This window comes from Leptodactylus fuscus, chromosome 6, assembly GCF_031893055.1.
Source record: "Leptodactylus fuscus isolate aLepFus1 chromosome 6, aLepFus1.hap2, whole genome shotgun sequence".
Taxonomy (NCBI): Eukaryota; Metazoa; Chordata; class Amphibia; order Anura; family Leptodactylidae; genus Leptodactylus; species Leptodactylus fuscus.
Window position 1 is genome coordinate 71,413,338 of NC_134270.1, and position 141,434 is coordinate 71,554,771.

The 141,434-nt window shown below is 42.9% G+C and overlaps 1 protein-coding gene across 1 annotated transcript; it reads left to right on the forward strand.

The window, feature by feature from the left end:
• The first annotated feature begins 12,064 nt into the window (after positions 1–12,064).
• On the forward strand, positions 12,065–108,224 carry LOC142210777 (excitatory amino acid transporter 2-like). Its single transcript, XM_075280195.1, has 10 exons — positions 12,065–12,257; positions 67,461–67,629; positions 81,418–81,570; positions 87,121–87,371; positions 89,905–90,085; positions 92,564–92,690; positions 94,784–95,017; positions 96,042–96,236; positions 96,332–96,466; positions 107,393–108,224. Exons 2-10 carry the CDS (start codon positions 67,500–67,502, stop codon positions 107,655–107,657), a joined length of 1,671 nt encoding a protein of 556 aa, XP_075136296.1. The 5' UTR covers positions 12,065–12,257; positions 67,461–67,499; the 3' UTR covers positions 107,658–108,224.
• The last annotated feature ends 33,210 nt before the right edge of the window (positions 108,225–141,434 follow it).

Consider the following 141,434-nt stretch of genomic DNA (forward strand, 5'->3'; position numbering starts at 1 on the left):
TTTGCTACTGCTATACAGTGCCATTGTCTCACTGGGAATTCAAAGAATATATTGGGGTTATGTGCACCCACAATTTTTGCTACTGGTATATAGTGCCATTGTCTGACTGAGAATTCAAAGAAAATATTGGGGTTACAAATACCCTCATTTCTTGCTACTGCCATATAGTGCCAGTTTCTGACTGGTAATTCAAAGAATATATTGGGGTTACGTGCACCCACAATTTTTGCTACTGGTATATAGTGCCATTGTCTGACTGGGAATTCAAAGAATATATTGGGGTTACAAATACCCTCATTTCTTGCTACTGGTATATAGTGCCATTGTCTGACTGGGAATTCAAAGAATATATTGGGGTTACGTGCACCCACAATTTTTGCTACTGGTATATAGTGCCATTGTCTGACTGGGAATTCAAAGAATATATTGGGGTTACGTGCACCCACAATTTTTGCTACTGGTATATAGTGCCATTGTCTCACTGGGAATTCAAAGAATATATTGGGGTTATGTGCACCCACAATTTTTGCTACTGCTATATAGTGCCAGTTTCTGACTGGTAATTCAAAGAATATATTGGGGTTACGTGCACCCACAATTTTTGCTACTGCTATATAGTGCCATTGTCTGACTGGGAATTCAAAGAATATATTGGGGTTACAAATACCCTCATTTCTTGCTACTGGTATATAGTGCCATTGTCTGACTGGGAATTCAAAGAATATATTGGGGTTACGTGCACCCACAATTTTTGCTACTGGTATATAGTGCCATTGTCTGACTGGTAATTCAAAGAATATATTGGGGTTACGTGCACCCACAATTTTTGCTACTGGTATATAGTGCCATTGTCTCACTGGGAATTCAAAGAATATATTGGGGTTCTGTGCACCCACAATTTTTGCTACTGCTATATAGTGCCAGTTTCTGACTGGTAATTCAAAGAATATATTGGGGTTACGTGCACCCACAATTTTTGCTACTGGTATATAGTGCCATTGTCTGACTGGGAATTCAAAGAATATATCGGGGTTACAAATACCCTCATTTCTTGCTACTGCCATATAGTGCCAGTTTCTGACTGGTAATTCAAAGAATATATTGGGGTTACGTGCACCCACAATTTTTGCTACTGGTATATAGTGCCATTGTCTGACTGGGAATTCAAAGAATATATTGGGGTTACAAATACCCTCATTTCTTGCTACTGGTATATAGTGCCATTGTCTGACTGGGAATTCAAAGAATATATGGGGGTTACGTGCACCCACAATTTTTGCTACTGCTATACAGTGCCATTGTCTCACTGGGAATTCAAAGAATATATTGGTGTTATGTGCACCCACAATTTTTGCTACTGGTATATAGTGCCATTGTCTGACTGGGAATTCAAAGAATATATGGGGGTTACGTGCACCCACAATTTTTGCTACTGCTATACAGTGCCATTTTCTCACTGGGAATTCAAAGAATATATTGGGTTTACGTGCACCCACAATTTTTGCTACTGGTATATAGTGCCATTGTCTGACTGGGAATTCAAAGAATATATTGGGGTTACAAATACCCTCATTTCTTGCTACTGGTATATAATGCCATTGTCTGACTGGGAATTCAAAGAATATATTGGGGTTACATGCACCCACAATTTTTGCTACTGGTATATATTGCCATTGTCTCACTGGGAATTCAAAGAATATATTGGGGTTATGTGCACCCACAATTTTTGCTACTGCTATATAGTGCCAGTTTCTGACTGGTAATTCAAAGAATATATTGGGGTTACGTGCACCCACAATTTTTGCTACTGGTATATAGTGCCATTGTCTGACTGGGAATTCAAAGAATATATTGGGGTTACAAATACCCTCATTTCTTGCTACTGCCATATAGTGCCAGTTTCTGACTGGTAATTCAAAGAATATATTGGGGTTACGTGCACCCACAATTTTTGCTACTGGTATATAGTGCCATTGTCTGACTGGGAATTCAAAGAATATATTGGGGTTACAAATACCCTCTTTTCTTGCTACTGGTATATAGTGCCATTGTCTGACTGGGAATTCAAAGAATATATGGGGGTTACGTGCACCCACAATTTTTGCTACTGCTATACAGTGCCATTGTCTCACTGGGAATTCAAGGAATATATTGGGGTTATGTGCACCCACAATTTTTGCTACTGGTATATAGTGCCATTGTCTGACTGGGAATTCAAAGAATATATTGGGGTTACAAATACCCTCATTTCTTGCTACTGACATATAGTGCCAGTTTCTGACTGGTAATTCAAAGAATATATTGGGGTTACGTGCACCCACAATTTTTGCTACTGGTATATAGTGCCATTGTGTGACTGGGAATTCAAAGAATATATTGGGGTTACGTGCACCCACAATTTTTGCTACTGGTATATAGTGCCATTGTCTCACTGGGAATTCAAAGAATATATTGGGGTTATGTGCACCCACAATTTTTGCTACTGCTATATAGTGCCAGTTTCTGACTGGTAATTCAAAGAATATATTGGGGTTACGTGCACCCACAATTTTTGCTACTGGTATATAGTGCCATTGTCTGACTGGGAATTCATAGAATATATGGGGGTTACGTGCACCCACAATTTTTGCTACTGCTATACAGTGCCATTGTCTCACTGGGAATTCAAAGAATATATTGGGGTTACGTGCATCCACAATTTTTGCTACTGGTATATAGTGCCATTGTCTGACTGGGAATTCAAAGAATATATGGGGGTTACGTGCACCCACAATTTTTGCTACTGCTATACAGTGCCATTGTCTCACTGGGAATTCAAAGAATATATTGGGGTTACGTGCACCCACAATTTTTGCTACTGGTATATAGTGCCATTGTCTGACTGGGAATTCAAAGAATATATGGGGGTTACGTGCACCCACAATTTTTGCTACTGCTATACAGTGCCATTGTCTCACTGGGAATTCAAAGAATATATTGGGGTTATGTGCACCCACAATTTTTGCTACTGCTATATAGTGCCAGTTTCTGACTGGTAATTCAAAGAATATATTGGGGTTACGTGCACCCACAATTTTTGCTACTGGTATATAGTGCCATTGTCTGACTGGGAATTCAAAGAATATATGGGGGTTACGTGCACCCACAATTTTTGCTACTGCTATACAGTGCCATTGTCTCACTGGGAATTCAAAGAATATATTGGGGTTACGTGCACCCACAATTTTTGCTACTGCTATACAGTGCCATTGTCTCACTGGGAATTCAAAGAATATATTGGGGTTACGTGCACCCACAATTTTTGCTACTGGTAGATAGTGCCATTGTCTCACTGGGAATTCCACAAATAATTTGGGGATTCATTCACCCTACATCTCAGGCTCTTGCCATATTCACCCAGGTTGTCAGTGCTGCACCAGCTCGTTCCCAGACAGCTCGGCCCGAAAAACACGTTACCTATATAGAGGATTTGGACAATGAAGACAACATGTTCTAAATCTAATGTCTGCACCTTCTCCAGAATTAAAATAAAGGCAGCGTTTAACTTTCAAATAGCACTGCACAAAGGAAGAGCTTATCAGCTTGTCTCATGACATGCTACTGAAAAGTGTCATTTGTGTATCTTAATGTAAATATAGTTGTATAAGCTTTTTGGGTTTTAGGCACTGCCAAGTTATTTATTACCACCCGCTCCCTTATAATGATGATGACGCCAAAGTCACTGTGGGTATTCAGAGCTCACAGCTTTGGTTGACATTTGTCTTGCTCTCTGTCGGTACCAGCTGTCTTTTTGGATACCGTAAAGTTATGTTGACTTTATTAACAGCTATAGAAGCTTTAGCCAGGTTGTGACGGTGTGTAACCCTAACAACACTAAGTGGGATGCACATTAATAGTCAGTCTATGTACGCTAAACGTATCACTGAAGTAATTTTTTTCCCCTCTCCCCTAATATAAGAAAGGAACAGACATTAGACCTAGACCGGGGTTCGAGGCTTGTAAAAATCCAGTATTATTTGTTCTTCATGATGTGAAATATGTGTTGAAAAGCAACCCAAGATGAAGTCAGCCATGTGTGCCAGTGTGTTACTTGGCATACCTTTGCTGGCCCCAACTGTAAGGGTCACTCTCCATTTCCTCCATTTTCCACTCCCCTTCACACCATTTGTGGTGAAGCAATGGGATGCACTGAAGTGCACCCTCTAGCCTCGTGTGGGACAGGGACATCAGATGCCACTCCAACCCCCTCGTCTTCCTCCGCCAGCCAACGGTGCGAAGATGAGAGGAGTGTGCTCTGAATGTTTTCTGCCTAGCAGAGGCTAGTTCTCACTTACGAAAATGGCCCCACTTTGACCTGTATATCAGGCACAATGGTGTAGGTTTCAAAGAAACATGGCACCAACAAGTTGAAAAACGTGGGCCATGCGTGGACCGTGTTTGAGTCTGGCAAGCTCCAGATCTGCTACCAGGTTTCAGCTATTATCACAGGCGCAAAAATGCCAGGCCCCAGGTGTAGCAGGGAAAAAAAAATGCCATCTCAGCCAGGATGGCATCCCTGACCTCGGAGGCACTGTGCTGTCTGTCCCCCAAGCTGATCAGTTTCAGCACGGCCTGCTGACATCTCCCCATGCCAGTGTTACAGTGTTTTCCGCTAGTAGCTGGGGTGGAGGTTGCAGCATCGTAGGGTTTCAGTCTACTCCTGCCATGAATTTTGGCCTGGGAGAGGAGATAGGCCACCCCAGTTTGCACCCGGGGAACAGACTCCACCACATTCACCCTGCCTGTCATTAAAGATAAGCACTGCAGCATCCCTGACCACAGGCGCTTGTCCATGTGTCGGTGGTCAAGTGGACCTTGCAGCAAAGCGCAGAGCTCTGGGCCCGACTGATGTTATGGGACACATGCAGGCGCAAGGCAGGGACAGCACACCAAGAGAAGTAGTAACGGCTAGGCCCAGCATAGGGAGGTGCCCCAGCTACCATCTGCTGACGGAAGGCCTGGGTCTCCAGAAGCATAAACAAACACCAACATCTCCAGGGCCAGCAGTTTATCGATGAGGCTGTTAAAGGCTTGGGCATGGGGGTGGGTTGTGTTGTACTTCTGCCTGCAATGAAAAGCTTGGGAAATGTGGAGTGGCTGGGAAGAGGCGCATGATGGTGCAGGCCAAAAGGGCGCATGAGGGTGAACTCCCCAATGTGTCAGAGATAGGTGTGTAGGTGTCCTTGCATCATATACTTGCACCATATTTGGCTTTGGAAGTTAATTTTGTGCCAAAAAGTGGTTAAGACAGCGATCCCTCAGCTACTCCCGTTACACTGTCTATTGAAGTTACCATCTGTGGAAGTGAACCACCACTTGTAAGATCCCAAAGGAAGCAGGCAAGAGATGTGCAGTGCAGAAAAAAAGATGAGAAAATAAGTGTAGGCTGTAGAGCACAGAGGGATCGGAGAGGACAGAGCTGGTGTCGGCCAGGTATTCCCACAACATGCGCCTATACTTGTCCCTCCTGGTGACACTAGGCCCCTGAGTGGCAGTAATTTGTCCAGGGGGGCCATTAACGTGTTCCAGACCTAGGAATAAGTCTTCCAACAGGGTAGAGTTTTGCATGCCTTTGCTTCTACCCACTGTTTTTGCTGCTTAGCTTCCCTCCACATCTACACTGCTTTCACCCCTAAACATCACCCCAGTTTATGCCTTTGTTTCTACCCTGTTTTTTTTGTTGAATTAGCTTCCCTCCACATCTACACTGCTTTAGCCCCTAAACATCACCCCAGTTTATGCCTTTGCTTCTACCCTGTTTTTTTTTTTTGTTGAATTAGCTTCCCTCCACATCTACACTGCTTTAGCCCCTAAACATCACCCCAGTTTATGCCTTTGCTTCTACCCAGGTTTTTTGTTGATTTAGCTTCCCTCTACATCTACACTGCTTTAGCCCCTAGACATCACCCCTGTCCATGTGGGGTCGGTGGCCTCGTCATCCACCAACTCCTCTTCCAATTGCGCACTGGCCCCTTACTGCAAACCGCACATGACCACAGCTTGCCCTGATGGCAACTGTGTCTCATGATCCCCACTTAGGTCCAGACAAGTCGGTGGCGGGTCCAAAACCCCAAAATTGGAAGGAAATGGCGGATGCTGCAGTATTTCTAACACCTGTTCCTGGTGCTCGGGCCTGGTCTGTGTTGTACCCTGCACCCTGCTTAACGCAGCTGCCATATCTGAAGTTGTGCTGAGCGCATGCTAATGTTTCGTGTCCAGTGCAATGGATGGGATGGGATTTCACATAAGTCTGCCACCCATGGCCACTCATGGTTGAGCAACTGAGGGAGTTGACTTTGACGAACCCGAGGGTTTTGGAGTTGGAACTACATCAAAGGTCTGTGCTGCTCACACACTCTGCTCAACACATGATATGTTTAGTGCCAGCAGTGTGGAGACGTCGCACAACAGCCGTTGTTCCAGCAGGTACAGGCGTTGTAGGAGTGCATAGAGGCTAGCAGCGGCAACTATAGACTTTAAAAACTATACGCACAAGCGCCACACTTTCACCAGTAGCTCAGGAACATTGGGGTACCTTTTTAAAATGATTAGCAGCAATGAGTTAAAAAAATGGCCCAGGCATGGAATATGTTGCAGGCTGCCAAGCTACAGAGCCAATCCCAGGTTACGGCCATTATCACACATGACAACATGCCTGGGCCCAGGTGCAGTGGCAAAAACCACATTGCCGTCTCATCGAGGATGGCATGACTCACTTTGTAGGCAGTGTGCTGTCTGGCCCCCAAGCTGATGAGCTTCAGCACGGCCCGCTGACATCTCCCCACACCAGTGTTGCAGCGTTTCCAGCTCGTAGCTGGGGTCAATTTAACAGCGGAGGAGGGTGGTGTTTCAGCCCTCCTCCCAGGAATGTTGTGTGGGGAGACAAGTCAGGCCACCACATTTTGCGACCCGGTCCACGCCTCAACTACATTCAACCACTGTGCCCAAATTGAAAGGTAGCGTCCCTGTCCGCATGCACTTGTCCATTCGTAACTGGTCACATGGAACTTTAGGGCTAAGCGCTGAATTTAGGGACCGCCTCATGTTTGGGGGAAAGTGCTGGTGTGGACGGCACAGTGCGGTGGCGCAGTAGACACTCTGCCCAAAAAGGGCAGAGTGTCCCCCAGCCGGGATTCCAACATCTCCTGGGCCAGATTTCTTGAGATGAGGCCGTTGAAGCCTTGGGCATGTGGGTGGGTTGCGCTGTACTTTAGCATGAAATGAAAGGCTTGGGAGATGGGGAGTTGCTGGGAAGAGGCGCATGATGGCGCGGGCAAAAGGAGAAATGGCAGGAAAAGGTGAGGATAAGGGTGAACTCCCCAAAGTGTCAGAGGCAGATGTGGAGGTGTCCTGGCTGCTGGTCTGGACTGCAGCGCCAGCCCTGTCAACAGTGGGAGAGGCAGTGGCCGCCAGGCCAAACGACGATTATCCTGCGCTTGCTCTCACCCATTGAGCCCAGGGCTTGCCTTCCAAATGATGGCACCCGCAAGAGGTGGTGAGATTCCTCTCCGCAGATCTCCAACCCATCTTGGACTTGCAAATTGCACTAAATTTGTCATGTAACTGACATGTATAATGTCTATCCATTGTCTGTTCATTTTGGTGAAAGTCAGCCTGTCAGCTGACAGACAGCTGTGCTTGTCAGTGATGATGCCACCGGCTGCTTGTACCCCCAGTTTTTGCTGCTTAGCTTGCCTCCACATCCACACTGCTTTTGCCCCTACACATCACCCCTATCCATGCCTGTGCCTCTAGCCATAAGTCTGCCACCCATGGAAACTCATGGTGCAGAAAGTGAGGGAGCTGACTCTGAGGAACCCTTGGGTTTTGTAGCTGGTACTCCATCAAAGGTCTCTGCTGCTCACACACCCTGCTGAACATACGGTATCTAGGGTTAGAGCGTGTGGTGACCTCGCACAACAGTAGGTGCTTCAGGCAGATGTAGGCCTTGCTGGAGTGTATTGCGGCTAGCTCCAGGTACTGTAGACTTGGGAAAGTGGGTGTCCAAGTGCCGCACTTTCACCCTTAGCTCAGCTAATTTGGGGTATGTTTTTAAAAATCATTGCACCACTACATTGAACACGTGGGCCAGGCATGGAACGTGTTGGAGGCTGGCAAGCTCCAGAGCCCTCCAACAAGACAAAAAAAGCCTGGCCCCAGGGGCAGTGGGGATAAACAAATTGCCATCTCATCCAGGATGGCATCCCTGACCTCAGAGGCAGTGTGCTGTCCGTCTCCCAAGCTGATGAGCTTCAGCCCAGCCTGCTGACGTCTCCCCACACCAGTGTTGCAGCGTTTTCAGCTCGTAGCTGGGGTCAATCTAACAGCGGAGGAGGAGGAGGGTGGTGTTTCAGCCCTCCTCCCAGGAATGTTTTGTGGGGAGACAAGTCAGGAAAATTCTTGAAACAGGGGAGAGTTTTGCATCTTTGCCCTTGCTGCCTATGGACATCCCTTTGCCTCTAGCCACCATTTTCCCTGCTTTGCTTGCCTCCACATCCACACTGCTTTTGCCCCTAGACATCACCCCAGTCCATGCCTTAGCTTGTACCCCCAGTTTTTCCTGCTTAGCTTGCCTCCACATCCACACTGCTTTTGCCCCTAGACATCACCCCAGTCCATGCTTTAGCTTGTACCCCCAGTTTTTCCTGCTTAGCTTGCCTCCACATCCACACTGCTTTTGCCCCTAGACATCACCCCAGTCCATGCCTTAGCTTGTACCTCCAGTTTTTCCTGCTTAGCTTGCCTCCACATCCACACTGCTTTTGCCCCTAGACATCATCCCTATCCATGCCTCTGCCCCTAGCCATAACTCTGCCACCCCTGGAAACTCATGGTGCAGAAACTTTGGGAGCTGACTTTGAGGAACCCTTGGGTTTTGTAGATGGAACTCCATCAAAGGTCTGTGCAGCTCACACACCCTGCTCAAGATATGGTATTGTAGGGTTTCAGCGTGTGTGAATGACGGACAACAGCCTGTGTTTGGACAGATGTAGGCCTTGCTAGAGTGTTTTTAGGCTAGCAGCGACTCCTGTGCACTTGCAAAAGTGGGCGCACAAGTGCCGCATTTTCAACAGTAGCTTCGGTACATTTGGGTATGTTTTCAAAAAACTTTGCACCACTAGGTTAGACGTGGGCCAAACATGGAACGTGTTGGAGGCTGGCAAGCTCCAGAGCCGCTACCAGGTTCCAGCCATTATCACAGGCGTAAAAATGCCAGGCCCCAGGTGTAGCAGGGAAAAAAAAATGCCATCTCAGCCAGGATGGCATCCCTGACCTCGGAGGCACTGTGCTGTCTGTCCCCCAAGCTGATGAGCTTCAGCACGGCCTGCTGACGTCTCCCCACACCAGTGTTTTAGCGTTTGCCGCTAGTAGCTGTGGTGGAGGTTGCAGCGTCGTAGGGTTTCAGTCTACTCCTGCCATGAATTTTGGCCTGGGAGAGGAGATAGGGTACCTCAGCTTGCACCCCGGGACCAGACTCCACCACATTCACCCTGCCTGTCCTTAAAGATAAGCAGCATCCCTGACCACAGGCGCTTGTCCAAGTGTCGGTGGTCAAGTGGACCTTGCAGCAAAGCGCGGAACTAAGGGCCCACCTGATGTTGAGTGACACGTGCTGGTGCAAGGCGGGGACGCCACACCGGGAGAAGTTGAGACGGCTAGGGACGGCATAGTGAGGTGCCACAGTTGCCATCAGGTCCGGGAAGGCGGGAGTTTCAACAAGCCGGAACGCCAACCTCTCCTGGGCCAGCAGTTTAGCGATGTTGGCGTTCTAGGCTTGCGTGGGTGGGTGGTTAGCGGTGTATTTCTGCCGGCGCTCCAATGTCTGAGAGATGGTGGGTTGTTGTAAAGAAGCGCCTGATGGTGCCTTTGATGGTGCAGGAGAAGGAGATAAGACAGAAACAGGGGAGGATGAGGGAGAAGTCAACAAAGTGGCGGAGGCAGATGAAGTGATGTCCTGGCTCATCCTCTGGAGTGCATCGCCAGCACTGTGAGCAGAGGCAGTGGCATGAACGGCGGGCGACGTTAGTCCTGCCGTTGCTGCCTGCCACTGATTCCATTGCTTGGATTCCAAATGACGGTGCATTGAAGTGGTGGACAGGTTGCTCTTCTCAGGGCCCCTACTCGATTTCGAGAGGCAAATTGTGTAGACGACACTATATCTGTCCTCGGCGCATTCCTTGAAAAAACTCTACACCTTCAAGAAACGTGCCCTCGATGGGGGAGTTTTTCTGGGCTGGGTACAAAAGGGAACATCTTCGGACATTCCGGGTCTGGCCTGGCTTCGGCAAAGCAGCTGACCTCTGCCTCTGGACATGTCTCTGCCTCTAGCTACCCTTTTTGGTGCTGCACCTGCCTCAACATCCACACTACTTTCCCAGCTTGACATCCGCCTTGTCCAGGTGGGGTCGGTGTCCTCGTCGTCCACCACCTCCTCTTCCAACTCCTGTCTCGCCTCTTTCTCCTGCACAATGCGCATGTCAACTGGCTTCCCTGACAGCAACTGCGTCTCATCGTCGTCGATGAGGGTGGGTTGCTGGTCATCCGCCACCAAATCGACCGGAGATGGAATGGAGGAGACTCTAGTGTTTGAGCATCTGGACACAGATACTCGTCTGTTAGGTCCGTGGAATCGCGAAATGGAGGGGCAGGTTGCGGTACAGTCAAAGGAAGGGAGAACAGCTCTGGGGAGCAGGGACAGTTGGGGTTATTGTTCTGGGAAGATTGGGAATTTTGGGTGGAAGGAGGACAAGACTGTTGGGTAAGAGGAGGTAGAGGCTGACTGGCTGGTGGACAATGTGCTTTAAGCGTTATCCGACAGCCATTGCAAGACCTGTTCCTGGTTCTCGGGCCTACTAATCTTTGTACCATTCAGCCTAGTTAATGTGGAACTTTTGTGCAAAGCGCAGAACTTAGGGCCCGCCTGATGTTAAGGGACACACGCTGGTACAAGGCTCAACTCACCCTAAGTGCCAAAAACACTGCTGGTGCAAGGCTCTACTCATGCCAAGGGCCTCAATCTCTGCTGGTAGCTCAGCTTAAGGTCCTGTAACTTTGTTTGGAAGGGCTCATGTTAAGGGCTAGAAAAGTGAATTTTGGAAGGTCTTACCACATCACACACACACACACACACACACACACACACACACACACACACACACACACACACACACACACACACACACACACACACTCAAAATGACAGTTAAGGGTGAGGGCTTTTGGAATTCCCATTGCCTATTCCATTTGTGGTTGTCATGGGGAACGTGATTTAAAGGGGTGGTTGTTACTGTTTGTTGAGCTTAAATTGGGGTTTGTGTCCATCCATTTGGGGAGTAAAGAAGGTTTCCAGGTATTTTCCCACTTTGATAGAGGTTTTTTTGAATGTGGAAAGTGTGTAGTTGTTAGGCAGTGATGTTGGGGTAATAGAGGGTCTTTGGTGTGTTAGATGCCCCCAGACATGCTTCCCCTGCTGTCCCAGTGTCATTCCAGAGGTGTTGGCATCATTTCCTGGCATAGTGGACTTGGTGACCCTCCAGACACGGATTTGGGTTTCCCCCTTAACGAGTATCTGTTCCCCATAGACTATAATGGGGTTCGAAACCCGTTCGAACACACGAACATTGAGCGGCTGTTCGAATCGAATTTCGAACCTCGAACATTTTAGTGTTCGCTCATCTCTATTGGTGACAATTGAAAAAAAATGTACATATATATACATATTGTAAGATCAGTAACTCCAAATGATATTTTGTAATACAATTTTGAACCATTATAGCTTCCATTTTTGAAATATTTTATTGTGTATTATTCTACTCCTCTAGATAGAATATTAAATGTGCGCATCCTTACAACATATTACTATGACATCCCTATATTCTAACCTTAAGTGTTAGATAAGTCTACAGTCGGAGCAGTAATAATGAGGTCAGGAAATTGTTCGCTGTAACATAGTCCAGTATTACTACTTGAAGCATTTTAATCCTCTAACGGGATTCCTTTCAGAAAGATTTATTCACCAGTTATCTGCCTCCCCTGCTGCCCTTCAAGCCATTGAAGACCGAGATGCCGAAGCATCTAATTCTCCTCCAGATGTGTATTTCTCTGTCTTAATTATTCTCTAGACTGGGTTTCTATCCCACATCTGCTTCATCAGGTCTTAGCTTCTATTTCCCGCCGGACGATAGCCGTCGTTGGTAAGACTGGACCCTCCATCCAAGGTACAGAACTAGTTATTATATATTTGTTCTTGTGTCATTCACCAAAGGTCATACAATTCTTTCTACTTTTGGATATTATATCTACTACGTTTAATCTACTTGGATTCATTAGCTATATGTCTTTATAGATTCCTTTCTAATGTCTTTTATTGCTTGCGAATCTGTTGCATTGTTCTAATTTGATATAAAACCATTTAATGGCCTTTTAAAGGGTATCTATAGCAAAACATAAAGTGCTGGAAATATAAAATAGGGTCCTTATATAAGGAAACACCTACAGTCAGATATATATATATATATATATATATATATATATATATATATACATATACATATATACACATATATACATACAAATAACATAAAGGTAATATTGAATGGTCTATCTTGAAATGTCCTTCTGCTTTACCTTTACGTTGGGTCATGAAATTCACTTTGGTCCCAGTACAATAAGGGTAACAAGTAAACATGTGGACGTCTTATGTTAGACTACCATCCATAAGAATACTTTTTTTATTCCAAGTTAGGAATTTGGATGTTTATTACAGTAGATAAACCAGTCAAGCAGAATTACAAGGTTCATCTACGTATGTACTTTAGGAGCTTTACAGGAGAATATACTGTTACTTATATTCTATAAGTCAGAATGGCTAATTCAGTCGGTTTTATATGTTTTATGCGATAAATGATATTGTTTAAATTGCATAAAGAACCGCTGAGATCAAAACTACAGCCAGATAGAACATTATATTAATCTATGAACTCTATAGGTACATATAGAACGCCAATACCACAACTTATCCTACTATTCACAAACACACCTATAAGAAGAGATTTTTTACCCCATCTGGAATTTCTTTTTTTACATTTTTTTTATACAGATTGTGAACCCCACATAGAGCTCACAATGTACATTTTTCCCTATCAGTATGTCTTTTTGGAATATGGGATGGAAATCCATGCAAACACGGGGAGAACATACAAACTCTTTACAGGTGGTTTTTTGCCCTTGGTGGGATTTGAACACCAGGACCCAGTGCTACAAGGCTGCAGTGCTAACCACTGAGCCACCATGTGGCCCCCTGGAATTTCTTTTTAGCATCTTCTTACTGCAAAAATATAAAAGTAAAAACTTATAGTATACACATAGTATAAAGTCTAGATCTGGACCAAGTATCTATCAACGTCGGTAAGTCCAAGAGGGATGTTACTTATTGGGACAATAATCAATAATCATAGAGCACTTTTTATATAAGATCAAAACCAATCTAGGCACATCCTAATATACAAGTTATCTATTAAGAAAACCATGGACATGCATGAGAATGATTGCAGCTTCTAATATCATCAACTAGATTGAAGAGGGGCCGAACTCGAGGAGTATTCTGTATACAGCTGAGATATATGTGGGCTACATTTCCGATAGAAATATAGAGGGTATCAGGAGTAAACTACTCATTAAGGTTAAGGCCTCACGTTTTGGAAATGCAGTGTTTTTTATAGCAGATTTTGCTAGTTTATATATATATATATATATATATATATATATATATATATATATATATATATATATATAAAATATGTTACTGATTTGTTCCTAAAAATATAAATTTTAATTTATGTTATTTTGCAAATTCACCTTTGGCTTCCAACACTGCTTGAGTCCTTCTGCATGCTCTCGATCACATTCAAACAGGTCTCGACCGAAGTCTGATATGAGGAGAAAACTGCTCATTAAGGTTAAGGCCTCACGTTCTGGAGATGCAGTGTTTTTTATTGCAGATTTTGCTAGGTTTTTTTCTTTTTTTTTAAGCCAAAATCAGGAGTGGCATTAACAGAAAGGAAACATCTAAGAGCTTACTATATATTTTTCATCCCTTTCCAAGCCACCCCTGACTTTGGCTCAAAAAAACATTAAAATCTGCAACAAAAAAGCTCCGTTTCTGCAAGGTGGAGCCTTAGCCTTAAAATGTTTCCAGTGCTCCTGAAGTTTAGTTGCTAGTGGGTGTAATCCATCCAGGACAGTGGCGTAACTAGGAACGGAACTAGGAACTTTTGATAGGTAGGATAGGTAAGTAAATAGGGCCCATTACCTGCAGCGGACCCCCTAATGTCCCGGGCCCAGTGGCAGCTGTTATCACTGCTACCCCGGTAGATACGCCCTGATCCAAGACTTATTTCTTCTCTTCTATAGATCTTATTGAGTTTGTCAAATGTAGTTTTTAGAAATGAATCCATTATACATCAGTTGTAAGAAAATCAGTCATTTTGCTACTCTAAGCAAAATGTGTCTAGTGATCTTTTATAGGGTGGAAGGTAGGGGTGTCTAGCAAAGAAACAATCCACTTTACTCTTGAACCTCAAGCAAAGTGTATTATTCTTGAGATAACACAGGAGAAGAGCTATTTAGTACCAGTGGAAGACCTTATATGAATTATCACAGGCTATATGTCCCCAGGTTGTATATAGTATTTATTAACCTCGGTATCTGTAACTGTTACATCTAATTCCCTTCCCCCTGTAATAATAGAAGAAAGATTCGATAAAACCCACCTAGTATATTAAAATCATGTAAGTAGTCTTTTTTTTTTTAAAAGAAAACTTGATGCAGAGTTGCTCCTTAATCTTGTAGGTGACACTATTTCTATGACGCTTGCCATTTGTCCCTGATAATATGGATTTATACTGTTATCACACCTCAGGTCTGGATCACTTGTGCACTGTTGTATCAATTTTACAAATCCAACACCAAAAGAGCCAGAGATATAATAATCCTGATAGCACAACTGGAAGAAAGTCCAATGGAAATCTATTCTAAGTCTGAGGTTTCAGTTTTAATAGGTTTTTCCTATCTTAGCAAATCATGGCCAAAATCGTAATAGCTGGTGATAAGTGGCAACCACCAGGGCAGGACTTATGGAAATAGGCAATAAGTGCTGCCCTATAATGTTTCCATAACTCTCATAGAGGTGAATGGGAACTATAGAAACAGAATAGTAAACTGAGGGTCTCCATAAAACACGAAAGCTGTGCTACAATGTTTCCGTAGCTTTCATTCACCTCTATGGGAGTTATGGAAAGTGTAGAATAGTGCCACTTATGTGTTTCGGGCCTTGATTTCATGGTTGAGATGTTTTCAGGCATTTTTCCTTTACGTTGCTACTTGCCATCCAGGATGTTGTTTTCTTGTAGACTGTGTTCTGTGTATTTTTTCTTATATTATTAATGTCTTTTTATAGTTTATTTATTAATAAAAATGGATTTTATGATGAAACTTTACACAGTAAGTTCCATGCAATGTTTCATGTACCTGCATTGTTACTGATTTGCTCCTAAAAATATAAAATTTAATGTATATTATTTTGCAAATCCACCTTTGGCTTCCAACACTGCTTGAATACTTCTGCATGCTCTCAATCACATTCAAATAGGTCTCGACCGAAGTCTGATCGCAAGTCTCTTCTACATGTTCCCAATGTTGGTACATACTGGTCTACTCACTTCGGTAGACATATAGCTTTTTTTCAATTATTCTTACAAGTGTTCGATTGGGTTGTGGTCTGGGGACTGTGGGGGCCAATCCAGCACCTCTACTTCATTGTCATTGGACCATTTCTTCTCTAATCTCGATGTATGCTTCAAGTTGTTTTTCTGCTGTAACACTATGTTGTCCTTTTCATACTCATAGTACTAAAGTGTGCGAAGTAACTTCTCTTTTAGGATACTCACATATAGCTCAGCATTAAGACCACCATCAATCCAAGTAACCATTGGTCAAATAACCAATGCCTTTCGCTGTGAAACAACCCCATATCATCATGCTTCTTCACCAAACTTGACTGTTCCTTCAATTTCTCAACCCATTTGCACCGATCAAAGCCATGTCTACTGAGTCTGAAGTTGAAGCTTTTTCACCTTTTTTTTAAGGTCACTATTCCAGACTTGAGTAACAAGCATTGCTTTCTTGGATGTATGTGATCTCACTATTATGAAGTATATGAGCCACATCCATTGCTGTTTGTTGCATCAGAAGCGATAGACCTTGTTATGAGCTGGCTTGTTGACTCAAATATTTTACCTGGGTGTCCACTTCTTGGCTTTTGAATGGATGGAAGGATTAATTTTGTATTCTTCCAACTGTTGTGGGACTAAGATGAGTTCAGCTATGAGACCGCTATCGATGAGCTGGATTTCCTGGGAAATATTCTTCATAGCTGATCCTTGACTTGAGCAGGTGACTTTTTGCTTGGGAAATAACCTAATAACACAAGGAGCTATTAGGGAATGTGAGAACAGGTTGTAATTTGTAGTAAGAGCAAAACAGTATCAATGCAGTTACGTGACAAGAATCTGCATAACTTATCATATGCTAAATAGTTGAAAATCAAATTGATGTATGAGATTTATGATTGTCTATAAAATTATGTCAGTATTACATTTGAAGCTGTAGTGGATGGTGAGATATGGAGCCTGAAAGTCAAACGTTTAAAACATTGTTACCCTTTTGCTCGTCAGCGTGTCTGATCATAATCTGAACATAGTTTGATAGCAGGCAGGGCCTTCTGACGTATTCTCCTATAACAAATGTTTACAATCACAGTCAGATATATCACTTATAAGCCACTTGTAAATAAGACATTTTTCACTTATTGTATTCACTCAAATGGCTTGCAGAGCCTTGTGTGTCACTGTCTACCACTATATGGTCGCTGTATAGTGGTAGATAATGTGGGCACTTACTGGTTAATGATCTAAGTTGTTAGAGAAGAACTGGTCACATTTTCTATATCTATCTATATCATAGATTATAATGTTTTAGCTAAATATTAGCCAAGAAGCTCTGCATGGTTATACAGGGCTCTCCATTCTGTGTGAATCTCCATGAGCCCCGGTCCTGGTATATTATTTCCTTCCTTGTCTCTCAATAGTGACACATGGCAGGGGTACTTCCTTTTTGCGGTGGTGATTGAACCTCTTGCTTTACACATCCTCCAGGTAAATGGGTTCCTGTATGAGTTTTAGACTACATTGGGCCATATTCAGACAACATGGCCCTTTTTAACTCCAGTGCCCCTCTGCCACATGCTATATCTATCATTAACACCCTCAGCTTTTACTCCAGCTAACTAATTATTTGGCGAAATGTATATTTAATGCCATTTATAGAAATATCTGTGCAAGGCCAGACATGTTTCAGGGATTACAGGTGATGCCAGTTTGTTTTTTGGAATGAATTGCCTGGACCTCCTCTCAGTCCTGTGATCTGAATATATACCCTCTTCTCTCTTATCTTCTTAGTTCACATCATTTGCATTATTTTCTGAATCTACAGGCCCTTTGGTTGGTCCAAGGCATTTGCCCCTCTCCATAGATTGGCCAGTCAGATGTCTTATGATCATGGGAGATCTCCAGAGACAGAGACAGATTTTTCCACAAGATACTTTGCTTTGTATACAATTATACCATTTTCCCTGTATTGACATATCCTTTAATATATATATATATATATATATATATATATATATATATATATATATATATATGTAATTTTTTTTAAATAAAAAAAATAAATAAAATCATCCTTTACCATCACCCACCACCCACAGATTCTCCTTTAGCGTTCCCTAAATAATAGAATAATAGAATGCTCCCCAGTAACACCATTCTTTGTAATGTTTCCCATTGACCCCACACAGTATATACAGAATGCTCCCTACTGACTCTGTGCAATTAAGCCAGTCTCTTAGTACTCAAATCTCAGTACACCCCTCACATTTTATAATTATTTTATTATATATTATCATGAGACAACACTGAAGATATCACACCTTCATTCAATCTAAAGTAGTCAGTATACAGCCTATATAACAGTGTAAATTTGGTGTGCCATCAAAATCACTCAACTAGCCAGTAATATCTAATACCTGGCAACAAAAGTGAGTACACCCCTAAGTGTAAGTGGACAAATTTCCCCCAGTACTGCCTTAATCCTCTTTGGCATGGGGTTGACTAGAGACCAGTATGAGAGAGTCAACTCCCCATTTACACCTGGGACTTTGTTTTCACTTTTGTTATCAGGGGTTTGGATATTAATGGCTGTCTGTTGAGTGATTTTGATGGAATACCAAATTTCCACTGTTATATAAACTGTACACTGACTACTTTAGATTGTATCATAGTGTCATATCTTCAGTGTTATCCCCTGAAAATATTTAACCCCTTCCTGGCATTTTTTGATTTTCGTTTTTCATTTTTGACTCCCCTCTTTCTAAACCCCATAACTGTTTTATTTCTCCGCTCCCAGAGCCATATGAGGTCTTAATCTTTGCAAGACAAATTTTTCTTCATGATGCCATCATTAATTATTCTGTATAATGTACTGGTAAGCTGGAAAAAATTCAGAATGGGGTGAATTTGAAGAACAAATGCATTTCTGCGACTTTCTTACGGGCTTTGGTTTTACAGCGTTCACTGTGCAGCCAAAATGACATGTCCCCTGTATTCTGTGTTTTGGTACGATTCTGGGGATACCAAATTTATATGGTTTTATTTACATTTTAACCCCTTAAAAAAATCCAAACCTGTGTTAAAAATTTTTTTTCTAAAAGTCGCCATATTCTGTCAACCGTAACTTTTTTATACGTCCTTGTATGGGGATGTATAGGGCATCTTTTTTTCCGGGCCGGGTGTACTCTTTAGTTCTAACATTTTTGGGAAATGCTATTGTTTTGATCACTTTTCATTAAAATCTTTCTCAGAATCAAAACAGTGAAAAAACGGCGGTTTGGCACTTTTGACTACTTTTCCTGCTACGGCATTTACCGTACAGAAAAAATATTTTTATAGATTTGTGGAGCGGGAGATTTTGGACACGGGGATACCTAACATGTATGTGTTTCACAGTATTTAACTACTTTTATATGTGTTCTAGGGAAAGGGAGGTGATTTGAATTTTTAATACTTTTTTTAAAAAATAATATTTTTTTACTTTTTTTTTTGAATCACTAATGCAATGCATTGCAATGCTAATGCATTGCAAAATACTGGCACTTCTATTTCAGGCTATGTAGCATAGCCTGCAATAGAAGCAATGTAATGACAAGCCGGGGAGCCTTCACAAGGCTCCCGGCTGTCATAGTAATGCGACATCGGCCCCGGAGGTTACTCCGGGTGCCGGCGATCACCAGGAAAATGGCGGTGCCCACGTAGCTTTGACCGAGGTGCCGAAAGAGTTTAATACCTCTGATCGGTCCCCGGACCGATTGGAGACATTATCATCAGTTGTCTACTCTGTAAAGCAGTACGGAAGATGTTGGGAAAGGGTTAATAAACTAATTACAAAAATGTGAGAGGTGTACTCACTTCTGTGACATAATGTGTATAGTAGATATCACTTGTAGCAGTCTGAATGGTAGAACAGTAAGCTACAGTAACTATTTTTAAATTTGTATATATATTGACAATTAAACGTTTTTGCAAATATAAGTAATTACACTTTTTGCATAGTTTTAAAGGGATTCTACCATTAAACTACATTTTTTTTCTAATTACCACGTCAGAATAGCTTTAAGAAAGGCTATTCGTCTCCTACCTTTAGATGTGGTCTCCGCCGCGCCGTTCCGTAGAAATACCGGTTTTAACCGGTATGCAAATGAGCTCTCCGCAGCAATGAGGGTGGGCCCCAGCGCTCAAAGGCCGATGAGCGCATCCCCATTGCTGCCTGAGAGCTCTTTCCTGCGCCGCCTCCTTCTTCTGCAGCAACTCCGCCTCTTCTGGCTTCTCTTGCTCTTGTAGTTCGATACAGGAGCATAGAGAGGCCACCCCAAAATGGCCGCCGGCCGACTCCTGTATTGAACTGCAAGAGCGGCTACCCAAAAATGGCCGCCGGCCACTGATCAAGACAACAGACTGTCACTACTAAGATAGTTAGTGAAAATCTTTAAAACTCCGCAAAATTTTTCACTACTTACATTTGCAAAAATGCTTGACTTTTAATCATCTACAAATACAGATATGATTATGTACATGGGAATACAACTTTAACTATTGTATTAAACTCTATTTGCATCCTCACGCAGATAGAGATTAATCAATACATTTATCTATCTTCCCACTGAAGTGTTATGGCACTATGATTGGTAATCGATGGTCTATGCGCATGGTAATAATGTGTTCACCCACCCTTTACCATGGCTCACAGAATACCTATGGTTCATACTGAAGCCGTGTAGGAGCTCCTTGTGCCACTGTGTGGTGCCTGGACCCACACTATAATTCTATAGCAATTTATAGGTGCAAGAGAATGGATCCATACGGTACAACACAAATCTGTGATATGGCCATGTGTATGAACCTTACATGTTGTCTTCACTTTCTATGATTATAAATTCTTTAATCCTAAATACATAAACAGTTCTAGCATGCCATGCTCCATTCGCTATACTGTGATGTACTGTTTTGAAGTGACATAAATAATAGTGAATTTGTATTGAATATCTCTGCAGTGCGGAACCTGTTTTTGAATTACGTTCGCAACCTAATCTCCACTTCATTCCTTACATGCGGGTAACCCAGTCTATCGAAGTGTGAGCCTGAGTTTTTTTTCTATGGTGCATTCATATTAATGGACTTGCTATTGTTTCAGAAGGTGTTTTATGAGCATTTTATATTATACTTAATTAAACGATCTACCTTCCTTTTAATGGAAAACAGACTAAGTTCCCACTAGCAGTTCTGTATGTATTGCCAGGAAGCATCTGTTCCATACACCTGTACTCAATGCAGTATGTAGAGCTGTAGCACTTGCCAAAGGATAATGGCCACCTCTTTTGGCTGTATGTCCGATGCTGTACAGCCTAGAGACAGGTTTCTGGTGGATTCTCAGCTTCTATATGCTACTAGTAGTACTAGCTAGAAAACAACCCGAGATATTACTAGTTAAAAACAAAGTCAGAATTGTGATTTTTATATGTAGAATATAACCGCAAACTTGGTAGCATATGAAAGCTGAGAATCTACCAGAAACAATTTTCTAGGTGGTATAAAATCTGAGATACCACCATTTAAAGTAACCAATCGCCTTTGCTTCAGCTCTACTTACTGGCTATACAAATGTGTATGGATTTTCCCTGGCAACAGCTCAGCCAGGGGTGAACCTAGCTTTTATGCCGCCTGAGGCGGACGACAGAAAGTCGCCCCCTCTCCCCCCGGGAGGAGGGTGCGGAGCAGAGGGGTCGGGGCGGCATTAGCAGGCAGAGAGCAGGCAGGGAGAGGACCTGCTCTCTGCCTGAGCGTGAGAGGAGGCCGGTGGAGCAGCGCTGCGTCCACAGGGCCTCCCCAATCCACTGCTCGCTTCCCGTGCCGGGCTACCGAGACGGTGACGCTAAGCCAGTCCAGGACAGCTTGTCCTGGACTGGCTTAGGTCAGCAAAAATGCCGCCCCTCCTGGGGGCCCGGCATAGTGCTGCCTGAAGTGGTCGCTTCAGGTCTCCTCATGGGAGGTGCGGCGCTGAGCTCAGCTATGTGGTTGCTGAGGTTCTGTGCTCTTTTGCCCATTGGAATCTTGCCTTTTAGTTTCACATAGCAATTGCACAAGAACCAGTCATATTGTGTTATAGACCATCTGTTCTAAGGAATGACTTGTGCATTTGAACATGTTAGCATACCCAGCTGTTATGAAATTGCTAGGACAGCAATTCCCCAGTAGCTGCTGGAAACTCTGGGAGGGGGCACAAGAGACAGTGAGCCCTAAGCTGAAACCCCCCACTGTCCCTTCCTGCTTGCCTGGTCCTATCCTATGTAATAGGCAGCAACTGGGCGAAGGGCCCTACCTATATACGTGAGACACAAAACGCAGACAAGACAAACAACACATAAGGGAGGTCAGAAAGCCAAAGGTTCGGTAACAGCTATGCAGTGCCGAATCAAAATCCAAAGAATGGTCAATAGGGAAAACCAGAGGTCGGAAGTCAGAAATATAATAGTAGAAGAAGAGAAGCTTAGCAGGGACAAAGCAAATAGCCAGCATGTCTATGTGGGCTGATGGCCTGTATATAGGAAGTCAAAAACCAGCCCTAGGCTTGATTGGAGGACAGGCTATCAGTCACACGGCAAGACTAGAATGAACAGAGGCAAAAAAGGTGCAGGAGATGGGTGTGGTAGAAATTCAATTCCAGAAATAGAACTGTGTTCACACAGTGGAACCAAAAACTCCAAGCAAGGAATCAAACTGCACACGCCTCTTTGCACTGCAGCATGCGAGCAGAGGGTTGCGCAGTGACCCAAACAGGCAGAGACGTTACAGCAGTGTTGTATTTGAGTGCAGTCTGCTTGACTGTGCAACAATTCTTAACATCTTTTTCAGAAATCTCTGCAGGGTCTTGCTGGGCAATCTGTTATATGTCCGTATAGACATGTACTATAAAGAGCAGTCTGCTCCCCTCACCTTTGCATTATTACTAGTTTGGTTTGTTTACATGTAATTCTGCCAGAAGTAACTGTACAGTAGCAACAAATAGCTGAAAAAAGCCCAAGTGACCATCATATAGGAGATCCAGGAACATTGAACTGCAAATATAGGGCAAATAAATGCAGGCATGACAGGAAAAATCACACAGAAGGTGATACAAGTACAGAGAAGACTTTTCTTACATTGTAAGAAGTTTGATTTGTAGCTGTGAGGAAAATCATCTCCATTCATTCAGTGTATAGTTCTAATGGACATATAAATAGTATGCTAAAACATTTTGTATGTTTTTGACATCTATATGTTGTTCTATATTAGCCCACTATACTGCAATTGAATGCCACACAAAGTACATTTTATACAATTATGGTCAATGAGAAGCATATTATTGTATAGTAATACAGCTTCATAAGTTAGGGCAAATGGTGGTTTCTACTATAAAGTCATTGTAAAACTTACACGCTTGTGTAGCTGAGATTGTGTACACAACTACTGTGTTTCCCATGTGTATTCCAGTCAAAGCCAAGTCCATTCATTTCATAGAGGCAACCACAGACATTTGAATAAACGGTAAACAATCTGCAAAGGAATTTTGTAATATTAAGCAAAGAAGAAACATATGTACTACAGTCGTGAAAAATGGATGGTACTGTAATAGTTAAGCAACTTTGTGGATGTTACAGATACCATCTACCTAAATATTGCAACCCAACTAAATTATCCCCGGTCACCCTGCAAAAAACTGTTCAGGAATGGATCAAATCACATGGAAGAGTTCAATGTATCCAATTGATCTCCAGTGGTTGTTGTGATGATGAATCCATGGGATCCATGGAGGCCCCATTTTGCAACTAACTATGGTAATCACAATCATGTAAAGAAGAGTGGTACGGTAATGCCTTGGTGCCAGATGTTTTGGAAGTCCATGGTTCCATGGGTCAGAACGCGACGCTCCATATTTGATAATGTCCTCTGCAAAGTCACTGTCGATGGCAGAAATTTCACACTCGATCTTTGCTTTCAGTTGTTCGTTTGTCCTGGGTTTGCTTACACAAACCTTGCCCTTTAAATATCCCCATACAAAAAAAATCTGGGAGAGTTAAAAAATGATCGGATCTCTTCCACACTTTGATCTTCTGATCTTGTAAGGGAGCCTTGTGCAAGCCACAGGAATTTTGTGAGGCTCATATATGGGTGTTTTGTGAGTTTATGCAACCAGAGAGATTAATCCACACTTCATAATTGAACCAAGTGATGTCTAGCAGTATTGCATTTAGGGAAAAAATTTAAGGAACCATTGGCAGTAAGTAACGTGTCACGGAGCAAAGGTATATGTCTTCCTCCGGATGGTCTTTTGAATCAACACGGACGCAAGAGGTCGGGAGACAACAGCAATTTATTGTAATCCACAAAGTTAGTAGCCGGCGGCGGTCACATCAACCGTAATAACAATAAGTCCACAGAAGTCACAATCCAATGATAACTTTGGTTCCTTGGTCCTGTAACTAAGTCCTGGCTCTCTGCAGAGCTGTGCACAGGCCGGCTAACACATACTAACTCCAGCTACAACTATATACTAAGACTGTTACTTCCTCTATCTGTGGGTGGGAAGGGCTGAGTCACAGATCCTTCCCCCCTCACCTATACCAAGGAGAGCAGACTCCCTGTCTACTATGGACAATGCACCATCCAACATCTTCTTGGAGACACGGATCAGATTATCTCCACCCATTGTCCTCACTGGTCCTCACTAGTTAGAGGTATTTGCATACAATGTGCTAACACACTAGACCCGAATCAGCCAACTACACATTGATGTATATAACAGGTTAGAGAATACATTCCACATGAAATATATATTACACATTGCCTATAGTATAGACTCTAACCATCCCGTGACAACCCCTCCCCCTCTCAAAACATGTGCATGACACAATTGGCCTACACAGGTAAATTGGGGAATGCACATCAGTCTCTATAGCTCATATGTCCTCCTGCCGGGATAACCCATCCGCGTTCTGGTGTTGGTTCCCTCGGCGGTACTGAATGGTAAAGTTGTAGAGTTGAAGGGCTGGCATCTGGCAGAAAATCCGGTCGATCCATGTTGGCGTCTCTCTGAGCTTGGCTTCGGGTCACTGCTCCCACAAAGTGGCACTGTAGATTTCCAACATCGTTGCCTAACAGAACATCGGCCGGCAGCCCGCTCATCACACCAATTGTGCATCGTTTTGGTCCATAACCATAGTCAAGTTCCACGGTAGCTTTAGGAATACGTCTCCGAGTACCCTCTGCCAACTCGATAGAAATGCCAGGGCCCTCCTCTAGGGCCTCGGGTCGCACAACTCGGGGGTCCGCTACCGTTAGGAAAGCTCCCGAGTCCCGGAATCCAACAACTGTTCGGCCATCCAGTAGGACCTCCTGCAAGTGCTTCCGCTGAAGGTTTGCGGGATGTGTGGCGGAAGGCTGAATCCCATAGACCCCTGGAGGTGGAACAGATGGGTCATTCATGGAGTCATCTGGAAATGGGGCCAAACTTTCTGTCCTAGGGGTGGTTCCCAGGTAGTGAATAGGCCGGGATGCCATGGTGGCCCGTGCCCCCATGTTAGCAGGGCAACTAGCTTGCAAATGTCCAGGCCGCCCGCACCCAAAACATCTGCGCTCTAGCATTCTTCCAGTAGGTCGTTGTCTAGGGACAGGGTTGTTCATAGCTGGAGGCCGATGGGCTGGGGCAGGGGTAGAGGGGGAATTGTAATCCTGAGGCCAGGCACGAAAGGTGGGTGGCTGGATGAAGGGTGTCTGGCGGACTGTGGTAGTTTTCCGCTCCTCTGCAAACAACCTCTTCCACTGCGGCTTGATGGTCAGGCCCTCATCTGCAAGAGAAGCAGCTTGCTCCACTGTGGCTGGGTTCCGTTCCAGCACCCACTCACGGATCTCAGCGGGGCACTGGGAAAAGAACTGTTCCTTAAGTATGACTTGGAGGATCTTATCGACTGTGACAGCCTCCTCTCCTTCTAGCCAGCGCTTGCATGCTTGCTTCAACTTGTGGGCGAACATGTGGAAGGAGCTTCCCCCATTGTAAGACAAAGAGCGGAACTGAACTCGGTAGGTCTCTGGAGTGACTGCATAATACTTCTGCACCGCTCTTTTAATGGCCTCATAGTCCCGCTGATCACTAGGGTCCATGGCTCTGAGAGCTTCCGCAGCCCCATCTCGTAGGTGCCCCACCAGATACCGGACCCAATCCTTCTCTGGGACTTCCATCAGGCGGCACTGGTGTTCGAAGTCCTGAAAATATCCATCAACATCCCCAGCCGCTTCATCAAAGGTCTTGAAGTGTTTATGGGAGACATATGGTGGTTCTCTCACTGTTGGGCTGGGGGTCGACGTTTGATTATAATTCCGCGCAGTTATCTCAGCCATTCGCATTTCATGCGCCATTCTTTCCTTTTCATGCGCCATTCTCTGTTCCTCCTTCTCCGTTTCCTGAGCCCTCTGTAATGCTCTACTCCTTTGCTCTGCAGTTGCTTCTAGCCCCAGCACTGCCAATTCCTCCTCATACAAAACAACCCATCTGCTCTTTTGGGTCTGTACCTGCCACTCCTGTATCTCTCCAGTCTCCTGGGGGCAGTCCTCCTCATGGTCGCTTTGCAGGGTCATCTCCTCCAGTGCCTCGATCAGTTGATCTTTCGTTCTTCCCTGGTAACTCAGGTTTAGTTCCCGGGCCCTTACTTGTAGACTTGCCATAGTCCAGTTCCTGTATTCTGAGGTTGTGGCTCCATTAATCGCTGGGCTGCTGTAGTCCATCTCGCTGTCCGCTGTTGATCCCACTGCTGCCACCAGTTGTCACGGAGCAAAGGTATACGTCTTCCTCCGGATGGTCTTTTGAATCAACACGGACGCAAGAGGTCGGGAGACAACAGCAATTTATTGTAATCCACAAAGTTAGTAGCCGGCGGCGGTCACATCAACCGTAATAACAATAAGTCCACAGAAGTCACAATCCAATGATAACTTTGGTTCCTTGGTCCTGTAACTAAGTCCTGGCTCTCTGCAGAGCTGTGCACAGGCCGGCTAACACATACTAACTCCAGCTACAACTATATACTAAGACTGTTACTTCCTCTATCTGTGGGTGGGAAGGGCTGAGTCACAGATCCTTCCCCCCTCACCTATACCAAGGAGAGCAGACTCCCTGTCTACTATGGACAATGCACCATCCAACATCTTCTTGGAGACACGGATCAGATTATCTCCACCCATTGTCCTCACTGGTCCTCACTAGTTAGAGGTATTTGCATACAATGTGCTAACACACTAGACCCGAATCAGCCAACTACACATTGATGTATATAACAGGTTAGAGAATACATTCCACATGAAATATATATTACACATTGCCTATAGTATAGACTCTAACCATCCCGTGACATAACGCATTTCTGAAGATCCGACGCTTTCAACTCGTGAACAGATGTGACGTGGCATGGCTTGATCTTCCCTTTCTTGGCGGCTTGTTGACAGGTCGACTTTGAGTACTCGGTTTCTTTAGCTAACCAACATAATGAATTTGTTGGGGATTTTTCAAATGGTTCGTAACATCTTGCACAGTCTCATCCAACATCCGAGGTCGTCCTCCAGAATGCTGGTAAACTAGTCTTCCTGTTGCCTTCAACTTTTTGGCAAATTTTATGATGGTTTTGAAGGTAGGTTGGTTTCTCCCTCCACATTTTTTCAAATATTCCCTCTGACACTGTTTTGCTGACCCAGTAGCTCTTCACAATGAACACTTTTTGGGGTACAATATACTACATGCTTGCTTTGCCACTCTGGGTCGCCATATTTTTTGTGGGAGAAATTATACTTCATAATGGCACCATTCAGTCCGTGAAGTCTAATTGGAGTGGAATTGGGGAAAAAATGCCACTGGCCCATGTGGTAAAAATGTTACATTACCTATATTCTGCCTGCCTTTAAGATCACAGTGATACTATATTTATACATTTTTTCCATGTTTCAATACTTTGCTTTTTTTTCATATTCTAGCCCCTATATGCTTTTCATTTTACCATCCACAGAGCTATATAAGGGTTCTTTTTTGAGGGATGAGCTGAAGATTGTTACCATGAGGTTCACATGACTGTGGTTATTTTTTATTCAAATATTCTAACATTTGCTATATTATTCTGGTGGATATTGGGAAGGAGTTAGTTATTCATATCAAAAAAGTATGACTATATTTCCAACTAAACCAAAAAGCAAACAACCTGAAAAATAAACATGGCTAGGGCCAAAAAGCATACAATAACTCAAAAGAAAGGGGTCCAAGACAAAGCATCACACCAAATATACAATATAAATAAAATAATAATTTATTGATAAATAATTAAAAAGTATAAGCAGCAGGGCAGATGACACTAAACCACTACACCTACACTTACCTCCCGAAGAAGCCTATCTTTAGGCGAAACACATTGAGGTGGTTTGGGATCCTTGCAGTGGTGTAACTACCGCCATAGCAGCGGAGGCAGCTGCCACAGGGCCCGGTACATTAGGGGCCCGGTGACAGCCGCGACCGCTGCTATCATTATACTCGGGGGTCTTTTCGGACCCCCGAGTATAATGATTGGCGGACCGGGAGAGGTAAGCAACATAAAAAACATGTTACTTACCTCTCCACGATCCTGCCAGGCCTCCTTCATGACGTCTTTTCTGACGTCTCTGACATCACATGAACCCGGCCTGCATCCTGGGTCATGTGACGTCCAACGTCATTGAACAAGGACAGCAGCGCAGAAGGCAGCGGAGAAGACCGCGTAGGAGCCGGGGGACAGGTAAGTAACAGTAGTTTTTTATGTTTTTATTCCCCCGGGTCTCCGATTATTATACTCTGGGGTCTGAAAAGACCCCAGAGTATAATAATTGTTTATGGGTGTCCACAGTGGGACATAATACTGTGTGTAGGGGCCACTATGGGGGATAATACTGTGTGCAGGGGCCACTATGGGGGATAATACTGTGTGCAGGGGCCACTATGGGGGATAATACTGTGTGCAGGGGCCACTATGGGGGAAAATACTGTGTGTAGGGGCCACTATGGGGGATAATACTGTGTGCAGGGGCCACTATGGGGGATAATACTGTGTGCAGGGGCCACTATGGGGGATAATACTGTGTGCAGGGGCCACTATGGGGGATAATACTGTGTGCAGGGGCCACTATGGGGGATAATACTGTGTGTAGGGGCCACTATGGGGGATAATACTGTGTGCAGGGGCCACTATGGGGGATAATACTGTGTGCAGGGGCCACTATGGGGGAAAATACTGTGTGTAGGGGCCACTAAGGGACATAATACTGTGTGCAGGGGCCACTATGGGGGATAATACTGTGTGCAGGGGCCACTATGGGGGAAAATACTGTGTGTAGGGGCCACTATGGGGGAAAATACTGTTTGCAGGGGCCACTAAGGGACATAATACTGTGTGCAGGGGCCACCATGGGGGATAATACTGTGTGCAGGGGCCACTATGGGTGATAATAGAACGCACAGAAATGCATAGGAGGGGGTCGGTTGAGGTTGTCGGTGTTGATCGGGGGGGCATGTCAAAAGTTCGCCATGGGGCCCCGCCATTCCTAGTTGCACCACTGGATCCTTGTGTTTCGTGTCCTATGTGGGTATTTTGACCCATATCTCCATAATGATACAAAAGATAAATGCTACATCCGACTCAATTGTAGATCCAATATGGTTGCATCGGACAAAACCCTGACTGCAGGGGGTCAACAATGTTTAAACATTCACAAAAAAAGTATGTCCAGCAACCATTGAATAAAATATAACTTTTACTTTATCAAAAAATAAAAAGGAAACATCTTACATGCTCCAGGAACAAGACAGAAGAAAAAATATCAGCTTACGCGTTTCGGGACATGTTGCGTCCCTTAGTCATAGCCTGGGACGCAACAACATGTCCCGAAACGCGTAAGCTGATATTTTTTTCTATTGTCTTGTTCCTGGAGCATGTAAGATGTTTCCTTTTTATTTTTTGATAAAGTAAAAGTTATATTTTATTCAATGGTTGCTGGACATACTTTTTTTGTGAATGTTTGAAGATCTCCATAATGACTACAGGTATATCATTTTCACTATGAGGCTACTGTTTATAATGCTGGGTCTATATTGACTTGAGATACACATTCACTTTCACTCCTGTCTATCCTGCCACTTAGATTCAGGTATTACATTTCACTTTGGAATGATGATAATCACTATGTGCCAGGATATTAACAGGATGTATTAGACGAGTATTATAATGTGATTTATGACCTCAGCTATTGTATTCTATTTGCTGCATTATCAGCTATTTATGCTGACATGCATTGTTATGTACCCTCATTTTATATAATGTGAAGTCATCTTTGGGAGATTTACCCACTTTATGTCCTAGGGTGTCATTTATTTAACAATAAATTATTATTATTTTATTTATGTTGTATATTTGGTGTGGTGCTTTGTCTTGGGCCCTTTTCTTTTGAGTTATTACATTTCCTACTAGACATTACCGTTCCATTTATTAATAGAGTGTAGTTTGGCACCATCATTATACACTAGACAATGTCTGTAAGGATCCATACTAGAGATGAGTGAGTAGTGAAATATTCGACATTCGTTTCGAGTAGAGCCTCAATATTCGACTACTTGATCGAATATCGAATCCATTATAGTTTATGGGAAAAAATACTCGTTCAGGGGAAAGCAGTATTCAACTAAAGGAGAGTCACTAAGTCCACGAGTAGCAGGAGGAGAGTGTTTAGGAAGAGTGCTGTGCAGATAAAGCGCACGGACCCCATTATAGTCTTTGGGGTTTGTGCACTTTAACTGCACAGCGCTTGCAGTTGCGCTGATATTCCATTTTGGGGGGGTCCTCCTGCAGACTCCTTCCAGGCGGGAGGCAAGCGCTAATGTGAACCGACCCTTACTCATCCTGCAGAACCAGCATTGATTGGCCGAATGCTATACACTGTATAGCATTCGGGCAAATCAACACTGGTTCTGCAGCAGGCTTGTCCTTGCTAGTTGGGAGAGCAAGCAACTTGCTTTTATGCGGGAGCTGACTTTTTGTCATAGGAATGCATTGACCAGCGTTGATTGGCCGAATGCTATACAGTGTACAGCATTCAGCCAACCAACGCTGGTTCTGCTGGAGGCTCGTCTGTGATGAGGCGGAGTCTAAGATCGGACCACAGCAGTCTTCATTGTGATCCGATCTGAGACTGCCTCCTTACAGACGAGCCTCCGGCAGAACCAGCGTTGATTGGCCGAATGCTGTACACTAGCCAATCAACGCTGGTCAATGCATTCCTATGAGAAAAAGTCAGCTCTCGCATAAACGCAAGCTGCCAGCTCTCCCGACTAGCAAAGACGAGCCTGCTGCAGAACCAGTGTTGATTTGCCGAATGCTATACAATGTATAGCATTCAGCAAATCAACGCTGGTTCTGATTCGAATCTTTACTGCGAATAGCGATAGTATTTGAACGAGTAAGAGTATTTCGAATACCGTAATTTTCGTTCGAATACCTACTCGATTGAATACTACTCACCCATCTCTAATCCATACTTTCACATATTTTCAATTTATTCATAGAATTAATTCTGATTTCACGCAGAATTTTTTGTACTGGATTTTGACGTGGAATCCGCCTCAGAATCCGGCTTCAAAAAACGCCTCCCATTGACTTCAATTGTAGCTGTTCACTTCCGCTAGCATTTTTTTCCTGCTCGCAGAAAAAAGAAGCAAGCTGCCCTATCTTGCTGCGGATTCTGTGACTCCCTACCAACTAGGCCCATTCATTTGGGCCTAATCCGGACTGGATGTCGGTGCACTGGGGCAGCTTCCACGTCAAAATCCGGTCCGAAAAACTCTGTATGAACTCAGCATAACAAAAACAGGACAACACCGATTTCTAAGAAAATTTGCTCAAGAATTGTAATTGCATAGAGAATATTTACAAAAACACGACATGTTAGGAGATGACCACATTCTATCCTATTAACTAGAAATGCTACAATAGTACAGCACGGATATGGTCGCATCAGTAGCAGGTGACACCCTGCCACAACAACCATGATTGATAGAGTGATAAAGTGATAAAGATTTGGGTCCATTTAATTTTTTGGATACCTCAGTGTATAGCCACTGCAACATCTAAGTGTGACTGGCGCCATCTGGTACGTCCTTGATGCAGTCATTGGGTGCTGATGCTTTGTCATGGTGACAGGGGTCTATAGAAGGATGCCACGTCAGCCATCTCAGTTAACGTGTTATTTACTTAAACGAAGTCTGTCACCGAGGTAGTGCATTTTAAACCAGGAACAGAGTGAGATAGGTCACGCTTTTTCCCCATGAAACTTCATGCATCCATTGATGAGATATTTATTTCATAATATGCAAATGAGCAATGTCATGCACTCCATTGCTCCAAAATACTACACCTGACACTGCTCTAATACTGCTCTTTCTCTTGTTTGAGTGACAAGGCCAGGGGACTAAGCTCAACTTTAACTGATAAGCAGTGTGGGGCTTAGCAGTTTGGAGCAACAGAGCTGCCCTTAGTGCTCCCTATTTCTCATTTGCATATTGCTAAATAAATGAATGTCTTGGCAACGGAGTGTCAAGTTTAAAAGCATTGCATTCAGGTGAGCCTGCACTACTTTATTTTGTTTTAATTTTATTTAGACTCGCTTTAAAATATAAACGCATTATTTATCCAGCATGGGGGAGTGCCGTAAAAAAAAATAAAGGCAGAATAGCTTTTTTGGGACACATCAATTTCAAAAACTGACATATAATAATATAATAATGAATAAAGTGTGGGTACATTATTCATCCAAAAATGACTGTCCATTTTTCATTTACCTTGGAGTCAGGGGCCTCAATGATTACAAAAACTGTACTATTTTGGAGTTTTGCAACAGTGGAGAGAAGCATGGGAAAAACTATGCAGTAACCACTAAAAACTTACTGGGCAACAATACAAACATTAAAGGGGTTGTCCATGTTTTAATGAAACTCCATACCCTGTATTGCGGCTGGGTGCCATTATTGCATCTCTGCTCCCATTGACCTGCTGTGTTGCTGTTGGCTGTTGCCAAGGATAGTGCCAATTAAACCTGATAGAAAGTACAGTACAGACCAAATGTTTGGACACACCTTCTCATTCAAAGAGTTTTCTGTATTTTCATGACTATGAAAATTGTACATTCATACTGAAGGCATCAAAACTATGAAATAACACATGTGGAATTATATACTTAAGACTTTTGCTTTGATTACTGCTTTGCACACTCTTGGCATTCTCTTCATGAGCTTCAAGAGGTAGTCACCAGAAATGGTTTTCACTTCACAGGTGTGCCCTGTCAGGTTTAATAAGTGGGATTTCTTGCCTTATAAATGGGGTTGGGACCATCAGTTGTGTTGTGCAGAAGTCAGGTGGATACACAGCTGATAGTCCTACTGAATAGACTGTTAGAATTTGTATTATAGCAAGAAAAAGCAGGTAAGTAAAGAAAAATGAGTGGCCATCATTACTGATCTGATGAGTCCAAATTTGAGATATTCCAACTACCGACGGCTTTGCTGGTGACACTGTTGGGGATTTTTTTTTAAATTGTAGGCATACCGAACCAGCATGGCTGCCACAGCATGCTATTCCATCCGGTTTGCGTTTAGTTGGACCATCATTTATTTTTCAACAGGACAATGACCAATGACCCCAAACACACCTCCAGGCTGTATAAGGGCAATTTGACCAAGAAGGAGAGTGATGGGGTGCTACGCCAGATGACCTGGCCTCCACAGTCATCAGACTTGAACCCAATCGAGATGGTTTGGGGTGAGCTGGACCGCAGAGTGAAGGCAAAAGGGCAAACAAGTGCTATGCATCTCTGGGAACTCCTTCAAGACCGTTGGAAGACCATTTCCGGTGACTACCTCTTGAAGCTCATCAAGAGAATGCCAAGAGTGTGCAAAGCAGGAATCAAAGCAAAAGGTGGCTATTTTGCAAGACCTAGAATATAAGACAGATTTTCAGTTGTTTCACACTTTTTTGTTAAGTATATAATTCCACATGTGTTAATTCATAATTTTGATGTCTTCAGAGTGAATCTACAATGTTCATAGTTATGAAAATACAGAAAACTCTTTGAATGAGATGGTGCGTCCAAACTTTGGGTCTGTACTGTATATCTGTACAATGCACAGTGAATATGAGATTGACCTTCCTGCCAGTGTTGGCATGGACTTTAGGATAGGGCCTTACTTAGTGAGCCACAGCAAAAATGCTGTGAAAATGCATTGTATTCTTTCTGCAGGTTTTTTTCATTGTTTTTGTTTTTCTCTTCAATTTTTCTTCTCTTATTAAATGTATGAGGAAACCGCTGATATTTCCACAGGTAAAACTGACATGCTGCATTTTTTTATGAATGTATGTGTTTTTGAAAATGCAGTTTTTCCTGCAATGTGTGAATGGGCATCTGAGGGCAGTCCCATTGAAGTGAATGGGATGTGCTGGCGTGTACGGCTAGCTCTGCTCATGCCGAGCCGTACATGCGAGCACTTCCCATTCACTTCAATGGGACTGCTCGTAGTGAAAAAAGCAGCCCATCCATTTCTATGGGGAGCGCTCGTATGCCGCCTCCCATAGAAATGAATGGAACTGCTTTATATGCCGCTAATACTGAACGTGTTTTACGTTCAGAATAAGCTGCCGTATACGTAGTGTGAATGCACCCTACTGTACAAATTGTACAATAAAAAGTGATAAAGTCAGATGAACCCCCAAATGGTAGCAAAAAAAAAAAAAAGAAAAAAGGATGGCTTGTTCCACCAAAAATAAGCCATCCACCAGCTCTGTCACATATAAATGTTATGCCTTTCAGAAGATGATGGGGCAAAGATAACTGTTTTTTTTCCCCATTGAATAGAAATTTATTCTGCAAAATTAGTAAATTAATAAAAAAAATTTTTTATAAATTTGGTATCTACCTAATTTTACCAACCCACAGAATAAATGTAACATGTTACTTATGCTGTACACTGCACAGCAAAAAAAAAAAAATGAAATGTTAAAAAGCAATTCCAGGTTCAATTTTTTTTTTTTTACATTCCAAGAAGAAAGTTAAAAAAATAAGTCAATAGGATTTAGGCACCCTAAAATGGTGTCATTAAAAAGTACATTGCATTTTACAAAAATGGAAGAGCATGAATAAACTGTCGGATGCATTTTCTCCTTTAACCCCTTGTAAATGTGTAAATTCTAGATCTAAATGAAAATGTAAGTAAAAGAAATTTAAACTTGTAGATATTATCTTAATTTGTGTTAAACACTTTAAGGGTTATGATACTTTGTATATGTTGTTTCAACTTATTTAAGGGGTGGCATTTTGAAAATGGAGTTATTTATGGGGGTTTCTAATACAGAAAAATAGATTTGGAAATGTTCCTGAAAGTTTTGAAGACTACTGTTTGACCTGTAAATCTTATAACGTCTGTAAAAAATTACAGGGTGATTAAAATTTGATGGCAATTGTCAGGGTCTGGGGTTGCTAGGTGGGGTGGCATAGACACAAAAGTCCAGATTCTTTAGTCCAAAACAAAGGTAGAGTTTATTTTCACTCAAAAAGGTAGTGCAGCAACAAAAGAAAATAATACAAAAATAAATACCTGCCCAGCTAGGCTCTAACTAATCATAGAATAGGTTACCTCACCTAGAATAACAGAAATCAAAAGCCAGTAGAATCATTCAGGACACAGCTCCAAAAATATGACCTCTCTGTTGGCACTCCAGCCAAGCTCTGCCACAGTCTGCTGCTGGAGCTGACTTCTTAAGCTCCCTTGATGAGCAGACTCTCTGCAGCTGAGTCGCTGCCAGAACATCCCTAAAGTGTGGACTGGAAGGGGGTGGAATGACAGGTCCCACTACCAACCTACCTGCCATTCCTAAAAATCCAGCCCAATACTGAGAATTTACCAAAATGCTCAGCAGACGAAAGTTGTCTGCTGAGAAGAAACATTCCTTCTGGAGTTTGCTCATCTCACCCTCCTTAGTAGTCTGGGTGAGATGTACACCCCCTCCATTACCTGACCAGCCATTGGCTTACACAACATAAAACAAAGATATGTTACAATAAATATATGAACTCATTTGGGTGGTATGACCATCTCTATGAAAAGCAGCTCATTTCGAATTTTTTAAATTGCATATTTTTCAAAATTTCCACCAAATTTCCTATTTTTTAATAATATAACCCAAAACATATCGACTAAAATTTACCATTAAGACTATTTAAAATATGACAGAATTGAGTAATTTTGGCAGCATACACTGTGGTTATTCCAGCACCACCACACAATATCAGCTGATTATGGGGGTGTCAGGTGTTCGACCACTACCAATCTAATATTGATTAGCCTAAGCAGAGGTAATCAATATCAGAATGCTGAGAAATCCCTTTAGGCATTGGCTTAATATTGTCGAAAAGCTGCTTCTTTTGTTGTAACTTTTTTTTTTTTTGAGACAAAGACAGGAGTAGCTACAAAGGAATGGAAAATATAAAGCAAGCGCTTATACTTCTCTCTTCTGCTCAATTCACTCCTGCCTTTGAATCTTTGAATCAAAATCTGCAAAAAAGAGGCATTTTTCCACAATATGGCGCCTTAGCCTTAGGCAGACCTAAACCCTTTTCCAACATCTGCCATACGATTATGGTGGATGCCGGGTATTTAAATATGCATACATACAGTACATACATATAAAATATATGTAAAAAGAATTAAAATTTCAAATCATGGTTTTCTCCTGTAGCGGCCAGAGCCATCATACCCAGACTATGGTCCACTTCATCCCGATCTCTTTTGGATTGACGCCAAGAGATCCTGTACATATAACGTGTGAAGGACCTGGTTGCAGAACTCAAGTCAGGCGACAGCACCCACCCAAAAGTCTGAGTTTTGAGGAATACCTTGTATTACTCCATCATCTTCCAATCAACATTCCATAATCCCTAACTCAGTCTTTTTCAAATTCCGGATCTATCCCTAGCTACACTTCCCCTGGTTCCCTGGTTCTACACTTCCTGGTTGGTTTTGGGCATGGAAATTTTATTTTGCAACAGGACTTGGCACCTGTCCACACTGCCAAAAGTACCAAAACCTTGTTTAATAACCACTGTGCTTGATTGGCCAGCAATCTCGCCTGACCTTAACCCCATAGAGAATGTATGGGGTATTGTGAAGAGGAAGATGAGAGATACCAGACCCAGCAATGCACATGAGCTGAAGGCTGCTATCATACAACCTGGGCTTCCATAACACCTATGCAGTGCCACAGGCTGATCACCGCCATGGAACATTGCCGCATAGATGCAGTAATTCATGCAAATGAGGCCCCCACCAAGTATTGAGGGCATTTACTAGACACTATTTTTATTTGGCCAAATTATTTTTTTTTACAGTTGGTCTTATATAATATTGTAATTCTCTGAGATAATGACTTTTCAGTTTTCCTTGGCTGTAAGCCATAATCATCAACATTAACAGAAATAAACCTTGTTTGTAATAACTCAATATAATATATGGGCTTCACTTTTTCTATTGAATTACTAAAAAAAAAACAAAACAAAAAAACTTTTTGATGATATTCTAATTTATTGACATGCACTAGTATTTTCAACCACAATGTTTCTGTTCTGTTTTATTCTAGAAAAATCAATAAACACCTTTAAACTGGGGCCACAAGTTATGGAAACACAGTGTTTTGTTTCAGATTTGCTGCAGTTTTTTGAGCCAGAGCCAAGAATGGGTAGAAAAGGAATGGGAAATATATAGTGAGTTCTTATAATTCTCCCTTCTGCTCAATTCACTCTTGGCTTTGGCTCGAAAAAATGCTGCAAAATCTGCAACAAAAAAAAATCTGTGTTTCTGCAACATGGGGCCTCAGCCTTAATGACAAAAAATTAAAATCACCCCCCCCTTTCCCTAGAATACATATGAAAGTAAATGACTGTGAAACACATCTGTTTCACCACAGTTTCATGATTGAAGTAATAGATAATTCCCCAAAATGGCATATCTAAAAATTAAAGCTGGCCCTGCAAAAAAAAAAAAGCCTCCCTATTAGAGATGAGCGAACAGTGTTCTATCGAACACATGTTCGATCGGATATCAGGGTGTTCGCCATGTTCGAATCGAACACCACGTGGTAAAGTGCGCCAAAATTCGATTCCCCTCCCACCTTCCCTGGCGCCTTTTTTGCACCAATAACAGTGCAGGGGAGGTGGGACAGGAACTACGACACTGGGGGCATTGAAAAAAATTGGAAAAAGTCATTGGCTGCCGAAATCAGGTGACCTCCATTTTAGACGAATAGTGGATTTCAAATCCGGGTCATATGAGAATGTGAACTTTGTGACTATGAGACAGGGATAGCTGTACAGGCAGGGATAGCTAGGGATAACCTTTATTTAGGGGGGAATGTTATTAAAAATAACTTTTTGGGGCTCTATCGGGTGTGTAATTGTGATTTTTGTGAGATAAACTTTTTCCCATAGGGATGCATTGGCCAGCGCTGATTGGCCGAATTCCGTACTCTGGCCAATCAGTGCTGGCCAATGCATTCTATTAGCTTGATGAAGCAGAGTGTGCACAAGGGTTCAAGCGCACCCTCGGCTCTGATGTAGGAGAGCCGAGGGTGCACTTGAACCCTTGTGCACCCTCAGCTCTGCTACATCAGAGCCGAGGGTGCGCTTGAACCCTTGTGCACACTCTGCTTCATCAAGCTAATAGAATGCATTGGCCAGCGCTGATTGGCCAATGTATTCTATTAGCCTGATGAAGTAGAGCTGAATGTGTGTGCATCGGGCTAATAGAATGCATTGGCCAGCGCTGATTGGCCAGAGTACGGAACTCGACCAATCAGCGCTGGCTCTGCTGGAGGAGGCGGAGTCTAAGATCGCTCCACACCAGTCTCCATTCAGGTCCGACCTTAGACTCCGCCTCCTCCAGCAGAGCCAGCGCTGATTGGCCGAAGGCTGGCCAATGCATTCCTATGCGAATGCAGAGACTTAGCAGTGCTGAGTCAGTTTTGCTCAACTACACATCTGATGCACACTCGGCACTGCTACATCAGATGTAGCAATCTGATGTAGCAGAGCCGAGGGTGCACTAGAACCCCTGTGCAAACTCAGTTCACGCTAATAGAATGCATTGGCCAGCGCTGATTGGCCAATGCATTCTATTAGCCCGATGAAGTAGAGCTGAATGTGTGTGCTAAGCACACACATTCAGCACTGCTTCATCACGCCAATACAATGCATTAGCCAGTGCTGATTGGCCAGAGTACGGAATTCGGCCAATCAGCGCTGGCTCTGCTGGAGGAGGCGGAGTCTAAGATCGCTCCACACCAGTCTCCATTCAGGTCCGACCTTAGACTCCGCCTCCTCCAGCAGAGCCAGCGCTGATTGGCCGAATTCCGTACTCTGGCCAATCAGCACTGGCTAATGCATTGTATTGGCGTGATGAAGCAGTGCTGAATGAGTGTGCTTAGCACACACATTCAGCTCTACTTCATCGGGCTAATAGAATGCGCTGGCCAATGCATTCTATTAGCGTGAACTGAGTTTGCACAGGGGTTCTAGTGCACCCTCGGCTCTGCTACATCAGATTGCTACATCTGATGTAGCAGTGCCGAGTGTGCATCAGATGTGTAGTTGAGCAAAACTGACTCAGCACTGCTAAGTCTGCATTCGCATAGGAATGCATTGGCCAGCCTTCGGCCAATCAGCGCTGGCTCTGCCGGAGGAGGCGGAGTCTAAGGTCGGACCTGAATGGAGACTGGTGTGGAGCGATCTTAGACTCCGCCTCCTCCAGCAGAGCCAGCGCTGATTGGCCGAATTCCGTACTCTGGCCAATCAGCACTGGCTAATGCATTGTATTGGCGTGATGAAGCAGTGCTGAATGAGTGTGCTTAGCACACACATTCAGCTCTACTTCATCGGGCTAATAGAATGCGCTGGCCAATGCATTCTATTAGCGTGAACTGAGTTTGCACAGGGGTTCTAGTGCACCCTCGGCTCTGCTACATCAGATTGCTACATCTGATGTAGCAGTGCCGAGTGTGCATCAGATGTGTAGTTGAGCAAAACTGACTCAGCACTGCTAAGTCTGCATTCGCATAGGAATGCATTGGCCAGCCTTCGGCCAATCAGCGCTGGCTCTGCCGGAGGAGGCGGAGTCTAAGGTCGGACCTGAATGGAGACTGGTGTGGAGCGATCTTAGACTCCGCCTCCTCCAGCAGAGCCAGCGCTGATTGGCCGAATTCCGTACTCTGGCCAATCAGCACTGGCTAATGCATTGTATTGGCGTGATGAAGCAGTGCTGAATGTGTGTGCTTAGCACACACATTCAGCTCTACTTCATCGGGCTAATAGAATGCATTGGCCAGCGCTGATTGGCCGAATTCCGTACTCTGGCCAATCAGCACTGGCTAATGCATTGTATTGGCGTGATGAAGCAGTGCTGAATGTGTGTGCTTAGCACACACATTCAGCTCTACTTCATCGGGCTAATAGAATGCATTGGCCAATCAGCGCTGGCCAATGCATTCTATTAGCGTGAACTGAGTTTGCACAGGGGTTCTAGTGCACCCTCGGCTCTGCTACATCAGATTGCTACATCTGATGTAGCAGTGCCGAGTGTGCATCAGATGTGTAGTTGAGCAAAACTGACTCAGCACTGCTAAGTCTGCATTCGCATAGGAATGCATTGGCCAGCCTTCGGCCAATCAGCGCTGGCTCTGCCGGAGGAGGCGGAGTCTAAGGTCGGACCTGAATGGAGACTGGTGTGGAGCGATCTTAGACTCCGCCTCCTCCAGCAGAGCCAGCGCCGATTGGTCGAGTTCCGTACTCTGGCCAATCAGCACTGGCCAATGCATTTCTATGGGGAAAAGTTAGCTTGCGAAAATCGCAAACTGACAGGGATTTCCATGAAATAAAGTGACTTTTATGCCCCCAGACATGCTTCCCCTGCTGTCCCAGTGTCATTCCAGGGTGTTGGTATCATTTCCTGGGGTGTCATAGTGGACTTGGTGACCCTCCAGACACGAATTTGGGTTTCCCCCTTAACGAGTTTATGTTCCCCATAGACTATAATGGGGTTCGAAACCCATTCGAACACTCGAACAGTGAGCGGCTGTTCGAATCGAATTTCGAACCTCGAACATTTTAGTGTTCGCTCATCTCTACTCCCTATGCATCCCTGAACAAAGAAATATATTAAAAAGTTACAGGTGTCAGAATATGGCACATTTTTTAAGAGGTTAAAATGTAAATAAAACAGTTTAAGGCTGCATTCACACAGAGTAACGCCAGGCGTCATTTGTGTGTAATTTGTGTGTCTTTTACGGCCGTCATAAAACGTTTACATAGAGTTCTATAGGAAAAGACGTCCGTAATTTACTGCCGTCATTTACGGCCGTCATTACAATGACGGCCGTAAATGACGGCCGTAAATGACGGGCGTCTTTTCCTATAGAACTCTATGTAAACGTTTTATGACGGCCGTAAAAGACACACAAATTACACACAAATGACGCCTGGCGTTACTCTGTGTGAATGCAGCCTAAATCTGGTATCCCATGAACTGTACCGAAACATGGAAAACAGCCGATGTCATTTTGGTTGCGCAGCAAATGCTGTAAAAAAAAGTCACACAAATGCTCTTTTTTTTTTTTTTTTTTTAAATGTAGATTGTGAGCCCCACATAGAGCTCACAATGTACATTTTTCCCTATCATTATGTCTTTTTTAGAATATGGGATGGAAATCCATGCAAACACGGGGAGAACATACAAACTCCTTGCAGATGGTTTTATGCCCTTGGCGGGATTTGAACACCAGGACTCCAGCGCTGCAAGGCTGCAGTGCTAACCACTGAGCCACCGTGTGGCCCCTCACAAATGCTCTTTTTATCCCATTCTGATTTTTTTTTCCAGCTTCCCAGTACATTGCACAGAATAATAAATGGTACCATTATGAAGAACAAAATGTCCCACAAACAATAAGCCCTCAAATTGTTCTGTGAATGGAAAAATAAAAAAATTAATGGGGTTTGGAAGACAAAGAGTCAAAAAAGAAAATAAAAAAATGCCTGTGGCAAGAAGGGGGTTAAACTGTGGCTATCCAGTTAAGGCAGAGCTAAATCTCCAAGGCTGAGGCAGTAAAGAAGGACTGGAAGATTATGAAGATAATCTGTTTTCCCTTAGCCCAAACAGCAGCACAAGATGGGGTATTCCTGCCCCTGTGTGCTGTTAGGACAGGTGGAACTTTTAATTAGCTAACAGTTTTTCCCCCTATAAGAGGCCAGAGCGACCTCCTCCCCCCTGTGTTAGTCAAAAAAGTATAAAAGGCAATATAACAATACAAACATTACCATAAACAATGGGAGGGAGCCCTGTGCTGCTGTTTGGGCTAAGGGAAAACAGATTATCTTCATAATCTTCCATTCCCCCTACGCCAAACAGCAGCACAAGATGGGGATCTCGCAAGTAAAATCCCAACTAGGGTGGGAGATCTTGGCAAGCAGATGCCAAGACAGAATGTCCGAAGGCTGTGGCCTCTGAGCTGCGCCAGTCCAATCTGCAGTGTCTGGCGAACATCAGATGAAACCTCCAGGAAGCAGCAGAACATATCTGCTCTAAGGAGAGCGAGCGTCTCTCTGACCGGGAAGTTGGTCCAATTCCGGTACTGGTAGGTCTTGAGCGCGAAGAGAGCAAGCGATGGCCTCCCTGATCCATCTTGACAGGGTGGCTTTAGAGGCTTTAACACCTTTGTTATGGCCGTAGGTATTGATGAGCAGGTTCTTCGAAAGGAAGCTGTACAATCCAAATATATGCGCAGATATATGCAACCCATGGACAAAATCCCTGGATGAACCCAAGTTGAACCCTATCAGGGAAAAAGGTAATGAATGGCTCCGAGTCAGCAAAAGCTTGTAATTCTCCAACCCTTTTGGCAGAGGTAATTGCCAACAAGAAGGTTACCTTGTAGGCGAGATATCTCCAGTCCACTTCTGTTAAGAGTTCAAAGGGGGGAAAACAAAGCCCCTGAAGAACCGCAGCCAAGTCCCATTGCGGGACAGGGGGCTGCATCTGAGGGCGGAGCCTAGAGGCCCCTTTAAGGAATTACTTTAATAGAGGATCTTGTTATAACCAGGTCCCTAGAAGAGCGGAAAGTGCTGAAACATGAACCTTCAGGGTAGCTGGAGTTAGCCCCTTATCCAGGTCACTCTGTAGGAACTCCAAGACCGATTCGATAGCAGAGTTATTAAGCTGCCTATCCGAGATCCTTTGGTAACTCCTGTTAGTTGAATCCGCTCTTGAATGGGCCAACGTTCTTAGAACGGCCTGGGATAATCGTCTATCTCCGTATACGATGCGGTCAACCTCCAGGCCATGAGGTTGAACCTGTCCAGGTCCTGGCAGAGCTGTCAGTTCAGAATTACCAGGTTTTGGACTTGTGGAAGCCTCCAGTAGGTCCCTTGACTCATTAGGATGAGGTGGGTAACCCATGCCCTCTTTTGGCCAGAACGGCATGATCACTATTGCTGAAGTCTGGTCCTGCCTGAGTTTCGCCAATACCTTCGGAATCATCAGAATAGGAGGAAAAACGTATGCCAGTTTGAACCTCCAAGGTATTGACAGGGCATCTACCGCCAAAGGATTGTCTTCCCGGTAGAGGGAGCAAAACCTCGTCACTTTGGCGTTGTACTGGGTGGCCATCAGGTCCACCTCGGGGAGACCCCACATCTCAGTGAGATGATGAAAGATGTCCGGATTTTAAGGACCATTCGCCTGTCGTCATCAGGCCTCTGCTTAGCTGATCCGCAAGGATGTTCAGCCCACCTCGAATATGAACCGCTGATAGTTGTGAAAGATTCCTCTCCACCAGGAGAATATTAGATTTGTCACCTGCAGAAGCGAGGGGGATCTGGTTCCCTCCTTGTTTGCTGATATATCGGACTGCTGTTAAGTTGTCTGTTCTCACTCTCACAGCTTTCCTTTGCAGGTGGGGTGCAAACATTAGAAGCACACGGTGCACCGCAGTGAGCTCTCGCCAGTTGGACAAATGAGCCTTCTCTAAGCTGGTTCCAGGTCCCATGTACCGGGGTCTCCCCCAGAAGCACTCCCCATCTTGTGAGGGAGGCATCTGTGGTCAACAGGGTCCAGGATGTCTGGACCGTGGATTTCCCATCTCTGAGCTGGGACCACCAAGCCAGTGATTGATGGGTTCTGATGGATAACTGGATAGGCCTCTGTAGCCCCGAAGGACTGTGGTTCCCGACTCTCAGGATCTCGCACTGTAAGGGGCGCATGTGCCATAGGGCCCACAGAACTGCCTTGATGGCTGCGGACATGAGACCTAGGACCTTCATGGCGGTCCTGATAGTAACCTTCCGGGTTGTGGATAGGTGATGAGCCGCTTGACCAATCTTCTCCTTCCAAGGAGGAGGCAGGGAGATCATCATGCTGAGAGAATCAAAGATAAACCCCAGAAATTGAATCAGGGTAGATGGAACCACTACCGACTTCTGCCAGTTTATTAGCCAGCCCAGCTCATTTAGGAAAGCCACAGTGGATTCCAACTGTGTAGCAAGCACCTCCTTTGACCGGGCTTTTAGGAGCCATTCGTCTAGTTATGGGACAATAAGATCCCTTGGAGGCGCAGGGCGGCTACGACCGGGGCCACTACCTTTGTGAAGGTGTGGGGGGCCAAGGATTTGCCGAATGGGAGAGCTGTCTAGATAAAGTTGCTTGATGCCCTGAAGAGGGAGGGTCCTTACGTATTTGTCTGGCTTGAACAAGTTGAAGGACCGATGGATCTTGGATAAGCCGTGATCAGGCGGACATATGATGAGACCAAATAGCCTACCCAGCCGATCTAGATGTGCTCTCCTCAGAGAGGGAGGCATAGGTAGTCAACAGGGTCTGGCGTTAGCTGGACCATGGCCACTCTCCACCAGAGAGGGATGCCTCAGTGGTCAACAGGGTCCAGGTAAACTGGACCATGGACTCTACATTTAATTTCATGTTCCTCCTATGGAATGCTTCTCTAGATGTGCTCTCCACCAGAGAGGGAGGCATAGGTAGTCAACAGGTTCCGGCCTTAGCTGGATCGTGGACACTCTCCACCAGAGAGGGATGCATCAGTGGTCAACAGGGTCCAGATAAATTGGACCGTGGACTCTACATTCAATTTCATGTTCCTCCTATGGAACGCTTATCTGGATGTGCTCTCCACCAGAGAGGGAGACATAGGTAGTCGACAGGTTCCGGCCTTAGCTGGACCGTGGACACTCTCCACCAGAGAGGGATGCATCAGTGGTCAACCGGGTCCAGATAAATTGGACCGTGGACTCTACATTCAATTTCATGTTCCTCCTATGGAACGCTTATCTGGATGTGCTCTCCACCAGAGAGGGAGACATAGGTAGTCAACAGGGTCCGGCCTTAGCTGGACCGTGGACACTCTCCACCAGAGAGGGATGCATCAGTGGTCAACAGGGTCCAGATAAATTGGACCGTGGACTCTACATTCAATTTCATGTTCCTCCTATGGAACGCTTATCTGGATGTGCGCTCCACCAGAGAGGGAGACATAGGTAGTCAACAGGGTCCGGCCTTAGCTGGACCGTGGACACTCTCCACCAGAGAGGGATGCATCAGTGGTCAACAGGGTCCAGATAAATTGGACCATGAACTCTTCATCCAATTCCACTTTATTCCTATGGAACTTTTCTCTAGATTCGCCCCACTAGTGAGAGAGAGGCGTTTATAGTCAACAGGGTCCAGCGCTAGCTGGACCATGGACATCCCGTCCTTAAGATGGAACCCCACCTGGATGAAAGACAAATTTTGAGGAATAACTAAATTGGCTTGACCCAGACTGCTGAGTTTTTTGTCAGCTGGATGACACAGCCTCCTCCATCCAATTCCTCATTGCCCGTATGGGAATCTCCTGTAGATGCGCTCTCTACCAGAGAGGGCTGTCTCTGTGGTCAACAGGGTCCAGACTATCTGGACATGGACATCCAGCCCTTAAAATGAAGCCCCTGCAGGCCCCACGGGTTGTGATTCCAGGCCTCAGACTTACCTTCTGCAGGCCGCATGCGCTATATGGCCCAAGGGACTGCAACTGCAGACCCTGACATAAGATCCAGTAACCTTTGGCAGTTAGGATGGAAACCTGCTGTATCACCTATAAATAATGCACTGCTGATATGATCTTTTCCCACCTAGAGGAGGGAGATTTTCAAGCAGACAGAGTCCAGCATGAAGTTTAGAGACTTGCTCCATGTGAATGGACCATGAGAACCACAAGTACCTTATTAACTTTTTTTTTTTTTTTTATATCACGAATGCAAAGTGCAACTGGGATTGAACCCAGGATACTGTGGATTCAGGCATACAAGTCTGTAACCCTACAGATTGAGCCACTAGGGCTTCTATTTCTAAGTAAGACCTCTTATGAAAACTGGGAGAGGGAACCTTACCAGAAATCTCATGTACTCCTTCACCCAGGAGATGACAACAATAAATGAAGGGCTCCTAGCTGGAGGACCCCGTACTGACAGCAGTGCAGACATGCATAACCTTACAAAAAATTGCCTTAGAGCATCCACCATCATGTGAGCAATAAGCAAATATGCACCTAATAAGTAATGATAGTACATAGGTATCTGAACCCTTCTTTTAGGTTCACAGCATATAGTCCCCGCTTAGGAATTAAATGCACATTGAAAAACCGCAAGAAATAAAAAAAATTTTGGTTGGATCTTACCATAATGGCGGTGAATCGACTTCGATATTGTGAAGTTGACAGAGTGCCCATAGCAATAGAAATTAGTGCTTTTAGTCTCTGCAGTGAACACAGAGGGAAAGCTGAAAGAGGACACGGCTTACCTTACTGCAGGCAGTAAATGAACTGCAGCTGAAAAAGTCAGTAACCTGCACAAGGCAGGTAATACAAAAGACTGCAGTATAAACCTAGATCTTTCACTCAGAAAGAAGGGAAAGAGAAGAAAGGATCTAAGACACCTTATTCTAAACCATAGAGGAGGCCACAGCCTCCTCCACCTGTCTAGTCGCACAGGACAGAAAAAAACACAGGGGGAGGAGGTCGCTCTGGCCTCTTATAGGGGGAAAAACTGTTAGCTAATTAAAAGTTCCACCTGTCCTAACAGCACACAGGGGCAGGAATACCCCATCTTGTGCTGCTGTTTGGCGTAGGGGGAAATGGAGGTTGTAGTTTGTAGTTTTGTTATTTTCAATGGAAGTTACAAATCATGCAGAGTCTTCCTGGGAACATTGCTCTGTTGATGTCTGACGCTTCAGAAGTGTTGATTTATTTAATTTGACCCATTTTGGCTGCACCTTGAACTGCAGTTCACTCAAAGCAAGGGGGTGGGTACATTCCGAGGGGAATTGTCTATGTATTATCGTTTTTAATGTTATATAGCCAGGTCTTATATATGCAGTGTATATACTTAAAGAGGACCATTCATGGATTTGGGCACATGCGGTGTTATATACATGAGGAAAGCCGATAGTGCGCTGAGTTCACCACACTGTCGGCTTTCCCGATCTGTGCCCCGGGTGAAGAAAGGGCATTTCTGTCAGGAACATCCTTCTGCACAGATGCGCCTATAGCGTTGTGCTGTGTGAGCGGGGAGGAACTGCTCACAGTACTGGTCCATAGACGAGTATTATCAGGAGGGGAGGGGGTGTTCCTCCCTGCTCACACCGTACAGCGCTATAGGCGCTTCTGTGAAGAAAGACATTCCTGACAGACTGTCAGAAACGCCCTTCTGACTGTGAAGCGCTGCGGTACCAGCACCGATAGCTCTTCACCCAAGGCACAGATCGGGAAAGCCGACAGTGCGCTGAATTCAGCGTATTGTCGGCTTCCCAGCGGTATATAACACCGCATGTGCCCGTTACATGATTTTAAAGGTCTCGTCCCCTTAGTTCTATTATACTTAGCATTTCCTCTGGACCCAGGCTGATGCGTCATCCAGAGAAGGCCACCTCCTCTTCTTCTGTGTACCAGCTCCCCATGCATGTGCAATGGTGCCTGGGAAGCAGGCACACAATACTTACCTATCTTCTCTTGCTTCTGGTCCAGAGCTGAGCTGTCACTTTCTGAAGTGATGTCGGGCCCGGCTCCAGGTCAGCATAGGAGGCCTGCAGTGCTCCAGGCCATGACGAGAAGAAGAAAATACAGGAAGAGAGGTAAGTATTGTGGAGCTCTGAGTTAGTTGGGAAGGGTTAGTAGTGAGTGCGTTAGCTAGGGAGACAGGGAGGGGGAAGACGTAAAGCATTAAGGTAGTTGCAGGATAGAAGCACAGGAAGCTACACCAGGTAAAAAAATGCAGAAGATGCCAGAAACTCCCAGAGAAACACAGAAATTATGTTATAAAAAACTGCTAAAGGTATATGGGTGTACTTATTAACTCATTAATAGCACTAACAGACCTTTTTTTAAAAAAAAAAAATAATAATTTTTGCCCGGAAACCTCCTTTAATAATGCTGCTGGACTTACACAAGCATAATATTTTCACAATCCAATAGAGAGATGTGCCTTTGCAGAGATTCTAAGTCTCTGCTGCTAAGGACGTCATTTACTTAGTAACAGGTAGTGGATATAAGTTTTAAAAGATAGGAACCCCCTAGTGGTAGAACTTTCAAAACACTGTTTAGTGTGGAAAGCATCTGACTAGAGATGAGCAAGTACTATTCGAAACTCCTGTTTCGAATAGCACGCGCACATAGGAATGAATGGAAGCGGCCGGCACGCCGACTTTGCCAACATCTGGCCACTTAGCCCCCTGCGTGCCGCATGTGTCCATTCATTCCTATGGGAGCGTGCTATTCGAAACGGGAGTTTCGAATAGTACTCGATCATCTCTACATCTGATTTTTTAATTGAGAGTAATTTGCAATTGTGTTCAGGTTGGAGTATTCTATGAATTGAGCACAAGTAGTGTGAAAAGTTAGTGACTATTCAACTTTTCAATGGCTTTTGTTATGAGTAATCATGTTTTGGCAATTTATCTGATAGAACTTTCCTATCTGTAATATTTTTTCTAAAGCCACTTTTGTAAATTCATTATGGGCACATACTAATAGTATACAGCACATACATATTACTTTTAGCACTTGGTCTGAATATAAAGCTCCATTCTCACGGAGTAACACGCCGCCCATTTAGACACGTGTACATGTGTCAGAGTGCGGCGCTTCAAAACAGATCCCATAGACTTCAATGTGTGCCGGCTTACACGCGATACACATTGAAATCAATGGGTTACAAAGCCTCCCATTGATTTCAATGTGTTACACGTGTAAGCCGGCACCCATTGAAGTCTATGAGATCTATTTTGAAGCGCTGCGCTCTGACACGTGTATACGTGTCTAAATGAGCGGCGCGTTACTCTGTGTGAACGGAGCCTTACACATTAAACATGTTACCAAGCAGTGAAAGTCTTGGTAACACACCCTTCCTCTCTATAAATCAGGGCTTACTATGGACTTGCACAGTGTGTAAAAAGAACAAGACAGCTGGCACATACAGGGCACAGGGAGGGTGAAAGACACAGATAAACCTGGAACAATTCCAAGAATAATGTATGCAGGAAAATCTTGCTGCCAAATCCTCAGGAACAAAGTTCCAGTCTGTCTTTGATTATTTGAGTAAGACTATTCAAGGGATTACAAATAAGCAATAATCTGTTCTTTAAGTATCAATTTATGGCCTGAATTCAGCATCTGGCCACAGCTGGATAACATTTAATCCATAAAATAGTCGCATTTTCAATTTGTTTCAGACATTAAATAATCTTTGCAAGAAAAATTAATCCCTAACTTTACCAGCATTATCAGGTGCTGCTTCCGCTCTTCAATGTATTGTTATTTTCTATATTGTTTTTTTACAACATTCAATATTTGCAGCAAAGTTATCAATTTAGCATAGTGTAGAGAGGGTCAAATATCAAAATGGGCCTCCCCTTATGGTGCTGACTTTGCAACCCAGGAAAGAAGGGCTTGGTGTTTGTTTCCCACTCCACATCTTGTCCATCTTGTTACCTGCATGATTGATAACAAAGTAGGGACACTGGTACCAGTATTGCCTGCACTTCCCCAGGGTGCCCAAATACCAGTAGATAGGTAACAATTGTACAGATACTTTTATTGCTGATCATACTCTTTGCACAACTGGGAAACTTAAAGGGGCTTTATCACTAGGAAAAGTCATTTTTAACTAATCACACCTTTGCATAGCCTTTAGAAAGTCTATTTCACACCTACCTTTTGTATGTAAATTGCCTCAGTGGTTTCTGAATAAGTCCGTTTATATTCATATGCTAATTAGACTAGTGCACGATAGATGGTGCACACCTCTCTCTGCTGTTTTCTATGGGAGACGGCTGCTGCTGCTGACTCAGCTTCCTGTTTGCTTCACACACATAGAAGATAATGGGAGAGAGGAGGCTGCTGGGAACTTCCTGAGCTGGCTGGAGGCTCATTAGCATATGAATAAAAATGGACTTATTCAGACACCACTGAAGCAATCTACATACTAAAGGTAAGTGTGGAATAGCCTTTCTAAAGCCTATGCAAGCATGTGATTAGATAAAAATGACTTTTCCCAGTGATAGAGCCCCTTTAAGTTTTATTGCTAAGTGGCTAATATGCCAAGTGTCCAGTGGGGAGGGAAATGTTTTGCATTTACCCCTGCTGCATCTTCCCACTGTCCTTAAATGACAGATCTAGCTAACAGCTTGTTCTGAAGAAAAAGGATTATAAAACAGTCACTTAAAGGGACTCTCACAAATTGAAAAACAAAAAACCCCTCTGTGGAATGATATATACCATTATGTTAACACTAGCATTGCAAAAAAACCACAAACCCTCTGTCCTGTAGTGCCATTTTTACTGTTTGTTTCTTTTCATGGTAATACTCCTTAACTCCTTCCTGCCGATAGCATTTTTTGATTTTCGTTTTTGACTCCCCTCCTTCCAAACCCCATAACTTTTTTATTTTTTCACTCTCAGACCCATATGAGCTCTTAATGTTTGTGGGACAAATTTTTCTTCAAGATTCTACCATTAATTATTCTGTCCAATGCACTGGGAAGCTGGAAAAAAATTCAGAATGGAGTGGATTTGAAGAAAAAGTGCATTTGTGCGACTTTATTACGGACTCGTTTTTACGGCGTTCACTGTGCAGCCAAAATGACATGTCACCTATATTCTATGTTTTGGTACGATTCTGTAGATACCAAATTTATATGGTTTTATTTTCATTTTAACCCCTTAAAATCCCAAAAAAATTAATTTTTTTCTAAAATTCGCCATATTCTGACACCTGTAACATTTTTATACTTCCGTGTACGGGAATGCATAGGGCGTCTTTTTTTTTCGAGGCCAGGTGTACTTTTTAGTTCTACCATTTTGGGGAATTGCTTTTGATTTGATCGCTTTTTATTCAAATTTTTAGCAGAGGCAAAACAGTGAAAATACGGCAGTTTGGCACTTTTGACATTTTTCTCCCGCCACGGTGTTTACCGTCCTTGAAAAATATTTTTATAGATTTGTAGAGCAGGTTTTTTCGAACACAGGGATAACTAATATGTAGGTGTTTCACAGTATTTAACTTCTTTTATACGTGTTCCAGGGAAAGGGGGATGATTTTGAATTTAATTTTAACTTTTTTTTATTTTTGCATTTATTAGACCCCCTAGGGGTCTTGAACGCTAGGGGGTCTGATCAGTAATGCAATGCATATATTATTGCTATAATCATATGCCATAAAAATGAAGCCCTTAGGAAAGTTACACAAGTGCAGTTTTTCTCCAATTACACCCCATTCTGAATTTTTTTTTCAGATTCCCAGTACATCACACAGGATATTAAATGGTACCACTATCAAGTACAATATGGCCTACAAAAATTAAGCCATCACATGGCTCTGTGAATGGAAAAACTAAAAAGTTATGTCGTTTGAAAGGTAGCCAAAAACGAAAATTAAAAAAATGCTCACAGCGAGAAGGGGTTAAGTATTTTGAGAAAAGATGTGCCCTCTTCTATAAATATTTTGGAAAGTTCCTCTACTTTCTTACATGTATTCTGTGATGTCCCGAATTATTTGATGGAATACGGCTGAATTTAGGGTTGTGGTAGTACAGGACACCTTATGAGTCATTAGTGTTTATTGCAGGCATTGCTGTGCTACATGAGGACACTGAGAGTGCAACTGGTGCAGGCAAGGATCCAGCTGTCTGTGGATGGTCAGGCCAGGGGCTACTGATCCCAAAATTTGATGAGTTAGGAGGAATGCGGGCTCTGAGTGAGAGTGTTTGTATAAAGGTTTCTGACTCACTGCATCATGTGGATATTGTTATGTAAACTGTTATATTATGTAATTATGTTATGCATAGAAATAACACCACATATGGCTGACTACGTGCTGAAATCCATATCAACTGTACTAAGCTTTACTATAATAACAAAGCTAGTTGAAATTCTATCATGTATTATACATATATACAGCAGCATGTCCCAGCACTTAGTATTGTATTGCATCACACCAGAAATCAGATTAGGCAAGGAACTGGCAGCCTCTGTATAGACTTGAAGGTCTAGAGGGCTTATAAAATGGTAATACAGATTGTTGTATTCTCTGCATAAATTTTCCTATACTGAAAAACGTGCAAAGGATCGATCAGATGAACATAAAATAAGGGGAATGAGCATTTAAAGCTGCTGAAGGTGGATGCTGACACTAGGTTCACATTAGTGCTGCCTCTCTGTAGTTCTGGTCTATAGAAGGAACGATGGAGAGGCGAACTATCATAGGGTCTGTTGCGTGTCAGTGCAGGACGTTTTCCTCTGCTGATTTTCGATGGACAGTGAGACAGAGTCGCCTCACTCAAAGATGTGAACATAGCCTGACTTCTTATTTTCATGAGAGACTTTTTAGTGCAGATTACAGATTATACTAAATAATAGGGATTTGGTATATTAGTAGACAAACTCAGTATACTGTTATATCTACAGTATATGCAGCAGTACTAGGGTTGTTCTATTGCCTGTATATTGGCTCAATTAATGAACAGCAGGTGAATGGGCAATACATTATTGGCCTGAGCATATCCCAATAATTCAGCAGTTAGAGGGGTGTTCAGACTACCGTTAGTTGTGTCCGTTGCTAGCATCCATTAGTATAAACAGATACTAACAAATCCATCATAATTCTGTTAAAAATCCCATTAATTTCAATGGGATTTAATCTGTTGTCTATTAGAGTCCATTTTCACCAAGTCCATCACATGTGCAGGACTTGTGTCTATTCAAAATAATGGTCTTATGACGGACGTTAAGCGTCCATTACTTTTGAACATTAAAGTCTATGGTTAACAGATGGTAAAATAAATATTTGGTAAAAAAATAAATACAAAGCAACAAAAATGTAAATATGTATAATATATAATTATATATAAAATCAGGATGATTAGGACTCATTTCTTGCTATGGGGCTGCTGGGGTTGTAACCAATATCAGCGTTCATAGCCCCATAGAAATGACTGGAGCTTCGGTCGTGCTAGTGTACTGACCCTATATTCACATGGAGGCTTTAGAGGGCTTTTTGGTCCCTCTGTCTCCTGATTGCTGGGATGGCACAGCGGTCAGACACTTCCACATATGCTGTGTATAGAGGGCAAGTGTTCTTAAGGCTAAGGCCCCACGTGGCGTCCCGCAGCAAAAAAGCTCCACAGGAAAAACTGCAGTGGTAACACATCATGGTTCTTCCTGCAGCGCTTTAGACAGAAAGTTTGCAGAGGTTTCTTCTGAAGACTTTCTGTTTCAATTACACCTATGGGGAAACTTCCAGCGTTTATGTACGTATAATTGGCATACTGTGATTTCGCAGTATGTCCACAGCATGTCCGCAGCACGGTTTTCACCGCAAAGTGGGCATGAGTTTCACTAGAATTCCATCCACTTTGACCTGAGTGTAAAATGCAAAGGGCCCCGGCAGCCACTGAGCGTGAAGCCTGGCTTGGCGATTGTAAGTAACGCACATCAGAGCTTTGCTCCATGTACTCCCAACACAAAAGTTGAAAGCCTTTAAGACCGCAGGCCAGGAGCTGGAATGGGGGGAATTAGAAGTAAGGACAGGATTTGCGAGTCTTCCATGACAGGTGGGTTCAATGGTTTTCCTGCCATGCAGCTCATTGCTGAGCACTGTCCGAAAGGAAGGAAACTACCCAGCAATCAGTGTAAATACCTATGCTACAGCCCTCTCTTTCCTTCCCTCCTGTTCAATACAAAACAGAAGGAAGGGAGAGGAGGAAGGACCACAAGCACCCCATGTCAAGAGTCCCACAGGCTTAAACAGCCGAAGAGCTCCCAGTAAATACCCAGTGAACACTACTAATGTAACACACAGAACTATAGAGACTAAAATGCATAGGAAATGCATGCACACAACAGCCTATCCTGATTGGGAACTTACATCAGTCTCACACTTGATCAGGCCACCAGCACACAACTTAGTGGGCTTTACCATAGCTCCCAACCATCCTGGATACTGTGGGACAGTCCCAATTTTTGACCGCTGTCCCGCCGTCCTGGATGGCTTACCGCTTGTCCTGCTATGCCCCTGAAGTGTTGTGGTTGATAAACTTTTCCCCAATCATCACCAGCTCTTATCCCAGTTAATAGGATGAATACTGCACTTAGAACAACCTGTCTGACATCAGACGCTCACATGACTGGGTAGTTGTGACTTTGAGTGCAAAATGGAAATTTGTATCCATGCTGTGCAGAAAGATGGAGATATGTGGGGTGCAAGGTACTGTGTGTGGGAGGTTGTGGGGTGAAGGGTGGACTGTGGTGTGGGGGAGAGATGTGGGGTGCAGAGTGGACCGTGTGTGTGCGAGATGTGAGGGGCATTGGGTATACTGTTAGGGGGGAGAGAAGTGGGGAGCAGGGTGGACTGTGAAGGGGAGATGTGTGGTGCAGGGTGGACTGTATGTGTATGAAGAGATGTGGGGTGCAGGGTGTACTGTGTGGGGGAGAGATGTGGGGTGTTTGGGTGTACTGTGGGGGAGATGTGGGGTGCATGGCTGTACTATGGGGGAGATGTGGGGTGCATGGGTGTACTATGGGGTGCAGGGTGTACTGTGGGGGGGAGAGATGTAGGGTGCAGAGCGTACTGTGTGAGGAAGAGATGTGGGGCACTGGGTGTACTGTGCGGGGGAGATATATAGTGCAGGGTGTACCCAACGAGAAGTAGATGGGAATGGGCAGAGTCAATTTAGAAGTGAGTGGAGCTAAATTTGCCACCAGCGCACATTTTGTCCTTTAAAAGTTGGGAGGTATGGTTTTACTGTCTGCAATACTTATCCACAATGCACAGAAATTTAATTTTAAAGAGAGAACTCGGCATCACGCCAAATCTTCTAAAAGTATTTCTTTATTTCATCTTCATAAAAATATAGTATCCAAACAAAATGTGAAAGTAGGATAAAACGTACAAAAAATTGGAAGATAAAAGATTCACTGACGCGTTTTGGGGTTATTATACCCCTTAGTCATAGCTTAGTCACGCTAAGGGGTATAATAACCCTGAAACGCATCAGAGATTTTTTTTAATTTGCACTTTTTTGTATGTTTTTTCCTACTTTCACTTTCAGAGGTGGTATGGCCTATGATAACTTTCACATATACACTGAAACAAAGGCCCTCATGTTCAGGGTTGCCTGCAATCTCAGCTGTCACAGGCCTATATTTACACAACATCTACATATCATAGATACGTTTCATTGGAAAATCTCTTTTCAAGCTTTATATAAAGATATGTATAAGTGTCTCCTCCTAATGGGATAAAGTTCAAGGCTCATGGCCCCTGTCTTTAGCAAATATCATTGGAGATTCTTATGAAAAGAAAAGAACTTTGACCCCACATTTCCCATACAGTATTAAAGTCCATCTATTGAATAAAATGATATGCGGATATAGACAACTATTTATATCATGAATAAGAGGCTCTTCAGATACAGTTAGCCAGATGTGCAGTGTCAATGACGTTAAAGGACTTGTCTTATTTTGACAACCCATCTCAAAACTAAAGCTGGCCACGCTGGCTACACATTTGTATTGTATTATGTTCTATTAAATAAAGAGCTAAACAGTCCTACAGGGACAATATGGCTGCAACACAGCAAAACTGGGTCCAATCACGGTCCACTTTATGACATTTTGTTGACTACTTTATATGCCCTAAAGAAATTCTTATTAAGACAATCTTCTTAAACCCCTTAAACCAGTTTACTCAAAAAATTATCTTCATAGACCTCTGGTTTCTGTTCCAGAATAATATTGGAGAACAGAATATGAAGCACTTCAGGCATAAAAAAAACTTTGGAAATTATTTATGCAGTGTTACAATCTGATATTAATCTCTTTAATACATAAAGTAAAAGTAACTGCTTTTAGTCCAGGTTCACACAACTGCTATAGATGTTTTGGCATTGTAATAGAATGGGATGACATCCTTGTAACATTAAGTGCATCTCCAATGACTTCCATCCTTTTCCTTACATGATGTCCTGTGCAGGACAAAGCCCTTTAAAAAGGTATCCACAATCTTCAATGAAGAAATTGTATCATCTAGTCTATGAATTTGTCATATGTGGACACTAATTTTAGATATTTTTGGCATTTCTATGCATTTTTTTATATCTTAGGAAATATTGAAAACGATAATATAATTTGTAATATTCCCCCCTGTTGTCGACTAGACAGAGAATCAGTGTACTAATATAGATGACATATACTGTGTGAATAATGAACCGTCACTCGGTGGTTAGACTGGTGCTCGGAAATGGCTTCTCACGGCCATCTTAATGTAATAAATGAAATTTCCGGCACTCTGTGAATATGCTTCCAAAATGAAATTTTATTCCGACAAATACACAACGTTTCAGTCTAAAAGACCTTCATCAGGATAAAATGGATAAGGAATCCTGGTAGATGAGTGTCACTCATAACTGTCTCATTTTACTTTTCAGCCATTTTGCATAATTTATATCCCATTGCATCTTGTGTTTTTAGGCCCACATATTACATTTTTCAGACATAACTCTTGATAAGGTGGCAGCTGCCATGTGCTCTGCTTGACTTTTACAGGATTCTTTATACTAGGGTACATCCTGTACGTTCACTGGTTATTTTATAATTTTCACCATTTCCTTAGATGTGAAAAGACACCAAAAATTAATAAACAGTAATTTTCAGTATTTTTTTTGTGGCACATTAAAGAGGACCTTTCACGTCCTCTGGCATCCGTGGTATTATATAACACTAGAAAGCTGACAGTGTGTTAAATTCAGAGCACTGTCAGTTTTCCTGATGTGCACTCGGGTGCAGAGATATCGATGCCATTAGTTTTGGCACAGATATCTCTCCACTTTCAAAAGGGCGAGCCTTACCACCTAGTTTGATTGCTGGGCAGTAAGGAACTCCTCCCCTGACAGTACTCTTCCATAGCATTGTACTGTCAGAGGGGGAGTTCCTTACCACCCCAAGATGACGTTGAACATTAAGGCCTGTCCTTTACGACTGTGAAGGGGTAGTGGTACCGAAACTAACGGCAGCAATATCTCCAGCACCCGGACACGTACCATTAAAGTTGATAGTGCTTTGAATTATCTACCCACCCTCTTCTCTTTTCTGAGCCTTCTCCCATTCTTCATGCTAGTGTCGTCGCTTACATTCCAGCGCCGCTCTCACCGCATCATCACTCGAAATCCCGCACATGTGCACTACACACTGCCACTTTGGGTCCCAGTATTTCACATGTTTGTGCTCCATCTTGGATTTTCCAAATGAAGGAGTGTACTGTGCATGCCCAGTATGCTCAGTAGCTCATATGCACTGGACATACATATATAAGGCTGTATATGTATGGCACTTATCAGTAGTAGCTAATCTTTATAATAACAGTTTGCTTTTTTCTATGCAAAATGACAATTTACAAAATAAATGGAAGTGTGATCTTACTTCAGCTATTGGTGATACACAGAAATGAATGAATACACATAAATGGAATGGACAAATTTATAAGTCCCTAAATGCTAAAATAAAAAATAGCTAAAAACAGTTATAAATCTTAATATACTGGGAGAAGGAACATTCATTAGCCAATAGCAGCAAATAAGATAGTTTTGAGATGTAATAAAATTGAATTATATGATTATTTAGTTATATTCAAATTGAATTAATATATAAATGAATCGAAAATAAATATTTAATTTAATATTAATTTTTACTTTTGCAAATCTTAATCTATAAATAACAAGTATTACCGATGTAGGGGCCTCAGCCTCTACCACTGCTCCAACGTACATTTCACCACTGCTTTATCAGATTTCACCCCTATTCCATCACAGCCCCCTGATGCATATTGAATATTGTGATGTTACTAAGTTGCATGTGATGAATCTAGGGAGTGTACCCCTTATATAGTGTAGGCTGGATACAAGCACCTTATTTTGCTGTTATATCCATCCTTGGCTGAAGCTGAACAAGGTATTGTTACTTTATATTGCTGTTGTATTTCACTTAGTCAGCCGACACAGTGCACTTCATGTTTTTTTGCATATTTGCTGGCAGCTGCTGCTGGGACCTGGGTAGAAGGGGAAAGACAGGGGAGAGCAAGTCTTGATGCTAGACCCACCCCAATGTCTCTACCTACTTGCCTCAACTACCTTAAATGGTAGCGGTCAACTGGGCGACGGTCCCTTTCTGTTATAAGTGAAACACTGAACATAGACAACACAAACAACAAGAACGGAAGGTCAAACTAGCCAGAGGGTCGGAACCAGATGGGCAACTAGGTAGAAAAATGGAATCAAGAAGAATAGTCGAGAAGTCAAAGTGAAGGGCAGAATACTGATAATCAGAGTAGAAAGTAATATGCTAGCACATTCTAAGACACTAATAGCAAGCACCCATGTAGATCAATGGGCTGTATACGGGAAGCCAGGAACCCACCCCAGAAGAGATTAGAAGGCAAGATGTCAATCATAGATCACAGGTTCTTTTGGCCTTTAGGGCTAAGCATTATTTTTAATTCTTATATTGTCACTAGCAGGAGGACCCGGCTTCGCACGTGTATATTTATGTTTTTTGTTTGTGTAGTGGCCCCATAAGATTTGTCCAGTTTTGCACTGGTATAATCTTGTATGTCTTTTGTGTATGTGTCCATAAGCATCATATGATCATGTGTATCTCATTTTGGATATCAGTGAAAAACCTGCGATTGGTTGTTATGGATACTTGGAGTAAAGCTGTGTGAATGTGACCTTGTGTAACAGTATCATCCACAGTGCCCTGCCCCTTTAAAGCTGACATACAGCAGTGAAGAATAATGGCTGGGTTGCTATGAAAACCTGAAGTAAAACTTTAATGTGTGGTACTCTGTGCAGAGTCGCGTATCTAATCCTCCGGTGTGTGGTACTGTGTGCTGAGGCACATATCTAATCCTCCAGCGTTTGGTACTGTGTGCTGAGGTGCATATCTAATCCTCCAGCCTGTGGTACTGTGTGCAGAGGTGCATATCTAATCCTCCTCTGTGTGGTATTGTGTGCAGTGGTGCGTATCTAATCCTTCGGCGTGTAGTATCGTGTGGAGAGGTGTGTATCTAATCATCCGGCATGTGGTACTGTGTGCTAAGGCACATATCTAATACTCAAGTGTGTGGAACTGTGCACAGATGCACATATCTAATCCTCTGGCATGTGGAACTTTGTGCAGATGCGCATATCTGATCCTCTGGCATGTGGTGCTGTGTGCAGATGCGCGTATATAATCCTTCGGCATGTGGTTCTGTGTGCAGATGTGCATATCTAATCCTCCAGTGTTTGGAATTGTGTACAGACACGCATATCTAACCATTTTTACTACATATTATTTAATAATAACCTTTTTTTTAACTGTTTTTGGGGAAAAAATGGGAAAAACAGCCATTCTGCCATTGAGTTTTGCACTATAAATTTTGCGCTGTTCATTATATGGCAAAAGTCTTAGTACTTTGAATTTTCATTTTATTTTTATTAAGAAAAAGCAATTGTTTTTGGGTCACCTATAACCCAAACCAATAACTTTTGTATTTTTCTATCCATGGACCTGTGTGAAAACGTTTAAGTGAAAATATTGAATTAATTGGAAAAAAAAAGGAAATGCAGCTGGTGTTTTTGTCATTTCAAGCTGTATCCTGTTGTATTTTCAAGCTGAGATAAACCACAACAACTAACAGGCCAAATAAATGACATTATCTGATGTTAGAAAACCATGGTTTGCCCAAGAGAAGAGGAGATTAACTGGATGTGATATCATTATATAAACATGTTAATGTCAAAAACTTATTCCATTGTTTCTCAATGAGGGTTCCCTGGAAATCTGGACTTATTGGATTTAAGTCAGGGATTCCTCAGAATAATACACTGGGAAGACTTCAACCTGCATAGAGTTACTTAAAGGGGTATTATATTTCCCATGAACATAGCCATATCTATATTTGTAGATAATTAAAAGTTAATCATTTTTGCAAATATGAATAATGAAAAATTCTGCAGAGTTTTGAAGATTTTCTCTACTATCTTAGTGGTGACAGTCTTGATTGATTGCCAATGGATACGACCACAAATGCAGATACTTTCTATGGTCTGGGACTTGTCAAAAACCCAGCCGTGATTTTCTTATTGTAGCTGGGTTATCAGGCAGGGGCACTACATGTATCAGAAGATAACCCGGCCACAACAAGGAAATGATAGCGGATTTTCTGACCTTAGTATGATCTTGCACTCATGGTCATATCTGTTGGCAACTGACCAAGACCACAAGACGTTGACCAAAATAGATTTAGAGAGAATCTTTAAAACTCTGCAAAATATTTACTTATATTTGCAAAAATGTTTAACTTTTAATTATCTACAAATTTAAAAATGGTAATGTTCATTGGAACACCCCTTTAACAAAATGCTCAACAGATCTCATCCAAGATACATCTAATCCCCAGGATCAGGAAATAATTATTCCACTCTTTTGTTACTTGACCCTTGCCATTACTATAGTAGATTCTTACTTTCCTTTGGACATTGTATACTTTGGTATAACTCCCAGCATTAGAATCCTATAATAGTACAGATTTAACCTCCTATGGATCACCCCTAAAAGCCTAGATAAGTCACTTTTTGTACAGACTCTACCTTTTTGAGACCTGGCTGGTGAAAATTTAATTATTGGCAAGGAAGGGTAAATGAGCATGTTAATAAGGAGATCAGGAATTGTATCAATTCTCGGCATATTTAGTTTTGTAATTTCTATAGAAAGTTTTTCTTTTTTCTTATTATTTAAGCCCTCATACAGTTATATTGCACATTTTCTATTACTCATCCCTCTTGTTGTCTGAATTGATCATTCATTTTTTAGCCTTAGATACCACCTTTTCTTTAAATTCTGATACTCTGATCCATCATAGGATGCCGAATACAAAGAGAACATTGGGTCTGAATCCATTATCATTCATCGTAAAGCAAAAAGTGAGACAAACTTTCTTCAGTCTTGTTTGTCTGTGCAGCCTCCACTTATATAAAGTCAATGGGAAAATAAAAAGGGATCAGTTTCTGGGTTTTATTTTGACAGACAGTGTGGAATGCTACGTTTTTGTGCACCTAGTTTTGGTTTGTAATATGGTATTGAATAGTGTTGGTGCTACATAAATAAAACAGTTTTATTATTTTAACTTATTATACTGTAAATGTATTTTTATGAACTCTGTATTACATGTCAGTTTCTCTAGCCCACAAAGTCATCCCTTAGTAGACTGTAAGAGATTGCTAGCACAGATTTTGTTTGCATGCAGTAGATGGAGTTACATCACTAGATATATAGCTACTTAGTTCAAAGTAAGAAATGTCATCTTTAGACGTCCTAAGACCTAACTGACCCACAGAAAGGCACAACATAACTTTGTCTTAGGGTGCATGCACACTACGTAACGCCGGGCGTGTATGAGAGCCGTACACGCCGGCATTACAGCAGACTGCCGAACACTTCCCATTCACTTCAATGGGAGCGCTCGTAACAGCGGCGTTTACGAGCGCTCCCATTGAAGTGAATGGGAAGTGTTCGGCAGCCCTGCTGTAACGCCGGCGTGTACGGCTCTCATACACGCCCGGCGTTACGTAGTGTGCATGCACCCTTACAGTTGGACAACTTCCTTAGATTAATTATACATCACCAATCGCTATATAAATAATAACCCCAATGCCTCATGGGATACGGCATTCCATAGTTGTTCATTCAAGCTCAGTACATGTCTGAGTATACTTTCCTCCACACAAAGATAGAGGCTTGTAATGTTTTGGAATTATTAACCACTTTAGTACCAGGCCAATTTCTGGTCCAGGACCAGACACATTTTAGGTTATTTTTGTATGTGCAGCTTTGAGGGCTGTAACATTTTTCTCAGATGTCTCATTCTGCAAATTTTTGCATCCTTTTTTGGGGACACATAGGGCTTTATTTTTATGTTGCTTTTATTTTTGAATGTATTTAAAAAAAAAATTTATATCCAGGAAAATATAGACAAAATAGGAGGAAAATTGTGTCTGGTTTTCACCTTTCTTTTTTTTAAATTTTTTAATCACCCAAAGTGCTACTGAAAAACTTCATAAAATAGTTTTTCTTCTCCATTACAGTAAGTTTTGTTTTGCATTAGAGACTGACTTCCCCTGCAACTGGGCTGGTACATTTAGCCCCAGTTGCAGGAGGAATACAGCCTCCTACATGCTGTTCTTAGACTTATAGAGCTGATCTGGGTCCTGTAGGATGCTGAGCCTGGTGGATTAAGTGACCATCTGGTCAGAGGGTGGTTGCATCATGGTGGTGCCCATAGCTGTGTATATAGCTCTTTGCTCTCTGTATATACAATGATCAAGAAAGCAAGGAAGGTAATAATTCTCCCCTGCCTTCTTTCTGGGAGCTCCGGCTGAAGTTACCGCCAGCTCCCAGTTTCAGCAGCTGCACGATCCCGTGCAGCTACTGTGTTCTGATTGCACGCACCGGTGTTGCTAGGGGCAAGTTCCTTTTTTCCCAATAAAGTCTTATTTGCAAATTTCTTACCTAGAATTCTTATCAGGACATGCAGGGTCTAATAAAACCCTGCACCATTTCTCCCTTCCATGTCTCCTGTCGGCAGAAGACGGAAACCTAAAAGCGGAGACCGGGGCACAGATGTGAACCCGCCCTTAGGATGTTTTTTTTTATAGCTTTTATTGAGTTCAATAGTAGCTATATTCATTTTCTATTCTATTGAGCTCTACCTTGATGTGGCCAAAGTTTTAACACTCAGCACTGTACAGACGATATTAACCCATTCCTGACATCTGCCATACTATTACTATTATGTCAAGTATTTAAATATGGCGGTCACTCATTAAAGACCAGGCGCTAATGCCACATTATACAGAATAGACCTGGTGCTAATGCCCACGATCAGTATCCACACTGTTCTCAGGCATTAAGGCCCCCAGCTTTGACTGAAGCACCAATTTGGGGAGGATTGCTGGCCTTGGATCTCATTATTATTGAAGGCTCCCAAGTTTGTCTGTCATTTGTAAGGCAGGATGCTCTTGCAGCCTGTTATACAAATGCCAGTATTTTGCAATGCATTGTACATTAGCCTGCGCTAATCTGAAAAAAATCCTGCACTAATCTGAAAAAAATATTTTTTTTCTAATATAAGCTGACTGACACAGTTCTAGTGATCTAGTCTAATACTCACTGACCAGGAGGTAAAGCTTTTAGTGCTTTGTGTTTATTTTTTTTAATTTTTTTTATATTTTTTCTTAATTATTTTTTTTTAAATAAACAGTATCAGAATTGTTGTCATATCACTAAGCAGCTTGCACTAAATGACTGGGAAAAAAACAGGACAAAGGACAGGCAAAAGGAAGGGGAGATGAAAAAACTTGTGCAATTATTACCAACAATATGAATGTGGATGTCAATAGCAAAGCTAAATCTGGTCTTGACTGCCCCGTCTGTAGTCACAGTCTTGTCTGAGTATAAGGACTTTTTTGAAAGTCTTTTTCCTCTTTTTGATGAGTTGAATGAGATCTGGCAGTGTTTATAGTAGTGCTGGTAGCGGCACTAGGGGGAAATCTGTAAGCAATTGTGATGCCGTACAGGAATCCTATTGCCATGATGAGTCACAGATGCAATACGTTAACACAGAGTTTTTAGGTCAGGAATTTGGTCAGGAAACTGACTCAAATTCTGCCTCCAAAAAACACCTCACCATACTGTCCTATGGTGAGGCGTTTTTAGGAGGAAGAATTTGAGTCAGTTCCCTGATCAAATTCCTGACCAAAAAACTCTGTGTGAACGCAGCACACCCATTGTGCTTCCCCAGCATCAAAAACACCTGTCTGCAGTAGATATAATCCAAGTTCATGTGGAGGTGGCTGGGGCAGACATGTTTCTGGTTTTGATGGCGTCAGCTTCATGTGGTCATCTCCTGTAGAGGAATTTTTTTGTACATTACCAAATGACAAATCGTCATCAAGGTGCAAGATCTGCAACAGATAATTAGTTATGAACCTGCAGGTACACGTGTAGGAACTAGGTCTCTTCTACTTACATGAAATTGCATCACCAGCATATTTGACAAAGTCGAATTAGCAGTGGCACTAAGTGAGCAAGACTGTTCTATTCCTTCTCCCCATGATTGTCTTTGTCACGTCAACCCCACATCTTGCGCATGGTGGGCAACATCACTTTATTATTATCTGTATCTACTTCTCCTTCTGCATGGAAAACTGTACCTAAGTAATCCGGCTGGTAAAGTGGCGTAACTAGGAATGATGGGGCCCTGTGGCCAGCTTTTGACATGGGACCCCCCAAGAGGAGTATGTGGGTGTGCACGCTGTATGTGAACAAGAGGATGACATGGATGCAGGGTATGTTTGAGCAAAATGGGGGAATGGGGGTGCAAGCAAAAGGAGGGAATGGGGGTACAAGCTGTGTACGAGCAAGAGGGGGGAAATGAAGGTGCAAAATATGTGCAAGCAAGAGGGTGATGTGGAAGGGGGAAGCCCCCATCCCACCACACTCTTGTTCACCCACAGCCTGCACCACCCATTCCCCCTTCTTTCTCACACACAGCCTGTGCCCCCACGTCATCCTCTTGCTTACACACAGCCTGCATCCCCATTCCCTCCTCTTGCTCACATAGTCTGCACCCCCATTTCCCCCTCTAGCTCACACACAGCCTGCACACCAATGTAACCCTCTTGCTCACAGTCTGCACCCCCAATTCCCTCCTATTGCTCTTAGTCAGCACCCCCATTCCCCCTCTTGCTCACAGGCAGCCCACAACCCATTCCCCCCATTGTACACTGACCTGTACAATCTGGAATAACTCTGCCCACACAAGACTCATATCTTAGTAGGCTAAAGGACCTTTGACGACATCATGACAAACTCGTCAAAGTCCTGTAGCCCATTGGAATAGACACCATCAGAAAGTATCAGGACTTGGGGACACCGGGCATGAGAGGGACCCGGACAGCAGGAGGCCTCTGATTGGGTACAGTAGTGAAACCAGCAATTGCTGGATTCACTACTGTTAAAAAATGGACTGTGGAAGAGGCAGTTTCTCTGCAAAATGCTGGGTTCTGCTGCATCCATCTTCAGGCAGCACCCCGCGGCATCTTGAGTTATTCCAGCAGGTAACGGTGCAGTAAAAAAAAAAAAAAAAAAACTTCTAATGTCCCAGGCCCTGTGGCAGCCACTACTGCTACTACCCCGGTAGTTATGTCCCTGGGCTGGTCTACAATTTAAAATTCCCACCTGGACAATTAATGGCAGTCGATGCCATGCCAATTAATAGAATCCACTGCATTTCACCAACTGATGGCAATGCACTCTCCGTAGAGAATACCTAGCCACCATTATTTCAGGACGAAAGTTCCCTGCTTGCTAGCCATGTGGTCCTCTCCTTGTAGATGTCCATGTGGGAAAATGTGCACGCCACTCTCAATACCACAGCAGTTTCAACACCAGGCAGGGTCCATCTACCTTTTTCAGTTCCCACACAATGGACTATTTCCCGCCACTGAATTCACCTGGGAAAGAAAAAATTTTCAAGGTTGTAAAGTGAAGCGCACATTGAATGGCATTTTTGCACAAGCTGGAGCATCTGTTTGAGCAGTAGTATATGATTGGTGCATACAGAAAATCACAGACACAATGGAAGCTACCACCACTACCCTGCGGCCAGGTCCACTATAACATTGCACAATATCACAGATTTCACTTCTGCTTAGATCACGGGATAATTTTTGGTGGCTTTTTTGTTTTGAATAGCCAACTCTTCATCACTTTTGTCTCACAGCCACAAATTTATTTCTCAAATAACAACAAGCCTGTAGCACTTATAAGCCATCAAAATTGTTCCATAAAGCCATTGCTTTTTGTAATATAAACGATACGGGTGTCTAAAAACCATGGGTGAGCCCCTTCCTCCCCCCCCCCAAAATTTTAAAAGTTAAAAAGCATAAAAGTGAGTGTTAGCACATTATAAGGTTAAAGTTCAAGTTTATATCCACTGCTTACTAGAGATGAGCGAGTAGTATTCGATCGAGTAGGTATTCGATCGAATACTATGGTATTCGAAATACTCGTACTCAATCGAGTACCACTCGCTATTCGAATGGAAAAGTTTGATGCAGAACCAGCATTGATTGGCCAAATGCTATACAGTCGGCCAATCAACGCTGGTTCTTCTCCTACCTTTAGAAGTCTTCTCTGTGCAGCTTCCCTGCGGTGTCTTCCGGCTCTGAATTCCCTCTGCCAGGCATCGAGCCTGGGCAGAGCCGACTGCGCCTGCTCGCTTGTAGTGTGGACATGCGCAGTTGGCTCTGCCCAGGCCCGATGCCTGGCAGAGTGAATGAAGAGCCGGAAGACGCCGCGGGGACGCTGCACGGAGAAGACTTCTCGGAGGATCCAGCCCGACCCTGACTCGTGGACTTGGTAAGTGTAATTTGATCGAATGTTGCCTACCCCTGAAACGAGCATTCTCCCCCCATAGACTATAATAGGGTTCGAAGTATTCGAATATTGAGGGGCTACTCGAAACGAATATCGAATATCGAAATTTTACTGTTCGCTCATCTCTACTGCTTACCATCCATTTGTCCACAGACATACATACATACTTCCACTTTGATATAACTCTGGCTGTGTTTGCTTTAGAAAACTATAAATTGCATAGATTGGTTCCTAGAAGCCCTAAGAGTATTCTACATTATGGTTTAAGCCATTTTAATGTGTGGTTCATATTAAATTTGTACGGCCGGAAACAAATCTTGTTCCCAAACCACCAAACTCGAAACAAAACGAATCTTAAGAGGTTTTCTCATCTCTATTAGTGATAACTAATTTGTATCTTACTAGCGATAAAACTTAATTGTACCATTTGTCTTTGTAATGGTTATTGTTAACATCAACACTTTGTAACAATGCATTTCATTCATTGCCACTCTTCTTTCAGGTTGTAACCTGTCTGTTGCAGTCGGTTGTTTAACCTAGCATGACGAATCACATTGAAGTTCCCATTTCTGATGGTCATCATATGAGCCTGGAAGAATTTCCCAAACCATGTTGGACAAAGCACTGTAGCTGGTTTAGACGAAATCTCCTCTTAATTTTAACAATAGCTGGTAAGCATGCCTTGGTATATGTTTTATAGATGGTTATTTCTGTTTTATTTACTTAGTTATTACATAGTTACATAGTTAGTATGGTTGAAAAATTACATATGTCCATCAAGTTCAACCAGGGGACGGGAAACGTCTATACGTTTCCATAGTCATCAATGCTATTTTGCTCTAAAAAGGAATCTAATCCTTGTTTGAAGCTTTCAGCTGTTGCTACTGTGACCAGCTCCTGGAGTAGCTACTGTGACCAGCTCCTGGAGTAGGCTATTCAACAGATTCACAGTCCTTATAAGTTTTTTTTTTTTAAAAAAAAGGCTGCTTTTTCATCTCTCAGAAGCAGCGTCATGCCTAATGAGCTATTTGTGGTATTAAACTGAATTCCAGTTTAGTCACCCTTTCCTACCTCTCCTGGACTCCTTGGTTTCTGTCACAGGCATCTTCTAACCTCTTCTTCCTCCTGGGGAATAAAAAATTGAAGATCCAGCGTATCCGTAAAAATTTTTCTCTTACTTTATTAAATGGCCCGTAGCCACATTAAAATTGAGTCACAGACATGCATGGTATAGAACAAGGCAAGATGGAAACAGCATTAAGTCCGACTGATGCGTTTCGAGAATATAATTCTCTTAGTCATAGTCTACTGAACAACTGAGCACAGGGTTTAAATACATGTCTAACCTGCACCTGTCACAGCTGTACAGAGTATAAACTAACCAATCCTGGTCATACATATAAACAAACAGTTAAAACCAATGCAAACACACAACAAATACAAAATGCTGCTCCAAAGATATAAACAACATGACTACAGTAAAACATGTTCACAAACATATACAAAAATATATACAACAGACACAGTTACAATAAAAAACGTTATATATTATCTTGACACTCGGTGTCTTTAATTTGGACGATTAGATATCCATAAGATGTAGTTCCAACAGCTCTGGAAAGGCAAACACACAACAAAATGATAAGATTAGAGATGAGCGAACACTAAAATGTTCGAGGTTCGAAATTCGATTCGAACAGCCGCTCACTGTTCGAGTGTTCGAATGGGTTTCGAACCCCATTATAGTCTATGGGGAACATAAACTCGTTAAGGGGGAAACCCAAATTCGTGTCTGGAGGGTCACCAAGTCCACTATGACACCCCAGGAAATGATACCAACACCCTGGAATGACACTGGGACAGCAGGGGAAGCATGTCTGGGGGCATAAAAGTCACTTTATTTCATGGAAATCCCTGTCAGTTTGCGATTTTCGCAAGCTAACTTTTCCCCATAGAAATGCATTGGCCAGTGCTGATTGGCCAGAGTACGGAACTCGACCAATCAGCGCTGGCTCTGCTGGAGGAGGCGGAGTCTAAGATCGCTCCACACCAGTCTCCATTCAGGTCCGACCTTAGACTCCGCCTCCTCCGGCAGAGCCAGCGCTGATTGGCCGAAGGCTGGCCAATGCATTCCTATACGAATGCAGAGACTTAGCAGTGCTGAGTCAGTTTTGCTCAACTACACATCTGATGCACACTCGGCACTGCTACATCAGATGTAGCAATCTGATGTAGCAGAGCCGAGGGTGCACTAGAACCCCTGTGCAAACTCAGTTCACGCTAATAGAATGCATTGGCCAGCGCTGATTGGCCAATGCATTCTATTAGCCCGATGAAGTAGAGCTGAATGTGTGTGCTAAGCACACACATTCAGCACTGCTTCATCACGACAATACAATGCATTAGCCAGTGCTGATTGGCCAGAGTACGGAATTCGGCCAATCAGCGCTGGCTCTGCTGGAGGAGGCGGAGTCTAAGGTCGGACCTGAATGGAGACTGGTGTGGAGCGATCTTAGACTCCGCCTCCTCCAGCAGAGCCAGCGCTGATTGGTCGAGTTCCGTACTCTGGCCAATCAGCGCTGGCCAATGCATCCCTATGGGAAAAAGTTTATCTCACAAAAATCACAATTACACACACGATAGAGCCCCAAAAAGTTATTTTTAATAACATTCCCCCCTAAATAAAGGTTATCCCTAGCTATCCCTGCCTGTACAGCTATCCCTGTCTCATAGTCACAAAGTTCACATTCTCATATGACCCGGATTTGAAATCCACTATTCGTCTAAAATGGAGGTCACCTGATTTCGGCAGCCAATGACTTTTTCCAATTTTTTTCAATGCCCCCGGTGTCGTAGTTCCTGTCCCACCTCCCCTGCGCTGTTATTGGTGCAAAAAAGGCGCCAGGGAAGGTGGGAGGGGAATCGAATTTTGGCGCACTTTACCACGCGGTGTTCGATTCGATTCGAACATGGCGAACACCCTGATATCCGATCGAACATGTGTTCGATAGAACACTGTTCGCTCATCTGTAGATAAGATGTTACTTGTTACATTGTTACAATGTTACTTTTTACATTCCACAATCCCATATAAAAAAGACATGCCCGTAACTCCCACTCCCGTAGTGAGTTTTGCCCTCATTAGAAATGGCATCCATATTATCTAAGTTTGACAATACACATGCGTATCCCGATAGCATGTTTGCCCATATTAAACATGGCGCTCCTGCAGTCCAAATGTAATAATGCGCCTGCGCATCGTGTTGGATAGCGAAGAATGTATTCTGCCCTTAATAAACATGGTATTCATGCTACCAGTACCCCATATTGCGCATGCGTCAAACCCTGCTTACAGAACGAGTTGCAAATCGGACTCAATCCTGGAAACTACAGGAGATCGTGGGCCTCACAAACAGGTAAGGATTCACAGGGCAATCCTTCAACGACATAAAGAAAGATTATGAATGATGGTAACAACGCTATGCACAGGTAAGTATACTGCATTCGAAAAATAGGAAAAATGTACATATGGAAACAAGTGTGTTCGAATGATAACCACCACTAAAGGTATAACTAATGCCATTAATTGGAATAATTGTCACAATGTGATGTGCAGGGAACTGTGTTGATCTCATAACATGTATCCAATGAATGGAACAAAACACTAGTTCCTGAAACTGAATAAAAAATAAACCTAAGCATAATGTGCTATAATGAAAAGTATTTAGCTGCATTAATAAATATATAACAAATCATTCCGTTTATTGAGGCCACATGGAAAACGAGTATTAAGTTTAAATATCCATTTGGCTTCTAATAATTTTAGCTGATGCTCTCTGTCTGAACTCAGCGCACTGTCAGCTTTCCAGCAGTATATAACACTGCATGTGCCTAAAAGTGGTGAAAGGTCCTCTTTAAGCCAAACGTTTGACTTCTTCATTGTTCAATCTCAACTTCAACTCTGATTCCTTTGTAAATGGCTGATTGATTCTGATAAAATTTCATCTGGAGCACAGCAACTTGTCTGTCGCAAATCAAAAAGCCTTTGACGCAGAGAAACGTCTCCATCAATCTATTCTAGCCAAAATGAAGAAATGGGACAGAATTGAGCCAGTTGACGTAGACAAACCAGACTTATCTAGAAAATGATTGATAATGTTCAGAAACAGTGGAACTAAAAAGAACATATCAGTTAGAGGAGACAACACTCCTTACATTAACCCCTTAAGGCTGAGGCCCACATTGCAGAAACACAGCTTTTTTTTTGCAAATTTTGCTGTTTTTTTTTTTGAGCCAAAGTCAAGTGTGGATTGTGCGGAAGGTAGAAGTATAAGTACTTCCTATATATGTCCCATACCTTTTGTAGACATTTTTGGCTTTGGCTACACTTGAGGTGCCTATAAGGTGTAATCCCCTAGGGAGTGATCACCAGGGGCGTAACTACCGTGGTAGCAGCAGTAGCAGCTGCCACAGGGCCCGGGCCATTAGGGGGACCGGTGACAGCCGCTACCGCTGCGTTTTTTTTTTTTTTTAAGTCCGTTACGGGCCCTATTCACTTGCCTATCCTGGCTGGGCTGGGATCGGCAAGTGACACCGCGGGGCCCACAGAGGCTATCATTATACTCGGGGGTCTTTGCAGACCCCCGAGTATAATGATCGGCGGACCGGAGAGGTAAGGTAACATAAAAAACAGTGTCACTTACCTCTCCACGATCCTGCCAGGCCTCCGTCATTCGTGTCTGACGTCTCTGACGTCACATGACCCAGGCCAGCTTCCCGGGTCATGTGACGTCTGACGTCATTAAAGCTGGACAAGAGCAGCGGCTGACAGGAACAGGTAAGCAACTGTCTCTGTTCTTTTAATGGTTTTAATCCCCCGGGTCTCCGATTGTTATACTCTGGGGTCTTTTCAGACACCAGAGTATAATAAATGTTTATAGGTGTCCACAGTGGGACATATGGGGACACTATTGGGGATAATACTGTGTGTAGGGGACACTATGGGGGATAATACTGTGTGCATTGGACACTATAGGGGTTAATACTGTGTGTGCAGGGGACACTATAGGGGTTAATACTGTGTGCATTGGACACTATAGGGGTTAATACTGTGTGTGCAGGGGCACTATAGGGGTTAATACTGTGTGCATTGGACACTATAGGGGTTAATACTGTGTGTGCAGGGGACACTATAGGGGTTAATACTGTGTGCATTGGACACTATAGGGGTTAATACTGTGTGTGCAGGGGCACTATAGGGGTTAATACTGTGTGCATTGGACACTATAGGGGTTAATACTGTGTGTGCAGGGGACACTATAGGGGTTAATACTGTGTGCATTGGACACTATAGCATACCTCCCAACCGTCCCGATTTCCGCAGGACAGTCCCGATTTGGGTGACATGTCCTGCGGTCCCGGTTGGAGGGAGGTATGTCCCGATTTCAACTCAGATCTGCGTCCAGAGGACGCAGGAGGAGTTGAAGGTAAGTTTAATGTGGAGGTGGAACGTGAATCTGGGGGCAGATGAAGGAGAGGACAGCATGACATTGGGGCAGAGATGGGGGACATGAATCTGGGGGCAGAGATGGAGAGGACATGAATCTGAGGGCGGAGATGGGGGACATGAATCTGGGGGCAGAGATGGAGAGGACATGAATTTGGGGGCAGAGATGGAGGGACATGAATCTGGGGGCAGAGATGGAGGGACATGAATCTGGGGGCAGAGATGTGGGACATGAATCTGGGGGCAGAGATGGAGAGGACATGAATCTGGGGGCAGAGATGGAGGGACAGGAATCTGGGGGCAGAGATGTGGGACATGAATCTGGGGGCAGAGATGTGGGGACATGAATCTGGGTGCAGAGATGGAGAGGACATGAATCTGGGGGCAGAGATGTGGGACATGAATCTGGGGGCAGAGATGGAGAGGACATGAATCTGGGGGCAGAGATGTGGGACATGAATCTGGGGGCAGAGATGGAGAGGACATGAATCTGGGGGCAGAGATGGGGGGACATGAAACTGGGGGCAGAGATGTGGGACATGAATCTGGGGGCAGAGATGGAGAGGACATGAATCTGGGGGCAGAGATGGAGGGACAGGAATCTGGGGGCAGAGATGTGGGACATGAATCTGGGGGCAGAGATGTGGGGACATGAATCTGGGGGCAGAGATGGAGAGGACATGAATCTGGGGGCAGAGATGGAGAGGACATGAATCTGGGGGCAGAGATGGAGGGACATGAATCTGGGGGCAGAGATGGAGGGACATGAATCTGGGGGCAGAGATGGAGGGGACATGAATCTGGGGGCAGAGATGGAGGGGACATGAATCTGGGGGCAGAGATGGAGGGACATGAATCTGGGGGCAGAGATGGAAGAGGGACATGAAACTGGGGGCAGATGAAGGGTGTATATGAAACTGGGGGAGAGATAGAGGGGGGACATATAATTTACGGGTGACTGTAGGAGGATTATACTGTGTGCGGGCACATGAAAAATTAACGAGTGGGCGGAGTCAACATAAAAGTGGTCGGGGCTAAATTTGCCGCGGCGCGCTTAGCGCGCCGCACATTTTGTCCCTCTTTCGGTTCTTCAAAAGTTGGGAGGTATGCTATAGGGGTTAATACTATGTGTGCAGGGGACACTATTGGGGATAATACTGTGTGCAGGGGCCACTAATGGACATAATACTGTGTGCAGGGCTTACTAAGGGACATAATAGAGTGCGGAGGAGGGGGTCAGTCGAGGTCTTCGGCATCGGTTTGGGGAGGGGGGGCCCCATGTCAAAAGTTCGCCACGGGGCCCCGCCATTCCTAGTTACGCCACTGGTAATCACATTTTAAAAATTTCAACCCTCAAAGAATTTATCAAGGGGTAGAGTGAGCATTAGCGTTCCCAAACTTAAATGCACAGTGGTAAGTGAGAAGTGAATACGTAAGCTGTGCCTATTTTCCCATCAGCTCCTATGATTATTTTCCCAGAAGCTCTAATGGGTCACTCTGGGGGTCACTTCTGGTGTTTTTCCTTTATAGTCTTTAAATCCGTTGTGTACCCTGATACATGCTTGCACAGCTTATATATTTCCTTTTAGCCAATTTGGACCTCAAGATTGGGTGATTTTTGGGATTTTAGGTGTCACATTGTACAAGCTATATTTTTTTTATTTTTCTTGTGAGGTAGCCAGGATACAGAGTGACATGCATTTTGTAATGAAACCATTTTGGGGTGTTTATAACCTATTGACAAAATTATATTAACCCTTTCTGTGAAGGATTGAAAAATACCATCAATTCTGGCATTGTTTAACATTTAAATGCTTTTGCCCTTCACCTTACAACATAAATAATGTCTTACCTTTATTCTTTGGGTCGGTACAATTATGGCAGCACCTATTTTATATAGTTTTATATACCGTACATTTTGAAGAGTAAAAAATCCATTTGCGGAAAAAACCCTATTTTTGCATCGCTAAGATCTGAAAGGTGTTAATTTTCTTTTTCTATTAATAGAGATAGTTGAGGGCTTATTTTTTGTGGGAGCCTTTTTGATCATTTATTATTCCATTTTTTTGTGAGCGGAGGTTGTTTACCAAATGGATTAACTAATGGTTTAGTTTTCTTTTACAGTTTGCTACAGACATGGCGATACTAAATATATGTTGTTATATTATGTTTTGTGGGCTTTTTTAGTATACTAACAGGAGGACTCGGCTTTGCACGGGTATATTTAATGTTTTAATTTACCAAAGGAGAAATAACGGTGGCACTGCGTATATAGCTCAAAAGGCTTGACATATTTTTATAGGAGGAAATGCAGGATATACCTGTCTGTGCCTTTTTCAGGGAGGTGCTCACACCCAGGGAAGTACTTGCAAAATAGTTCACAAAAGAGAAAAAATGGGGGCACTCACCCAGGCACTTTTCATAAAAGAATTTCTTTATTAACCGTCCTTAAATGGCTTGAAAAAGCGCTGTTTGCGCAAAACGGCTGTCGCCTTTTCTCTGTACGCCCTGATGTAAAAGTCAATCTCTTCCTATGCTTTTAAGGACGGTGAATAAAGAAATTCTTTTATGAAAAGTGTCTGGGTGAGTGCCCCCATTTTTTCTCTTTTGTGAACTATATTTAATGTTTTCTTTGTGTAGTGGCCCCATAAGAATTGCCCAGTTTTGCACTGGTGTATTTTGTATGTCATTTGTGTGTGTGTCCATAAGCGTCATGTGATCATGTGTATCTCAGTTTGTATATCGGTGAAAAAACTGTGATCAGTTGTTATGGATACTGGAGTAAAGCTGTGTGTATGTGACCTTGTGTAATAGTGTCCTCAACAGCCCCCTGCCCCTTTAAAGCTTACCCACGGCAGTGAAATAAAATGGCTGGGTTGTTATGGAAACCTGGAGTAAAGCTCTCATGTGTAATGGTATGTGCTGAGCTGTGTATCTAATCCTCTGATGTATGATACTTTGCTGAGCTGTGCAGCTAATCATCTGTTGTGTGATACTGTGTCCTGACCTGCGTATCGAATCCACTTGCGTGTGATACTGTGTGCTGAGCTTTGTATCTAATCCTCTGATATTTGTTGGTGTGTGCTAAGCTGTGTATCTAATCCTCTCATGCATGTATCTCAGTTTGGTTGTCAGTGTTGGATTTCAGTTATGGAAACCTGGAGTTATGCTGTGTGCACGTGGAGTGACGGGGTGTATGGCAGTTGTAATATGAGTGAAAGACTTGCAGGTTTGCATTGGCTAATACATGTCATTGTTTTGGGAATACTGTATCTCAGGAACGGTACATCCGAGAGAGTTGTGAACCGACCTAAAACCTTTCCGGACACCTGATGAATCTGTGTGCCATAAAGAACATTTGACCGGTGCAAAAGTATGGGCACCTCAACAGAAAAGTGACATTAATATTTAGTACATCCTCCTTTTGCAAAGATAACAGCCTCTAGTCGCTTCCTGTAGCTTTTAATCAGTTCCTGGATCCTGGATAAAGGTATTTTGGACAAACAATTCAAGTTCAGTTAAGTTAGATGGTCGCCGAGCATGGACAGCCAGCTTCAAATCATCCCACAGATGTTCAATGATATTCAGGTCTGGGGACTGGGATGGCCATTCCAGAACATTGTAATTGTTCCTCTGCATGAATGCCTGAGGATTTGGAGCGGTGTTTTGGATCATTGTCTTGCTGAAATATCCATCCCCGGCGTAACTTCAACTTCGTCACTGATTCTTGAACATTATTCTCAAGAATCTGCTGACACTGAGTGGAATCCATGCGACCCTCAACTCTAACAAGATTCCCGATGCCGGCATTGGCCACACAGCCCCAAAGCATGATGGAACCTCCACCAAATTTTACAGTGGGTGGCATGTGTTTTTCTTGGAATGCTGTTTCTTTTTGGACGCCATGCATAACGCCTTTTTTTTATAACCAAACAACTCAATTTTTGTTTCCAAAATGAAGCTGCTTTGTCCAAATGTGCTTTTTCATACCTCAGGCAACTCTATTTGTGGCGTACGTGCAGAAACGGCTTCTTTCTCATCACTCTCCCATACAGCTTCTATTTGTGCAAAGTGCGCTGTATAGTTGACCGATGCACAGTGACACCATCTGCAGCAAGATGATGCTGCAGCTCTTTGGAGGTGGTCTGTGGATTGTCCTTGACTGTTCTCACCATTCTTCTTCTCTGCCTTTCTGATATTTTTCTTGGCCTGCCACTTCTGGGCTTAACAAGAACTGTCCCTGTGGTCTTCCATTTCCTTACTATGTTCCTCACAGTGGAAACTGACAGGTTAAATCTCTGAGACAGCTTTTTGTATCCTTCCGCTGAACAACTATGTTGAACAATCTTTGTTTTCAGATAATTTGAGAGTTGTTTTGAGTAGCCCATGATGCCACTCTTCAGAGGAGATTCAAATAGTAGAACAACTTGCAATTGGCCACCTTAAATACCTTTTCTCATGATTGGATACACCTGGCTATGAAGTTCAAAGCTCACTGAGGTTACAAAACCAATTTTGTGCTTCAGTAAGTCAGTAAAAACTAGTTAGGAGTATTCAAATCAATAAAATGATAAGGGTGCCCATACTTTTGCACCGGTCAAATTTTGGTTTAATGCATATTGCGCATTTTCTGTTAGTACAATAAACCTCATTTCAATCCTGAAATATTACTGTGTCCATCAGTTATTAGATATATCAAACTGAAATGGCTGTTGCAAACAAAAAAATATTTAGAACTAAAAATGATTAAGATTAATAGGGGTGCCCAAACTTTTTCATAGGACTGTATATATATATATATATATATATATATATATATATATATATATATATATATATATAGGAAAATGGGCATTTTTTTATGTTCAAAGTTTATTGAACAAGAAGGCAAACATTGCATCTAGGGTTTTTGTCATATATTTTGAAGGAGGGGCAGGATAGGGGGAATGGGCATCTTATTTAGGGTTTTTGATTTATTTTTTAATACTTGTAATTTTTTTAAAACTTTTTTTTACTTATTGTTTTTGTTACAATAGGAGACATGAATCAGCTACAAAAGTATTAGATGACAGGCCTAGCTAATCAATCTTGGATACAGAATAGAGATGTGAGGAAGTGATAGCAGACCCAGGACCACAGAACAGGCTGAAAGAGCATTACGGCCCCCTTCCAAAGACAACACAATAATTAATTGTGGCATCAAAGGGGTTAACACCTGTGATCAGAGCTCAACTCCAGCTGCCGATGTTACAGGTGGTGAGAGTTGACACCTACTGTTGATGTCACCATATTCTCACACACAAATATTTTTATATGCATAAGGTGATTTGTTTTTGTGGGTCCATGTGTACATTTTATATATACCATGTTGGGGAATATCTGATGTTTTGGTAGTAAATTGATTGTAGATTGCAACAATGAATTTGTAGCTTGGCCATTTTCAAATGAAGAGATACCTATGGTGTATGTACTGTACATTGTTTATTTTTATATCTGGATAGAGGAATGAATATTAATATTTTTTTATTTATTTAAATATGTTTTACTTTTTTTATTTTTACCTTTTAATCTTTTAGACAAGGCTCGTGATAGAATCACTTTAATGACAAGTCTATGAGCACTGCTAGGAAAATGGTTTCTCAGTCAGATTTGACCAAGGCATCGGAAAAGTTAATTCAGGGGAGATCTTACATTATTCTATGCCCTATTAGGACCTGTGAATATTTGGTTCAGGTTTTTGTTGCTGTTTTGGAATTCAACACTATTAGTGGTTTGACTAGGAGCAGCTATCCCATAATACTTTCTCTCCATTATGATCAGCTCTTAGTTTTTGAGATGAGCAAATTGGTTTTAGATTTAACCAGATTCAACCCAAATTTTCCAAAAGCTTCGGGATTGACCTGAACCATTCGGGGTTCATCACTCGTGAACCAGAAGTGAAATTATTATAATAGATTAGGAAGAGGTTAAAGAATAATCTGCCCAAGAAATTTGGAACAACCTTAGCCTTCAGTAGAAGGCTGATACAACTTTAGACCCAGGGCCGGCTCCAGGTTTTTATGGGCCCTTGGACGACAAAGCCTCAGTGGGCCCCCTTGTGGAGGAGGCGGGAGTCGGGACACTGCCCGCCGCTGTGGGCGGACGAAGCGAGTGACGTCACGCAGGAGCACAGCGTCACCTACGCCATACCTCCCAACTTTTGAAGAGTAGAAAGAGGGACAAAATGTGTGGCAAATTTAGCTCTGCCCGCTTTTATGTTGACTCCACCCATTCTCATTCATTTTTCATGTGCTCCCACATGGTATAATCCTCGTACAGTCACCCGTCAATTATATGCCCTCCCTCCAACTCTCCCCCAGTTTCATATACTCCCTTTGTCTGCCCCCCGTTTCATGTCCCCCCCTCCATCTCTGTCCCCAGTTTCATGCCGTTCTTACCCCCTTAATCTTCCCCAGTCTCATGCCGTTCTCCCCCTTCTTCATCTGCCCCAGTGTCATGCCGTTCTCCCCCCTTCATCTTCCCCAGTGTCATGCAGTTCTCCCCCCCTTCATCTGCCCCAGTGTCACGCCATTCTCCCCCCCTTCATCTGCCCCAGTGTCATGCCGTTCTCCCCTTTTCATCTGCCCCAGTGTCATGCTGTTCTCCCCCCTTTCATCTGCCCCAGTGTCATGTCGTTCTCCCCCTCTTCATCTGCCCAGGCTCTTGTCCGACTATGCCGTGTGCTGACGCCGGCCCTGTTTAGACCTGTGCGGCAATGCAACATATCTGTTTTTTCTGCTTTTGATGCTATTACTTCCTGGCGCACAAAAATATTTACCCCAAGACCTCACACATCCTGGTTTGACCACTCCTTCAAAGTACTTGAAAGTCAGTGGCAGAAACATCAATTAATGAAGAAAAAACCTCACTGACCCTAACCTCAGGAATTGTCAGTCATACATTCATGTCTAGCTGAACTGCAAGAATGGATAAAGGCCAACTGGCTAAAGCTGAACCTGGAAAAACTGGAAGTTCTCATGGTTGGAGGTCAGTACTTAATGGCAAAATGGCAACTTGGAAATTCACCATCTTTATCCCTAGGAAAAAATGTGATCACTGTGTGATCTTCAATTATCAAATCTTTGTACTTCCACCTGAGGAACGCTGCAAAAACCAAACACCTTATTCCAACAGAAGATCTCTCCACTTTGGTCCATGCCCTCATAACCTCATGCCTGGACTAGTGTAATGCTCTATACTTAGGTCTTCCAGGTAAACAAATACATTGTCTTTATCTAGTCCAAAATTAATAACCAACCAAACCCAACATGCACCCATAACACCATCCTTCGCTTACTGCACTAGCTGCTTGTAAAATGTAGAATCATTTTTTTATTTAACTTGAAGGCCTTTAAATTCATAAATATCTTAGGCCCTGACTACTTAATAGAACTTCTGAACTCCCACAATCTTTACCAACCTCTCGGATCAGAAGGCACAAATAAACTGTCCATTCCCCATATATGCCTTAAATGATTTGGAGCCAGAATTTTCTGCCCAAATCTCTAAAATTCATTATCCATACCAATTGAACAACTTTAAATCAAGATTCAAAAAGCACTTTTTTCAGTATGGCCTTGGCAGAGGGCAAATAATACCCTTGCTGTACATAAAATATTTCAAAATACAGTTTATTTGACCACAGGAATATGCTTTGAGTTTGTTGTGAGAAAATCACATTATAAATGTTTGTTGTTGGTTTGTTTTAATATGAATAACGAAGCAAAATGGCCGACTGCGCATGTCCGTCGGCCATTTTCCTGTAGCCGAACTAGTCGTCACAAGTTGTTGTCTTGATCGGTTGCCAGTGGATACGACCATGAATGCAGAAACTTTGTAAGGTCAGAAAAGCCGCCATGGTTTCCTTATGTGGCCAGGATATCTTCTAATACATGAAGTGCCCCTGCCTGATAACCCAGCTACAATAAGAAAATCACGGCTGGGTTACTGACAAGTCCCAGACCACAGAAAATTTTCTGCATTTGTGGTTGTATCCATTGGCAACCGATCAAGGCAACAGATGCCAGCACTAAGAAAGTTAGAGAAAATCTTTAAATCTCTACAGAATTTTTAATTACTTATAATTGCAAAAATGGTCAACCTTTAATTATATACAAATATAGATATGATGTTCATGGAATATCCCTTTAAGTATATCCTCGTAATATGACTTTCTTTTCCAGGTCAGAATGTTCCTTTACGTACTTTCACTTTTTATGAGTTAACACAGGCATACTATTTCAATTTGGACTTTGCCTGTCCCTGTATTCTTCTGTTATGCTAGTATGGCACATGATGTTCTTCCAGTCGCTTCTAGCTGATACGAAGATGATGACACACAAATTGTGGCAATGAAACATCAGTAATTTATTATTCTTGCATAAACACTTGTAAGAGCCAAACTAATCTACTCTCTTACGTCTCTCACTTCTTGGTATTTTATCATCAATGTCTTTTGTCCAGAATACAGCATTTTATTCTGTGAGGTTTTCTCTGCTACAAATAACAAAGTGATATTCTTAACATTATCAATAGCCATTATTTTGTTCTTAGGAACTGAGCATATCCCATTTATTCTATTACGTCTTGGCTCACATACTGTATACAAACAATGTGCTACAATTTATGGCATTTTTCCACTTATGTGAAACGGAGAAATGGCTTCCGCTGACCATATGGTTTGTGAAATGTTTTAAATATAACTGTTGTGTTGTAACTAATAGTAAGTTCACACATTGCAGAATTGTTACAAATTTTTTGCATCTGTCCCTTTCATTTGAATAGAGTTTGCCAAAATTCACACGGCTGAAACAAGCCTTAATCTTATGGTTCATATTTCTATGTTTAAGATGTTTACAAGTTAGCATATCTTCAATTTCATATTAATACAATGTTTATTCTTCTGTATTCTTAGGTGTGATCTTTGGTTCTCTCTTTGGCTGTCTCCTTCGATTGCTTCCTCCTTTAGATGGAAATATTCTCATCCTTATCTCCTTTCCAGGGGATATTCTCATGCGGATGTTAAAAATGTTAATTTTACCACTAATTATCTCCAGCCTGATTTCTGGTAAGAACTTGTTTATTCTAGGAAAATCCATCAACTGTATTTTCTTCCATGGGCTCACTTAGTGGGCTGTCCTTCCTCTATCTAGAGATCCATCTAGAAGCAGTCTAGGAATTACAAATATGTTTGTCACATGCTGATTTAGTTCAGTTAGAGCGCTATACATTTGGACTGATCTGTAACTAGTGACAGGGGAAAGCAGAATGAATTTTGTCATATAAATGTTTTTCTATAGTGAATGTAAAATAAGTGAAGTTTACCGATCCCTCCCACCCTCTAGCTGCATTCTTAGGTGACTGTCACCTCCCTACTCTTTCCCTGGAGGCCATCTCTTAAAGAGGACCTTTCATCAGATCGGGCACATGCAGTTCTATATACTGCTGGAAAGCTGACAGTGCGCTGAATTCAGCGCACTATCGGCTTTCCTGATCTGTGTCCGGTGTAAAGCGCCATCGGTCCCGGTACCGTAGGGCTTTACAGTTAGAAGGGCGTTTCTGACACTTAGCCAGGGACGCCCTTCTGCCCAGCAGCGCCTATTGCGCTGTACTGTGGAGCGGGGAGGAATGTCCCCTCCCCTCCTGATAATACTAGTCTATGGACGAGCTGTGTGAGCAGAGGGAAGGGGGCGTTCCTCCCCGCTCACACTGTACAGCGCGATAGGCGCTGCTGGGCAGAAGGGCGTCCCTGGCTAAGTGTCAGAAACGCCCTTCTGACTGTAAAGCCCTACGGTACCGGGACCGATAGCGCTTTACACCGGGCACAGATCGGGAAAGCCGATAGTGAGCTGAATTCAGCGCACTGTCAGCTTTCCAGCAGTATATAGAACTGCCTGTGCCTGATCTGATGAAAGGTCCTCTTTAACTTAACACCCCCATTACTGTAGAGGAGTTGGAGAAGGTCTTGAAGGATCTGCCTAACGGTAAAGCCCCAGGCCCTGATGGTTTTACATATTTGAATTATAAGACGTTTCAGGGGGAACTCCTGGGTCACCTGGTAGATTTGTTTAACTCTTTCCTTTCGGGCTCCCCTATCCCTACCACCATGCTTAACTCTCACATCACCCTGGTTCCCAAACCAAAAGAAGATTTGCAGGTTTGCTCCAATTAACGCCCGATTACTTTGCTGAATACTGACTGAAGCTGTTCTCTACATGCATAACTCATACCCAATACAAGCTACTTATGCATTGGTATCACAACCCTGCTCTCCTCCACTCCCTTAATACCACTATACTACCGTTCTGCTGGCGGTGCCACTCGGGTCATGGTTCCATATACCATATATTTTGGACTTGCCTGCTCACATTGGATTCCTCGAGGGAGGTCAAAGCAATGACAGATTCCCTCTTTATTCAGAGGGTCCCATTAGACACTGCTTTATCTCCTTGGCCTCCCCCCTAGACACCTTGGTAAGACATCGCCCGGACTCTTCCTATATCTCTATACAACTTCAAATATAAACTTCAAAGACCCTTATAGCACATAATTGGTGGTTGGTATCTCCACCACTGGGAATGGACTTGGGAGGATGAAAGATATTTGAACTCTTGAATAATTGACAGCGAACCTTAATAACACCACGGAGGCATTTCAAACTATCTGGTCGCAATGGGCTGCATACTGTGTTTAGGACCTCTAGATTGCAAACAGGTCGTTCCCCCACTTTACTTTATTCTCCCTTTTGTTTTTTTCCCTGTTCTCTTCTTTTGTATATGTTTTCCCTCTGGTTCTCTTTTTCTTGTATTTCATGTGTATTCATTGCATTCTTGTTATTGCATTTTTCTGGTTATTGTTCCCTGCCATCTGATGGGATGTTTACAACAGTTTTTTTTTTGTTTATCTCCTGATTGATGTCCTGCTATATCTTTTCTTATTAACAAAACTTTAAAAAAAAAAAATACAGTTAGAAAAAATATAAGTGAAGTTTAGTATTACTGTGGGTGCAGGTGGAAAGACGCAAAGGAAAATGGACAGATGTTTTCCTAATGTCTACTAAACATCTGTTTTTTGTTCTTGTTCCTTAGAAAAAGGAGCATCACTGGAGACATACAGATGTTTTTTTTTTCTAAATAGGACATTTTTTACCGTTTTCATGGATGGACAGATAAATACAAGTCAACAAGTTTATTTTTAACATTCAACTTCAGTAGGTTGTAAAATTTGAACCAATTGGGGTAATTTAGCATCAATGGTAGTGGTTTTCCTGGACTCAACATAGTTGGTGGTGGTGCTGGGTGCCAAATAAACAGCAGGTCTGGTGATACAATCAAAAATAAATGGCTTTATTCAACTCATAACAGAACAAAAAAAAAAACTAACAGCCTACTCCACATACAGGGAAATACCTCACTCCTTCAAACCTGACTTATCTACTGAGGGCAAGATACTTCTCTGAGGCTTCTTGTCAGCGGTCTGGCTCACTCTGAGCTTAAGCAAGTCCCATTTGGTTTTCAGTTTCCTTGGGACAGGCCTCCTGTCTGTCTCCAACTGCTTCACAGTCCACCTGCTCCTGCAGGTCACTAACAGCACTCTCCTGCTGTGTCCACTCCCTCTGGAGTTGAGCCCCTTTCTCCGGTATGGGTGTGGTCCAAGTCCTTTTAAACCCTGTTTTGGGTCAATGAAAGAACAGGAATCTGGAGCATATAAACAGGAACATACAATCAGTCAACCAGGAAGTCCAATAACTGAAAGGCTGTGGATGCACAACAAAGCTAGTAAAAAGCCAAAGTCATAGCCAAGGAATTACAGAAGTTGCTTTCAAGAGCAAGCTGGGTGACATCACTGGAAGATGGCACATCACTGGGATGTGGTCATAGCATTGGTAAACATACCTCTCAACCATCCCAGATTCTGCGGGACTGTCCCGGATTGTGGGTGTTCCTCTCCGACGGTCATCGGGAGGTATGTCCCAGATTCAACTCATCGGCATTCAGAGAAGAAGCCAAAAAGTTGAATACGATGGTGAAGCAGGAGCAGTCCAGAGACAGCACTTGCTTCACCACTGTTTCCCTCCCTATGCTCTGGCCTCAGGAGCTGTAGGCACGGTGTGATGACATCACTTACATCGTGCCTGCAGCTCCCTGAACAGTCCAGGAGAAGAGAGAACAGCAGAGGAGCGAGGAGAGGGGAGGAGCAGTGATTTTATCATGTTAAAGTTTTGGGATAATAGACTGAGGGACACAAACGGGGACATTAAACTGGTAAAAGGGGAAATTAAACTGGTGGCAGATGAAGGGGGACATTAAACTAGCGGAAGATGTAGGGGGGCATTAAATTGATGGCAGATGAAGGGGGATAATTAAGCTGGTGGCAGATAAAGGGGCATTAATATGGTGGCAGATGAAGGGATACATTAAATTGGTGGTAGATGAAGGGGGACATTAAGCTAATGGCAAATGAAGGTGGCATTAAGGTAGTGGTAGATGAACGGGGAAATTAACCTGTTGTAGATGAAGGGGAAACAATAAATTGGTGGAAGATGAAGGAGGATATTAAACTGGGTACAGATGGAGTAGCTGATATTAAAATGTGGGGGGGGGGCAAATGGAGGGCTCATTCAACTGGGGGGCAACTACAGGAGGACATTAAACCAATGGGGTAGTTGGAGGGGGAAATGTCTGCTTCTTGTTTTCTCCCAGTTTAATGTCCCCCTCCACCTTTCCCCAGTTTAATGTCTCCCTCTATTTGCCCCCCAGTTTAAACTGGGGAACAAGGAGATGGACTTCATACTGTGGGGAAAATGGAGTGGAACATTATAATGTGGGGACATATAATGTTAGGGTGTCTGTAGGAGCTTTATACTATGTGGTGGCACAAAGAAAAATAGGTGAGAATGGGTGGAGTCAACATAGAAGTGGTCAGAGATAAATTTGCCATGGCGCGCTATACGTGATTTGGTGGGCGGGGTTTCATATGCAAAGCCATACTGCATACTACCTACAGTTTAGCCTCGCCCCCTATATTAGCGTGTAGCTCCACCCACCACATAGCGTGATCCTATGGGACGACTGAAGGGCCTGTGATGTCATCAAAGGTCTTATAACACTTGGATTTAGCTTGTTCTATATAGAGTCGGCTAAATCATTGTGGGCTAAGGATTTAGACTGCTTTATATAAGAAAGCAGCACTCATTTCCCCCCTCCTTTATCTGAGAGCACGAAGCTAGGCCACATGTGTGGTGTAGACACAGGAACAGCGACAGACACAGGCTCGCTCCCGTGAACTTAGCCCCCCCTCCCTCCCCTCTGAGAGCAGGCAGTCACTTGACATTTGAGCAGATAATCCCAAGAGCCAAAGAAACTCAGTGTCAACAATGAAGTGAATAAATTAAGATAGCGGACAAACAAAGCAGTTTTTCTGAAGCAGAGTATTTAGGAAAAGTCTTAAATCCACATTAACAAGCAGTATAGATAGGATCCTTGTTATGGGACAACCCCTTTAAGGAATGTCAAGATGTGCATTTCGATACATTAGGGGCACCAGTGTTATATTCAGCTGCAGTTTGCTTGACTGCACTTGATTTTTGTCAGAATAACTGTAGATCTAATCTCTTCCTCTGACCCCCTTAAGTTTACATCTACAGAATCCCCTATCGCTGAATCAGGATGGGTCAACATTCCATTTGGAGTTTCCGTCCCTTAGCCCACTTAAAAAATGCAGAGAGAAGAGTCCTGCAAGCAGTACTTTTCTCTACACATTTTTCACCCTGTTCAGAATGAAACCGGGTGGAAACCACTTTTTAAGCGGATTAGATTTACGTTTGGGGGAGGGTCCCAAGTGGACCCCCGAACAGAAACCCGAATGCAGGTGTGAGCCCAGCGTCACATCAATCTCAGTATACTCTCAATACCATTATGGTAGAAAACCATTTAAGGACTGGCCCCATCTGATCTAGAAATTGATCTATACTGAAATTGATTAACAGAAAATTGGATTTTTTTTCGGTTTTAAGGTGAAGTGACCAATCAGTGTACACTAACTACAATACCAGGCACAACCACAATTTAATGTATGGCACTGTGCTTAGTATGTCATAAAGAGGCCACAGTGTTTTTTAAATGATGATTGCAAACTGCTGATTGATAGGGTGATGGACCCCATGCTTAAAATGATTGGGGAGAGGGCCTAAGGACATCAATATCATCATTCTAGAAAACATGTTTACATTACTAAAATAATGCTTTGTGTTCTGGGATGAAAATCACTGAGTTAGGCCTCCTTCACACAATCATCAGTGAAAACAGCATGGCTGATACATGTATTGGTATCCCTGTGTCATGTACGGTTTTCACTGACCCATACAATCAAATAATTTGAGAGCCATACTTACGGACAGGTATAGGACCTGCTCCATAACTTGCGAACCTCCAATGCGGACCAAACACATAGTCGCAAAACTATGCCCATAGAAACGCATGTGTTTGTACTTTGATCCGTAATTGTGGATCTGCAATTACAGATCAAAAATACACTCATGTGCATGAGGCCTTATTGTTTAAAGAATCTTAGGATGATCTTGAGATGAATGGTTTAATATTCTACTTTCTATCAACAGGTTTGGCTGGCCTTGATGCAAAATCCAGTGGGAGAATGGGCACACGTGCCATGGTCTATTATATGTCCACTACCGTCCTGGCTGCTCTGCTTGGAGTCATACTTGTTCTATCCATTCACCCTGGCAACCCCAAACTGAAAAAGCAAGTCAGCATAACAACTAAAAATGAAGAAGTGTCCAGTATTGATGCATTTCTGGACCTCATCCGTAACCTATTTCCTGAGAACTTAGTCCAGGCATGTTTTCAACAGGTATGGTATATTTCAGATGCATTTTCCATGGTTAAACCATTGGGTATGGTTGTATGATTTCCATTACTCTGTGTCATGATGATTTCTCATATAAGTCACACATTCGATATCTAAAATACAGAACTACTACTGCATGGGTGCATCTCCCACAGTGATCTCCCACATGAGCAGGGCCAGATTAAAGGTGCCATGGGCCCTGTTTGGACAGTGCGGCCCCCACCATTCACGCCAAAGATCCCTGTGACAGAAAAATGGCCCATAGCTGCCCCTCCACGCAGTATTATGTACCATATGGACCCCTATTGAATCTGTGCAGGGTACAATGAAATCTCAAGACTATCAAGGGATTCTAGAGAGAAATGTACTGCCCAGTGTCAGAAAGTTTGGTCTCAGTCGCAGGTCATGGGTCCTGCAACAGGATAATGACAATTATTGTCTTGAAGTCACAGCCCCCCCTCTTTATTCCATCCTTAGACTAAGGCCCCATGTAGTCTGCTACAGTCAAAAAAGTGCTGCAAAAAAAAAAAGAAGTTTCTCCCTGCGGGCTTCCTGCTTCTATTATACCTGTATGGCTAACACCAGCATTTCCTTAGGTATAATGGACATGCTGTGATTTACAAAAACATGACAATATTTGAAATTGCTGCATTTCCACTGCGGATATTTTTCTGCAATGTGTGGCTGGGATTAGCCAGAATCCCATCCACTTTACAGGTACTGTAAACCGCCACGGCCAATTTGCGGCATTTATGCTACGTAGGACCCTGCTCTTACTTAAGTTTCCAGGGTTGATCTTTGACAACGGTGAAAGGAGTTCCATAGGGAAACAAATGAAAATGCTCACATACCCAGATAACTGCCAGATCTCCTTTTCAGGTTAAGAGTATTTATTTTCTGTATTTTTTAGGCCTTTACTGGCATGTGAAATGATGAACAGATCTGGCTTATTGGCTTTGTATTGTATCAGGATTTCTCCTAGCTGAAATTACATCTACAATTAGTTTGATGCGTAAAGTTAGAACAAAAAAATGCCATGTTTTTTTTTTGTTTTTTTGTTTTTTGTTTTTGAATAGTATCCAAAGTGGTTTGACATTTTGTAGACCATTTAAACTCACATCCTTGTTTTGTGAGGTTCCTCAAAGGTGTACTGATTGCTGTAAAGTTTTCAATGTATTTAGAGCTATAACTGGATATTCTAGAAAGGGAACAAACATCACAGACTGTGAAACGGAAGCCATTTTTATCACCCTTACTTTATTCGGTCCAGGTTGTATTCCAGCTGTAGACAAATATGGCCATAGAACACCAAGGAAATTTTGTTAAATTCATATTTCTTCTTGTTTATGTGAGTCCCCGGGATGACACACACTCAAAAACATCATGGTGTTCAGCCTTACAATCAGTGTATTCAATGCCAGTCATTACTTTCGCTACTAACTCTGTAGCATCAGTGAATATGATAAACCGTAAGGCCGGTCATTCACATGACATTTCTAATGTCCAACAATGTGATTGTCTATCCAACTATCACCATTAACAACTAAACTGACCAAACAAGGCCATGATTTCCAAAAACAGCGCCTTGTTTAGATATAATTGTAAAAGAAAGTATGCAGAGGAAAACTCTGTTTAAAGGGATTCTATCATTGAGAAAACTCAGTTTTAACTAAGTATATATTTACATAGCCTTTAGAAAGGCTATTCCAGACATACCTTTTGTTTAGTAATCCTCTCAGCTGTTTTTGAATTAGCCCACTTTTATTGAAATGCTAATTAGCCTCCAGTGTGCACCCGGAAGTTCACTGAGCACTGTCTGCTGTGTGTACATAGGGGGAGGTGAATGCAGGGAGGCTGATGAGTCATTATCATTAGCAGCCTCCCTGCTCTCACCTCCCCTCTGTTTACACACAGCACACAGTGCTCATTGAACTTCTGGAGTGCACCTTGCTGGCTAATTAGCATATCAATAAAAGCAGCTAATTCAAAAATGGCTGGGAGCATTAACAAATTAAAGGTATGTGTGGAATAGCCTTTCTAAAGGCTATGCAAATATTTGCTTAGTTAAAGATTAGTTTTCCCAATGATAGAATCCCTTTAAAGTGCTGCTGGAAGAACCGTGATGCATTGCCGCTGCTGTTTTTCCCGCAGTGATTTACTGCTGCGGAATGTCACATGGGGCCTTAGCCTTAATCTTTCCAGCCTTGTTGGAATAAATAAAGCCCTTCTTTAGCGTGTTCAGCCATCATATGATACTTTACTTCTACACTTGCTTCAAGGTACAAAAACAAATTGCTGGTCTCTGAAAGGCTTGCTCATAGACACTAGTGCTTTATCCCTTCCAACTGGCTCCATGAAAGAGAGAGGTTATCTTGAGCAGCAGTGTTGTTAACATTATAGAGTCATGTAAATATGCTTGAAGTGCTGATTTCGGCACAGGTACTGGAGGTTGCTGAATCCTGCTCTAGAGCTACACCCCAAGGTTTCCAGTTCCCTGTTACAGATAACTATGATTTGATTATTATTTGTTTTCCAGATACAAACGGTTTCCAAAAAAGTTCCAGCACCCCCTTCACCTCTGGATCTAATAAGACCAATTAATACTAGTGGACTACTTGTTAATGGATCTCAATCTAATTCTTCTGTGGCTGAAACTTCTGGGCCTACCATGGTGACGCAAAAGAAACTGGAGTTTAAGGGAGGGATGAATGTTCTTGGTAACAGAAAATTTTGTATTAACATGTGTATGACTGTTGAAGAGGCTCATTATTAAATTTATGCTACCGGGGGATGTCCTGTAACTGCAAATAGATTAGAGAAGGAAGGTACTAAGGTACAGACATTTAAAGACAGATAAGTTCACATGACTTTCTTACATTTTAAAATATAAACAAACATGATGGAAGTTTTTTTACAATGGGGTGAATACAGATGGCCGAGGCTCCGTCTGTATCAGTCATTCTATTGCCATTTAAGTTCATTTCTCTCATCTTATGATGGATTAGAGCAATGGATGCATACAATTTTCAAAAGTGATTCTTTATATGAAAATGTTGTATTATATTGTAATTTTAAGACACACAGTAGTCACACTGCATCAGTACATTTCAAGGTAAATAGATGTTTCAAGATAAATAGAAATTTCCAAATGTGCAGTTATTTTGTCTTTGCTCAAAGAGATATACAATCTAGGGCAGGGGTGCCCAATACGTCGATCGCAATCTACTGGTAGATCTCAAAGGACGTATGGGTCGATCGCGGGATGCAGGGATCCCCGGTGTCTGCTTGTTCACAATGCAGGCTGAGAGTCATCTCCAGACTTAGGCAGGCGGGGCTGCCGCAGCCCCTGCCTGCCAGTGTCCAGAGATAACTCTCAGCCTGTGCTGTGAAGAAGCAGACAGCGGGGATCCCTGGGCAGCCACAGAACGCCGCTGTCTGATGCTGTCACGATCCGCCTGGCCCCGCCCACATGCCCGACCCCGCCCACAGACAGGCCCGCCCCGGCCCCGCCCTAGTAGATCTTTTGACTTGGTCAGCTAATAAAGTAGCTCACACGCTGAAAAAGTGTGAGCACCCCTGATCTAGGGTATAATTTGTAGTTGCTTGTTCTAGGGGCGGTGAATACTTCATATAAATGTTTTGAACAGTCTTTATGTATTTTTTTTTCAATAGAGCAGTCTTAGGGCCCATTCCCACGGAGTAAATGTGCGCTCATTTTGGCAAAACACACGTGTAAAAAATATACATGTAAAAATAAAACTCCCATTGACTTCAATGACATTTTTTTTACATGTGTAAAAAAAACACGTCAAAATACACGTCAAAATGTATTTTTTACACATGTATTTTGCCAAAATACACTCTTGTTTACTCCGTGTGAATGGGCCCTTAAGCTGTACAGCACTACATTAGTCACCCTCTCCTGACATCTGCTGCTCAGGAGCTGAGGAGCCACCAGGTCTCCACTATATGATACAGCGGAGACTCAGAAGGAATATCCCATGATTGGAGCCCGCGGGTATTAACCCTTTAATTATGGCTCCTAAAGTAAAAGAAAAAAAAAAAGTCCCCCACGGGAGCCTGCACACAGGGCTTACGCTCGCTCATTCTGAACGTAAAACTCGTTCAGAGTGAGCGGCGTAAAAAACAGATCCCATTGACTTGAATGGGGGCCGGCATACTCACGTATCACATTGAAGCAATAGGTAAAAAAAAGCCTCCCATTGGTTTCAATGGGGAACACGCATATGTCGGCACCCATTCAAGTCAATGGGATCTGTTTTTTATGCCGTTCACTCTGAACGAGTTTTACGTTCAGAATGAGCGAGCGTAAACTCCGTGTGCAGGCTCCCTACCAGTAAAGCCTGTGCCGACTTTTCTTCTACTGATTCTTCTACTGGTATGGCTCCTGTGAAGCTTGCCTAGGGGAGCTTTTTTAAAAAAAAAAATGTTTTTTTTTGTTTTTTTGTTTTTTTTTTTTAAATCTAAGTGGCCAAATTACCATTTTTTATAAATAATTTCATCTCCCATAAATAATGAAATAAAAGTACATCTGGCCCTACAAAGAGACGCCCTATGCATTCTTATACATGGGGAATGTATAAAAAAAAGTTACGGTTGTGGAAAGGCCAAGAAATATTTTTTTGCAAAATATTGTACTTTTTAAATGGGTAATTTTGGCTGCACAGTGAAGCTGGAAGGAATGCTGCAAAAACATAAATCTTCTCCAATTCCATCTCATTCCAAATTTTTTACTACTTCCCTGGAATGTATGGAATGTGTATGTAATATTAAATGGCATCATTACAAAGTGTAATTTGTCCCGCAAACATTAAGCCCTCATATGGCTCAGTGAATAGGAAAATAAAAAATGCTATGGCTTTTGGAAAACAGGGAGTCAACAAAGGGTTAAAGAGATTGTCTGTGATTAGAAAAGAATGTTTAGTTTTTTAAAAGAAAAAACAGTGATACTTTTGACCATGGACTCTGGTTAGGTATTGCAGCACCACCTAATATGTCTGGATGGGTTTTAGCTGCCAAACCAGACATTGTCCAGACAATGTGGGATTGGCTGAAACCTGAATCCAAAAGGATTACAGCACTAACATGCAAGCAATGAATCTAATGAATGGTTATGTATGATATTCTTTGGTTGTGGTACCTCTGACCTCTGATCTTTATTCCATTCTGCTTAGGGCTAATTGGCTTCTTTATAGCATTTGGGATTTCCATGGGAAAGATGGGAGACCAAGCCAAGTTAATGGCTGATTTTTTCAACATACTCAACGAGATCATTATGAGGCTGGTCAGCATGATTATGTGGTAAGATTAATGTTTGGTGCCATAATTTGTTTCTTTGTGGTTTATTGAGTAACTAACTTCTAAACTATCAAACAAAAGAATTAAGTAATTCATGACCTGTAACCTTTGATTTGTGTTTTAGGCTGAGTGAGGTTATTCAGAAATAAATACAGAATTTAATAAGGAGAAATTAACACTACCTATTTATATGCTATCAAACTAGCGGGGTAATTTTTTTTTTTTTTGAGGGGGGGGGATAAACGCATGCATTTCTTTCAACTATATTGGTGTCAGAAGCACATCGATACAATTGATATGCTTGGTAGAGCAGGAAGCCATGAAGGCCATATTTTTGCTGGTATCTCTGAACAGTAGAACAATGTATTACAACTCCAAACTTTGTTAAATCTTCCTGAAGGTCTTTTGCAGTCAAGTGGGGGTTCTGATTTGCCACTCTGGCAATCCTATGAGCAGTTGTCTCAGAAATTTTTCTTGGTCCTCCAGACCTTATCTTGACCTCCATTATTCCTGTAATTGCCATTTCTTAATTACATTTGAAACTGAGGAAAGGGCAACTAGAAAACACTTTACCTTCTTATAGCCTTCTACTGCTTAGAAGATCCCATGGCTGATGTTTTTTGGCACAAGGTTAGATGAGGCTGGGTATCTATAAAGCTTTAATATTTGCATCATTTGGCCTTTCCTAACAATGATAGTAAACAAGCCATAACCCTAACTGGTCTGAGACCTTGGTCAAAGTTTTCTGAACACTCAATAGACAAGTGTGTTTAATCTTTAACTTTGTACCTTTTAAAGTTAATTTAATTTCATCTTCAACTTGCTTAATTGTTCTTAACAGTCATTTTGACCAGAGGTGTCCAAACTTTTGCATGCCACTGTATGTAGGGGAGATAATTTGTAAGAGGAACATTATTTATAAAAGATGGTTGTTTGGGGGAATTACAGTATAAATATATGGAGTGTTGGAGACGGTAATTATTTCACAGGGCATAACATAAGGGGGAATTTGGGCAGCACCAGCTCATTTTTATTTATAATCAATCCTCAGGATAAATCATCAATAAGAGATCAAAGGTTAAGACAATTAGATCCCCATTGATCAGTTGTTTGAAGGGGCCATGACGTACAGGCCTATCTGTTTATATTGAACGTTGCCTGTTTTATAGTGAGTATGTGAAATAAGCACAGCAGTATTTCTCAACTTTTTCAGTCTCAGTGGACCCTCTACTAAATCATTTTTACCAGAAGACAAAAAAAAAACTAGCGTTTAGATGTGGTTTTTTTTTTTTTTTGTTTTTTTTTTTAGCACAGTTTGTGACATTACATCTGGAACATACATTTGTTTCACTTGTAAATATAGAAAACCTCACCAAAAAAACCATATCAAAACTGTATGCATTTTTTAGCAGGCATTAGTAGCTGATGCCTGAATGATCAAGCAGAAGGGACGTGCAGCCATTTCCCCACCGGATTGTCATGGCACCTCTGAGGGGTCTCCATGCTACCCCTGGGTGCATCTGCACCCTGGATGGGCATCGCTGAACTACAGTCTTGTTATTTAGAAGTGTATGGGACAAGGCTGTAGTTACATTACATAGCCTCTTCATATATATTCATATAAATATTATGATGTAAACACAGAAGGAGCCATAGTACTTGCACAAGTCATGTGGTCCCCTTCAAACAACTGATCAGCATGGGTTCCCGTTGTCAGAACTCCGCTGAAGAGTTGCCAAGGATGTCTGTGTTGTTAACTTTACAGAGACAAGTCAGGTAAGATGAGGTTAAGACTTGTGGAGGCTACTAGGAAAATATTACCAATACATTATAGGAGGTAGCTGAAGGTTAGACAGTAAGTACAGTAAAAAATAATATTGTCCAACTAAAATATAATAAGATATTAAAAAATACAATTGCAATCTAAAATCTATCACATTGAACTCAAACAGTAGTAAGATGTAGTATGAAAAGTTACCTATTAAAGTCTCCAAATAGCAGTCTCAAGCAATGCACAAACAATATGGTTATTCTGTATAATGATGATGAAATACTAGTGATTATTACATTATTATACTTTGCTCATATATTTTTAGGTACTCCCCACTTGGAATTGCATCTCTTATCTGTGGGAAGATTGCAGGCATCAAAGATCTAGAAACTGTGGCCCGGCAGCTTGGAATGTACATGGTTACAGTAATTGTGGGTCTAGTGATCCATGGAGGAATGATCTTACCACTGATATTTTTCTCGATTACCAGGAAAAATCCCTTTAAGTTTTATGGTGGTATATTTCAGGCCTGGATCACTGCCCTAGGCACAGCCTCTAGGTGAGTGACAAAATCTCAAAATAGCAAAGATCCAAAAGCTCATACCATTACATACACATTTGTGAATCATGAAGCCTTTATTCTTTAAACAACAAAACTTATAGGAACATTGATACACTATTATAAAGGGGCCAAATGTCAACTGTTCTCTGAATCTCTTTTGTCATGCCCCTCTGGCCCAGAGTGGCCCTATAACAGTAGATGTCTATACTTGGCAATGTTTCTATTCCTCGTACTGTATACAAATTCTACTTATAGTTGTACTGTGTTGTATACATAGAAACTACAGACCTATATTTCATGTCTCCTAATAGTCACGTAAGAAGGTTCCCAAATGATTGACATCTGTCTGATATGATTATTGAACACAGATCTATAACCCAGGAAATGTCTAACTATATGTCCTTTTAAGACTATAGTCCCACAGGACCACCCGCAGCTATAGAGCGCTGCGGGAAAAAACCCAGTGGCAACGCATCATGGTTCTTCCCGCAGCCATTTAAACAGAAAGTTCACAGAGTTTTCCTCTGTGGACTTTCTGTTTCAATTATATCTATGGGGAAACCGCTGGTGTTTCCGTAGATATAATTCACATGTTGCAATTTCCAAAACCGCGCCAGTTTTGGAAATTGGAGTCTGTCCAAACCGTGGTTTTTACTGCAAAGTGGGCATGGGATTTGCAAGAATCCCATCCTCTTTGCAGTAACTGTAAAGCATCGTAATTTTTTCCCACTGCATTTCCGCCATGGGCAAATCGCCCCGGCCTAAAATGGATTATCATGAGGCTCATGTTATGTTGCGACTGCTGAATCTGAAGCCTACAATTAGGATTATTAGCATACATCCATGTAGCTTTGTTCTCTTCTTGAAAATATATTGCCAGGGTTGCAAGTAACCCGTAATTCTATAAAAATTCAGTTTCCAGGACTATTGACTTTCTTAAGTAATATGTAAGTAATAAAAGTAAATAAAAGTAAGTGTCGCATATGTAAGGGTTTCTGTGGTTCTATTTTTGCTATTCTAGTGCTGGCACACTTCCTGTCACTTTCCGCTGCTTAGAAGAGAACCTGAAAATTGACAAGCGGGTAACACGGTTTGTTCTGCCCATTGGCGCGACTATTAACATGGATGGCACAGCACTATATGAAGCAGTAGCAGCCATCTTTATAGCTCAGATGAATGGTGTGTCCTTGGATGCTGGTCAGATAGCAACAGTGAGGTAACTTGCACCTGTAGTATTGAAATGGATGTATGTGATAGAAGTGAATGACACTTTATATTAATTTTACATATTTTCTTTTGTGCTCCTTGTAGTCTCACAGCTACATTAGCCAGTGTGGGGGCAGCTAGTATCCCTAGTGCCGGCCTTGTCACCATGCTCCTCATCCTAACCGCTGTTGGCCTACCAACTCAGGACATCAGTTTACTGATCGCAGTGGATTGGTTATTGTAAGTAAAGGTTTTTTTTTTTTTAATTCCTATAAATCATGCATTTTTAATGCAGATATGAGTATTGGTTATTTGAGGTTGTCCTGTGAATCACTCCTTAAACGGGGGTGACATATGGAAATCTTTCCTGAAAATGATGTTTCCGGGAAGTTTTCCTGCCTTTTTAGGTACATTATAGTTGCGGCTTAAAAGCTCCCACAAATATACATATACTATATCCACGTTAGATTTCTGGCTATGACAAAATCCGTAGTGCTAATAGATTAAACGACTTAAAGTTGTTCAGTTTTACAAGAATAATATGTGCCATGATTGGACGGATGGGAGTTCCACCTAAAACATGTTTGGGTTGCTAACCAGCCATTAATACTGTGTTACGGTGCTTCACATCCTAATCAGACTCAGGACATCCCAGGAAAAAGGACAAAAAACTACACTTTTAGGCTGGGGCCTGACGGGACATAAACACCACGGGAAAAATTGTGGCGTTTTACAGTCAGAGCAAAGTGGATGAGATTCTAGCAATTCCCATGTCCACTTTGGGGTAAAAACCGTGGTGCGGACATGCCGCGATTTCCAAAACCGGCGTGGTTTTGGAAATCGCAGCATGTCAATTATACCTACAGAAAAGCCAGCGGTTTCTCCATAGGTATAATTGAAACAGAAAGTCTGCAGAGGAAACCTGTGTGAACTTTCTGTCGAAAGCACTGCATGATTTTTTTTAATGCAGTTTTTTAAATTTCAGATGGAACCACATCAAAACTGCATGGATTTTTCTGTTGCAGTTCTGATGCAATTGTAACCGTATCACAACTGCACTATGTGAATGCATCCTCAAAGCTACATCATCCTAGATTTTCCACCTAGCACATACAAAAAAATCACATTTTACCATAACCAAGCTCCTTTACTGACCCTAAGTAGTATCAAGCTCCCCAGTGGGCCACCATGCAGTACATGCTCTCTAGAGGTCCTCAGACACATAATAATGCTTGAAGTGGTCCCCAGACACCAAATATTTCTCCTGTGGCCCCCGAACCTAATAATGCTCCCCAGGCAAGTACTAATGTTCTTCAGTAGCTCTCAGGCAAATAATAATGTCCCCTGTGACCCTCAGATAAATAATGCCCTCAGTTGCCCCAAAGCAAGTAATAATTTTCTCCAGTGGCCACAGATAAGTAATAATGTCCCCCAGTAGCCCCTAGAACCTACTAGTGGTCACCATGCACCCAATAATTCTCCCCAGTGGCCTCCAGGCAAGTAGTAATGTCCCTCAGTAGCCCTTGACAAGTGATGTGGCCTCTGGCAAAATATTGTATATGGATGATGTTCTAGTTAGTACAAATACAACAATGTGTTATTAGCTGACCCTAAGCCATATAGTATTATTCCCCAAATTTGATATGCAGTTCACATTGACTGTATGGGATAACTCCTTAGGCGCCTGTGTGTCTAATACTAAATTTACATTTAGATATATGGACATGGCGGTGTTACCTATTTAATGTTAATTAGCATTTCACAAAGAAAGAGACTTATAATAAGGAGATGTCTTATGACTAGCAGCTGAGTTTTATAAGTGACGCATGGGAGACATACTCTATATTGTCCAAGGAGCACATTATTCAGTATGTTGTAGTCTTTGGCTGTCTCAGTAATCATTAGGATATTGCTTATAGCAGCATTAATATATGTCTGGCCCATGACAACAAATAATGTTGTGGCCCCACACAGTGCTATATACCAGTGGCGTAACTAGGAATGGCGGGGCCCCGTGGCGAACTTTTGACATGGGGCCCCCCCCGACACCGAAGATCTCGACCGAGTCCCTCCTACGCATTCCTGCGCGCTCTATTATGTTCCATAGTGGCCCCTGCACACAGTATTATACCCAATAGTGGCCCCTGCACACAATATTATACCCAATAGTGGCCCCTACAGGACTAAATACTGTCACGTCACCCGCTGACCGCTATACCAGGACAAATTGTGGATAAAAAAATCTGGTCATGTGCATTACAATTTAGTAACTCCATGTGCCTCATATTAATAGCAGTTAACCCCATCATCTCCCTTACATTAACCCCTGTCTGCCTCACCATAAGAGTTACTGATATGTGAGAGACATGGAGGTAATAATAAAGTATCTTCATTATTATTACCCCCATACGTCTCACATATTAGTAACTCTTATGGTGAGGCACACAGGGGTTAATGTGAGGGAGATGATGGGGTTAACTGCTATTAATATGAGGCACATGGAGTTACTAAAACACAAGTAATCACCCCAAATGCCTGACATTAATAAGTAACCCCAGTACGTACCTGTGTAGCTTTAGTTTCATTTTCCTTCTTCCTTTCTTCCTCTTGAGTGCAGGACGGCAGGAGCTCGACAGGGATAAGCCCCGCCTCCTCCTCTCATTGGTGGGCAGAGGACAGCAGAGAAAGGGAGGGGGGAGAGAGGGGGAGCATCCTGAAGCGCTGACAGGAGCCAGAGCTGCAGCTCCTGTGTCTCAGCCGTTGCTGCAGCTTCGGGGCCCCCTGTTGGTGGAAAGTATTCCACCAACAGGGGGCCCCGATCATTATACTCGGGGGTCCGAAAAGACCTCCGAGAATAATGATAGCAGCGGTAGCAGCTGTCACCGGGCCCCTAATGTCCCGGGCCCTGTGGCAGCTGCTACCGCTGCTATGGTGGTAGTTACGCCACTGCTATATACTGTATAAAACACACCACTTTCCCATCCTCAGTCCCTGGATCTCTGTGCTGCTCCTCTGCTATTCGATGCAGCAGGTCTTCAGTAGACATCACTAGCTGATGCCTGAGTAATAGAGCGGGAAGCTAAAGTCCTGCTGCATTGTTCTATTCAACTACATTGGCATCCTAAGGATGCCCATGCAGTTAAAAGGAGGCATGTGGCCATATACCCCAGCAGATTGTCACAGTACCCCTGTGGGGTCTCTAAGGCACCCTGGTTGGGAATTGCTGCTTTGTTAGATTGTGTTTTTACCACATCAATAAAATGAAAGATGTCTTGTTTACAAGTGTTGGATGTATGTTTATTTTGCATCTGTATCCACTCTGTCCTAGTGTTTATTTGTGCAAATGATCAGACATCCACACTCAGGTCTTTGAGCAGGATACTGCTTTCTATCAGTTTGAATAAGGGTTCACTTTTTTAAGGCACAACTTCACTCCTGCCAATGTGTCTGAGATTTTCAGAATATCCCCATTTAACCCTTACATGCACCAGGACATACAGTTACATCCTGGTGCATGTGACTAAATATGGCGGCTGCTCTGAAACTTTACATTCACTTTCCATATTAGGGAGTGTTCACACTACTGTCAGTGTCCGACAGGTAGTGTCTGCTGCTAATGTCCGTTCAAAATCTTGCATGGACATTAGCAGCAGACACTAGCTGTGTCCGTGACATTTTTCATTCATTTAAATGACGATCGGGTGCGTTGTTTTACACTCTGTGCCTGTCCTTAAGTGTCCGTTCCTAAAGATGTCCGACTTTTCAAGTGGACAGAAAAAACCTACATGTCGGGTTTTTGGTGTGAACGCCCCCTTAGAATTGGAAAGGGGACAGCCCCCCTGTGGCGTGATCATGGGAGGCGTACTGTTACCATTGCAGCTGGGAGTCTTCTGAAGGCTCTCAGCAATGCCATAGTAATGTAACTACTGAAGGCCAAATGAATATAGGACATGGTGTCACATGACCCACAGGCACACAACCACATACTGCATAATAACCAATACCACATATAAACTTTATCAAATAAATAAATAAATAAAGACACGACAACTGCTTTGTGGAAATAAAATAGGCCGCGATGTTTTATTTTCGGGGTTAAATAATAATAGAAGATAAATAATCCAATAAATATAAAATCAAATAAAATATCAAATAATTCAGATAAATAACCAATTTTATAATAAATCAATCAATGAATAAAATAAAACCAAATGTAAACGATGTACACAAATTCTGACCATTCAAGTCCACCCAGAAATATCTGGGTGACTAAAACCCCCTCTAATAAAACTTCACGACAGTCTTGAAATTTAGAATTCGGGAGGGAGGGCGGGCGCTGACTTGAATCCCCAGCTGTTTTCTTCAAGACTGACGCGTCTCACCAGCTGAGCCGTCTTTTATGTTCAAAAATTCTCCCGCCATAAACAGCTGTCCAATCAGCTGCTTAACTGGTTACTGGGCAAAACATCTGGCATCCAATCAGCTGATGTCCCGTTGACAGGCAGAACAGCTGGAAATTTCTAGAACCTGCTCGTGCTAGGCACAGCTGACCTAGCTTGACCCCAGTGGCAAGCACCATTTCTTTAAGTTACCTCAGAAAATAGGAGAGAGCTTAATTAGACTCAACCAATAAAACCGAATATTAATATTTAATAATAAACTCAAATAACAGCACCAAAAATTCCCTGGGGGCAGTGACACCATGTGCCCCCCCACGTTAAACACTCTGGGGGCCTTTCATGGTGTCACATGACCCACAGGCACACAACCACATACTGCATAATAACCAATACCACATATAAACTTTATCAAATAAATAAATAAATAAAGACACGACAACTGCTTTGTGGAAATAAAATAGGCCGCGATGTTTTATTTTCGGGGTTAAATAATAATAGAAGATAAATAATCCAATAAATATAAAATCAAATAAAATATCAAATAATTCAGATAAATAACCAATTTTATAATAAATCAATCAATGAATAAAATAAAACCAAATGTAAACGATGTACACAAATTCTGACCATTCAAGTCCACCCAGAAATATCTGGGTGACTAAAACCCCATAAGCCTTGACTAAATAGTCAAGGCCCCCCCCCCCCCCATAAAAACACCGACAGCCTTTTTCTATCATATTTTGTAACCCGACATTAAAAATGTCATTTCCCACGTCAGAGAAATGAATTCCATCCTTTCTAAAAAGTCCAGGGACAAAACCCTCCAACTCAACATGTCTATAAGTAAAACCCCCCAGGCAGGGCAAAAATTTTGCCATGGATCTGTTAAATCTCTTTCTAATTTTATTCACAAACAAGTTATTGCCTTCATTCCAAATGAGCCTGGGAATGATTTCTGAAAAAATGAGAACCGTGTCTGGAATGAGACATTTTAACATTGCAAGATCCCTCTTGACCTCGGCCAACAAATCTAAAGTTTTAATTTTGCCCAGGTCATTACCTCCCAAGTGGATAATGAGAATCTTAGGAGAAGGCCATAAATATAAGAGACTCTGGACTTCCGAAATTAACGATTTCCAAATCATACCCCTTATCCCTTTCCATAAAACAGTAACAGAACATTTATTAAAAGACAAATTTTCACTGTAACTTCTGCTAATAGCCCTCTTCTGGGCTCAATATACGAAAGAATGGCCCAGGACCCAGATCACTAGCTGGCCTCCTAGAATGAAACAGAGTTAATTAAACCGGCAAAAGATCAGGTCTTATATATAGCTTGAAACGCTTCGACTCCCATCTCCCAATTCTCTTAATTATTGCATCGTCTAAACCGAGCCTAGCTGCCTCAGTAGCAGCTCCAACTCTAAAAGAGTGAGAAGAGATCTTAAGATGATGTAAATTCAGTTTGTATAAACATTTTTTAAGTACGGAATTAAACTGGTATTTAGTTAATGGCTTTAAATCAGCGTGCAATAGCAGATTGCCTGTTACCTGTGGTCTGATCTCTAACCAATTTGCCAGGTTCCTAATTGGACAAATAAAATATTCTGGCAAAGCAAACAAATGAACGAAACATCCTTTTGCTAACTGATCCGTTTTTGAGCTTCTAATACGAATAATTAAGGTGTCATGAAAAAGTTGTATGTCAGAAGAATTCAAACCTGTATTCGCGTTGCTGTTTTCAGCTACCAGTTCAGAAATTCTCAAGGCTGCAAAAAATGCTAACGTAAAAGCAGATCTAAACAAATATAATTCAAAATTATTAAAACAAATATCCTCTAAAACCAACCATAACTTTTCTAAAACTGCTATAGATATAGGAACTCTCTTGGGATGGGATGTGCTGGATTTAAGGTAACCCTTAAGTACTTGTTTTATCACGAATTCATAAGAAATAGCCTTTTGCCCTGTAATTTTTAGAAAAAATGAAACTCCTGCTAATGTTTTGTGTATGGATGCATGAGATAACCCTTTTTCCATAAGCGTGCAGACAAATAGCAACAATGTTCCAACATCCGCTACTAAATGATCTGCATTAACTATGTCACAAAATTGTAGCCACTCTTTCCATGCTGCTGAGTAAGCAGCCCATGTTCTTTTTGCTAACGAAGCTTGCAATTGATTCGCAATTAATCCCAAATAATTTCCCAAAGATGGGCTGGGCAAGGGATCCCCACTTCCATCGCATCCGGTACGTAGGTAAAGAATTCCTCCATCTGCAAACGGGATAAAGAATCCGCTAACAAATTACGTTTGCCCGGCACATATTTAGCTTTAATCCATATATTCAGTTTAAGGCAGTATAAAACTAAATGCCTCAGGAGCTTCACCACCATGTCCGATTTGGATGAAAGGGTGTTGATGGCAAATACCACCCCTTTATTATCAGAATGCAAGAGAATCCTTTTATTTCTAAAAAACGAACCCCATATAACCACTGAAACAACAACAGGAAACAATTCTAATAAGACTATATTCTTAATCACGCCATTTTTAACCCAAGAATCATTCCAATGCTCAGCAGACCAATGCCCATTCCAAAAAGCTCCGTAACCTACACTACCCGCTGAGTCCGTAAATAAATGTAAAGCATCAGCAGCTATAAATTTTGACTGCCAACAACTAGCACCGTTGAACTTACTCAAAAACTCGAGCCATAAAGCTAAATCTTCTTTCAGACTTCTAGACAAACGAATATGAGAAAATGGGGAATTTAAACCACTAGTTGCCATATACAAACGTTTAGAGAAGACCCTGCCCATGGGAATTACTCTGCCTGCAAAATTTAATAAACCAAGCAGGGACTGCATTTCTTTTAAAATGACCTTCTCTTTAGCTAGCATATCAATAATTAATACTCTCATTTTAACAATCTTATCAATAGGTAATCTAAATTCCATCTTCTCAGTATCGATTACAATGCCCAAACATTCTAAAGTAGAACATGGGTACACCGTCTTTTCCTGGGCGACCGGTATACCAAAATGCTTACAAATAATCATAAACTTATCCAATAACAACAAGCATGCAGAAGAACCAGCAGAACTAACAAACAAAAAGTCATCTAAATAATGTATACATCTACCAACACCCGTCTCGCTTTCAATAACCCACTGTAGAAATGTAGAAAAAATTTCAAAATATTTACATGACCTACTAAAGCCCATAGGAAGGCACATATCAAAATAATAGCTATCATTAAAACAAAAACCTAAAGAATTAAAACCAGATGGATGAACTGGTAACAACCTAAAAGCTGCTTTAATATCTGCTTTCGCTAACAAGGCCCCTTGACCACACTCTCTTAAAATAGCCAAAGCATCTTCGAACGATGCATAAACCACTGAACAATCATCCTTACTTAACTCATCATTCAAAGAACAATGCTTGGGGTAAGAGAGATGATGGATTAAACGAAATTCACCTGGTTCTTTTTTAGGGACAATACCTAATGGTGAAATTCGGAAATCAACAAAGGGGGGATCAACGAAAGGACCAGCGATTCTACCAGCTAATAATTCTTTTTTAATCTTCTCAGCGACCACCTCTTTATACTGACTAACTGATTTTAAATTTTTTACCCGCAAGCAGCCTGGCCCTAAAAATGTGGGAACCTCAAAACCAAATCTGAATCCATTTAACAATAGACTAGCCATCGGTTTGCTTGGATAAAGATTTAACCAATGCAGCATGTTTTGCCATATCACTGGCGTCGATGCTCTTTGCCACTTTCTCTCTTGTACCGGGCTGCTGCTGGCCAGACTGCGAGTTCCTTTTGAAACACCTCGACATAGGGTGAGTGCCCCCACAAAAGGAGCACTCATGCCTATACCGACAGTGCTGGAGCCATTTACAATTAGATTCGTTAAATGCAAAGCAGACCCCTTTTCTCAAATTACCTTGAGACGGGGTCTGCTGCCTATTTGTAGTTCTTTGTGGCAGCATCAGGTTCAGCCACAAGCCTACATCCTTTTCCCCCCACTTGAGTGAGGGATACACTGCAATCTTTTGGCGGAAAAGCTCGTCGTAGGTGAACCAAGCCATCCCGCCAAAATTCTTGTACGCTTCAAGGATAATGTCCAGATGTTGGAAGAGGCCTGAACACAAATGAGGATGTCTCTCACCCAGAACCGCAGAATAGATACAGAAAGCCTGTATCCAATTATGAAATGATTTTGGTACAGACCTCTTCCTGTCATCCTCACCCTTATCCTCTTTCTTTTCACTACGCAAAACTGTATCCTTAGATGAAGGAAGCAATGAAAGCAGGTCTATAAACTCTAACTTCCAAATTTTTTCCTTCACTGACAATGACAAGTGAAAACCCAAAGGTGAGAGTTCACATGTCATTGCCTCTTTAACACAGATTTCGGATACACCGGCGCCCTTTTCAATAACAGGAGGGACACCCTTAACTACACTTGAACCACAACTCATTGTACTGGGAGGTTTAACCCATGCCCCAGCCACATTCTGTGCTTTAGAAGCACCAGCAAAGTTATTGACTAAACGCAAAAGCTCATTTAAGAAGACTGACGAAACATTGAGGTTCTCACCCTGTGATGGCACCTCCTGGGCACGGCCAGAGGAAGGCTGGGCAGTCGACATACCAGGGCAGCCGTCATCATCTTCATCCAGGATCTGAGGAAGGTCTTCTGGAGCAGCGGAGGGAGATACCGAAGGGGCAGGTGCCTCAACAGCCGGCAGTTGAAAAGGGCCAGCAGTTTGCTGCACCCCTAGGTTATAGCTCCGCCCGCGTTCCGGCACCCGTACGCCCTGATAAGGGCATTCAGGGGGACGCTGGCTGGACTGCCGGTGTGGGCCCCGCAACACCCTCTCACCTTCCCTCGACGCGCTCCGATGCTGTGATCTTCTTCTCCGCGACGCTTCAGCCTGGACTCCTCCCTTGCCGGCGTCACTACGTCCAGCGTCGCTGCGATGCTCCGGCCTGGACCGCCCCTCTTCCGGCTGTGCGCCTCCGGGTCTTCCTTCACTCCTCCTCCGCCTGACGTCAGGGGGCGGAGTATACGCCGGCCTGCTCTTCCTGCTCCGCTTCGCCGGCAGTGTCTCTTCGGCTGCCGGACACTCCGGATGGACGGCTACGCTGCTCCCAGGCATCGCTAAGGTAGGGAACTCAGCGGCACTTCTCCCCTCGTCCACATCAGCTAATGGCTGCGATAGGCACCGCTTCAGCCATTCCTCTCCTCCAGCTGCTTCTGCCTTCTCTATCAATTGCTTGAGAAGGGCTTCCATCGCTGACTTGAATCCCCAGCTGTTTTCTTCAAGACTGACGCGTCTCACCAGCTGAGCCGTCTTTTATGTTCAAAAATTCTCCCGCCATAAACAGCTGTCCAATCAGCTGCTTAACTGGTTACTGGGCAAAACATCTGGCATCCAATCAGCTGATGTCCCGTTGACAGGCAGAACAGCTGGAAATTTCTAGAACCTGCTCGTGCTAGGCACAGCTGACCTAGCTTGACCCCAGTGGCAAGCACCATTTCTTTAAGTTACCTCAGAAAATAGGAGAGAGCTTAATTAGACTCAACCAATAAAACCGAATATTAATATTTAATAATAAACTCAAATAACAGCACCAAAAATTCCCTGGGGGCAGTGACACCATGTGCCCCCCCACGTTAAACACTCTGGGGGCCTTTCATGGTGTGAAGTTCAGCCTATCAGCCCAAAGATTACTCCTGTAGTGAGTACAAGAGGTAATCTACACCATAAAGGACATAGCCATGTATATAGCTATATATAGAGGGTGTCATTAAAGTAACAATGACTTAGTATTACAAATAAACCTGCCCAAACAAATCAGAGATAACCAAAGTCCCAGATGCAAGACACAATCAAGTATTTAGACAGGGTCCCATACTGACACAATTATAATCTACCGAGAAATACTATAGTGGCTCAATGATGTAGTGTTAAAACATCAATATATTAGTATATCTACAAAAGAAAGGCTAAAAGAATGAAGTGAAGCTCAGCTTTTTATTCAGCCCAATATGATTGATAATTTTAAATGAAAAATCCATTTGGTCTCTTTTATCATCAAACAGTCCCAATTTCCTTGCCTAGAAGGTGGTTTCACAAGATTGATGGCAATAAATTTCACACAAGAGTGATCACCCCGATGAACAGTGTGTACATGGCATGCAATTGGAGTTTCGGTTACGTTGAATGTCCCCAAGATGTTCCCAAATGTTGGACCTCCCAAGTAGTTTTCCCATTGTACCCCAACCCACATACAGTATACAGGTGGCTTTATATATAATACCTTTAGAACAGCAATTAAATGATCTGATGTTATAGACCTTCCCTGTTACATTGCTCTTAAAATTCTTTCCATTCAAAATAGACTTACATACCACACAGCCACTACAACGATAGTTCCCCACAATTTTAGGAGGAAGCCAAATAGTAGGAAGTCAGGCACATACCACTGTGACATTGGTGACCTATCCAAAGGACAATACAGGTGAATACAATGGTGGAGCAAGAAGGATAAAATAAGAGGACAGCCCCTTCAAGTCCATATGCCAATAAGAGGGCATCAGTTTCAAGAAAGTGATGTTATCATACACAATACTTACTAGCTAGGTTATTGGATAAGACACAGCTTTCTAACTAGGTACCAGATGCATCATTCTAGAGCTCTAGTCTAGTTACAATATCTCCATATCTTCTTTATTTTTTGCAGAGACCGCATGAGAACCTCAATCAATGTAGTTGGTGATTCATTTGGAGCTGGAATCATCTACCATCTTTCCAAAGGAGAGCTTGCTGCAATTGATGCAAAGCATGATACAAAAGATGGGACAGACATGGTCAAATTGCACATGATGAACCATGAGGGTATAAAGAAGCCCGTTAGAGAGGGTGTTACAACCCCACCATTTTCAGGTTATGCTTCACTACCTACTGATGAGTATGAGGTTCAAGTAGAACCTTCTTTGCACCTCTAGTTTCCACAAATGCTGCACGTACCATTCCTTCATCTATATTTTTCTTTATTTACCAGTGCCAGCCTCGGGTTACCCAGCTTTCCTTATTAACAATAGTACTAACCAGGAAGATGATAGACACAGGGGTGTGCTGGTTAGGTGATGCCTTTGGTCCTCTGTCCCATATGTGTGCACCAAGTGCTTCCCCCACTGTAGATGCCTGAACGTCCAAAACAACATATCCATTCAGAAAACTGTGTTGGTTTCTTGATATCTAATAGACAGAATGTTGCCTTTTAATTAAATTGGATTCAGGTTAAGGTAAAATGCATTTAATGCTTCAATTTTTATGGAAATTGCATTTTACACATTACCTTGATTATACGGGCAGTTAAACGTGATCTTTAATGTCTAAAACCCATGTTTAAATACCATTCCGATCACCTATCTGTAAGCCAAATAAGAGAGTAGCTAAAGGGACCATCTCTCACGCTGGAGACTCTTCCACATCTTACAAGCACAGTCCATTTATTTCAGTACCTTGTAATACTCCATTTCTTCTCTGGTGGCATGGCAGCTGAAGGAAATAATTGCATCCAAGCAGTAGGACTCCGTAAAGTTATGGTCCTTTAAGGATAAGCTATTACAAGAGGTGTCTAAAGCTGACATCTCCTTAAAGCTAAGGCCCAAAATGGTGGGCTGCAGCCAAAAAGCTCTGCGAGAAAAACCAAGATAGAAACACAACAGTGATTTTCCTTTGCAGACTTTCTAATTCAATTATACCTATAGGGAAGCCGCCAGCAATTCCGTATAATAGACATGCTGTGATTTCCAAAAACAGCGGTTTTGGATATCACAGCATTTCCGCTGCGGGTATTTTTCTGCAATGAGTGGATCAGATTTGCTAGAATCCCATCCACTTTGCAGGAATTGTAAAACGCTACGGTTTTTGTCACATGGGCCACAAATCTCTCCTCTATTCAAACTATCCCTTTTTAATATTTATGTCAATGAGGAGGAACAAAGCATTTAGTACCCCATTCTAGTGATCAGGGACCACAGGGATCAAATATATATATATATATATATATATATATATATATATATATATATATATATATATATATAGCTAAATTCAGAGAAAGGGTTGTTTTAAGTTTCACAAAGCCTCTTCTCCCGTCCTCTGCCTTCAGCTGTGTTTGGGGTTCAGTTAAACACCTAAGTAATCTGAGGCACACTGGTTGCTAGGCTATGTATGCCTATGTATGGGGCTATGTATGCCTATGTATGGGGCTATGTATGCCTATGTATGGGGCTATGTATGCCTATGTATGGGGCTATGTATACCTATGTATGGGGCTATGTATGCCTATGTATGGGGCTATGTATGCCTATGTATGGATCTATGTATGCCTATGTATGGGGCTATGTATGCCTATGTATGGGGCTATGTATGCCTATGTATGGGGCTATGTATGCCTATGTATGGGGCTGTGTATGCCTATGTATGGGGCTGTGTATGCCTATGTATGGGGCTATGTATGCCTATGTATGGGGCTATGTATGCCTATGTATGGGGCTATGTATGCCTATGTATGGGGCTATGTATGCCTATGTATGGATCTATGTATGCCTATGTATGGGGCTATGTATACCTATGTATGGGGCTATGTATGCCTATGTATGGGGCTATGTATGCCTATGTATGGGGCTGTGTATGCCTATGTATGGGGCTGTGTATGCCTATGTATGGGGCTATGTATGCCTATGTATGGGGCTATGTATGCCTATGTATGGGGCTATGTATGCCTATGTATGGATCTATGTATGCCTATGTATGGGGCTATGTATACCTATGTATGGGGCTATGTATGCCTATGTATGGGGCTATGTATGCCTATGTATGGGGCTATGTATGCCTATGTATGGGGCTATGTATGCCTATGTATGAGGCTGTGTATGCCTATGTATGGGGCTGTGTATGCCTATGTATGGGGCTGTGTATGCCTATGTATGGGGCTATGTATGCCTATGTATGGGGCTATGTATGCCTATGTATGGGGCTATGTATGCCTATGTATGGGGCTATGTATGCCTATGTATGGGGCTATGTATGCCTATGTATGGATCTATGTATGCCTATGTATGGGGCTATGTATGCCTATGTATGGGGCTATGTATGCCTATGTATGGGGCTATGTATGCCTATGTATGGGGCTATGTATGCCTAGCAACCAGTCTGTTTCAATCTGTTGTTCAGTCCAAAGCTGGACTGGCATTGTGCTGACAACACAGTAAAGAAATAGCACACTCAAATGTGCAGCTTTAAACTAAAGCCCCACATTGTAGAAATGCAGCTTTTTGGTGCAGATATTGTTTGTTTGTTTTTTTTTTTGTTTTTTTTTTAACCAAAGCCAAGAGTGGATTGAGCAAAATGGAGACAAATAAAAACTTCCTATTGGTTTGCCCTTCCTTTTGTAGCCATTCTTAGTTTTGGCTCAAAAAACAAAATCTACAACTAAAAAAGCTGTGTTTCCGCAACGTGGGACCTCAGACTTAAAGGGGCTCTATCACTAGGAAATGTCATTTTTAACTAATCACACCCTTGTATAGCCTTTAGAAAGTCTATTTCACACCTACCTATAGTATGTAGATTGCCTCAGCGGTGTCTGAATAAGTCCGTTTTTATTCATATGCTAATTAGACTGGTGCACGATACATCGTGCACTCCTCTCCTGTTGTTTCCTATCTGAGGCTGCTGCTGATGATGACTCAGCTTCCTGTTTGCTTCACACACATAGGAGATAATAGGAGAGAGGAGGCTGCTGGGAGCTTCCTGTACTGGCTGGAAGCTCATTAGCATATGAATAAAAACTGACTTATTCAGAGACCACTGAGGCAATCTACATACTAAAGGTAGGTGTGGAATAGACTTTCTAAAGCCTATGCAAGCATGTGTTTAGATAAAAATGACTTTTCCCAGTGATAGAGCCCCTTTAAGGGCTGCAGAGGATGAAATTGCATCTAAATCCTGAAGCCTGAGAGGGCCCAAAAGGACCTGATATAAGGAGGCGAGTGAGAGTGTTGCAGATTTTGCTTTGGGGCTCAGGACCTTTAAGTGTGCTATTCCTCAGTTTGTTAGCGCTACTAAGATAAACTCAGGTACTTTTCAATACTTCCAGATTTCAGTCATTTTAAGGTGTTTGTGTTCCCTATAACTTCCTTAAGGGGCAGCATTTCAGTGCTATATGACATAGTCTCTCAATAAGCATTCTTATGACTGTACTTGTATTATATATAGTATACATATATTTATCTTTGTACATTTATATTATAGATAGAAAAGTGTAGTTTATTGTCATATATTTGAAGATTCCTCTATTGTATATAAAAGAAAATTTACATATATATAGTGTAATGTATACTGTATGTGACTGTATGGCGACAAGTAGTTAGTAGAGATGAGCGAACACCGTTCGATCGAATAGGTATTCGATCGAATATCAGGTCGTTCGAGGTATTCGATTCCAATCGAATACCACGTGGCATACGCAGTAAAAATTCATATCCCCTCCCACCTTCCCTGCCGCGTTTTTTGCACCAATAACTGTGCAGGGGAGATGGGACAGGAACTACGACAACGTAGGCATTGAAAAAAAATAGAAAAAAAACCACTGGCTGCTGAAAACATGTGACCTCCCATTTATAAGAACAGTGGCTGCAATATTCGTCAGTTTTGTGGTTAGAGATAGGGAGAGAAATATATCTGCTGAGGGCTAGAAAAGCCTTAGCTTCTAGTAGGCAAGGAAAAACCGGAGAACAACAACAGCTCTTCTCAGAGCTATACACTGCAGGGACAGGAGTCCAGCTTTCCACGGACGGTGTGTCCCCCAAAACAGGGATACATAGCTATTAGTTCTGGCTATATACATGTAAATCAGCTTTTAAAGGGGTGTCCCCCCCCACAAAATAGCAGGAATACAGAGCAGTTAGTTCCGGCTATATACGTGCAAACCAGCTTTTCAAGGGGTGTCCCCCCTACAGAATAACAGGAATACAGAGCTATTAGTTCCGGCTATATATGTGCAAACCAGCTTTTCAAGGTGTTCCCCCCCCCCACACACACACACACAAAATAGCAGGAATACAGAGCAGTTAGTTCCTACTATATATGTGCAAACCAGCTTTTCAAGGGGTGTCCCCTAACAAAACAGCAGGAATACAGAGCTATTAGTTCTGGCTATATACGTAAAGTATAAAGCCCAAAGAAAAAAACAACCACACTCATAAATTAATAAAATATAATAAATCTAATATACAATAAAAAATGACACACGGATCAACAAAGACATAATACGAATAATTACACTGGGGATATATATAATCAAATGTACCAGAGTACCATTATGATACATAGGGAGGTGGAAGATACAAGAAGGGATGAATAATACCAATATACAGGGAATAAGATATACAGAGCAGTTAGTTCTGGCTATATACTTGCAAACCAGCTTTTCAAGGGGCGTCCCCCCACAAAATAGCAGGAATACAGAGCAGTTAGTTCCGGCTATTTTTTAATGCTGTACCCACCGAAGCTAAGTGGGAGACACAGCAATTCAATCAGGCTACATCAGTTCAATCCAATTTTTAAGGGTCTAACCCCCAAAGCTAAGTGGGAGACACAGCCGTTCATTCAGTCAGGCCATGTATGGTCAAACCTGTTTTTAACCCCTTAAGGACCAGGCCATTTTTTGGTTTCGCATTTTCGTTTTTCCCTCCTCACATTTCAAGAGCCATAACTTTTTCATTTTTCAGTTCACAGAGTCACATGATGGCTTATTGTTTGCGGGACAAATTGTACTTTGTAATGGCACCATTCAATATGCTGTGCAATGTACTGTGAAGCTGGAAAAAAATTCAGAATGAGGTGCAATTGGAGAAAAAATGCATTTGTGCCATTTTCTTATGGGTTTAATTTTTACAGCGTTCACTGTTTGGTACAAATGACATGTTACCTGTGTTCTACGTGTCAGTACGAATGCGGTGATACCAAATTTATATAGTATTTGAAATGTTTTGATACTTTTAAAAAAATGATAAACTTTGCAAAATAGAAAAAAAAATTGTGTCATCATGTTCTAACACCTGTAACTTTTTCATATTTCCATGTATGGAGCTGGTTGTGGTGTCTTTTTATGCGGGACAAGATGACGTTTCTATTGATACCATTTGGGGAAAGATCTGATGGTTTGATCACTTTTTATTCAATTTTTTATAGGAGGCAAAGTGTTGAAAAAAACGCTTTTTGGCTGTTTTTATTTTTTTTGCCGCTACGCCGTTCGCAGTACGGGATAAATGTTTTAATATTCTAATAGTTTGGGCATTTTGGAGCGCGGGGATACCTAATATGTTTATGTTTAATGTTCTTTAATTACTTTTATAGCTAATCTAGGGAAAGGGGGGTGATTTGAACTTTTATATTTTTTTATTTTTTTAATACTTTTAAAAACTTTTTCTTTTCTTCTGTTACATTTATGATCAGACCCCTTAGGTACCTTGAAACCTAGGGGGTCTGATCGCTCATACTATTCACTGCAATACTACAGTACTGCAGTGAATAGCAGAATCCCAGCACTTCTATTAGACGATGCCTCTGGCATCGTCTAATAGATCTAGTGCAGAGACAAGCCTGGAAGCCTTCAATAGGCTTCCGGCTGTCATAGCAACCGATCACCACCCTCATGTGACGTTCAGGAGGGCGGTGATCGGCGAAACATGGCGGCGCCCGTGCTGCCGGCGCCGTTTACACACTGCGGTCACGTTTGACCGCAGTGTGTAAAGGGTTAACAGCAGCGATCGGCTCGGGCACCGACCGCTGCTGTTAGTGGCAGGTCCTGGCTGTATGATACAGCCGGCATCTGCCGTGTATGGAGCGAGCTCAGCGTGTGAGCTCGCTCCATACATCCCCATGCGACCCATGACGTACAGTTACGTCAACGGTCGCTAAGGGGTTAATGCTGTACCCACCAAAGCTAAGTGGGAGACACAGCAATTCAATCAGGCTATATACGCTCAATCAAATTTTTAGGGGTCTACCCCCCAAAAGCTAAGTGATACACAGCAATTCAGTCACGCTATATAAGCTCAATCAAATTTTTAGGGGTCTACCCTCCAAAAGCTACGTTTGATACACAGCAATTCAGTCACGCTATATAAGCTCAATCAAATTTTTGGTTAATCCAGATCTGCTAGCAGGTTCCAGCCATTATCACATTCGAAAACATGCATGGGCCCAGGTGCAGCGGTGAAAACCATATTGCCATATCATCCAGTATGGCATCCCTCACCTCGGAGGCAGTGTGCTGTCTATCCCGCAAGCTGATGAGCTTCAGCACGTCCTGCTGACATCTCCCCATGCCAGTGTTAGGGTAAGTTCACACGATGTAACGTTTAGCGTGATCTGGCACGTATACGGCATGTCAGAGTTTGCGCCGTAAAAGATTCCATTGATTTCAATGGGAGTTAGGAGCGTATACGCCACGTTATTTTGCGCCCGTGATTTTGCAAAATAACGCAGCGTATACACTCCTAACTCCCATTGAAATCAATGGGAGCATTTTGAGCGCGTCATCTGCCGGCACATGTATACGTGCCAGATCACGCTCAACGTTACATCGTGTGAACTTACCCTTACAGCGTTTCCAGCTCGCAGCTGTGGTGGAGGTTGCAGCCCAGGAGTAGGCTTTCAGAGAACCCTTGCCATGAATGTTGTGCTGGGAAAGGAGATAGGCTACCCCAGTTTGAACCCCTGGCCCAGACTCCACCATTCACCTGGCCTGTCATTAAAGAGAAGCAGCATCCCTGACCGCAGGAGCTTTTCGATGCGTCAGTGGTCAAGTGGACCTTGCAACAAAGCGCGGAACTCTGGGCCCAACTGATGTTATGGGACACGTGCAGGCGCAAGGCAGGGACAGCACACCAAGAGAAGTAGTAACTCATAGACCAGAGTGGGCAGTGCCTGTGTGGGAGTCGTTTCGTAAACTTCCATGTTATTATTGTGACAGAGGAGCTGGTGAGGTTGTGTGTCGGGGGCCAGTGATTTTTTGCACTTGAAAAAGGATTTTGTTGAATCCAAAACGCGTTGTGCCTACTGTTTTTATCTTGGTTAAAAACCTTCCGTTCAAACTAAGTCAACTCTGGACCCATCATTTCCTCATATGACCTCTGAGCGCAGATCCCTGATCCCATTCATCTCCCTGTACTTCTCCCGGTCCTCCGGTGTCTCCAGACGGAACCGCTGCCACTCTCACCTGGCCTATCTTACAATTACTGACATAGGTGTTGTGACTTCATCACAACCCTTTCAGGTGAGATTCTTTATTGGTCGTTATTTCTTTCCTATAGCATAAAACTCAACCTTTTTTAAGTGACACTACACTTAGAGCGCTCGGTGTCTTTGTTCTTGTTTTTGCAAGAGAAGTAGTAACGGCTAGGCCCAGTATAGAGAGGTGCCCCAGCTGCCATCCGGTGACGGAAGGCCTGTGTATCCAGAAACATAAACTCCAACATCTCCTGGACCAGCAGTTTGTAAATGAGTCCGTTAAAGGCTTGGGCATGTGGGTGGCTTGCGCTGTACTTCTGCCTGCAGTGAAACGCCTGGGAGATGGGGAGTGGCTGGGAAGAAGCGTATGATGGTGCAGGCCAAAAGGGCGGATGAGGGTGAACTCCCCAATGTGTCAGAGACAGATGTGTAGGTGTCCAGGCTGGTGGTCTGGACTGCAGCACCATCACTGTAAACAGTGGAAGAGGCAGTGTTGGCAATGCCGGGCGACGATTGTTCTGCGTTTGTTCTTTCCCACTGAGCCCAGGGCTTGCCTTCCATATGACAGAGCACGCAAAAGGTGGTAAGGTTGCTCTTTTCAGAGCCCCTACTCAGTTTAGACTTGCAAAGTGTGCAAACCGCACTAAATTTGCCATGTAACTGGTGACACTAGGCACCTCAGTGGTGGTAGTTTGGCCAGGTGGTGCCGCTAGCCTCCTGTGTGACAATGAGATGATATACCACTTCGTCATCTGCCTATTCCCCCATCAATATACGCTGTGAAGCGGACAGGAGTGTGCACTGACTATCCTGCTGATAGGTTCTGCTCCTATGCCCGACCCCTCAGCGTACAATGGTTATCCATGATGGCGATGAGGGATTCTCGCATCACACACAGGAGCGGGATTGTGACACTCATGAGTGCGTCGTCACAGCTGACCAAAGACACACCTACACCTACATCTACAAAGCTTTCCCAACTATACATCACCCCTGTCCATGCCTGTGCCTCTAGCCACCCTTTCTCCTGCTTAGCCTGCCTCCATATTTACATATTATTTGTGTGATTTTTTCCTCTCCTGTACCAGAACAAAGGATGAGATTTTTAACTTATACTGGGGGTCGAGGATTGCAAAAAATCATTATTGTTTGCTCTCCATGATTTGAACTATGCCTTTGCCTCTTGAAAAGCAACCTAACATGAAGTCAGCCATGTGTGCCAGTGTGTTATTTGGCATGACTTATAATGAGCTTCTAACCAGCACAGTTGGGGGAATCGGGGTGGATTGACCCTCTAACCAGAAGAGTTTGAGGGAATTAGTGTGAATTGAGCCTAGCAGGAGCAGAATTGTGCAATGCTGATGGTGGAGGAGTATGAGGAGGAGGAAGAATTGTAGAGGGTGAGCACACACATAAAACTTCATGTCGGGGTGCTTGACGTTGAAGTTGCTTCGGAGCTGTATCTAGATAATATTACTTCATATTTTTCTATTTTTCTATGTTGTGCAACATGAATGCAAATAATGAGGTTTTGGGCATTTCCTTCTATTGTTTGTACTGGAACAAAAGCTTATCTTTTCTGCAATTTTGCTATATGCTGGTAAATAGTGATAGCCATTCTTAAGCTTATTTTGACTGTATCTGTGAAATGACAGTAAATTCTGTTATTTGGCAGAACAACGATGCATAAACATACTACTGCGTGACCACAATCTTCTTACTAACTATAAAGTTAAAGTAGTATAGAATTACTTAGAAATAGCACACCAGTCTGTGATATTACATCTAGAAGGGGTATTACAACAGTGGGTGAGGAGATCCATAATTTGCAGCAAGACAATTGTGGCCATAAAACTTCAAGAATTTACATTTTTGCAAATGAATGTGTCAACTTGGCAAATTATACTGTAAGTTCACTTTATTGGGTGAAGGTTGTGAGGATATTGAATCTTTGTGGGTAAAATTGCATACGAATGTAGATACTAATAAAATACTAATGTAACATAACTAAAGAGTTAGAGGATCAGTTATATAAACAGAGTGGGTGACACAAGGTACGTTGGTCTTGATGGTAAATTTAATCTACTCAGATATTGACTAGGGTCATGGTTCTGCCTCATTTGCAAAGGCGAGAAAAGTCAATTTTTTGCAGGACAATGTTATGGTTCAGTTTGTAGAAGATCCGCTTAGAGGTAATGATTTCTTGAATCTAGTAATTTCTATCAATGTCAAACCTGTTGGAAATGTCACTGTCCATGAAAACCTTGGTAATGGTGACCACTATATAATCACATTCCTCTTAAATTGTATAAAATGAACATAAGTAGAGATAAAATCAATCAAGGCCAATTTTATGGACTGTACTTTTCAGGATATAGCCTGGGAGCAGAGTGTGTCAGACAGTAATAACAGATGTTATGTGAAAGAAACTTAAATCCACTTTATAGGGATTTTCCAGGCAAAAAATGTTTTTGTTTTTTTTTAAGTATCTATTATTGCTATTAATGGGTTAATAAATGCACCCATATACCTTTAGCAGTGTTTTGAGTGATTTCTGAGTGTCTCTGGAAGCTCCTGGTATCTCCTGCGTTTGTTTAGAGCTTCTGCTTCCTGCTATGTAACTTCCTCACTAACCCCTCTCACATTACACCTCCTTCCTCACCCCCCATGCAGCCCGTCCCTGTCCCTCTAGCTATCCTGCCTTTCCCTACCTACTCAGCCCAACCACTGACCCATAGTATATACTTACCCTCCTTGCTTCTTTCTGTGAGTTGGCCCTCCTTCTTCTGTACTGATTCAGTCTGTGTGAGCCAGTGATGATCCACCTCTACTGTGTATGCGTGGATGCGCAGTAGAGGTGAATTATACACTGCTTGATGATTTGCTCACTGTTTGGAGAAGAGGAGAGCATTGTGCACCCTGCTGAATCATTACAGAGGGAGGGGCCATCTCCCCAGAAGAAGGTAAGGAGGTAAGTATAATGGGCTGTATGGTTGGGGAGTAGTAATTACAATCAGTTTCTGAAATGGGGAAACGGATCATCACCGGATAATCAGAAAATGTCCCAGGTATATTATTACTAATGTTATCTAGAAGGTATGAGGTGGGAGGGTGTTTAGACTAGTGTAGGTTTCAAGTTATTCTGGACAACCCCTTTATGTAAGTATATAGCAAGTATATAACCAAAACAAATCTAAAAAATTCTTTAAATATATAAATGAAAAAACAAACATTGGAACAGGTAGGTCCCCTATGTAATGGTAATGGGAAGTTGGCCACTTGGGACCAAGAAAATGCAGAGATACAAGGAACGTAGGCCAAGACCAGTCAGTCCAACACAACTTATTCAGTATAAAAGATATAAGATCATTCTGAGCACATCGCCATGTGTAAACAGGCAATAAACCACATGGAGAAAGAACAATCATAGTAGTGATCTTTTCACAAATTGTACTTATTTGCTCAGAGAAAACAAGTTCTGACTAATGTATTATATCATCAATTGGCCCATGTCAGCCTGAACATTGCACAGTGTAAACGGACACTTAGAACTCATATAAAAAATAATCAAAGTATTTTTAAAACTCTCAGTACTTTGTCTTACTTTGATTCTCATTTATTGCATGTGATGTCTTCTAACCTCTGTAAATAAGATGTTTATCCCTAAATGTGTGGCTTAAGCTTATACATGTTATATGTGTGTAATTGATTTAACCAGTTTCATTCACTGTACTATTAAAAAAATGCAAAAACAAATTAAAGTGTTTTGTACTTTCCATGTCTCCTTGTCTTGTTTGTTGTAGTGCACTTACTGTAAGAGGTATCAAACACTGGCTTCTTATCTGCATCACAATGGACCACCTTTTTGTTGCTCTAATGGCATTTCAGCCCATCCTCCACCTTCTGTCTTCCATCCTCTATAAGAGAGAAGGTGTGACCTTGTGACCTTGTGAAGATGTGAAGGTCTTAAAGAGGACCTTTCATGGGTTTGGGCACAGGCAGTTCTATATACTGCTGGAAAGCCGACAGTGCGCTGAATTCAGTACCGTATTCCGGTACCAATTCCGGTACCGTAGCTCTTTACAGTCAGAAGAGCGTTCCTGACAGTCTGTCAGGAAAGTCCTTCTCCACAGCAGCGCCCATAGCACTGTACAGTGTGAGCGGGGAGGAACGCCCCCTCCCTCTGCTCACAGTGCTTGTCCATAGACGAGTATTATCAGGAGGGGGGGGGGCGTTCCTCCCCAGTCACACAGTACAGCGGGATAGGCACTGCTGTGGAGAAGGACGTTCCTGACAGACTGTCAGGAACGCCCTTCTGACTGTAAAGAGCTACAATACCAGGACCGAAAGCTCTTTACCCGGGGTACAGATCGGGAAAGCCGACAGTGCGCTGAATTCAGTACCGTATTCCGGTACCAATTCCGGTACCGTAGCTCTTTACAGTCAGAAGAGCGTTCCTGACAGTCTGTCAGGAAAGTCCTTCTCCACAGCAGCGCCCATAGCACTGTACAGTGTGAGCGGGGAGGAACGCCCCCTCCCTCTGCTCACAGTGCTTGTCCATAGACGAGTATTATCAGGAGGGGAGGGGGCGTTCCTCCCCAGTCACACAGTACAGCGGGATAGGCACTGCTGTGGAGAAGGACGTTCCTGACAGACTGTCAGGAACGCCCTTCTGACTGTAAAGAGCTACAATACCAGGACCGAAAGCTCTTTACCCGGGGTACAGATCGGGAAAGCCGACAGTGCGCTGAATTCAGTGCACTGTCAGCTTTTCAGCAGTATATAGAACTGCCTGTGCCCAAACTCGTGAAGGGTCCTCTTTAAGACGTAACTATGCAGTCTTTTGTTTGATAAAATGGCAAACCCCATAAACACCTATACTACTATGTATGATTCCCCCAGTTCTAGGATATTATCAAATGTTTTATAGCTGAAGAAAGCTACATTTCTCATAAACTATTATTAGAGATGAGCGAACACTAAAATGTTCGAGGTTCGAAATTCGATTCGAACAGCCGCTCAATGTTCGTGTGTTCGAACGGGTTTCGAACCCCATTATAGTCTATGGGGAACAGATACTCGTTAAGGGGGAAACCCAAATCCGTGTCTGGAGGGTCACCAAGTCCACTATGACACCCCAGGAAATGATGCCAACACCTCTGGAATGACACTGGGACAGCAGGGGAAGCATGTCTGGGGGCATCTAACACACCAAAGACCCTCTATTACCCCAACATCACAGCCTAACAACTACACACTTTACACACTCAATACCACCTCTCTGACAGTAGGAAAACACCTTGAAACATGTGTATTTGGCACTTGCAGTGAGGAGAGCTTGTCACCAGCAGTGAATTTGGCCCTTGTAGTAAGTTGAGGTTGGCACCAACATTTGTTTTGAAAATCAGGGTGGATTGAGCCTCTAACCAGCAGAGTTTGGGAAAATTCATGGTGGAGGGAGCCTCTAAACACCCCAGTTTGGGCAAATTCATGGTGGAGGGAGCCTCTAAAAACCCCAGTTTGGACCAATTCATGGTGGAGGGAGACTCTAACCAGCCCAGTTTGGGCAAATTCATGGTGGAGGGAGCCTCTAACCAGCCCAGTTTGGACCAATTAATGGTGGAGGGAGCCTCTAACCAGCCCAGTTTGGGCAAATTCATGGTGGAGGGAGCCTCTAACCAGCCCAGTTTGGACCAATTAATGGTGGAGGGAGCCTCTAACCAGCCCAGTTTGGACCAATTAATGGTGGAGGGAGCCTCTAACCACCCCAGTTTGGACCAATTCATGGTGGAGGGAGCCTCTAAACAGCCAAGTTTGGACCAATTCATGGTGGAGGGAGCCTCTAAAAACCCCAGTTTGGACCAATTCATGGTGGAGGGAGCCTCTAACCAGCCCAGTTTGGGCAAATTCATGGTGGAGGGAGCCTCTAAACAGCCCAGTTTGGACCAATTCATGGTGGAGGGAGCCTCTAACCAGCCCAGTTTGGACCAATTAATGGTGGAGGGAGCCTCTAACCAGCCCAGTTTGAACCAATTAATGGTGGAGGGAGCCTCTAACCAGCCCAGTTTGGACCAATTAATGGTGGAGGGAGCCTCTAACCAGCCCAGTTTGGACCAATTAATGGTGGAGGGAGCCTCTAACCACCCCAGTTTGGACCAATTCATGGTGGAGGGAGCCTCTAAACAGCCAAGTTTGGACCAATTCATGGTGGAGGGAGCCTCTAAAAACCCCAATTTGGACCAATTCATGGTGGAGGGAGCCTCTAACCAGCCCAGTTTGGGCAAATTCATGGTGGAGGGAGCCTCTAACCAGCCCAGTTTGGACCAATTAATGGTGGAGGGAGCCGCTAAACAGCCCAGTTTGGGCAAATTCATGGTGGAGGGAGCCTCTAAACAGCCCAGTTTGGACCAATTCATGGTGGAGGGAGCCTCTAAAAAACCCAGTTTGGACCAATTCATGGTGGAGGGAGCCTCTAAACAGCCCAGTTTGGGCAAATTCATGGTGGAGGGAGCCTCTAAACAGCCCAGTTTGGGCAAATTCATGGTGGAGGGAGCCTCTAACCAGCCCAGTTTGGACCAATTAATGGTGGAGGGAGCCTCTAAACAGCCAAGTTTTGGGAAATTCATGGTGGAGGGAGCCTCTAACCAGCCCAGTTTGGACCAATTCATGGTGGAGGGAGCCTCTAAACAGCCCAGTTTGGGCAAATTCATGGTGGAGGGAGCCTCTAAAAAACCCAGTTTGGACCAATTCATGGTGGAGGGAGCCTCTAACCAGCCCAGTTTGGACCAATTAATGGTGGAGGGAGCCTCTAAACAGCCAAGTTTGGACCAATTCATGGTGGAGGGAGCCTCTAAAAACCCCAGTTTGGACCAATTCATGGTGGAGGGAGCCTCTAACCAGCCCAGTTTGGGCAAATTCATGGTGGAGGGAGCCTCTAAACAGCCCAGTTTGGGCAAATTCATGGTGGAGGGAGCCTCTAACCAGCCCAGTTTGGACCAATTAATGGTGGAGGGAGCCTCTAACCAGCCCAGTTTGGACCAATTAATGGTGGAGGGAGCCTCTAACCACCCCAGTTTGGACCAATTCATGGTGGAGGGAGCCTCTAAACAGCCAAGTTTGGACCAATTCATGGTGGAGGGAGCCTCTAAAAACCCCAGTTTGGACCAATTCATGGTGGAGGGAGCCTCTAACCAGCCCAGTTTGGGCAAATTCATGGTGGAGGGAGCCTCTAAACAGCCCAGTTTGGGCAAATTCATGGTGGAGGGAGCCTCTAACCAGCCCAGTTTGGACCAATTAATGGTGGAGGGAGCCTCTAACCAGCCCAGTTTGGACCAATTAATGGTGGAGGGAGCCTCTAACCAGCCCAGTTTGGACCAATTAATGGTGGAGGGAGCCTCTAACCAGCCCAGTTTGGACCAATTAATGGTGGAGGGAGCCTCTAACCACCCCAGTTTGGACCAATTCATGGTGGAGGGAGCCTCTAAACAGCCAAGTTTGGACCAATTCATGGTGGAGGGAGCCTCTAAAAACCCCAGTTTGGACCAATTCATGGTGGAGGGAGCCTCTAACCAGCCCAGTTTGGGCAAATTCATGGTGGAGGGAGCCTCTAACCAGCCCAGTTTGGACCAATTAATGGTGGAGGGAGCCGCTAAACAGCCCAGTTTGGGCAAATTCATGGTGGAGGGAGCCTCTAAACAGCCCAGTTTGGACCAATTCATGGTGGAGGGAGCCTCTAAAAAACCCAGTTTGGACCAATTCATGGTGGAGGGAGCCTCTAAACAGCCCAGTTTGGGCAAATTCATGGTGGAGGGAGCCTCTAAACAGCCCAGTTTGGGCAAATTCATGGTGGAGGGAGCCTCTAACCAGCAGAGTTTGGACCAATTAATGGTGGAGGGAGCCTCTAAACAGCCAAGTTTTGGGAAATTCATGGTGGAGGGAGCCTCTAACCAGCCCAGTTTGGACCAATTCATGGTGGAGGGAGCCTCTAAACAGCCCAGTTTGGGCAAATTCATGGTGGAGGGAGCCTCTAAAAAACCCAGTTTGGACCAATTCATGGTGGAGGGAGCCTCTAACCAGCCCAGTTTGGACCAATTAATGGTGGAGGGAGCCTCTAAACAGCCAAGTTTGGACCAATTCATGGTGGAGGGAGCCGCTAAACAGCCCAGTTTGGGCAAATTCATGGTGGAGGGAGCCTCTAAACAGCCCAGTTTGGACCAATTCATGGTGGAGGGAGCCTCTAAAAAACCCAGTTTGGACCAATTCATGGTGGAGGGAGCCTCTAAACAGCCCAGTTTGGGCAAATTCATGGTGGAGGGAGCCTCTAAACAGCCCAGTTTGGGCAAATTCATGGTGGAGGGAGCCTCTAACCAGCCCAGTTTGGACCAATTAATGGTGGAGGGAGCCTCTAAACAGCCAAGTTTTGGGAAATTCATGGTGGAGGGAGCCTCTAACCAGCCCAGTTTGGACCAATTCATGGTGGAGGGAGCCTCTAAACAGCCCAGTTTGGGCAAATTCATGGTGGAGGGAGCCTCTAAAAAACCCAGTTTGGACCAATTAATGGTGGAGGGAGCCTCTAAACAGCCAAGTTTGGACCAATTCATGGTGGAGGGAGCCTCTAAAAACCCCAGTTTGGACCAATTCATGGTGGAGGGAGCCTCTAACCAGCCCAGTTTGGGCAAATTCATGGTGGAGGGAGCCTCTAAACAGCCCAGTTTGGGCAAATTCATGGTGGAGGGAGCCTCTAACCAGCCCAGTTTGGACCAATTAATGGTGGAGGGAGCCGCTAAACAGCCCAGTTTGGACCAATTCATGGTGGAGGGAGCCTCTAAAAACCCCAGTTTGGACCAATTCATGGTGGAGGGAGCCTCTAAAAAACCCAGTTTGGACCAATTCATGGTGGAGGGAGCCTCTAACCAGCCCAGTTTGGACCAATTAATGGTGGAGGGAGCCTCTAAACAGCCAAGTTTGGACCAATTCATGGTGGAGGGAGCCTCTAAAAACCCCAGTTTGGACCAATTCATGGTGGAGGGAGCCTCTAACCAGCCCAGTTTGGACCAATTAATGGTGGAGGGAGCCTCTAACCAGCCCAGTTTGGACCAATTAATGGTGGAGGGAGCCTCTAACCACCCCAGTTTGGACCAATTCATGGTGGAGGGAGCCTCTAAACAGCCAAGTTTGGACCAATTCATGGTGGAGGGAGCCTCTAAAAACCCCAGTTTGGACCAATTCATGGTGGAGGGAGCCTCTAAACAGCCCAGTTTGGGCAAATTCATGGTGGAGGGAGCCTCTAACCAGCAGAGTTGTGGGAAAGCAGGGTGGAGGGAGCCTCTAACCAGCAGAGTTGGTGGAAATCAGGGTGGAGGGAGCCTCTAACCAGCAGAGTTGGGGGAAATCATGTTGGAGGGAGCCTAGTATTAGCAGAATTGTGCAACGCTTATGGTGGATGAGTATGAGGATGCGGAGGAATTGGAGAGGTTGAGTACAGACATGGAGTTTCATGTTGGGGTGCTTTACACAGGTGGGCACAAAAATGAAGGCTCTATCCAGTGGTGGTTCATTTTTATCAAAGTGAGCCGGTCGGCACTCTCAGCTGACAGACGGGTGCGCTTGTCAGTGATGATGCCACCGGCTGCACTGAACACCCTCTCAGATAGGACGCTGGCGGCAGGACAGGACAGCACCTCCAAGGCATATAGGGCAAGTTCAAGCCACAGGTCCAACTTCGACACCCAATACGTGTAGGGCGCAGAGGGGTCGGAGAGGACAGGGCTGTGGTCGGAAAGGTATTCCCGCAACATGCGCCTATACTTCTCACGCCTGGTGACACTAGGACCCTCCGTGGCGGCACTTTGGCGAGGGGGTGCCATCAAGGTGTCCCAGACCTTAGACAGTGTGCCCCTCGTTTGTGTGGACCGGTGAGAACTTGGTTGCCTACTGGAGGAACTGCCCTCCCTGCCGCCAACGTCACATGCTGGAAACATCTCCATCATATTCTGCACCAATTGCCTGTGGCAAGCATTGATGCGATTGGCCCTCCCCTCTACCGGAATAAAAGACGAGATGTTGTTTTTATACCGGGGGTCAAGGATAGCAAAGATCCAGTACTGGTTGTCCTCCATGATTTTGACAATACGCTTGTCGGTTGTAAAGCACCCCAACATGAACTCAGCCATGTCTGCCACAGTGTTAGTTGGCATGACTCCTCTGGCCCCACCGGAAAGTTCAATCTCCATTTCCTCCTCATCCTCCATGTCTACCCATCCGCGCTGCAACAATGGGACGATTCGAAGTTGCCCGGAAGCCTCCTGTATCACCATCACATCATCGGACAACTCTTCTTCCTCCTCCTCCTCCTCCTCCTCCTCCTCCTCCATTAAACGCAGTGAAGCGGACAGATGTGTGGACCTACTCTCCAGCTGTGACGGATCGGATGCTATCCCTAACTCCTCTGTGTGATCTGAGTTATCCCTGATGTCAATTGTAAGGGATTGTAAGGCTCACCATCGCATCCTCAGAGCTCACCCTCCTTGTGGACTCCTCAAAGACCCGTAGGATGTCACAAAGGTCTCTCATCCATGGCCACTCATGGATGTGAAACTGAGGCAGCTGACTTTGTGGCACCCTAGGGTTTTGTAGCTGGTATTCCATCAAAGGTCTCTGCTGCTCAACCACTCTATTCAACATCTGAAACGTTGAGTTCCAGCGTGTGGGGACGTCGCACAAAAGCCGGTGTTGTGGCACATGCAGGCGTTGCTGGAGAGATTTTAAGCTAGCAGCGGCTACTGTCGACTTGCGAAAGTGGGCGCACATGCGCCGCACTTTCACCAGTAGCTCTGGAACATTGGGGTAGCTCTTTAGGAAACGTTGCACCACTAGGTTGAAGACGTGGGCCAGGCATGGAACATGTTGGAGTCCGGCAAGCTCCAGAGCTGCTACCAGGTTCCGGCCGTTATCACAAACGACCATGCCTGGGCCCAGGTGCAGCGGCTCAAACCATATTGCCGTCTCATCGAGGAGGGCATCCCTCACCTCGGAGGCAGTGTGCTGTCTGTCCCCCAAGCTGATCAGCTTCAGCACAGCCTGCTGACGTCTACCAACGCCAGTGCTGCAACGTTTCCAACTCGTAGCTGGGGTCAATCTAACAGCGGAGGAGGAGGCGGTGGCGGAGGAGGAGGCGGTGGCGGAGGAGGAGGCGGTAGAGGAGGAGGAGGAGGGGGGTGTTCTTCTCGTGTCCCTGCCAGGAATGTTAGGCGGGGAGACGAGGTACACCGGGCCAGTTTGGGAAGCAGTCCCAGCCTCAACTACATTCACCCAGTGTGCCGTCAGTGAAATGTAGCGTCCCTGTCCGCATGCACTTGTCCACGCGTCGGTGGTCAAGTGGACCTTTGTGCAAAGCGCGGAACTAAGGGCCCGCCTGATGTTGAGTGACACGTGCTGGTGCAAGGCGGGGACGGCACACCGGGAGAAGTAGTGACGGCTAGGGACGGCATAGCGAGGTGCCGCAGTTGCCATCAGGTCCAGGAAGGCGGGAGTTTCAACAAGCCGGAACGCCAACATCTCCTGGGCCAGCAGTTTAGCGATGTTGGCGTTCAAGGCTTGCGCGTGTGGGTGGTTAGCAGTGTATTTCTGCCGCCGCTCCAATGTCTGAGAGATGGTGGGTTGTTGTAAAGAAACGCCTGATGGTGCCTTTGATGGTGCAGGAGAAGGAGATAAGACAGGACCAGGGGAGGATGAGGTAGAAGTCAACAAAGTGGCGGAGGCAGATGAAGTGGTGTCCTGGCTCGTCCTCTGGAGTGCATCGCCAGCACAGTCAGCAGTGGCAGTGGCAGAGGCAGAGGCAGTGGCAGAGGCAGTGGCAGTGGCGTGAACGGCAGGCGGCCTTTGTCCTGCCGTTGCTGCCTGCCACTGATTCCAGTGCTTGGATTCCAAATGACGGCGCATTGAAGTGGTGGACAGGTTGCTCTTCTCAGAGCCCCTAATCAATTTCGAGAGGCAAATTGTGCAGACAACACTATATCTGTCCTCGGCGCATTCCTTGAAAAAACTCCACACCTTCGAGAAACGTGCCCTCGAGGTGGGAGTTTTTCGGGGCTGGGTACGAACTGGAACATCTTGGGAGATTCCGGGTGTGGCCTGGCTTCACCTAAGCTGCTGACCTCTGCCTCTGCCTCTAGCTACCCTTTTTGGTGCTGCACCTGCCTCAACATCCACACTACTTTCCCCGCTTGACATCCCCCCTGTCCAGGTCGGGTCAGTGTCCTCATCATCCACCACTTCCTCTTCCAACTCCTGTCTCATCTCCTCCTCCCGCACAATGCGCCGGTCAACTGGATGCCCTGACGGCAACTGCGTCACATCATCGTCGATGAGGGTGGGTTGCTGGTCATCCACCACCAAATCGAACGGAGATGGAGGAGACTCTAGTGTTTGAGCATCTGGACACAGATGCTCCTCTGTTAGGTTCGTGGAATCGTGACGTGGAGAGGCAGGTTGAGGGACAATGAAAGGAGCGGAGAACAGCTCTGGGGAGCAGGGACAGTTTGGGTTATTGTTCTGTAAAGCTTCGGAATTTTGGGAGGAAGGAAGACAAGACTGTTGGGTAATAGGAGGAGAGGAGGCAGAGTCTGACTGGCTGCTGGACAATGTGCTGTAAGCGTTCTCTGACAGCCATTGCAAGACCTGTTCCTGGTTCTCGGGCCTACTAAGGTTTGTACCCTGCAGTTTAGTTAATGTGGCAAGCAACCCTGGCACTGTGGAGTGGCGCAATGCTTGCTGCCCCACAGGAGTAGGCACGGGACGCCCTGTGGCTTCACTGCTACCTTGCTCCCCAGAACCATTCCCCCGACCTCGCCCACGGCCTCGTCCACATCCCTTTCCGGGAGCCTTGCGCATTTTGAATTCCTAGTTAGAAATTGGCACTGTATACCAGTAGTAAAAATTGTGGGTGCACGTAACCCCAATATATTCTTTGAATTCCCAGTCAGACACTGGCACTATATGGCAGTAGCAAGAAATGAGGGTATTTGTATTCCCAATATATTCTTTGAATTCCCAGTCAGACAATGGCACTGTATACCAGTAGTAAAAATTGTGGGTGCACGTAACCCCAATATATTCTTTGAATTCCCAGTCAGACACTGGCACTATATGGCAGTAGCAAGAAATGAGGGTATTTGTATTCCCAATATATTCTTTGAATTCCCAGTCAGACAATGGCACTGTATACCAGTAGTAAAAATTGTGGGTGCACGTAACCCCAATATATTCTTTGAATTCCCAGTCAGACACTGGCACTATATGGCAGTAGCAAGAAATGAGGGTATTTGTATTCCCAATATATTCTTTGAATTCCCAGTCAGACAATGGCACTGTATACCAGTAGTAAAAATTGTGGGTGCACGTAACCCCAATATATTCTTTGAATTCCCAGTCAGACACTGGCACTATATGGCAGTAGCAAGAAATGAGGGTATTTATAACCCCAATATATTCTTTGAATTCCCAGTCAGACAATGGCACTGTATACCAGTAGTAAAAATTGTGGGTGCACGTAACCCCAATATATTCTTTGAATTACCAGTCAGAAACTGGCACTATATGGCAGTAGCAAGAAATGAGGGTATTTGTATTCCCAATATATTCTTTGAATTCCCAGTCAGACACTGGCACTATATGGCAGTAGCAAGAAATGAGGGTATTTGTATTCCCAATATATTCTTTGAATTCCCAGTCAGACAATGGCACTGTATACCAGTAGTAAAAATTGTGGGTGCATGTAACCCCAATATATTCTTTGAATTACCAGTCAGAAACTGGCACTATATGGCAGTAGCAAGAAATGAGGGTATTTATAACCCCAATATATTCTTTGAATTCCCAGTCAGACAATGGCACTGTATACCAGTAGTAAAAATTGTGGGTGCACGTAACCCCAATATATTCTTTGAATTCCCAGTCAGACACTGGCACTATATAGCAGTAGCAAGAAATGAGGGTATTTGTATTCCCAATATATTCTTTGAATTCCCAGTCAGACACTGGCACTATATGGCAGTAGCAAGAAATGAGGGTATTTGTATTCCCAATATATTCTTTGAATTCCCAGTCAGACAATGGCACTGTATACCAGTAGTAAAAATTGTGGGTGCACGTAACCCCAATATATTCTTTGAATTACCAGTCAGAAACTGGCACTATATGGCAGTAGCAAGAAATGAGGGTATTTATAACCCCAATATATTCTTTGAATTCCCAGTCAGACAATGGCACTGTATACCAGTAGTAAAAATTGTGGGTGCACGTAACCCCAATATATTCTTTGAATTACCAGTCAGAAACTGGCACTATATGGCAGTAGCAAGAAATGAGGGTATTTGTATTCCCAATATATTCTTTGAATTCCCAGTCAGACACTGGCACTATATGGCAGTAGCAAGAAATGAGGGTATTTGTATTCCCAATATATTCTTTGAATTCCCAGTCAGACAATGGCACTGTATACCAGTAGTAAAAATTGTGGGTGCACGTAACCCCAATATATTCTTTGAATTACCAGTCAGAAACTGGCACTATATGGCAGTAGCAAGAAATGAGGGTATTTATAACCCCAATATATTCTTTGAATTCCCAGTCAGACAATGGCACTGTATACCAGTAGTAAAAATTGTGGGTGCACGTAACCCCAATATATTCTTTGAATTCCCAGTCAGACACTGGCACTATATGGCAGTAGCAAGAAATGAGGGTATTTGTATTCCCAATATATTCTTTGAATTCCCAGTCAGACAATGGCACTGTATACCAGTAGTAAAAATTGTGGGTGCACGTAACCCCAATATATTCTTTGAATTCCCAGTCAGACACTGGCACTATATGGCAGTAGCAAGAAATGAGGGTATTTGTATTCCCAATATATTCTTTGAATTCCCAGTCAGACAATGGCACTGTATACCAGTAGTAAAAATTGTGGGTGCACGTAACCCCAATATATTCTTTGAATTCCCAGTCAGACACTGGCACTATATGGCAGTAGCAAGAAATGAGGGTATTTGTATTCCCAATATATTCTTTGAATTCCCAGTCAGACAATGGCACTGTATACCAGTAGTAAAAATTGTGGGTGCACGTAACCCCAATATATTCTTTGAATTCCCAGTCAGACACTGGCACTATATGGCAGTAGCAAGAAATGAGGGTATTTATAACCCCAATATATTCTTTGAATTCCCAGTCAGACAATGGCACTGTATACCAGTAGTAAAAATTGTGGGTGCACGTAACCCCAATATATTCTTTGAATTACCAGTCAGAAACTGGCACTATATGGCAGTAGCAAGAAATGAGGGTATTTGTATTCCCAATATATTCTTTGAATTCCCAGTCAGACACTGGCACTATATGGCAGTAGCAAGAAATGAGGGTATTTGTATTCCCAATATATTCTTTGAATTCCCAGTCAGACAATGGCACTGTATACCAGTAGTAAAAATTGTGGGTGCACGTAACCCCAATATATTCTTTGAATTACCAGTCAGAAACTGGCACTATATGGCAGTAGCAAGAAATGAGGGTATTTATAACCCCAATATATTCTTTGAATTCCCAGTCAGACAATGGCACTGTATACCAGTAGTAAAAATTGTGGGTGCACGTAACCCCAATATATTCTTTGAATTCCCAGTCAGACACTGGCACTATATGGCAGTAGCAAGAAATGAGGATATTTGTATTCCCAATATATTCTTTGAATTCCCAGTCAGACAATGGCACTGTATACCAGTAGTAAAAATTGTGGGTGCACGTAACCCCAATATATTCTTTGAATTCCCAGTCAGACACTGGCACTATATGGCAGTAGCAAGAAATGAGGGTATTTGTATTCCCAATATATTCTTTGAATTCCCAGTCAGACAATGGCACTGTATACCAGTAGTAAAAATTGTGGGTGCACGTAACCCCAATATATTCTTTGAATTCCCAGTCAGACACTGGCACTATATGGCAGTAGCAAGAAATGAGGGTATTTGTATTCCCAATATATTCTTTGAATTCCCAGTCAGACAATGGCACTGTATACCAGTAGTAAAAATTGTGGGTGCACGTAACCCCAATATATTCTTTGAATTCCCAGTCAGACACTGGCACTATATGGCAGTAGCAAGAAATGAGGGTATTTGTATTCCCAATATATTCTTTGAATTCCCAGTCAGACAATGGCACTGTATACCAGTAGTAAAAATTGTGGGTGCACGTAACCCCAATATATTCTTTGAATTCCCAGTCAGACACTGGCACTATATGGCAGTAGCAAGAAATGAGGGTATTTGTATTCCCAATATATTCTTTGAATTCCCAGTCAGACAATGGCACTGTATACCAGTAGTAAAAATTGTGGGTGCACGTAACCCCAATATATTCTTTGAATTCCCAGTCAGACACTGGCACTATATGGCAGTAGCAAGAAATGAGGGTATTTGTATTCCCAATATATTCTTTGAATTCCCAGTCAGACAATGGCACTGTATACCAGTAGTAAAAATTGTGGGTGCACGTAACCCCAATATATTCTTTGAATTCCCAGTCAGACACTGGCACTATATGGCAGTAGCAAGAAATGAGGGTATTTGTATTCCCAATATATTCTTTGAATTCCCAGTCAGACAATGGCACTGTATACCAGTAGTAAAAATTGTGGGTGCACGTAACCCCAATATATTCTTTGAATTCCCAGTCAGACACTGGCACTATATGGCAGTAGCAAGAAATGAGGGTATTTGTATTCCCAATATATTCTTTGAATTCCCAGTCAGACAATGGCACTGTATACCAGTAGTAAAAATTGTGGGTGCACGTAACCCCAATATATTCTTTGAATTCCCAGTCAGACACTGGCACTATATGGCAGTAGCAAGAAATGAGGGTATTTGTATTCCCAATATATTCTTTGAGTTCCCAGTCAGACAATGGCACTGTATACCAGTAGTAAAAATTGTGGGTGTATATAGCCCCAATTCTATTGCTAGGGGACTTGCAGGGTATTTCTGGGGTGAAGGTGGGGGGCACACCGTTGGAACGGGTATCGGGGTATATATCGGGTATACGGGAATACACTGACAGTGTATTCCATTCAGGATCCTGGGAAAGCTGGGTTGCGGCGATTGAGCCCGTCAGTGCCACGTTACACTGACAAGCTTCTCCCTGGAATTTAGCTCTTATAAGAGCTGTTGGTTGTCTTCTCCTTCCTATCCTAGCCTGTCCCTGCCTACCCAGAATCTAAGCCCTAGCTAGCTGGACGGAAACCTCCGTCCTCGGTGAATTGCAAGCTCAGAATGACGCGAACCTGGGCGGCGCTGTTCTTTTAAATTAGAGGTCACATGTTTTCGGCAGCCAATGGGTTTTGCCTACTTTTTTCAATGTCACCGGTGTCGTAGTTCCTGTCCCACCTACCCTGCGCTGTTATTGGAGCAAAAAAGGCGCCAGGGAAGGTGGGAGGGGAATCGAGTAATGGCGCACTTTACCACGCGGTGTTCGATTCGATTCGAACATGCCGAACAGCCTAATATCCGATCGAACATGAGTTCGATAGAACACTGTTCGCTCATCTCTAACTATTATTTCTAATGAAATTTACATTTATTCTTCCAGGATTCAAAGGGGTCATCTGAGATTTGAAAAGGGGTAGTTTTGTTTAAGGAAACAGTGCCGACCTTATCTATAGGTTGTATCTGGTATTGTCGCTCAGTGCCATTTGATGAGGAGTTGTAATACCAAACAGCCTATGAAGAAGATTAGTGATGTTTCCTGAAAGAAAAAAAAAATACTTTTTTTTATATTTTTAGTCAACTCCCTTAAAACCCCTGGTCTCCTTAACATGTTCAGTGACTTTTTATACAGCTTAGTCTCATTTCATAGTTCATGTGATCCTGGAACAAAATGTAATACACTTTAATTAAAAATGTGTCTGATTTCTGCCTGAAAAAACGAAAAAATTCTTGCCAATAAGTATCTCCCTTCTAGTTAATTTACTGTTCACGCTTTTGTTACTAAGGAAGTCTGTCCCTAGACACATTCAATTCCGTCTTACTTATCTTAGTCACTGTAGAGGGTGGTTCTTTTCTCTCTTCACACAGTGAATGGAGAGGGGAGAGGTTGGTTGTGTTCAAACCTGCACAGACATGTCTGCAAGCTGTTGCTGTGAAGATGATAATACTTATGGCTAAAGGCAAAATTACACATGTGATATTATTCACAGACAACAGCAGCTTTACTGACTGTGCTCATAGATTGCAATACATTACCAGTAATGGATAGGGGAGGACCAGACTACTGCTTCTTGTGCACACCCACAGCCTCAGACAGAAATTTCCTTCCTAACTTGATCCTCACCCTGATCTGCCAGACATATTTAGATAGTGGTGAGCAGGGCAGAGAAATAATAAAGTGATGCAGCTTTAGCACAAAAAAGGCTGTGGAACAAAGATGCACCATACAAGCAAAATATTTGCAAACACTGCTTTTCTTTCCATGATGCCAGTTAGTGAAAAATTGAAAAGCAAGATATGCCTATAAGAAAAGTTTCTTATATTATGGATGAACCAGGTCAGTAGCCTTTAAATGGCTTGTACTGGATTAGAAAAGAATGGCTGCTTTATGACTGAAACAGCTCCATGCTTGTCCACAGGTTGTGTCTGATATTGCAGCTCAGTAGCACTGAAGTGATATGTGCTTAACTACGATACTATGTATAACCTGTAGGAGAAAAGGGAAAGCAAGAAAGATGCCTTGCTCAGTCAAGGTGGTGACTCCTTCAGTGGTGTGGCTAATACCATGCGACTAATCAGGTTAGGAGCCTATATGTTTACATGAGTAAGTATTCAGGACATGTAAAGAGGACTGTCCCGGTGACACATACTTTCTGTCCACCTACAAGGCTATTTCTCCACAATTTATTATGTTAGACAGAGTTACATTTGTCTTTCAAATCCATCAGTCACGATCCTGGACTCTTAAGACCCCTACAAATAACATCTGCACAGAAACAACTGTGAGCACAGATGATTCTGAGAAGATTTGCCAGCAATGAAAGAAACCTGATTTACAAAAGGATGTTAATAATAATCAAAATTTACAGAAGGAAAAGAAAATGCCTGGAGGCTTAGGAAAGGAAATCTGCCCTTGTAACATTAATCATGAGAAGGGGCTCCTTACACAAGGCAGACTTTACACAGCGACTGTTGATCTGTCTGCCTGGATTAAGACATCAAATACAGTTCAACCTGTAATCTGCTTGGAAAATTACAATGTTCCTAAGGTTCTCTGGAGAGCCAGAAGCTCAGCGCCAAGAGATTATACATTCTTTCTGTCTGGCCTTAATAATCTTTTATTTAATAGTGGAATCAGTACTTACATTTGCTAACACATAAGTGTTTGGATATATTTATGCAGTGCATTGAAGTCATACATGCAGAATGGAAATACTATATGTATGGTCAAAAGCATTGGGACACCTACACGTTACATGCAAAGGAGGTATTAGGACATCCCATTGGAAATTCTTAGGCACTATTAATATGAGGTTGGTTCCCCCTTTGCAGAGAAAACAGTTTTAGGCTGAAGCCCCAAATTGTGAAAAAGCTGAATTTTGCAGTAGCTGCGAAGTGAACGTGATTCTGGCTTATCTCATCCACACATTACAGAAAAAAAACTGCAGCGGAAAAGAAGCGTTTTCAAAAATGCTCACGTTTTTTGAAAAACAAAGCTTGTCAATTATACCGGCAGAAACATTGGCGTTTTCCGTCTAGGTCAGTGGCTTAACTAGGAATGGTGCGGCCCCGTGGTGAACTTTTGACATGGCTCCCCCCCAAAGAGGGGTACGTGGGTGTGCAAGCTGTATGTGAACAAGAGGATGACTTGGGGTGCAGGGTGTGTTAGAACAAGAGGGGGGAATGGGGTGCAAGCTGTGCAACCGTCCCTTACTCATGGCATTTTTTTGATCCAAAACACGTAGGCTTTTTGACCACTATACTCATGGTTTTGTAACCATGTTCATTTTAAACTTTCCATGATTAAAAGTTACATTTCATTTTTATATGCTAGCGCTGATACTTTTAGCGCTGTCTTGGAGTTACGCATGTCTCTTGTCCTGGACTTCCTTTCGTGCATTGGCTTTTGCTTCACATCATTTTCGGTGAACTGTGTTTTTGTTTTTTGTTTTTTGTTTGGATTTTAGTACTTGTTGGCGAGCAGTGAAAATATCTCAATGTGTTACATATAAAGAAAATACCAACAACATGTTGCTGCACTGGCACCATACCTTAGCATTTCTTCACTCCTTTAATGTAACAATAACTGATTCCTGCTCTAGGTGTGTTGCCTGTCCTGCTCCCTGCTAACTTATACCCCGTATTCTGGTCTTGATCCCTAGTGCAACCCTATTGGTGATAGGTTCAGGTTCTGATAGACTGTGTTTTGGGGCTCCACCTCCTCCTGACCTCCTCAAGACACATCTTCTCAACTTGGCATTGGAACTCCTGTGAAAAAATACTCTGCAGCTGCTCTCGTGTATTCTTACCTCAAGTAGGTGTCTCATTGTGAAACATTGAAAATGACCCCCATCCCCAACATTGGAAGAACTGTATGCCAGAGTTAAAAAGTCTAGGGCATTAGAATGTCTGACTGCCCTCCTTAATAACTAGAAAGAGAGAATTCTGGGGACCTTGGGATACGTTTTTGGTACTCCATGAATTATAGGTTTCTGTTGTATACTTCTTTTGGTTTCCTGCTTGGATGAGGAGATGTCCAGTAATTCGCTATACTCCTTCACTTTTCCCTTCTTCCCTCTTGGTTCATATCTTGTGTAACCCCCTGTCTCAATAATGTTTGCACTTTTGTTCCTTGGTGAGAGTATTGCCATTATCTTTACCTTTTGGCGCTTATTTCATACAACCATTTTATACCTGTGCATGTATATCTGTATAAAATCATATACATTCAAAACTTTGATAAAAATTACAACAAAAAAAAAGTACTTGTGGGTGTAATCCATTATAGACCTGGAGACCATCATTTAGAACTTTTGAGAAATGTATTTTATAAAGTTTGAAATAATGTGCATTGCACAGATAGTCAGACCACCCAAATTAGATCATAAATCTAATATACCAGATCTCAAATTTTAATCACCCTTTTATTTTTTATGGACATTATAAGGCTTACAAGTCAAATAACAATATTGAAAATTTTCAAGAACATTTCCAAAACCCATTTTTCAAGGGACTAATCCAGTTATGAAGGGGTTTTGAAAGCCCACTGTATTAAAACTGCACCCCTTAAATAAGCCAAATCAGCATATACAAAGTATTTCAGTCCTATAAGTGTTTAACAGGAATTAAGACAAAATGGAGGTGAAATTTACATGTTTCATTTTCTTTTACTAATATGTTTATGTAGCCCTAGAATTTACACATTCACAAGGCGTTAAAGGGGAAAATGTTTATAGGATACTGGGCAGGAAGAAGAAGCTAAAGCAATTCCAATACAGTGATAATGAAAAAAAACAAACAAAAAAAAACACCAATATTGCAATGGTGCTACTTAAATATAGGAGAGCAGTAGCATAGTTAAAGGGGCTCTATCACTAAATTTTCATGTTTTTAGCTAAAGATATGCCTGAATAGCCCTTAATAGGTTATTCAGATGCTGCCAATAGTTTGTAGAAAGACCCCCCTGTTTTTGTTAATTACCGTGGAAATCGATATGCAAATCAGCTCCACCGTGCACAGTGGGTGTTATGTGCACCCCCTTGCGTCATACCTTCTGGACACCCACCGCTGCCTCCATGCTTATTCACCACCTCCATTGTCGATGGTTTCTATGGAAGTCACGCGCATGCGCAGTAGCACTTCCTCCGGCACGCTACTGCACATGCTCCAGCACCATTTTCCGTAGAGAACATTGCAAACTGTAAGAAATATAAGAAATAATTTATAGTAAATCCACTCCAGTGTACACCACCAAAGGAAATATATATCAATAGAAAAAAGGAAAAGGAGGAAAAAGGCAGTGGAAGAAAAATTTAAAATAAAATAAAAAAAAGCATTACTTGTCTTTTAAAAAAATATTATTATTAAAATATATTGAAATTCTACTGGAGTGATATGTCCCCTATCTATCAGCCATCAGGGAATTTTACCCAAATAGATATGGTGCTATTCAGGGAAATAAATGCTGTATGGGCTACTAGTCAACACAATATACAGTTGAAACCAGAAATTATATAGTGCATGTAAACTTATGGTTTCAACTGTATTTTGGGTGACCAATTCCTTCTCCTATTAAGTTTGTAATACTGTACATTGAGGGGCTCCTGTGTCCTGGCTAATCTGGTGTGTAGCCACCATGCTTGGGTCTCCTGTTAGCGTATGAAGCCCTGAAGCTGGACTCCATGCTGGAGACAGGTATATATGCCGGCTTATTGTGTGATACACAGGGAAGGAATTCTGAATTACAGGGATATATTTCCACAGCGATTCTCTCACATATAGAATATAGGATACAATATTACACAGATAGGTATGCAGCAGGTAGAAACGAATGGTCAGGGGATATTAACAGACTGTCCCTGAATAAGTAAAGTGTCCGTATGTGCGTTCCACCTGTTAGATTGTCCAGCTTCTTCTGGGGTCGGATTTCCTTGGAGTGTGGAATTCTTTTATAACCTAAATGACAGCTTATTCATCCAATCGGAACTGAGGACAAGCGAACAAAGCTCTATACATAGAATCCTATGTTCGAAGAAGAATAAATACAGGAATTGCCCTATATATTATTGTTCAATATAACTAATGTCAAGAATTGCCTAGTTCGTGTAATATTTTATTAAAATAGAAGAAGGCATTTTGCTGTGTAGTCGCTTTATTGTAATGTGTCTGTATTAACAGAAGCCAGATGTCATATACTGCCATAAAGGAAAATTCTTGTAATATGTGATTCTTATCAAGTGTTGCTTACTGCCTTAAAGAAAAATATTTGTACTGTGAGTCTTGGCTGAACTATTGCATATTTACATGAAGATTTGAAGGTCTATATACATTCTTATGATATATCTAATGTAGATATAAATTTTTCAATAATTGTTTGACAATTGAAGTAAAAATAAAAAAAATAAAAATAAACATACATCATGAACCTTATTTAGGTGAACAATGTCTAAACTAAATCTAAAAAAATATAGAATTTTTGTAGTGAGGAATTATAATGCTACTATAAGGCTCCTAAACAGATATATATGATGATATTTCACCAATTGAATCTGTAATGCACTAGGATATCCATACACAATCACTTTTTAAAGAAAGCATCCATAATTGTATGCATTGGTAAGTGTGAAGGGTTTCATTGTGTTTAATCTGAAAATCCAGCGGTTTTCTTCTTCTAATAGTAGGCGGTCTAGATTTTAAACATGGATATCCACATACAAATGGCGAATACCCCGACCCTCCAATTCTTTCTAATTGGAATTGTCTTTTTCTTTAAAGAGGAGCAAAGAAAGTTAAAGTCTGAGCAAAGAAAAGAAAATTAAATTACGCCAGGGGAGGTGAAAAAAAGAAACAAACCTCCCCCCCCCCCAAAAAAAAAAAAAAAAAAAAAGCGCTCTGGTCTCCTCCCAGCTCAGGCTGGTCCCACTGCTCTGGTGTCTTCTTAAAGTGAACCTGCTTGCTGGTTGTGACATCCCAGCTCCCTTCTGGTGAAGCTACTGATTGACGTCAGTGGGCACATGATTGCAGAGGCAATCAGGAACCTCAGGAAGGGATCCCAGGACGTAGATCCCAGGTAGTGACATGACGTATCTAATCAGCAGCCTCAGTGGTCACGTGCAGCAGGGACTTCCAACAAGAACAGACCAGGAGGACCAGAGCGTGCTGAGAGATACCAGAGGCACCGCTAAGGTGAGTATGATTTTTTTTTAATGATTACCCTCACACTCCCTCCCTGATTCCCTAGCTAGCCCACCCACTACTAGCCCTTCCCATCTAATTAATTTAGCCCACCCTCCACCCCATCATATGAGATGGGAGATCATGTCCTTCTGTGGCCTGGCAACTCCTCCTCTTGCCGTCTGCCGTCACCTGCACAGTAGAGCCAGAGTTTGGGCAGTTTGTACTCCGGCTCTATTGTGCAGACATGCGAAGAGGAGGAGCCAGCCTCGCAGAAGGACTCTCCCATGCCCAGGAGATCCAGACAGGAATACAGGCAAGTATGATGGGATGGAGCCGGGGGGGGGGGGGGATTTAGTATTTGTGAAATTCCATTTCCGGAAACGGAGAGACGGAATATCACTGGAAAATATGAAAATGTGATATGTGTAAATATACATAAAGTGAGTTAGAAGTTAACCGGACAGAGGGTGTTTAGCTTAGTTTAGAAATGTGATTTTATCCCGGACAACCCATTTAACAACATATGCAATTTTGGATGCTTTCTTTAAAAAGTGAATCTGTAAGAATATACTCGTGCATCACAGATATTCATTCAATTAGTGAGATATCATCTTATCTATCATCTCAGAAGCCATATGGTAGTATTATAATTCCTCTCTACAAAACTATGTATTTTTTAGATTTAGTTTAGACATTTTTCACCTACATAAAATTCATGATGTTTGTTTTTATTTTTTATTTTTCATTTTTGCTTTATTTGTCAAACAATTACTCAAAATAATATCTGCATTAGATATATTATACGGCTGTATATAGAACTATAAATCTTCATGTAGATATGCAATGGTTCAGCCAAGACTCACACACTACAAATATTTTTCTCTATAGCAGCAAGCAACTCTTGACAAGAGAATCACATAGTACGAGAATTTTCCTTTACTGCCGTATATGACATCTGACATCTGTTAATACAGAAGCATTACAGTAAAGCAGTACACAGCAATATGCCTTCTTCTATTTTAATCCTTTTTGTATACTCATTACTAATAAACACAAACTAGGCAATTCTTACCATTATTTATATTGAACAATAATATACAGGGCAATTCCTGTGTATATTCTTCTTTGAACATAGGATTCTATGTATAGTTGTTTTTTCATCTGTCCCAATTCAAATAGGATGAATAAGCTGTCAATCAAATTGAGGTTATGAAAGAATTCCAGACTGCGAGGGAACCCGACCCCAGAAGAAATCACATAATTCTTTCTAATCAAGAAGTCTGGACAAAGGTGAGGTTGTGGATATAGTGTTCCTGAACTCTGCAAAGGTGTTTCATACTGTCCCTCATAGACAGTTAATGGTTAGAGACATCGGTGGCTCAGTGGTTAGCACGGGAGTCCTGGGTTCAAATCCTGCCATGGACAACATCTGCAAGGAGTTTGTATGTTCTCTTCATATTTGCATATGTTTCCTCCCATATTCCAAAGACATACTGATAGGGAATGTAGCTTGTGAGCCCTATATGTGACAGTGACCACAATGTCTGTAAAACTGCTGCAGAATATGATGGCGCTATATAAGTAAACAAAATAAATAATAATCAGGTCCATTGATTTTGGAAAACATAGTTTGTAACAGGATTAAAAACTGGTTAAGGCCGGGGCCCCACGGGACGTAATTGCAGCGCTAAAGCGCTGCAGAAAGATCCGTGGCGTGAACGCACTGCGGTTCTTTCCTTAGCGCTTTCAACAGAAGGTTCGCAGAGTTTTCCTCCGCGGACTTTCTCTTCCCATTAAATCTATGGGAAAGCCACCGGCGTTTCCGAAGATATAATTAACATGCCACGATTTGCAAAGCCGCAACGGCTTTACAAATCGCAGCATGTCTGCACTGTGTTTTTTCCACAAAGTGGGCATGGGATTCGCATGAATCCCTTCCCCTTTGCTTGCAGTGTAAAACACTGCGTTTTTTTCCGCTGCGTCTCCGCCAGTCAACAACTGCTTCTCCAACTGGTCCTTTGTTATAAATGGTGTATCCCATTGTGCAGTGCTGGCTCTGCTGTTATTTATTAAGCCTTTCCCGTCGATGGCATATTTCGATTTTCGTTTTTCGTTTTTGACTCCCATCCTTCTAAACCCCATAACTTTATTATTTCTTTGCTCCACGAGCAGCCTCCACAGCAGCCTTCTTCCGGTCAGCCTCGTCTTACCATCTCCCAACCATGAAGACGGCAGGCCCTCAGTTGCAGTGACTCTTTTACTCCGTTTACAGTTGCACTTTAGATAATGTTTTTTCCTGTTCATTATAGGTGTGTAGGGTGGAATAACTCCATTTTGCTCAGCAACATTACCCATCTGCCTGTTCAGCTTAACATTGCTTAACATTTAGGGTATTTTACTCTCTGAATCCTGTCCTATGATTATTACTAGAGATGAGCGAACAGCGTTCGATCGAATTGATATTCGATCGAATATCAGTCCGTTCGAGGTGTTCAATTCCAATCAAACACCAGGTGGTAAACTCACTAAAAATTCAATTCC

Bases quoted from the DNA above. Each gene is read 5' to 3' on its own strand.
- LOC142210777 (XM_075280195.1), top strand. From the start codon at position 67,500: ATGACGAATCACATTGAAGTTCCCATTTCTGATGGTCATCATATGAGC. The intron at 81,571-87,120 runs GTAAGAACTTGT...TTCTATCAACAG, and splicing joins TATCTCCAGCCTGATTTCTG to GTTTGGCTGGCCTTGATGCA. The intron at 95,018-96,041 runs GTGAGTGACAAA...TTGCTATTCTAG, and splicing joins GCCCTAGGCACAGCCTCTAG to TGCTGGCACACTTCCTGTCA.